We start from the raw sequence: 144179 nt of genomic DNA, 5'->3' as shown, positions 1-144179 counted from the left end.
TCCCTCTGGTAGAGCAGAATGTTCCTAATCACTACAGTCTGCTCTACAACCAGTCTTTTCATATCTCTAGCTTCTCTCTCTAGCTTCTCTCTCTCTCTCTCTCTCTCTCTCTCTCTCTCTCTCTCTCTCTCTCTCTCTCTCTCTCTCTCTCTCTGAGCTTTGTATTAGATATATAGTCTGGGCTTGCAGTGAGCTGAGTATAGAACTTCACTGATGATGATAATGCTTCATCAGAGAGGACAGGAAACAATGTCTAGCCACTTACTGTTCTGCTTTATATAATCCAGTGAAAAGCTCTTTTCAGTTAGACTGCTTTCTGGGGAAAAAATACATATTTACTTTGTGCTTATTGAGAACTTCAGGCTGATAAGGCTTATGCCTGAAAGGGAATGAGAAACATAATAACAAGCTGCTTTATTTCTGGCGGTAAGTACCTGAAAAGTAATTAAAAATGGCAAAGAACACAAATTTTAAAAGCAAATGTTCATCACTCTGCATAAGTTTTTGGCACCTGAGAAAATGAGATTTAAAAAGTTATTTATCTGAGCAGTAAAAATTATTTCACTCAAAACAAACAAACAAAACTGTAATATTACAGTAAAGGCAAATAACATTGTTACAGTAAACAGCAATATTCTGGATGTGAAGGTGTTGGTTTAATATTTTCCAAATCTCTCCCCATGACAGTTCAGTACTATTTGAGGTTAATAAATAGGTCCAAATACCTAGTTTTACTGGAGTTAATACATACTACATTAAATCAAGTGTGCTGTTAATTTAACAAATCCATATGATCAAGGAAAATATCTGGAAACCCACTTTGTTTTTCACACTTGCTCCACTACTCTATAGCATTTTTTTTTTGTATTTATTCTAATTATATATACTTTTATACAAGCACCCAGATTTTTGAGAAGACAAACACTAAATTTACAAAAAAATAATATATATATATATATTAGTTTATAGTTCTACATGACTTTAATCCATCTGTTGCTCTACATACTTTGTTAGCATTCTTTTACCCTGTTTTTCACACGGTCAGAAACCACCAAAGAGCAAGTATGATTGAGTAACAGATCATTCTCAGAGCTGCAGGGACACTGAAGTGGTGGTAATATGTTAGTGTTTGTTATGCTGATACGAGTGGATCAGACACAGCAGTGCTGAGTTTTTAAGCCTTGTGTCCATTCACTCTTCACTGTGTTAGACACACTTACCTCATTGGTCCACCTCGTAGATGTAAAGTCAGACTCACTAGCTCATCTGTTCTACACCGTTTATATTGGTCGTGCTTTAGTCTTTTATCGGTGGACACACAACACTGCTGGCTGGATGTTTCTGAATGGATCCACTCAAACAAGCAAAACACACACTAACACACCACCATCACACCAGTGTCACTGCAGCTCTGGGATTGTACTGAACAATGAAAACAAGGGTGAATGAGAGCAAGTGACGTATGCAGAGCCACAAATGGACCACAGTCTGTAACTGTAGAAGGACGGTGAGCTGAGAGAATGGACAGTGAATGTAGAAACAAGGAAGTGGTCACATTATTGTGGATCTATGTAAATATACACATTAAAAATGAAATAAAAATAAAGAGGTGGCACTGGGGCACAGCAGGTAGTGTCACAGTCACAAAGCTCCAGGGACCTGGAGGTTGTGGATATGATTCCCACTCTGGGTGACTGTCTGTGAGGAGTTTGGTGTGTTCTCTCCGTGGCTGCGTGGGTTTCTTCTGGGTGCTGCGGTTTCCTCCCACAGTCCAAAAACACACGGTGGTAGGTGGATTGGCGACTCAAAATTGTCCGTAGGTGTGAGTGTGTGAGTGAATGTGTGTGTGTGTTGCCCTGTGAAGGACTGGTGCCCCCTCCAGGGTGTAATCCCGCCTTGCACCCAATGATTCCAGGTAGGCTCTGGACCCACCGTGACTCTGAACTGGATAAGCAGTTACAGATAATGAATGAATGAATGATATACTAAAATAATATGCAATTAAAAGTCACACTTAATAGACTGGGGAAAAAAATTAAACACTTGGCAAGCCTTAAGTGTTGGTAATCATTTCATTTTGGGTAAAAAAGCAACTCACATGGGGTGTTTCTGTACTGGAGAGTACCAAAGCCCTTAGGAGCCTTCATTCCAGTAACTCGGGGCCATTCATTCTCTCACTCTGTCAGTGTTTGCCAGCAGACAGCGTCCTGTGACATTAGAGCTGTAAACTTAGTGTGCTGTGAATTCCACTGACAGCGATAGATCCTCTACATATCTATCATTCGGTCAGGGCTATTCAACTCGCTGAGAGATCACCTCTGCCACACACAGCAAGACACCGGCTGCCGAGAGCTGAGACGAAATGTGTGTAAAAATTATGGCATGGCTCATCAATCATTTTCCTCTCCCCCACCACACCTCTTTCTCTCTCTCTTCTACCTTTCATCTTTCTCTCATTATTTGTTTATATATCTTTTCTCCCTATTTCTCATCTTCATGTTCTGTCTCTCTTTCTCCTGCTCTTCTTTGCCCTTTGCCCTTTCTCATCACATTCTCTCTTTTTCTACCTCTCCTGAATCCATGTCCTCTTTCACCTGCCCCCTTTCCTCATTTTCCTATCATTTCTTTTCTGCCCCCTTCTCTAATTACCTCTCCTGAATTCTGTCCTATCCTTTCTCTCACTTTCTTCTTTCCCCTCTTTCTCATCTTCATGCTCTTGCTCTTTTCCTTCTTCCCTTTTTCATCTTCTTTTCCCTCTCTACACCCTCCCACTTTCTTCTTTTCCCTCTCTCTCATCTTCTCCCTCTCTCTCTGATTCCATCCAAAACTTTCACAAATGCAATAAAGAAACGTTGATAGAAACAATGAGAAATGAGTCAAGTTTCTATCCACGACACTTTCGCGAATAAACTTTAGATGGCATTGGATTTATTTTGATCAGAATTGTTTTAGAGCAGTTTACGTCAAAAAGAAACTTTATATAAAAAGGTCATATTTATTTGTTGGGGTCCCTGTGTGTTTTCTTGAGCATGTTCTTAATGTCATGAGAGAAGTAAGCTGCTTTGTGATCTCTGACTTCTGACTACGTGGTGCTGTATTGTATATGTGCACAATATTCTACACATGCTCTAAAATAAGCAGCTCAGATTGTGTTAGTAGGGAAAAGTCGTTAAATGTGGAGAGATTTTCCCTCACTTTTTTGCTCATTTAGCTTATCCACCTTGTCTGAGCATAAAATAATTTTTGTGATATTTGGATGCTTTTGTGAATTTTGGGGCTTTTCCATTCAGGTTTTTATGCGTATTTTCATAATTTGCAAAGACTTCATTTGGTGGAAAACCTGCTTCTCTTTCATTACACCCTCACTCTCTTTCTCTCTCCACTTTAAGTCTTACTTCTCTCTTACCTGGAGCTCACAGAAAACACCCATTTTCGTCTCAGCAGAATAATTCACAGAGTAGTTCTGGGCACTGATAATAATCAGAAGTCTGAATGAACCACACACTCCATTATTCTCAGCTGCACATGTTGTGGCTTGTGTGGTGAAAACTAGGAGCAGAAACCACAATAGGCTTGGAGGAGTCATTAATAAACATCAGAAGTGTTGTATCACTTGCGAGTAACACTTGCAGGATTGTGTGTGAAGGGTTCAGCCTGGTTGGGTTTTGGCTGCAATGTAAGACCTGTAGATGAATGGTGTTTGGTTACATTTAATAATACTGGTTAGCTGCAAGCTTATTTCCTTCCATCTCTTCTTCTTTGGCATAGCACCAGGTGTTGCCAGAGATTGCATCAGCCCTGCCTGCTATGCCTCATCAAAAAAGAAGACATGAAACTCTAGACTGTAGAGACCATGTTGCTTTGGATGCGCCTCTTTTTCTCAGCCTGGGACAACACTCTTGTAGCTAAACACAAAATAATTTATTATCCATTTAGATGTCAGTAAATTAAGCCAAACACTTGTTCCAGATGATACTATCTTGTCCGCAACACAATTACATGACAGCTTCTTATACTAGATTTTGTAACATTGCAGTGAGAATTTGAGGACATTCAGCCACAAACAAGCAAACAAACATTACTGAGTTGAGTTACTCATGTTGGGTGATTCATTCTTGATTACAAACCCTATGCTAACTCATCAGAAGGTTTAGGATGGTTCTATATCAGTCCAGAAAACAGCTCAGTGTTGGGGGGCTTTACACAGTAATGTATTTGCTGTAGTTTATACTTGGCATTGGGCATGGTGACCATACCACATGTGTACCTGCTTCAGAGTGTCAAACTTTTCTGCTTTTTTCCTGTTTTTATCAGTGCTATCAATGTACACATCTTAAAAGTAGCTGAATCCACTAGTTATGTCTACAGACTTGCCACTTGAAAACACTCTTGGAAAATTTGATTCATAAGAATAAAGCAACACAGTAACCCACTGCTCCAGGTGTACACCAGAACCTAAAATGAGGAATCAATAGTAAAAGACAGTACACGGTGGGACATTTACATGGGGCACCTGAAACTACAGATACTGGAAGTCTGTGCTCGTATTTCTCCTGTGGTGTTGCTATCAGTGTGTGAAGAGTGTGAGAAGAGGGTTGCATTGACAATCCAACACAATGGGCAGCACTTTGAACACATTTTATAAGTGGTCAGAAACTTGTAAATAACTCATGAAAGGATAAAGTTACATTAAAATCCAAGCACACCATTGTTTTTCTTGTGAAATTCCCAATACGTTTGATGTGTCACTTGACCCTCTTCCCATTGAAAAAACAAAAGTTGGATCCAAAATGGCCGACTTCAAAATGGCCACCATGGTCACCACCCATCTTGAAAAGTTTCCCCTCTCCCATATACTAATGTGCCACAAACAGGAAGTTAATTTCACCAACCATTCCCATTTTATTAAGGTGTATCCATATAAATGGCCCACCCTATACTTTAAAACATGAACGCCTAATGGTGTAGGGGTGTTTGTGCTTACCATGGAAAGGTAGGGTTTTGGCTAGTTTATTGTCTGACTACTGGTTTTAATCACTCCATGGATATTTTGTATACAAGTGATGCACCAGGTGGCATGGTGGCGCAGCAGGTTAGTGTCGCAGTCACACAGCTCCAGGGGCCTGGAGGTTGTGGGTTCGATTCCTGCTCCAGGTGACTGTCTGTGAGGAGTTGGTGTGTTCTCCCCATGTCCATGGTTTTCCTCTGGGTGCTCCGGTTTCCTCCCACAGTCCAAAAAACGCACGTTGGACACTCAAAATATGTGTGGGTGTGTGTGTCTGGAGCCCCCTCCAGGGTGTATTCCTGCCTTGCGCCCAATGATTCCATGTAGGCTCTGGACCCCCCGCGACCCTGAATTGGATAAGTGGTTACATATAACAAATTAATGAATTGTTGCAGTAGTAAGATTCAGAATATGTTCCACCTTAAATAGTGTTCTTACCTTAAACAGCAGTTCATCATTCTACTTTAAATGATGTAGTAGTAAAGGCACCCAGAGGGCCTCAGAAAAACACAGCACTGTGAAGGCCCGCAGGGGGTTGAAAAAAACCCCCACCAATCTCCACTGCAGCCTATTGTATTTAACATTTTCACTCACTGAATCTTCAGTGCAACTCTATTATATACATCCACCATTGGTCTCCTTAGAGGCTCTGTCTCATAGAGCTGTACTGAAGCTCCCTGAGGGGTATTCAAAGCAGGATTCCTCATATAACCCAAGCCCAAATTCAAGCCTGTCCAATAAGAAAAAGAGCTTAGGGATATTCTTACTGGATAATCCTCAGCCTTTGGCTAACTGAGAAATCCTGTTGTATGGAATAACCCCCAGATCTTTAGCTATGGGATGTATGACGCTGTGGCCTTGAATGACCTGGTGGTAGAGGCTGAGAAGAGCAGATTTTCTCTCTGGGTAAGGTGAAAGAAGAAGTGTAGGGGAGTTAACAGCTAACCTGGGGTCAAGTTTCAGGGGGTAGAGACATCGCGGCCTCTGGCCCATCATCAGGAGATGTTCCAGGATTAAAGGAATGAAATGTCGACGAGTAGTAATGCCCACCCATGGGCACAGTTATATACCTACCTGTACGGTCACTGCTAGGTTCCTTTCAGTGTTGCATGCTGTGATAAAATCAGCTTGGAGATGTAGCTGTTCTGGGATAGCCAAACATTCCCAACAGTCCATGTGTAATTATTCCTTCAAAGAGGGTTCCTTTCTTACATCAGTTTGGAGCAACAAAAACCTTATTTAATCCGTAATCTGACATTTTAAACAATTATGTCATTAAATGACACATTTCATTGTCAAAGTGTGTTGATGTTTAGGCGTCATAAACAGAGAAAAAGCAACACTCTGTTTTACTATTCTCAAGGTCTTGTTTTCACTCCTAGGACCACAGATAGCCCTGCACTCTGGAAACTTGAGCCCGCCCAATGTTTATTTTGCCATCCACAATGAGACCAGCACTGCCCACAAAGCTTTCTCTAAGTAAGATGGTGGATTCCAAGTTAACAAGTTCAGCTGACTTATCTACCTTACGGTAGCTTAAGAGGATATAATTCTAATTAACTGTATGGACACTGCTTTGTCTTAAATTAAACTGGCTAATGTTTAATTTTTACTGATATGTTTTTCACTTAACTAAAAAACACTCTATTATTTAATGTATTATATTTGCTCATCTTTGTTTATCAGAATGTCATCCTAATATCCAGTTTATAATGACTTATTTATAAAGTCCAATAATGACTTGTCTGTTTCCTTTTATTGCGGAAAGTTATAGCACTTATAATAGACACTTAAGTGTATAGAAATCTACGTGTATATGTTCAAAAGTGTGTGAATATTTAATTATAGTTTTCAATTGTGAGGAGATTTGTAAGGTGTGCTCTCACTGTGTCTCTGTGGGTTTACTCTGGGAGCTTGGATATCTATCCACAATCCAAAACCACAGTTGGAATGTGAACTGGCTGTAAACTCTCTTGACAGGTGTGTGTGAGTGACTGGGTGAATATGTGATGTCTAGTGATAAACTGTGTTTCTGCCAAGCACCCATTGATTCTGTGTAAGCTCTGGACCCACCCTGACCTTGGTCAAGATAAAAAAGTAGTAAAATAGTGGGTGTTATTGCAGCAAAGAATGACAGACTACCCATTAATTACTCTTGATTTCAGAGAGTCCAAATATTTTGGTTGTATAGTGTATTGTATTGTATTGGGTGCCTAGTGTTTTAACATAAGAGTTGATTTCCATTTGCCACCATTCAGTCTATGGGGAATTTTGGAATAGTAATAAAGCACACAGGGAGAAAAGTGCATTATGTAAAGTGAGTAAGACACTGTACTAATAAATTATGCATACTGAGACACGGCACTTTCACACTCACATGCATCTCCTCAGAGACAGCCTAATAAACTCAATAAATAAGATTTTATTGCATTGTATGGTAAATGCAACAGGATTAAAACATCAAACATTGGTTGCACAACCAAGCCTTTGATTTAAAAAAGGCAAGCATGTAGAATTTATGTATTATTGAGTTAGCGCTGTGGTGCTGACTTGTCAATAATATTTATGTCTAAACCTGTGGTGCATTTATATTTAATTTCTTCAGAGGCACTGGAAGACTGTGTGCCTGGAAGGAGTGATATCTTGGCAAACACAGCTGGTCCTGACCTCTGTGGGGCCCTGAGCAAAATTCTTTTGAAGGGTTCTCCAACCTGACCCAAGCCATGTAAACAATTTGTCACTGTCACATGCTCACAGCTAACACCTAAATGCTCACATTACAATCCCCCATTCTTAAAAAAATGTGAACTACATCTGTCAGTCTTAGAATATATAAACTCAAAAACAGCACTCCTGGTATTCCTAAAATGATAAAATCCATATATTGCTCAAAGCTCATACTGGACCCGGTTTTCACAACCATAAAATGTAACTTTGGTGGTTTCTACCCATTATAATCACAGCAACTGGCAAAAAAACACATTACCAGAATCAATGTCCAATGCTAAAAAGTGAGCTAATCCGGCTAATTTTGGGAAAGGTGCTACCATTGATTCTCGTTCATCAGTAGCTCTCAAAAACCTGGTAATAACACTGTCATCAACAAAGATTGGATTCCAGCAACACAAAGTGTAACTCTAGCCATTACAACCACCCAACAATTACAGAACAGCACTTATTATCAAAATCAATGTCTAATGCTATAAATTGAGCTTTATCACTAACTAACACAACAACACTTGAAAAAAGTGCAACAGGTTACTTGCTCAAATTTGTGTCTTCATGGTGGTTTCTGCTCACTCTACTGAGCAAAGCCAGTCTTAACTCTTGAACTGCAGCTCTCACACTCTCTCTCTCCTTATTACTTCAGCCTTTGCCATAATATCCATACTGGAAAAACTGAACTAGATTCTTCTTGTAGTGAAGTAAACACCCGTTAGCTTTTATCGTTATCTCAGTTTTTACAAAAGATATCCACCCCGTGATTCTGAAGTTGCATGGCCAAGTTTTTTAGGGGAGCAGCCCCCAGGGCAGGTCGGAGGAGCATCACAATCATTTTGAAGCTGTTATTTTTAGGTCAAAATACTACATAGTTTTCCTTAATGGTGGAACTGAAAATTTACTACATAACTACTACTAGACAGCATACTACTAGAAACGTTCTGTGTGGGTTGTAATAATATATTACAATGATTATCAAAGTTTTTAAAGTGAAACTGTTTAGTGTGTGCCTCTGAAAATCTGTATTTCAAGGGCCTACCACTATGGATTCTGTCAGGGACTCGCGGAGGGCGGACTGATGGAGACGGACACGCACGCTAAAACACAGTTACTTTATTTACAAAATATAACGAAACAGAGACGACCAAAAACCAAAACGAGGGAAAGCAGAAACAGACAGACTGAAGGGAGCGATACGACTATGACATTGGAAAAGAAACAACTGGACACGAAACACAACAAAGGTGAAATGTCCGACCAGAGGAAGTGAGAGAAGGGGACTTAAATACAAAACACAGACAAGACGCACCTGAGACAGATAACGAGGGGGCAGGGTAACAAATGAGACACAGATGAGGAGGCGGAACAAAGGGCAACACTAGGGCAACAACAAACAGAGCCATGTGCTGAGAGAGCACATGGCAGGGAAAACAGACATGAGAGGACGAGGGCGTGACAGATTCACTCAAACCCTCTGTTATGTACCTGAAACAGTGCTGTAACAAACATTGCTCTTTCTAACATTTTTGGAGCTTATATAGTTTGGTTTAAGTTCATGGTCTTGGTTAGGGTTAGGTTTTGGGTTACATTTAACCCTTTTGTTACAAAAAATAAATTGGTTCATAGCATCAAATGTTCCCATGACGCAATAAAATAACTCAACTACATGCACACCGATTTCCAGGCGCCCAGACACTCAACTGTTATCTGGCAAAAACAAAACTGGCCCTCCAAAGAAATGCCTCCCCACACCATTACTGACCCACTGCCAAACCGGTCATGCTGGAGGATGTTGCAGGCAGCAGAACATTCTCCACACCATCTCCAAACTCTGTCACATCTGTCACATGTGCTCAGTGTGAACCTGCTCTCACACGAGAAGAGCATAGGGTGCCAACGGCGAATCTGCCAATCTTGGTGTTCTCTGGAAAATGCCAATCACCCTGCACGGCCACTTGTGGATGTGTGGCCCTCATACCACCCTCATGGAGTCTGGTTCTGACAGTTTGCGCAGAAACATGGATATTAATGGCCTGCTGGAGGTCGTTTTGCAGAGCTCTGGCACTGCTCCTCCTGTTCCTCCTTGCACAAAGGAGGAGGTAGTGGTCCTGCTGCTGGGTTGTTGCCCTCCTACAGCCCCCTCCATGTCTCCTGGTGTACTGGCCTGTCTCCTGCTATCTCCTCCATGCTCTGGACTCTGTGCTGACAGACACAGCAAACCTTCTTGCCACAGCTCGCATTGATGTCCCAACCTGGAGGAGCTGCACTACCTGAGCAACTTCTGTGGGTTGTAGACACCGCCTCACGCTTCCTCTAGTGGTGAGAGCCCTGACAAAATGCAAAAGTGACCAGAACATCAGCCATAAAAGATGAGAACAGGGAAATGGTCTGTGGTCACCACCTGCAGAACCACTCCTTTATAGGGATTGTCTTGCTCATTGCCTCTCATTTCTACCTGTTGTCTGCTCCATTTGCACAACAGCAGGTGAAATTGATTTACAATCAGTGTTGCTTCCTAACTGGACAAGTTGATTTCACAGAAGTGTGACTTGGAGTTACATTGTGTTGTTTAAGTCTTGTCTTTATTTTATTCAGTGGTGTATATAAAGGCATTCCACCACTCTCCCCTTAACATTTCACATTGTAGATGCAGTATTAGAGATGAGACAGGACAAAAGCCTAAGCTACAGTGACTTTCAGTGACATTATTCCCATTTATTCGGAATTAATTAACACATGGTTCCAGTGGAAGAGATTCTGTATTGTCTTATATATATATATATATATATATATATATATATATGTCATTTTCAGGGCAAGAAACCTGCAGACAGATTTTGATTATTGGGTGGCCTATGCCTTTAATGCCAGGTACAGGCCTAAATTTTGTATGGTAGTTATGGTGTGATTTTGCACTATAACATATTGTTGACTACAAAGGTTGTTGTGTGTTATGTGACACACTGGCTGGTGTAAAAGATTTATCATTATTGTGCTGCAGGATCTGCCATTGTATAATTCACAGCCTGTCCTACAGCACCCTAATCAAACTTGCATAGACAGCATAACGCCCACCCTGCTCTGGTGGCAACCGAAAGCATGTAAAGGGCTGTCAATAATCAAACATTTCTCATCAGGAGCTTTTTAAAAACAGAAAAGTCCGTTAGACCTATTCAGCTAAAGATTTTTTGGACACACACCCATCCAAAAATCTCGTGTCACAGTCACACAGCTCCAGGGACCTGGAGGTTGTGGGTTCAAATCCCGCTCCGGGTGACTGTCTGTGAGGAGTTGGTGTGTTCTCTCCATGTCCGCGTGGGTTTCCTCCGGGTGCTCCGGTTTCCTCCCACAGTCCAAAAACACACGTTGGTAGGTGGATTGGCGACTCAAAAGTGTCCGTAGGTCTGAGTGAATGTGTGTCTGTGTTGCCCTCTGAAGGACTGGCGCCCCCTCCAGGGTGTATTCCTGCCTTGCGCCCAATGACTCCAGGTAGGCTCTGGCCCCACCGCGACCCTGAACTGGATAAGCGGTTACAGATAATGAATGAATGAATGAATAGGGATTTTACCCCAATTGCTGCCCCTTTTCTACCCATCCAGATTGGCTGCCCTGTGTTGTGCAAGCTTTTTAAATGAGATATAATACTATAACTTTGTAATGTCATGGTTAATGGACAGAGCTAATATGCTGTGAGCTGAATAAGTAGATATAGGTCATTTGTGACATCCCAAAAAAATCAACAGCGCATAAATAAAAATAGCATAATCTCCATAGAAAAGTAGAAAATGAAATGGGATGCTCCAGAGCAGCTGCAGATGAGCTAAAAGTCACCCTGCTCGATGTCAGATATTAACTGGAGAGCTGGAAAGCCCCACAGAATTAACTTGTAGATGAGTGAAACTGCATTTTCAGGAGTGATTGAAAGGGAGTGCTCTCTGTGATCCAGAAATAGTCGTCCAACACCAGTACCTGACCTCAGTAATATTGTTGTGGCTGAATGCTGTTAAATCCTTACAGTAGCTTTCCCAGAAGGGCAGAGCCTGTAATTAATGCCCTTGACTTGACTGTGTACTCCTATAGAGTATAATGGGTATTGATGGGAGCAGAGACACGTCTGCATAGGCAGTTTTCAGATCATTCCTTTTATGGAAGTGTTATAATATTATTCCTTCGTCATCAAAAAAATGTGTGGACAACACTAACAGCCTTTACCAAGGCTCAGAAAAGCCACCAGCCCAGCGCTAGACAGGGTTTAGCAGGGATGCCAGACATGCTGGGAGCCATACTGCATAAAGACCGCCCCCTTGTGCTCTTTACCAACATGTGGAGAGCATGGCAGATGTCACAACATTCATGGAATAGATTCATAAATATATCACCTACACTGACTATAATTTAACACGCTGTCCAAGTCAGTGCAGCGGTCATGTGATGAGGCAGCTTGATGATGAATGGTCTAAAATGCTGTCAAATGCTCAAACAATGCAGCGCACTGTCCGTAAAACAAGAAGATAATTAAACTCATGGAGTAGAGGACACGCTGACATTGTCGCAGACGAAGCTGCAATCAGTGCTCACAGCAGATGGCCATAAAAAACACAAATTACTGAGCAGTCATTCTTCAAGTTCATCTGATTTGAATGTTGATAACAGATGTGGCGGTGATGCCAAGGTTAGATTAATATTTGATGATGCACTGAACACTGAGTCTATAGCATTCGCTATCTTTCTGTCTATCTGTCTGTCTGTCTGTCTGTCTGTCTGCCCCTCTCTTTCTTCTTTATCCCCCTATTATCCTCTAAATCTGCTATCTCTCTCTCTCTCTCTCTCTCTCTCTCTCTCTCTCTCTCTCCCTCTGTCTTCCAAGTACTTTCTTTCTTCCCTCATTTTTCAAGTCCTCTCATACATTTCTTTGTCTATTCCTATTTCCTTCCCTTTATTTACCTATAAAATCTTTCTCTCTCTCTTTCTCTCTCTCTCTCTCTCTCTCTCTCTCTCTCTCTCTCTCTCTCTCTCTCTCTCTCTCTCTCAGTGTAGTATATACAATGGGTGTTTATGCCAGGGGTGAAGTTTATCATGTTGAGCAGGTTGTTGTTTCGTGTGTGTGTGTGTGTGTGTGTGTGTGTGTGTCTTCCATCATCTCACACTGTCTGTGGGAGCCCCCTAGAGCTATGGCCACCTTCATTTTTCACTCTCCAAATTACATTTTTCACAACCTAAGCCTTTCCAAAAGCTCAACTTGGACGCACACACACTCTCTCTCTCTCTGTTTCTCTCTCTCTCTCTCTCACACACATACACACACACACACACACACACACACACACACATACACACACACCAAAGCCCTCTTCAGCCTCTGTACACTCCCACACCTGTACACAATACCCAGCCTTATCTAAAACAAATAACTCTCTATGATCAATCACAGCTCCATGCACTGCATACAAACTACTCCTATCTCCACTCCTCATGTGCTGCATTACAGAGATACCAACTGACCTGTCCAAGCTCCACTAAAGCATCACAACTTTTCCAACAAGCTTTGAAGAGCAGTGTGTAATCTCCGCAGTAAAGCATTGCGTATAATGGAATGCAGGCGCACATCATCGTCTGGTTACAGTGCTCATTGAGTAATGAGTGTAAGCCGCACAGGTATAAAGCCTGGGGAACACTGGAGTTCTCCGGAGCAATCGAGTGCCAACCAATACCTCTGGGGTGAGTTGGAGTGGTGTTTGTGATCCGCCACCAATCATGAGACATACCTGAAAAGCTCTTTCTATAGATCATTGATATTATTGGATATAATTCCAGCATTTTTTTCAAGCTTGCCCAACCTGGTAACTGTGGCTATGAAGGGACACTTCCACGTGAAGCACATGTAAATCATTCCCCAAGGCATTAAACCCACTCTCCTCTGGTATTCGAGTATATATAGATGAATGTTATTTTTAAAGATATGTCACGCAGTTAATATTCACCCTTGTTTTATTCAGTGAAGTAATTGTAGTTGAACAACGAGGGCGGGTCAGTGACACTGACATCACCATGGCAACGTACAGAGCAGCGTCAGCAACAGAGTGGTAGCTCAGGTAAGACCCTCTGTGCATAAACCCTGAAGCTAGCCTGAGTTTGGCTGCCCCTGCAATGGACAAGAGCTGAGAGGCAAGAGGTCATTTTAATATCAGTTATGTGCTTTAATAGGCTACAGGTGAAAACAGCGCAGCTGGGGCTTGGGGCAGGTGCTGACAGCAGCTGCCATTTTTCCTTCGGCCACTTTTTCCTTCAGACGAGTGTTTTCTTCTATTTTGTCTTTTTTTAAGTTTTTCTCTACTTTTGCCTCTGGATTTAGTCCTTCTGGGCTTCGGAGTATTTCCAGGGCTTGGTCTCAGCTTGTTTTTCTCATTTTTGCTTTGTACTTTCTTTTAATGAAATCCAAATTGCTCATGTCTGTCTCTAGCCTTTGCTTAGGTCCAGTAAGCAACTGAAACTGAGCTGTCTTTACACGGATTTCTCAAAAGACTGTGGGATCACATTCCATCCCTGGAAAAAAAAGTGTTGGAACGCTGTCCCCCACCAACCGTTGCCTTACAGACGTAATCAACTATGGTGTATGTGTAGCACATTGTATTCTTCTACAGATTGTTCTTCCACATCTTGCTGCTTCACGTACCACAGTTTGAGAACCACTGATATAGAGAATACACTGTGTACTACACTGACTCAGTACACCAGACATCGACTGGACAAAAGATACCTATCAGTGGCAGGCAGCAGGAAGGCCCATGTGCCACTGCTAAAGGCTTGATTGCTGGCGATGTACTGCCGCTAATGTTGGGTGGGGGGAATGTGTGCGGGTGGAGGGGGTGACATCAATATATCATTAACTCTAATTGGTTCTTTGGCAGGCCTCGCATCACCACATCACCAAAGCCAAATTTAGTCCTGCCCAACTACAATCCAACAGAAGAACATATAAGAACATGGAAAAATTATTTAAATCCTTTAAGGACAAAAGTCTGTATTATTTTACAGAGCACATCACTAATATTACACACAGATAAAGATCAGAAGAACGTATGAACATGAGTGGACAGTAGCTTTAATCTGGGTTTTCTGAGTTGTACATTATTATGAGCTCGTAACTACAGTTCTGTAATTCACTGTCCTTTAAATCTGCTCATCCATCTCGTCCTTCAAAGCCCAGCACTAAACCCTCATCCTGCTGACTTTGATATTTTCTTGTCTTTGTTTGGAGTGATTATGCACTCAGTGCAGTTGTTGTTGTTGTGTTGTCATTATGTGAGGAAGGAAAAATATTTTACATAATAACTAATCATTAGGTTCTTATTTAATGTGAGACATTTCTATTGGTCCATTAAATAAATAAATAAAAAATAATAATTCAAATGGTCTGCGGCACGGTGGTGCAGCAGGTAGTGTCGCAGTCACACAGCTCCAGGGGCCTGGAGGTTGTGGGTTCGATTCCCGCTCCGGGTGACTGTCTGTGAGGAGTTGGTGTGTTCTTCCCCTGTGTCCGCGTGGGTTTCCTCCCACAGTCCAAAAACACACGTTGGTAGGTGGATTGGTGACTCCAAAGTGTCCATAGGTGTGAGTGAATGTGTATCTGTGTGTCTGTGTTGCCCTGTGAAGGATTGGCGCCCCCTCCAGGGTGTATTCCTGCCTTGCGCCCAATGATTCCAGGTAGGCTCTGGACCCACCGCGACCCTGAACTGGATAAACAGTTACAGATAATGAATGAATTCAAATGGTTAATATACAATGCTAAGGTATGAATATAATGTAAAGGACTGAGAGTTTTCAAATACTTTAAATACAGCTGTTACTACTGCTACTATTTGTGATATGATAGTGATTAGTTTTTATGTGTAGCATGTGACATTGATTGTAAAAAGCACCAAGAACAGATATTTGGTGTTTATTAAGCACCTATTGCTGGCTTAGTTAAGGTCCAATTACACATTAATAAACTGTTTATTCATTGCTTATTAAGCTATATTTGTTATATCATATTTTATTACATCATTCAAATTGCATAATTAACCCTTTGTTATCCCAACTATTAAGTATGAGCTATGGCCTCCTTTTCTAGATCTATTTGGCAGCACATCATATTGACACGCTTTAGGGAAGGTCTGGCGACTTCTGGAGGTATCACTTTATTTACCAGTGCTTCAAGGCATGTTTCATGTTCAAATGAACATTCTTAATCAACATTAATTAGAGGCTAATATGGGCTAAAGAAGTGTTATATTTAGAAATATGTCGGTTGCTGAAATGTGAATACTTTATTTGATCATATCTATAGGAATAGAATTCTAATGTGTTTGAGTTTCATATTTATATTGTAGATTCAGTTTACAAAATACTACACACTTAAAAAAGATGGTTCTACAAGGGTTCTTTATTAAAGGAAATGGTTCTATATAGATCCCTGAACACTTTTGCATGATTAAAGGGCTCTTCAGATTGATGAGGATTGTGCTATGTTTCTATGAGATGCAAAGAACCATTTAATCATGGAAAATGTTCTTCAAGTGTTCATGGTTTTATGTAGAACAATTTTCTTTGCCAAAGAACCCTAGGAGAACCATCGTTTTTAAGTGTGTACATCAGCACACATCTTGACCAAGTATTGCTTTTTGTCAGACTTACTGCTTTTCTCTCTCTTTTTCATTCTTTCTCCCTCCCTACTATCCTCCTTTCCTCTTTCCTTCTCTCGCTCTCTCTCTCCTTTCTCTTTCCTTCTCTCTCTCTCTCTCTCTCTCTTTTTTTCTCTATCTCTCTGCAGTGTAACCATACAGGTCTCTTCCCATCCGCACCAATAATGATCCAGGAATCAGACTCCGGACTTTATTAATCATTCACAAGGGGTCGCTTCCATCTTAAACATGACTCAATTAGTTTTCAAGTGCCTTCTGCCAGGCCAGCCGGAGGGGGTTTGTAATTGACTGCTGCAGACTACAGCAGCAGCAAATACAGCCCCTAAGTCCCTAAAGACGGTCAGAGTTTATTTGGATGATTTATTGGGAAGTTACAGCATGTGGTAAGCAATGATCACAGCTCTTTAAACGCATGCAAGGGTCCCTTGGATGCTGAAGCTGTGGTACAAATCATGATCCCTCAGATGTAGCAAAGCAAAGACAAGATGTGTCAGTACCTTCAGTGAGCACAGCATAGTGCCAAACTAATGAGAATAATAAACTGCATGTTTATTATAGTAACACCACAGCAGCAGGGCATTTTCATTAGGTGCCTACTTGTCGTCCACTGACTGGTCACTTTATTATAACATCAGCCTGTACATACAGCTGTATAATCTACTGTTTCCCAAATCAACATCAACTCTCATTGGTCAGTTTGTGATACCAGAAACATGTTTTTTCTAATGTTACTGGTGTGGTGGACCAATCATAGCAATGACACTAATGCAGTAGCAGAATGGTGGTGTTTGTGACTGTGCATCACAGTCATGTGTGATTGCTGGGTTGTGAGTGGTTCGCCTCCCCAAAATATCCAGCCACAACCAGTTCTGTCAGAATAGCAATGGATGGAAGTGACCAGTAAGTGTGACACTATAATGAGGGATGAGCCGGATGCAAGAGTGCAGTGGAACTGGTACAGTACAAAAACATAAACTATAAGGAATGCAAACAGACAGTAACAAAGCTTTGTAACAAGTCAGATATCAATCTATTAATTTTTATTGAATTTTCTTGAAATTTTATTGAAAGCTTCTATTTATTTCTGAGATTATTATGAAGAGATTATTCATTCATCTAGCTAGAATCATAGGGTTACTCCACCTACCAACATGTGCTTTTGCTCACTGGGAGGAAAGCGGAGCACTCAGAGGAAACCCTCACTGACACTGAGAGAACACAGCAGTGACCCAATGCGTGTTTGGACCCACAAGTCCAAAATATTGTAGGTGTGTAAGAGTAAAACTAATTTTTTGCAACTGTGCTGCCAATGAATAGCAATGTGCATGTTAAATTCTGATGCCTAATATCAGCCCAAACAAGACCATCAGCCTAACCCTACTCTAGGGTTCAAAATGTTAAAAATGACAGGTTTTTCTTTTGCCTTCTGTCAAGCAAAGGATAAAGGACATAGAAGATTTCCAAATAAATCAAAACATGTCTAAGCTTCTAAGAAATGGATTGTGAGGAGCAGAAAATGAAAACAAATTCTGAGACTAAACTTTGGGGGTTTTAAAAATACCTCTGTACATTCATTTGAAAACTGAAAGCTATTATTTTAGCTTTAATACACTAAAAAAATAATAAACAAATAACAAATCTGTAGATTTCTATTAACAATGCATAAAAGAAGCTATTAACAATGGATAATGTGTATTTACTGGTGGTTTTGATAGACATTAAACAAAAAGGGTGTCCGGTGAAACATTACTCTAGGCTACAAAGCTGTATGAAGGACATTGGTGGTACAAGTGTACACTGGCTGTGATACCACATGCATACAGATCAACTCATTGCTCCAATAGGCTGACATCAGTGGGTCCAATATACCATTACCCAGAATATTCTTCAAACACCTTACCCTGAAAGCCACACACATGTCGCCTTGGTGAACTTTTGCTGTGGTTCAGTGAACTAAAGGCCAATGGTGACAGTAGGTTAGTGAGAAAGCCCAGCGGGGACCACCAGAGAAATGGCACTCGATTTGACCTGAGAGGAGAGATTGGATTTGTGCTGTAAGGGAGCCTGGAAGGTTTAATTCCATCATTGTAGTGTGTGTGTGTGTGTGTGGGGGGGGTGGTTTGAGTTCAAGGCCTGCTCACACACACTTCAGTATTTATAACATGTTCTGTGCCACAATGTGGTCACTGCAGGGCCTGGATGTAACAAGCTGGTAAAAAAGGGCTTGGTATAACAAAGGCCCATCTAATGGCCTTTTAGATTGTGGTAGTTTAAATAATCAAATCCAGTCATGGCTTAATGGTGCTTCTACTGAACCATTCCTTATATTTTACTTCGCTGGCACAGACTTTAACGTTGCCTGCTACAATCCAAAAACACAAATTGGTAGGTGGATTGGCTACTCAAAACTGTCCGTAGTTGTGAGTGTGTGAGTGAATGTGTGTGTGTGTGTGTGTGTGTGTCTGTGTTGCCCTGTGAAGGACTGGCGCCTCCTTCAGGGTGTATTCCCACCTTGCGCCCAATGATTCCAGGTAGGCTCTGGACTCACCGTGACCCTGAATTGGATAAGCTGTTACAGATAATGAATGAATGAATGAATGAATGAATGGTACAGTCCAAAAACACAAGTTGGTAGGTGAATTGGCTACTCAAAAGTGTCCATAGGTGTGAGTGAATGTGTGAGTGTGTGTTGCCCTGCGAGGGACTGGTGCTCCATTCAAGGTGTGCTCCCCCCTTGCGTCCAGTGATTCCGGATAGGCTCTGGACCCACCATGACCCTGAACTGGATGGGCAGTTACAGGCGATGAACGAATATCTAGCATAAAGCCTTCAGCATTCTCCCCCTGTCTAAACAGCCCTGTTAAGAAAGATTGGTTCCAGTGCCTCTTCTTTTAAATGAGAATGAGCCACAGCTCAGTTCAGAGTGAGAGCCCAGGAGTGAAAAGCGAGCAGAGGCTCTTGTTGTAAGCTAGTTATGCTCTATTTCTCCATATTTGTTCAGTGCTCCTATTTCTATGTACTTTTTGTGTTGGTTTTGCTCAGTTTAACCTAGTCACTGTGCTCTCACATAAACCTGGGACCAGCACTGTGATTGAACAGACTCAGACAAGAAGGAGGGTGAACCTTAACTTTCCCTACTCTGCATAGGAACCAGTGCAAAATCAGAACGCCTCTTTTTGGCCCATGTTTTCAGAATGAGACACAAACATCTGAATGGTTTAATTTTAGTTTGATTGATAGATCCTTAAACGATTGTGAACATTCACTGAACATGTGATTACTTTCTATGTCCCCTTTAAATGGCATCTTATTTCTGTGTATATCTGCATTAAATATACTGCCTCCATTTTTCTGAAATGGAGGTTTATATTCCCTGCATTTACCAACAAAGAAGATCCCAGAAAATGATCCATGAAGGCCACAAGAGAAGGTCAGAGTGATAAGGTAATATTACATCTTGTACTTTATGAGCCCTTTTTCCTTTACTATAAAATGCCGCCATAATAAACAAAGCAATGCCAACATAGCTGAACATTTTTATGAAGTTATCTCTGACAGTTTTGTGACAATCGTTTTATGACTCAATTCAATATGACACTTTGTATCGTCAGTGTTGTTGCCATGCAGCATCGTTTACCCAGCACTGTTTGTGTTTCTGTCATTTATTTGGAGATGTTTCTGGGGCTGCAGTAAAGGAGTGAGTGATGGTAATGGGTAAAGCCTCAGTTAGAAGGGGGCTCTTGAATTTTGTAGAGTAGCTGCTCTAGCCATTTTACTTCTGACGTGATCAACACACACGACAGGTTGACAGTTGCCATTGAGTTAATGACCTTTTCAATTTAATTTTATTTATATATTTATTTTTTAGGATCACGTGTTATTACTCCCAAGGGTTTGGCCTAGAAACTGAAAATATATTCATATAAATTTCAATCATGTTTTAAACTGAGGTAATAAATTCAGGATACACAGGGTCTTTAATTGAATGAATATGTGTGGTATAATTAAATATAGCAATAAACCACAAGAGGCTGTGTGTACCTGGAAGTCTATTCTGATTCAAGCAACAATTAAACCCTCTAACAAAGAGAAAAATCACTGCAACACATGTCTTTTATTAAATGACAGAAACATTAAATTTCATAATTCAGAAACACTATTATTAAGCAGAAGCTGTGATTGTAATCAACTAAATAAAGCATTCTAAAAACATAGCTAGTACTTTACTAAAATACCATTAACAGGATTAATAAAAAGTGTACAAAATTGCGTTCCCATTTGTATAATGTGTACAACAAGCATGTGCCCGTAAGTCTAATACTAACCATAATCATAACCCTAAACATAATTCAGGCCATTTCCAGGACCCCAAAAAACCCACACAGTGAGAACGGAGCTTCAGCAGTCATCAGTGGGTGAGGTGCAATGTCACATATCACAGTTAAACCAATTAAACATCAGGTGATTCTTTTGATATTTGCGTGAGCCAATAAAAACATAATACATATACAAAGTAAAATGTTTCACTCCAAAAAGGAGGACTATTAAAACATCTGTCCAGACACTGCTGTAAATCCGGAGTGTCCATCCTTCAACCAAAAGTCTGCCCACTCTCACTCACTGCCCACTGTCCCTAAACATAAACGTAGCCTTAAGCCTGACCCAAAGCTCAAGAAAAATTTGAAATAGCAGGATTTTCTCCTACAATCGTTTACAGCACTGTTTCTGTAATTCTTCTTTAGATGCATAACACAGAGTTTGTGTAGATTTAAATAAACAGTGCCATCAGTGGACAGAAGCATGCTTAACGTTTGTGGTAGTTATTTAGCTTGGTAACTACATTACATGGCCAAACGTTTGTTATTTTTTTTCTGAAATCAATTGCAGTTTGCTGCAGTAATAGTTCTATTGTTCTGAAAAAGCTATAAACTCGATACTGAAACATTTCTGCTGGTGAATTCATTGCATTCAGCCACTAGAGCATTATGGAGTCCATCTTTATCTCATTCCAACTAGATGGTGCTTCCTTACTCCAAAGAAAACTGATCCAGAGATCAGATCACAACCCAATACCCCTCCAGCAAACACTTGGCATTGGGAGAGGTGACAACCCAAGGGTTTGGTGAGTTCTGTTCAGTTTGTCGTAGGTGTCATCCGTCGGCTTGTACTGAATGTTTTACATCAAATCATAATTCAGCCTTGAAGTTGTCCAAATGTAATTACATTTAGAGAACCACTGATTTATTGATAAGTTTGTTCAGGGTATTAGAGTGGATGCATGTGAGAGCTCCACAGTTATTTTGTCATTGTAAATACAGTGTCTGGGGAAGCAGTACCAAAATAGTGAGGAAAAGACAGCCGTCAGTGTATAAATAATTTGGTTTATACCGGGGCTCACTACACCGTCTAATGTTCCATCACTCAGGGTGAATGACATGCTCCTTGCAGTAGCTCTTCTCACAGTCTGTGAGTCTGAATTATGGACACAAGTTTTGTCTCATTATTGTTCAATTATTTACAGTGTTTATGAATTTTTATGGGAGCCTGGAGAGTGTGTGTCATAGTGGAGGTGACTGGTTGGACAGAGCCCAAAGTCCAGGAATCAATAAGTGGACTGTAAACTTTCTCCCATAATACTGCAGAAACTGACATATTCCTCTGTCTCTCACTCTCTCTCTCTCTCCCACTTTTTCGTCTACCCTCATTTTGTCTCCCTTTTCTCTTTCTGTTATTATTTGTATCCTTCTATCTTTTTCCATTTCCACTTCCTTAAATGGTTTATTCTTTCTCCCTTCTCTCTCCCTCCCTCCCTTCTTTTTTCCTATTTTTCTTCTTTCTCTCTCCCCCTCCATGGACGTGAACAGCATTAATTAGACCAGTGCTGAGAAGGATGACACTGATTTCAGAGCAGATGCTTGTTTTGTTGAAGCGCACCACTAAATGCTAATGTTGAAAGAGTCTTTATGACTGGGCTCATAATGACCGACAATACAAAGCACAGAGCACATCAGCCCTAAGTGAAGTTCAGAAACATTTCCCACATTAAATAAACATACATTAGAGGGAGGTTGAGTATCTTTTACTGAAAGGGCACAGAGAACTTGCTGATGGAAACTTTAGTCCATTATCTAATTCTGCCCATGGGTTACTACTGCAGATTACACACACAGACATATTTCATACAGTTCAATGTATTCACAGAGCACTATTTATAACAGGTGTTGTCACAAAACAGCTGTACAGAGTTCTGTGTCCTAGCCCCAAATGAGTGTTAGCAGTCTCAGCCATCAGTTAATAATGGTGAAGTTGAAACATTGTGGTACATGCAGCTGGCTCCATGAGGGATGAGCAGGAACCCCCAGTATCATGTCCCATATGTACTACACGTATATGCACCTGTAATCTATACATTGCATTTATACATGGGACATTAATTTATATTCAGTGCTCTTATCAAAAGCTACTTAAGATGTTCTATATCTGTTGAGAATTACAAATAAGGTAGAGTGAAATACTTTTGAAATGAAATATCACGTGACATAGGAGTTATTGCTGATACCTAAAAAGAGAAGCAGAATATAAACATGTCATAAGTTAAAAAAATAATAATCAAACAACAATCAGTGCTTATCCCTGGGAAAGAAAATTCAGTGCAATTCAAGACATTTCAAGACTAAGACATTTGACAGTGCAGGATGAGTGGTTATTGAAATTCTGCTCAAGAGAGGGGTCTTCATTCTGCATTCGAAGACCACATGGGCCTCTGCGGTTCAGACAGTAAGGGCAAATGGAAGTTCAATCAACCCTCTGGGAGCCAGGACAGAGAAGAGACTTGGTGCATGTCTTCTATGTGACATCAAACTGTGCTTTGCTTGAAGCTCAACGGGCTCAAAGCATGGATCGGGATTTGAAGACTGTCATCATCTAGGGAGGGGTTTTGTCCATTTCGTGCCCCCATGCACTTTGTAAAACCTCCAGAGGAAAACTGGAGCAGTTGTCGCACAAATTCACAATGCTCAATGCTAAGAGTCAGCTAGAGGGTAATAAGTCACCCCAGCCTTGGGCTGTGGAACAGTGGAACTCTGTGTTGTGCTGTCCGTTTCCTTTGGGATGAGTTGGAGTGGTGTTTGTGATTCAGAACTAATCATCCAACCACAGTATCTGACCTCAGTAAGGTTTATGAGGTTAAATGCATTGAAATACTCAGAGAAATGCTCCAATAAACATTTGACTGTAAAATGAATTGTGGCAGATGCTGGACAATACCTTAAGACTCCTCGTAGACTGTTTGGGGACTGTTGTGGGGTCATTTTGACATATTTTAGCAGTATTACTTTGTCTCAATTCCCCACCTCTGGGGCTGTATATATATATAAACTAAATATATATAGAGAGCACTTCACAATATCAGATAGTCCTTTTTTTCAGGATTTTTCCTCCATGCCACCCAGGATAGCTCGGGGTATTTGTTCCTTAAATGTACAAAAAAGAAATCACACTCACAAGTCTAAACAAAAGTTACGGTAATATTCAGCAGAAATAAAACGGTGTGCTTTTTTTTTAATCTCCGCTGCCTTGGGCTCCTGGCTCAGAGATGACAGTCTGAAATTTTGTGAGGCATTAGTTTCCTGCCTCTCTCAGAGGGAAGTGTCAAATTAGACATGGTTCATCTGGAGGACTGAACGGCGTTCTCCTTATGGCGCAGCGGAAGATAATTCCTCACAACTTTTCTGACATTCAGGCATCAGGAAGTTTCGCCGGGCTCACTCCGCCCTCCTCTGTAAAGTAATTAAAAGTTTTAGGACACATCCAAGTTTGGATTGGCCCTGAACGTTTGCTGATTCAGGCTCAGTCTCCTTCACCTACCGAGGAATAATGGAGTAACCAAGTGGAGGGTTCACACCCTGTGGCAGACAACTTTGTCAAAGTTCAGAATTGTAAGTTTCTGTTTCTGTACATTAGCGTAGTTTATTTCATACATTGTGCATTTACATAGTGCATTTCTGCAGTGCTGAGAGCCGAGTAACAATGACAGAGGCTCTTTTACATGTAAAACAAACATCACAACGATTCTGCAGCTATTCATTTTAAGGTAAATACTACCTACTGTTGCTTTAGGCATTACTCAGGTCATTACTCCAGAGAAATCAGTTGCTGCTGCTCAGCTCAGAGCTTGGACGTTTTCTTTTTAGTGCTCAGAGTTATAGTTAAGTTCCTTTGGTGTACAGTAGCTTCTCTTGTCTTGAGTCTATGTTCTTTGTCTTCAGTGTCTGATGTAGTGGGTGGCGGTGTTCTAGTACAAACGGCCAGTTCAGAAGTCATTTGTCCTTTGTTTGTGTGGAATTTCAGCATAGCTTCATTTAAAGTTGCTCTGCAATGTTTGAGAGTTTGTCTCCTTGTATTTCCTAATTTACCTAGTTGCCATAGCAACAGCAGACAATTAATGCCCTAATTAATTGCCCTCAGAGCCTCTGCATTGGAAATGAAGAGTGCTTGACTGAAGCATTGAAGGTTCTTAGAAATGACAAGCTTTCGAGCCTGTCTCTCTTGCAAAGAACACAGTAAAGAACTCATGAATAGTGAGGGGTTGTTCTGTTTGGATGATGTTTAATCACAAACCTGAAAATACACATTTGCGTGGCTGCTGAAATATTATCCTTAGTGCTGCAGTAACACTATTGTGCTGGTGTGTGATAGTTTGTGTGGTGCCAGTACACATGGATCAGACACAGCAGTGAATACTGAAGTTTTTTAACATCTCAGTATTGCTGCTGAACTAAATAGTCCACCCTCCAGCTGACGGTGTCCTGCGTCCACAGATGAAGGACTAGAGTATGACCAACACAAACAGTGCTGAGAAGTTACTGTCTCTGGTTTCTGTCTGAGGTAAATCAAATGGAAATAAAATGCTCTTCAGGAACTGAGACACTGTACATATGTAAAAAGTACATTGCTTTTACTCCCAAGACTAAAAACCAGTATACACATCTACTCATAACTTCGAAACTGTTGTTCACTTTTCACTGGTGTTGTTTTCACCAGGGCTTTGAATATCACGCCACATGGTAAATGAGGACGGTTCTCAGAATCTCAGCAACATATAATATTTGCATTCATTACAAAGCAAGGGAAGTGGCTAATTAATGAAATAATACAGCAGCGGTGAATAATGTGGCGTGTGTGTGACAGAAAATGCTAATGACAGATTTTTTTGTGTAAGGCAATTAGGCTAAGAAAGCCATAATACTGTCAAATCGTGGCCTAATGGGGTGAATTATAATGGCTGTGCACCCTCTGAAATATTAACATCTTGTTTTCTTCCGCGCTTCTCACCGAGAACACTTGGGTATATTAGTCCGAGTTATTTTTAGGGGATGACCTATTTTCCACCCTCTCCATTTCTTCTTTTCCAGACGTTAAAAAAGAGATGCAAAGCACAATTTGAGCAGCTCTTGAGAGTGAACATGTCACAGGGCGGATCTAGGGTAAAAATGCCCCGGAACACGCTCAGGAGAATCTTCTAACATGTTGACAAGAGCGACTGCAAACACTCCCAAAAAGCAAAATAAATAAATAAATAAATAAAAGAGCCCCAGTGAATCTAGCTAAGGGGGAGAATATATTTAAAGCTCAAGCCGTAACGATGCATCTCCAGAAAACCGACGGATGTATGTGATGACTGCAGTGACGACTCCTGTTCAGATCTCCTCTTTGCACTGCACCGGTGTTCATTTTGTGTTATTGCTGCTGTTCTGAACTGCAGTGCATTATTGGTGCTTGAATTATCGGTGCTTGAATCTGTTTACTTCCATGTATATGAATTCAAGTGTCTGGGGATATTCCTAATTAGTGAGTTCAGCTACTTTCATGTGCAAACATGACTGACAAGAAAAGTTTAGCTTATATAACCTTCAAAGAAATGCATAAAACATAATGGTATGCAGTAGAGCAGCCACATATGGGCCTCAGGTCAACATGCTCAATGCTACTGGTGGGCTACAGTGATATAAAATCCTTCAACCACTGAAGGGACAAAACACTAATAAATACCTGTTGTCCATTGGGTTTCCGTTCTCATCAAACCATTTAGTGACACCTTGTGACGGGGGGATATGGTCACTCCTATGAGGATAGATATTTTTTGGAAATAAGAGATCAGTCAGAATGTATGGAGAAAATGGTGAGAGAAGATTCATCTCACTTTTTCCGTCTCTCTGTAGATGACTGCCTATGGTTTTGACATCAAGAGAGAATGTTCCATCCTTCCAGCACACTTCCAGAGACGAGCAGAATCTATGATAAGACATGCAGAAGCTGTGTTTTTTGGTGATAGCTGAGTTAATGTATGAAAATATGACAGAGACTGAAACCCAAGCCTACGCTCTTTCTCTGCAATCTAAATGGTTACCGCATTTGCAAAACAGCTCTTCTTGACTTGTAATCCTAGTCCTGGTCTTCCCAGGAGAGAACCAGCAGAGAAATGAAGGACTGAATTCGCTTCAGGCAGTCAGTCCCTCTGCACTCCCTCTCTAGTCTAATGTGGAATAGAATGGGTGTTTGAATGGCTGTTTTGAATTTATTTGAGACTGAATCGCTGATCTCTCCTGGACTTGCTGAATGTATCATACACAGTCTATTGGTGTCAAATGCATTTTTATACAGCGCATGAATAAAAACTGACATTTTTTGGAAGCACAAATAGCCAAAAAAAAAAAGCTGATAAAAAATTTTAATATAAATTCCACATAGAGGGTAAATACAGAATATTATCAATGCACAGAGATGACACCCAAAGAAAATTATGTTCTTTATCTTTGTTAAAGATTGGCTAAATATATTAATATACAAACTCAATTATAAATATGTGCTGCAAGGTTGCGCAGCAGGTAGTGTCGCAGTCACACAGCTCCAGGGACCTGGAGGTTGTGGGTTCGATTCCCACTTCGGGTGACCGTCTGTGAGGAGTTGGTGTGTTCTCCCTGTGTCCATGTGGGTTTCCTCCGGGTGCTCCGGTTTCCTCCCACAGTCCAAAAACACATGTTGGTAGGTGTGAGTGAATGTGTCTGTGTTGCCCTGTGAAGGACTGGCACCCCCTCCAGGGTATATTCCTGCCTTTCGCCCAATGATTCCAGGTAGGCTCTGGACCCACCGTGACCCTGAACTGGATAAGCGCTTACAGATAATGAATTATAAATATTTGATATCTGCAATGTTCCAAAAATGTATTTTAGGTATTTTACACTCTACAGTGCCAGCTATGAGTTATCTCTGTCCATAAAATGTAAAACTAAATTGTTACCTGAAAATGTATGTCCTTTCTCACCTCAGTCACCACTGCATTAATAACCTGAATACTTCTGTAAGAAATACATGAGCTCTGGAATACCTCCCAAATCCCTTGTCAGTACGACTCTATGCAAAGCAGCCGCATATTACATCTATACTAGTGCACAGCAAGTAGATCCAGCAGTGACTGTACTGGTATGGCATTGTGTTATTGCCAATGAGATAAATAAACATTTTAGAGCTACAAATACTACATTAAAAAGAAGAAGAAGAAAACATAGTTAACAAGCTCACACATAAAATTATTATTTTTTTGTATTGTTTTAATTGTAAAACTCGAAAGTCATTTACAATTCTTTGCTCTGTTTTTACAGTTTTTTGAAATGCCTCTTCTGTGTTTCTGTTTTTACTACCATCAACCACATCACACTGAAGCTCCTTCTGCTCTTTCATTAACTGCTCCCAGTTCTTGTACCAGGCCCTTGTCCCACATCCAAACAACTGTATTCCCATGATCCTGTAACAAATCATCCTAGCCAGCGTCACTGAGTAAACTTTTAATGGGAACTGAGCAAAATCCCTGTACGCAAACCTCATCCTGTGGTGAAATTGGAGTGCAGCCCTGTATTAAACTTCGGATCCACACTGGAGCTTAAGTCATTAGTGGCAAGCTCCTGCTCGCTAACAGGCCAGCGCTAGCTGCTGTCACAAAAGCCCCAGATTAAAGACGTAGCTCTGCTGGGCCATATTCATCAACGTCCCAAGCTGCATTTTCACCACCTGTAGTTTCTCAGTCCAGCATCCACCCCCCACCAACCGCAGCAGTCAGACAAATTGAAAATGTGATTCACTAAATTGAGGGCCAGCCAGTGAGGGCACGAGTATAGAGCAAGAAAAATGAGAGCAAATACTTCTCATGCTAAATAAAATGAAGTCTGTCAGGGTCGGAAGGAAAACATCTCCACATTGCTTTGCTGAAATTTTAGTTGGAGCACACACACTGCATTTTGAGATATGGACTCGAGATTGAGCCGAGATTTAAATCTTACAAGAAATCCACAGCTGAAGAAGTTGGCTGGGGATTAGGCAACTATTCACAGGTCCTACATTCTTCTTCAGGTTAGGAATCAACCACTATGCAGACGCCAAGTGGCTTGGATGAATGTGTGTTTCTTAACAACTATACTAGAAATATGGCTGTCCACATGTGGGGGACCCACTCAATGGAGCATTACCTGGTTTGTTTGTGGACCTCCTACTCTTTATTCATTCTTATCAGATGCACTTAATCAATAAAAAAATCCAGTGTAGCTCTTTTTTTGTCCCAAAGCAAGGATACAAACATTCTAGAGAATGATAAAGCCCCCACCCTCTTCTCCTTCCATTCCTCTGCATAAACAGATGCCTCAGCTAACAATGGCATTTCTTCAAGAACTGATAACATCCATCAGTCTACCAGCAGCAATCAGTCCTCAAAGGAAAATCTATCAGCAAAGTGTCAACATGTAATGAAGCCATCTGTCCAGTGACATCCATCATTTTCCCATTTGCAATGAAGGAATCATATTTTACACACCATGTAACGATGGAGATTGGAAATAGGCACCACTCTTTCCAAAAGAAACCAAAATGGCTGAATTCCCAGTATAGGCTGACGATCTCATTTACCCACAGTGATTTAATCAGTCAATCTCTGTCTGAGGGATATTGAACTCTGGAATATTAAAAAAAAAAGTGGTAAAATGAACAAACAGTACCTTGAATTTTAAGTGCTAGGACTATACAAGTCTACAAAAAATAGGAGTACAAAAAATAAACACAGTGAAAGTCAATGGTTAGGGAAGTGAGCTTGTAACCAAAAGTTTGCCGATTCAATCCCTAGAGCCGGCAGGTCATGACTGAAGTGTCCCTGAGCAAGGCACCTAATCCCCAGCTGCTCCCCAGGTGTCATTGCTAGGGCATGTGTGCTCACTACCCCCTAGTGTTCATTAGTGTGTGTGTAAATGTGTGTTTCACTGCACGGATTGGGCTAAATGCGGAGAACAAATTCCTCCATGTACAAGCACAGTGGCTAATGAAGTGATTCTAATTTTAATTCTGTTGATAACACCTTATATGGTTCATATCATAGAAGTACTATAAATCACTTTTTAGTATTTACAAACTTATATAGATGTATTTGCAAACTGTAATTCCCAACAATCAGCTGAAGTGTATGGATAGCTTAACCCCTCCAGGGCCACACCACTGACATAAATTTGCACATATGATGAATACAGTGTTTGAGGGTTGGCTGTAGCGTGATCAGATTTTTGTAGTAAACTTACAGAGATAGATTTCCTTCCATCATTCGTGTCATAATTAAAACACTCAAACATCTACACATCAATCATCATCATCATCATCATCTTGTCCATTTCAGGGTCACGGTGGCAACAGGGCAAGCAATTTCAGGGCCTTTTTGTGGCGGAAGGGCTTGTGTGGTCTCATGACCTCCAGGGCTATGTCGTCCCATGGTGAACAGGTCTGGATTGAAGATCCAGACAAACATGATTCAAGAAGCATCCCTATGAGTACAACCTTTAGAACCCAGTGTACCCTGCCTGGGAGAGGGTTACTAGGACCCACCTCTGGAGCCAGGCCTGAGGGTAGTGTCTGATGGCGAGTGCCTGGTGGCCATCCAGCCCATGTAACCCAGCTGGGCTCAGCCCAAAATGACATCGTGGGAAGATCATGTGGGCAGTAGGGGCGCGGTGGAATGCCCTACACATCAATACTATTAGAAATATGAGGTATACTAACTGAGATTTTAAATGATTTCACTAAAATAAGGGAACCTTATATTTTATATAGTATTGCCAGTGCTGGTTGCTTGTTTGGAGCTGAGCAGAACAGAAGCCAGGGTGGAGCAGCATGTTAGCACCGATAGATTCATCCCTCTCATTTTTCCCAGAGCTATTAATTCACCTTGCTCTCCAAGCTCACCCGGACCCAGGCATTGAAGAGCCTCTGCTTCAAAAGTGCCCCAGTCTCCAGAGTGCACTTCCATTCCTCCCCCCTGCCTGCTCCTCTACTTTCCCTCTCCACTTTCTGTCCCTCTCTTCCCTGCGAGCTTCTCACTCTCCTCATCTGTTTTTTCTCCCCTAGCTTTAATTTCTCCTGTCCTGTTCTCCCCTTTTTCTCCTTAGAGCTTCTATCTCTCCTCCTGACCAGCGGAGGGCAAAGTCATTAAGCATTGGTCACCAGAGGCCAGAGAGGATGAGGTCTCTTCGTGACTCACTCGTCAGATAAGTGCGAACAGCACAAAATATGATTACACTCCACTTTATTTCTGTAACACGGCTCAAAGTCCTATAGATTTCCCCATCCCCACAGAGAGCGTTTTTCATCCTTTAACGATTCAGGAGTAAATTGCCGTTGTTCCCTTTGGTCGATCTGAAACCTGCACTTGTTTGGAAAGATAAAGTTCTTCATCTGTTTTATTTTTTATATTTGGGATGGAATCTTACATTTACTTTTATGACATTGGGGATATATTTTTATATAGTTCTATAGTTTAAATAATGTTACAGCTATAGGCATACAAAGCGTCTGGCCCAAGGACTGCAGCAATCAGTCCTTAAAGGGAACTGTAATCTGTAATTGTGGGGAAACACAGTTCTCTGTGGTTATTTATATTCTGAAGCTTTGTGTCTCTTAATTAATTAACTCAATAATTAATTAATTTAAGACACACTGGCAAGAAGCAGAAGACAAACATGCACAGCGTGCTCTCAACCAAGAACAACCGTCCACCTGGAAGACTACATTGGGCACTAGGGCTTCACCCACCCATTCACATACACACTCATTCACTCACACCAGGATAGTTATTCATTCATTCATTCATTGTCTGTATCCACTTATTCAACACACCCTGGGGGCTCCAGTCTTTCACAGGGTGACACACACACACACACACATTCACTCACACCTAGGGACACTTACCAACGTGTGTTTTTGGACTGTTAGAGGAAACAGGAGCACCCGGAGGAAACCCAAGCATGACACTGGGATAACACACCAAACTCCTCACACACATTCACCAGGAGAGGGACTTGAACCCACAACCTCCAGGTCCCTGGAGCTGTGAGACTGTGCCACCGTGCCGCCCAGGTCAGTTATTAAAAAAGCCAATTCAAATAACCTCCAGGGTGACACACACACACATTCACTCACACCTAGGGACACTTACCAACGTGTGTTTTTGGACTGTGGGAGGAAACCGGAGACCATGGAGGAAACCCACGTGGACATGGAAAGGACATGAAAACTCCACCCAGATGGGACTTGAAGGCATGTGTGCCTCCGTGCCACCTAAGTAGAATGTTGTGTTTGAGAGGAATAACAACTGTTGTTTGTACGTGTTTGAAGATAATTTTTTCTGTATGTTTTTATCAAATTTGAATTACCACAAAAAGTGATTTGGAGTTTGTAGACATTTCCACTGTGATCCAAAACAGCAAACATATGTCAATGTTACCCACCTTTGGAACAGAGCAATCCTCATTTTGTTTCAAGCTTTTCAAAATGTGGAGTTCTCTTTAATGTCTATAAAACTACAAATGCCTCTGCCATGAGCAGAGAGAGAGAGAGAGAGAGAGAGAGAGAGAGAGAGAGAGAGAGAGAGAGAGAGAGAGCCTAGCATTCCTAGCAGAAAGTTTGTCATTTTACTCACTAATATTCTAAATTTTATAAAAAGAGTTTTTTGATCAACATTATGGATGTGGCATTGAATGGCAGCAATCAGTCCTCAATGGGAACTATTATGAAACCATAAAGTCTGTCATCCATCATTTTCCCATTATTAATAAATGAATTATAATTGGCATGCCATGTACGGCTGGCAATGGTCACCATTCTCTTCAAAAGTAACGAAAATGCCTTCATTTAATTAGATTAAATCAGAAAATCGTTATCTCCTTTATGTCAAACATGGCACAGAGCCTGAGGACACTGTTGCAAGCTGTTGTCAGGGTGAATTTGTACATATTTTACTAAAAGGCCAATTCCAGGATTCATACAATGTGTGCTAATTATCTGTAAAACTTGTACAAATATTTAGGGCTGTAGGACTCTCGAGACCATAAGCTAACGCTCTCAGGCATTTGGACTGAGTCTTGTCTTGGTCTCAGGGTGAGACAGTGTTGGAAAACGTTGCTTAGATCAGCCACCTCCAGAGCATCTGTGTGAAGTAACGTTAATTAGAAAATGAACAATTTACATTGCTTTTAGAAAACAACAATCCATTCAAACATGGTTAAATAAAATCTGCTCTCAGACTCGCTAACCCAGAAATACAAGTTAATGCTCTTCTCTGTAACGGGCACCGCAGAATAAGATAGTTGTCAGTTAAGTATAAGTTAAGTATATTTCACAAAAAAAAAAACCTTAATGTTGAAATGTTAAATGTTAATGTTAAAAACTTAATGACGTTTTTATAAAAAGCTTTAAAAGAAGAATAAGAAACTAGAAGAAGAATTAGTGAGACACTGATATCCATTGTCTGTTGAGATTGGCTAGCTCTGGTCCATTCTGGAAGTTGTAGTCCTTTTTTTTGAGTCTGTTTGTGCTGTCACAGGCAGCACTAGGAAATGTGACCCTCTCATTGATTATCTATGACAGCTTAAGTTGATACTTTGTGTTTTGAAGGCAGATTGAAATGGTACTATTATGTTTTCACATTTAATAATAAAAATGGATTAAATGGATGTTGCAGGTTTATATTCAGCTACTTTAATGTGATGACTACAGATTAGGTTTTGGGAAGAAGGAACATCATCAATCATTTACTTCCAAAAGTAAGTTTTGTTACCTTAGTTTGACTGAGACTATAATGTAATAATAATTAGTTTGGTATATATATATATACATATACAAGGGTTGGACAATGAAACTGAAACACCTGTCATTTTAGTGTGGGAGGTTTCATGGCTAAAATGGACCAGCCTGGTGGCCAATCTTCATTAACTGCACATTGCACCAGTAAGAGCAGAGTGTGAAGGTTCAATTAGCAGAGGGTAAGAGCAGAGTTTTGCTCAAAATATTGCAATGCACACAACATTATGGGTGACATACCAGAGTTCAAAAGAGGACAAATTGTTGGTGCACGTCTTGCTGGCGCATCTGTGACCAAGACAGCAAGTCTTTGTGATGTATCAAGAGCCACGGTATCCAGGGTAATGTCAGCATACCACCAAGAAGGACGAAACACATCCAACAGGATTACTGTGGACGCAAGAGGAAGCTGTCTGAGAGGGATGTTCGGGTGCTGACCCGGATTGTATCCAAAAAACATAAAACCATGGCTGCCCAAATCACAGCAGAATTAAATGTTGCATGCCCAGAGTGAAGCATGGGGGTGTATCAGTGATGGTTTGGGCTGCTATATCATGGCATTCCCTTGGCCCAATACTTGTGCTAGATGGGCGCGTCACTGCTAAGGACTACCGAACCATTCCGGAGGACCATGTGCATCCAATGGTTCAAACATTGTGTCCTGAAGGCGGTGCTGTGTATCAGGACGACAATGCACCAATACACACAGCAAGACTGATGAAAGATTGGTTTGATGAACATGAAAGTGAAGTTGAACATCTCCCATGGCCTGCACAGTCATCAGATCTAAATATTATTGAGCCACTTTGGGGTGTTTTGGAGGAGCGAGTCAGGAAACGTTTTCCTCCACCAGCATCACGTAGTGACCTGGCCACTGCAAGACCACTGTGCAGGACTCGTATATGTCATTCCCAAGACGAATTGACGCTGTATTGGTCGCAAAAGGAGGCCCTACACCATACTAATAAATTATTGTGGTCTAAAACCAGGTTCAGTTTCATTGTCCAACCCCTGTATGTATGTCCAACCCCTGTATATATATATATATATATATATATATATATATATGTAGAAAGTGGTCCAGATGAGAGCAGAGTGGTCACTGATGAAAGACTAGAAGAGCCTAAACCACATTACATCAACACATGCTCTCTAAGGTAGGTGTTTCTAATAAAGTGGCCAGTGAATGGAAATGTCAAAGCTCTTTTGCTGCTCCAGAGATATAAATAGACCTTTTACTCTTCCAGCAGCCATCAGCTCTATAGATTTGTGGTTCTTTTCTATTATGTAACATTAAAGCACCTGTCGCCTCCATTGTTCCTCGCAGCAGTTTGAACAGAACATGACACGGAGCTCGTGGTGGTTCAGGTGCTGCAGCAGGTTGAGGAAAGCCCCCAAAGTGCTCATTAAAACCTCTGAGGAGTCATAACCACAGGCTGGGAGAGCTTTAGTATTGTAATTAGCCAGGATTTATTACACACATTCATCCCGAGAGAGGGTGGCTAGAGAGAGAGAGACACAGAGACTGAAAGTAAATCAAGAGAGAGAGAGAGAGACAAATAAAGAGAGAAACAAAAAAAATGACAGAGTGAGAGTGAGAGGAGAGAGGGGCAGAAAATAGGAAAGGAGAAAAGGGCAGAGAGAGAGAGAGAGAGAAATTCTCAAAGAGAGAGGAGAAGCATGGAGAGAATGAAAGAATAAAAACACAAAGAAATAATGAGGAAATGGAAATAAAAATGTGGTTTAGAGAACCAAGAAAATAGAGTGAAAGTAAGGTTAATAAGGTGAGAGAAAGAGAGAGAGAGAGAGAGAGAGAGAGTGAGAGACCTTAGTTTAAAATGACCCCTGATTCTAATTCCTGCTCCTGTGTGGGTGTAAATATATATATAAAAAAAAACACATTCACAGCTTCTGCGGCTGTGGCATGCCGAGATGTTCCGCACTGTTCCGCTTGGAATTACGGCATTAGCCCACATTCCAGACACAGACAAACCATCTCCTTCACTGAAAACTGGGAGGAAAATGGAGGAAGTGTGTTGCTATGGCTGTTTTGCTGTCTCCACTGACTCAGGGAGTGATCTCTGTGACTTCTTTATTTGCTGTGATGCAGTTGCTCCTGCCGCTGCAAATGAAATGTGGCAGAACATCTGGAGCAGCTGCTGAGCCTGCCAAGAGTGCACCTCTGTAAATGTGCCACTCTTCCAAAATAAGGTGACTTCTGCACCGAGAGCAGAGTGATGTACTGAATCTACCTGTTGTTTTTATTCTGCACTATATTTCCAAACATTTAAAAACATCGTCTTATTACTAAATGGAATGCTCTAGAGCAGCTGCACATGAGCTTTAGTTCACCATGCCCCAAGCCATAAAAAGAGGGCATCATAAAGCCAGGACTACATTCTCTGAAACTATGAACCAGAGAATGGGTGCTGGACAATCAGGTGTCCAAAACATTTGGTGCAATAGGGTTGACCTTTTCTTTTACTGTCCACAATAAAACAAGACTCTGCCAATCAGTGTGTGTTGTATAGGTTTCAAATACAACAACAAAGGAGGGTTTCTTTATAACTGAATATGTCACACACACACTGATAGCAGCACCATCTGTCGTAGTATTCAGATGAGTATCAGCTTTGCATTAATGAAATCTATTAGCACAATGCAATGCCATGTGTTGCCTTCTCTTTTCTCATATACACACACACACTACATATATATATCACATTGTGGGGACCAAAAAGTATTAACACAGTAATGATTACATTGAGGCGGCACGGTGGCGCAGTCACACAGCTCCAGTGGCCTGGAGGTTGTGGGTTCGATTCCCGCTCCGGGTGACTGTCTGTGAGGAGTTGGTGTGTTCTCTCCGTGTCCGCCTGGGTTTCCTCCAGGTGCTCTGGTTTCCTCCCACAGTCCAAAAACACACATTGGTAGGGGGATTGGCGACTCAAAAGTGTGAGTGTCTGTGTTGCCCTGTGAAGGACTGGCGCCCCCTCCAGGGTGTATTCCTGCCTTGTGCCCAATGATTCCAGGTAGGCTCTGGAAAAAACCAGGACCCTGATCAGTATGAAGTGGTTACAGAATATGGATGAATGAATGAATGAATAAATAAAGATGATCATGATTTTAATAAAAAAAAAAGCATTTTTATAAAATTCTGAGGATGTTTCCTCACCATTTGCTGCTGCCTAGTCTGTTTGTGCACTGGAAATGGGTCTAATGTGTTTACGAAGCCCTAGTGTGGGTCAGTGGGTAAAAAAACAAAAGGGTCTCACTCCTGTATGCTAGGCTCTCCTTTTTCCCTCTGCTCATGGCAGAAGAAGTGCCTCTCGAGGTTACTAGACAATGAATAGACTTCCAAACACTGAACGCATGAACTGAGATGAGAGTTTTGCTCTATTCCTGCTCCATGGGTGGGTAATTCATTCATTCATTCACTGTCTGTAACCGCTTGTCCAGTTCAGGTTCGCGGTGGGTCAGAAGAAAACACAGACTTAAAGTGCTACAAAACTTAACCACTCAAGTTACAAATGAGTTTCTGTAGTAATTCAAACCGTGAATAAAAATTTACAGAAAATTTAACTTTGGCCATGTGCAAACAACAGTCATTTTTCTCCTCAAATGTTGAACTTCTGAATGTAAACAAACAATAGAACAGCACTTCTCCACAATCGTAGAAATTGCCTTTAACTGACATGGAGCAATGTTTGGGTTTTGATTACTGACCATTCTATCATTCACATGACCCAACGACATCCAGTTTATTTCAGGCAATTTAAAAATAAATAAATATACACATTAAAAGCCAAACGTTTGTAACCAGAGATGGCATATGAAATACTGAGTGATATTGGTATCAAGCCAATATCAACAAGACAGATTTAATTTCCATATCCATGATCCACTGCTGTAACAAATCTGTCCTGAAACAGCACACAGCATGTTGTTGTTGGTTTCTTCTTACCAGTTCTATTAGCACCTGCATTTCTGTCTTTAAAACGTGTGCACACACACACTCTCTTACACACACACAGTCCAGTCGGATTTCTGATTTCTAAGCTGATAGCACTGACACAAACACTTTTATCGTAATGTAAAATCTGACAGGCCATGCTCAAAACATTGGTGTTTCCATCCAGCATTGGAAATAATCACAGTTCTGCCTTTTAAAAAGCAGAGTGTTAATTTATAATATTGGATTCCTAAAGGAGATGACAATATTCTGACATTTCTCTGACAAAACATCGTAATTTAAAGTAAATGAAAAAGGCACAAGTGGCATAAAGTCAACACTGCAATTTAAAACACTCTCATACAGCACTGAAAATCTCTCACTCATTAAAACAGGGGTTCTGGTATTCCCCACTGCAGTGTGTGTGTGTGTGTGTGTGTGTGTGTGTGTGCCGCATGGGATCTGGCTTGATGAGTCATCCCCAGAATGTTTAATGACTCTGGGTACTGCTTGCAATTGCTACAGACTTACTGCACCACCAAGTGGCCAGGAGGTGAGTTACACTGCTTAGAATCTGAATCACAGTACAGTGAACAATCAGACGCTCTACTTGAATATTTTGGACACAAATAAGTAGAGTTTTATCTCTTGTACTCTTTTAAGGACATAGCCATATAAGGGAATCGATTTTTTATTTTATTTTATTTTTTGTCATAATTGGATCCCCTGAAGTTTGAGTTCAGTAAATCACTGCAGCCATTGGTCGCTGCAGCACAGCTCTATGGTCTTGCAGTCCTGTGATAGATACTCACCCTGGTTTCACTGTGTTCTCAGGTCTGCACTGGTTTCTTCATTGGGCACAGGTTTTCTCACACAATCCAAAGACATGGTGGTAGGTGTATTGGCTGTGTTAAACTGTCCACAGTGAGTGTGCGAAACTGGCCACAGGTGTGAGAGTTTGAGGGACTTTGTAGTGCCCTGTCCAGGGTGTGTTTGTGCCTTGTGGCCACTGACTACTGTACACAGCGAGACCATGATCCAGACCAAGGTGTTATGGAAGATGAATGAATGAATGAATATTGCTGTATGCGAGCTAACACTGCTGCTCACTAAACTGACACTGAAATCTGTTTGTAGCATATAATAATATAAATGCACCCTCACGTTCCCCAAAAGTTTGGAAACAGCAATGGCATATAAATTATTATCTGTATTTATATTGAGCCAATATCATCAGAATGTCCAGCATCAGCTATTGGGGCCAAGTTATTTAACAAATCCACCCTGAAACAGCATAAAGTATGTTTTTTTTTCGGCAATAAAGGTCTAAATATTGATATCAGCATTGGAAAAAAATCAAGAAAGATTCATGATATTGGTATTTATTTTTTATGGTAATTAAACAATAAATAAATAAATAAAACAAGCAAAATAAACCCCACTTTTTTGTAAAATTCATATGTTTCCTCACCGTTTGCTGGTCTGCAGTCTGCCCATGCTCATGGAAGAGGCATCTGGAGTATCTTTTGTCAACAGAGAGAACTCCCAAGCTTGAAAAGCACCAGCTGGGATGAGGATATTTCTCTATTCCTGCTCCATAGGTGGGTAATATTGGTTTATTTTTGTCGTTTCAGATCACTTAAGGTGGAAATGTCTCCAAATTCGGGAGATGGCTAACTGCATTACCAAAAGTGCTACAAAACTCAACAATCTTCAGATTCAGACTCGAGTTTCTGTGGTAATTCAAACAGTGAATGAAAACTTGCAAACAAATTAAACGTCAGCCACTTACAAACAACAGTCGGTCGCAGTTCCGCCTTAAAAGCCACTTAGCTTCTGAATATAAACAACCAGGGAGAACTGTAGATGTTCCCTTTAACTGTCACTTAAATTTGTAATCTATTTTTTTTTAGAAAATCCAGAGAAAAAGTTGTATTCTACACTGTAAAATGGTGGATATCAGTATTTTTCAGATGTAGTAATTATGTAATGTAACATTTGCACATACAGGTGCTGGTCATAAAATTAGAATATCATGAAAAGTTGATTTATTTCAGTAATTCCATTCAAAAGGTGAAACTTCTATATTATACTCATTCATTGCACACAGACTGATATATTTCAAGTGATTATTTCTTTTAATTTGATGATTATAACTGACAACTAATGAAAACCCCAAATTCAGTATCTCAAAAAATTTGAATATTACTTAAGACCAACACAAAAAAGGATTTTTATAAATGCTGGCCAACTGAAACGTATGAACATGAAAAGTGTGAGTATGTACAGCACTCAATACTTAGTTGGGGCTCCTTTTGCCTGAATTACTGCTGCAATGTGACGTGGCATGGAGTCGATCTGGAGTCTGTGGCACTGCTCAGGTGCTATGAGAGCCCAGGTTGCTCTGATAGTGGCCTTTAGCTCTTCTGCTTTGTTGGGTCTGGCGTATTGCATCTTCCTCTTCACAATACCACATAGATTTTCTATGGGGTTAAGGTCAGGCGAGTTTGCTGGCCAATTAAGAACAGGGATACCATGGTCCTTAAACCAGGTACTGGTAGCTTTGGCACTGTGTGCAGGTGCCAAGTCCTGTTGGAAAATGAAATCTGCATCTCCATAAAGCTGGACAGCAGCAGGAAGCATGAAGTGCTCCAAAATTTCCTGGTAGATGGCTGCTTTGACCTTGGACCTCAGAAAACACAGTGGACCAACACCAGCAGATGACATGGCACCACAAACCATCACTGACTGTGGAAACTTTATATTGGACCTTAAGCAACATTGTCTCTGTGCCTCCCCTCTCTTCCTCCAGACTTTGGGACCTTGATTTTCAAAGAAAATGCAGGATTTACTTTCATCAGAGCACATAACTTTGGACCACTCAGCATCAGTCCTGTCCTTTTTGAAAGCGAGAAGCTTCTGACGCTGTCTCTTGTTCAAGAGTGGCTTGACACAAGGAATGCGACAGCTGAAACCCATGTGTTGCATATGTCTGTGCGTGGTGGTTCTTGAAGCACTGACTCCAGCTGCAATCCAGTCTTTGTGAATCCAACATATTTTGAAATAAACACTTGAAATATATCAGTCTGTGTGTAATGAATGAGTGTAATATACAAGTTTCACTTTCTGAATGGAATAACAGGAATAAATAAACTTTTTCATGATATTCTAATTTTATGACCAACACCTGTACACATTTCTTTTCATATATTGTCGGGTCATTACATAAACTTCTATTCTGTGGAGACTTGTGCATACCTTAACCATATGTTGTACTAGTTTAACCCTTACTAGAAGTGTAACCATAAAACAGACTTGTGGTCACCTTGTACTGCCCTAAAGGAAGAGAATCCACACAACATGAATCTGCAAATCAGTTTTTGAACCCACAATGGGATTCTTAGTACAAACTTATTCTCTCTCTCTCTCTCTCTCTCTCTCTCTCTCTCTCTCTCTCTCTCTCTCTCTCTCTCTCTCTCTCTCTCTCTCTCTCTCATCACTGAGGTTGGATGTCTCTGACGGGCAGGATGGGCAACACACTCCTGGCTCCAAACATGGAGAGTGTGTCTGCAGTATGGAGGCCAAACTGCCGCAGGTGAAACTGAAGGGCCAGCTTCCGAGTCATGACCCTTAGAGCCATCAGGGCTGAGCACACTTCCCCCAGCAGAAAAACAAGGTACACACAGTGAACTGCACGCTCTGGAGCCACGATCAGCAGGCCTTCATCACTGAGGAAGAAGAGCAGCATGGGCAGCTGGAAAAGGAAGGTGATCAGCCAGAAACCCGCCAGCTCCGGGACCTCACATAAAAAAGGGCAGAGTACAAATACATTATGTGTGTGTGTGTGTTAAATGTATTTACTTGGTTTCTGCCAAAACCCAATGTTTTCCTTTGAAATAATTTGTAGTAATAATTCAATTATCCACTTCCTGTTTTTTTTTTACTATTTAGTCTAGAACATAATTACACTAGATGCTGAGACATGGCAGCCATGAGAGGTTCTGACACTGGATGATTTGTTCTGAATCACAAACCCCACTTTAACTCATACAAAAGGTACTAGCTATTGCCCCATCATTCCAGAGAACACAGTTCCACTGCGCCACAGCCCAATGCCCTGGGGATATATAACCCGCTAACCAACATTTGGCACTGGGAATGGTGAGCTTTGCTCATGTGCAGCTGCTACAGAATGTCCTAATTTCCTCATGCTTGTTGAAGGAGATGTAACTATACGTGTGTCAGTAATGAGAGCTTTTTAAATAAGTTATATTCACTCTTTTAAGAGGCATTGGCAAACTTTGGACATGCAGTGTATTTTATACATCCTTATTATTGACTCTTCCATGAATTACCTTTTCTTTCAGATTCCCAACATAACCCAAGTAGACACGGAGCACCTCAAAAAAGCTCATTAGTACCATCCCTGTCACCATCAGACACTGGTAGTATCCTGGCAGCAATGAAAACTGGGTGAAAAAACAACAACATCCACAAGTTATTTATTTATTTATTTATTAAATACATTTGTTACTGAGCATTACTTTAAAGAGAGCTAAAACTTTAATATAATCCAAATAAGTATTAAAGCAAAGCTGTCAAACATGTAACATGTCTATAATATCAAACACATTAATAGCACTAAACACTAACACACTTTATTGTTTTTTACCCTTAAAACTATCTATATTACTGCAGGCTGAAGTTCAGCTGCTCACATGCTGCATGTTGCATTCATTATTCAAATGCAGTTTGATCAAATGCATCTTGCCCCAAATGAGTAAAACTTATTAAAGCGCTGCATTAATTTGACTTTCATTGTTATATTAATACCTTTAAAGTGAATTAGGTGTAACTCTACACCTTGGACTTCACTATGTGCAGATCTATAAATATGAAATTAGTTCCCAATTTAACCTCAACCCACCCCTCTGCTGCTCACATTCAGCTTGAAGTTTAGTTCCTTAGGTTTATGACATACGCCTATTTGTGACTATCTTTGGAAGACTACAAACATCTTTATTATTATTATTATTGTTACATTTTAGCATACACAGTTTTCACTCGAGGGAGTCTTTAATATACCAAATCTGTTGCACACTGTAAGTCTTTTGAGGCTACAACCATGGAATATCATCCCATCTGACCATATCTGACCATACCCACCTTTAGGTCCAGCATGACGATCTCAGAGATCCACCAGAAGGGGAAGAAGAACATGTTAAAGTAGAGAAGCATCTGCAGAGGCAGATGAGATGACATTTCACCACACACTGGAAAGTAAAACATGAGCAGCTGTAGCTGAAGGTCAGCAAAAGGATTTATTTTCTTCAGTACATTTACATTTATATAATTACAGTAAGATGCGCAATGGGGACTATTGAGAGGGCAGTTGCAGTCTTTGATAAATAAATACGTATATACCTCTATCCACCTCCACCGAAATTGGTTACATAAGTTTATGATGTAAGAAAACCTGACGGTCTGTGTTTCTCCTTTTAAAACCCTGTAGTTTTAATGTTTTTAGAAATTAACGAGGTTAAACTCTTGGTTTTCACTGAGAAAGGTCTGAAAAACAAATTAAATTGAAAACAATTGCACAAGAAACAAATAAAAATATTTGTTGTCCCTCTATTTAAATATTGCTTTGATAAAAGAAAAAAGTAAACAAACCTTGCTTGTGCTTATTTTGAAACACGGTGAATTATCTTCAAAACAATTTTTGTTGGATTTTTTTAAATGCTCTTTACATCCCGAGAGCAAATGATAAATCAAACCCTCTGACAACATAAATAAAAAGATTTGTTTTTGTAATAAGCCACACTGTAAAACACCCATCCCATCATTTCACTCGGACCAAACAAAACCATTGAAGGCTTAACTGCCTGTCTACTACATCACTCTGTCCCCAGACTCCAGCCTGTGTAAGAGTAATGGCAGAGAGGAGTACAACTGTTTGCACTGCTAAACAAAGAATGGCACACAGTGGGAGAAGGCTTTCTAAAACAAAAAGAGGCTGGGTGAGGCCAGAGGGGAAACCAGAATGAAGATCAGTGTATCTGCTGGGGGTTTCTTATAAAACTATTATTATAAAATTATTAGCCAGGGTGACCAGATCTGAGATGGTGAAAAGGAGGACAAGTCTACGGGGGGGGGGACGACTACTGGCGTGCAGACTGACCAATTAAATGTTTACAGAGAAGTTTATCGACCAATAACCGTAGCTCTATGGTCAGACCGTCCAATCAGAAGATTTTAGGCTACTTCACCACGCCCCCTTCTCACTCAAGCGAACAAATCGGAGTAGGGGAGTGCGGGACTAGTTTGTGAACGAAACGCTTCTCTAAATTCTATGTAAGTTCTAGAAAAACTAAATCACGGACGTTTGTGAAATTCCGGCCGGACATTTTTTTAAGTCTAAAAAAAGGGGACATATCCAGGTAAAAGGGGACGTCTGGTCACACTATTATTAGCTAAAGTGTGAAATGTTGCCATTTATCTTCAACAATTCTGCATTGCAGAAATATTTATAAAGCTAGGTCCAGTTTCCTAAAAGCAGCCTAGTGCTAAAATCTACTTAAATTATATATATATATATATATATATATATATATATATATATATATAGAGAGAGAGAGAGAGAGAGAGAGAGAGAGAGAGAGAGAGTAATGCCCCCTGTACTATTTAAGAATCAACATTGTGCTAAGATACTTTAAGGACCCCCAGTCCAGGACATTATACCAAGGACTATAACTAAATGTGGTATGTTAGCTTAGCACAAGTTTGACCTCACCTTCATCCTCCAGAGTGTGCTCCCTCAGGTCCGCACTGTCCCTCGTCCTGTTATTAATGAAGACAGAGCTGCTAGCATGGGCGAGCCCCACTCTCAGGTTCTGGGGTATGGGGGTGTAAAACACAGGCATTTTTTTTTTTAGCCTAGCCGCAAGTGCTCCACCATCTCCTTGCTTAGTACCTCAGAGGCAGCCGTGCCTAGCTTTGTGTCGGCCAAGATTAGCAGCAAGCGGCTGAGCGCTAACCAGATTAAATCTGAGGAGGCAGGCCGTCTGACAGCGGATTAGCGCTAGCCACGCATCTGCCTCCACTCCTCCACCCCAGCGTCTGGGCTCTAATTAAATGTGTCAAATATGACGGCTACTTAACAATTAGCCAAGCGCTTCCTGGACACTGCTTATCACACACTTTGTTTTGGGACAAAATTCTCTCCATTAGACCTGTCATTACATCTGACAGAATCAGTAGGTTGTTAAGGATTTCTCATTATCTTCAGGGTGCTAAGACGAAGCTGCTTTCCGGAGACGGCAGTCACTTCATTTGGTCCTCGAAAGAAGCCTGCTCGACTCATTTACATTCCAAGCACCAACTTTTAGTGAACGATACACTGCATGGTTAAAACCTGGCAGACACCTGTTATAATTATTGAATACAGCTTGTGCGATCACCATTGTTATGCATAGTGAGTGATATGTGGTGCTCTGATGCAACTAAACATAAGGCCACTATAGGCTCGGTGGCAAGTGTCAGACAGAAATGTCTGAATTCCTAACAATGTGGTGTAGAGCAGCGTCTCTGAAGAGATGGAGCCATTCTCACTAAAGTGGCTATGGCTTTATGCCTTCAAATCCTCACAGCAGTGTTTCAGCATCTAGTGTAAAGTCTTGTAGAAGATGAGTAGAAGCTGATACTGCTGCTATTATTATTCATTTTTTAAATTAATTTCCTATAACTGCTTTATCCTGTTCATGGTCTTTGAGGGTCCAGAGCAAACCTGAAATTATTGGGCTGAAGGTGGGAACACACCCTGGATGTAGCGCCAGTCAATCACTGGACGTTACACACTCACACAGTCACACACACACTCACAGCTATGGACATTTTCGAAAAGCCAATCCAACTACTGGCATGCATTTTCATTTTTTTAGACACATCTAGAACACACCACACACACACACACACACACACACATTTTCCCGTTGATTTGTGTGACAACACCTGTTGTGCCACCCAATATTGTCCATAAACTTTTGGCCAACTAATATATATATATATACACACATATCACAAAGCATCCTAGTCGAAAACCCTCCTCGGAACTTTAGCATAGATGGGTGGGTATATGTAATGTCCGAACGTTTGTAGACACCCGTTATATTCAGTGTATTTGGTGTATTCAGTGACGTTATCATTTTCCAGGGAAGCTTTACAAAGAAATGTCTTTGAGAAAAAGTGGAACGCAGCTATTCATTTCCAAAATGTTTATTGAAAAATGAATACTGTGCTGAAGTGATTATCTGCACCAAGTCGTGAGTGTCTCGGCCCAGAGCCTGGCCTGGCTTAAAGGCCTTGAGGCCCTGGACGTCATTATTTACTGAGTGCAGTTACAGCATGTATCCAGCAGAGGTCACAGTTCGTCTCGTGGTGCCCTCAGAGGGAAGTTCTGAAATTCTTCAGGGACTTCCTCGCCTTTCTTTGACCTCTTATAAAATCCCAGAGAGTCCAGGAGATCACTGATCTCAGCTGCCTTCATCTTCTTCACTGGGACTGTCTGAGCACATACAAAAAAAATAGTACAATAAAAAAAAATAAAGCACAAGACAGATGAGTGTTTAATGTTGTGTTTTCCCTTACAACACTATTGTGTACACCACTGGTGCTGAGTAGGTATTGTAGATGTTAATTATATTGCTCTTCATAATGAGTCTAGCCATTGTATTAAAGTCCTAACATCTGTGGAAGCCCTTTGAATAGTGTGGGCATGAGGGGTATTAAGACCTCTACTGCTAAGCTATAGAGCAGTGGAGGTTGAGTCATTTCTCTGTGTGATGGAGCACCATCCAGTACCTGACCTCACTAATGTTCTCATGGGGGAATCTCATCTAATCCTCACTGAAATGTATGAGTATCTATTGGGGCAGTCATGGGTTAATGGTTGGAAAAGTGGACTTGGAATCAAACATGGCACCTAATCACCCAACTGCTCCCGGCGCACTGGGAGTGTGTGTGTGTGTGTGTTCAGTGTGTGCAGGTTTCCACAACTACAGCATACAATGTTTATATGTTAACTAGGCAGTGTTGCACTCTGCTGCATCAGACAAACTCGATTCAGTTTCAGCTTCATGGAAGTGGGTCACGCTGAGCTAAAGAAATTGATTCTGTTTGTAGATTTTCTGTCAGCAGTGTGCAAGGACCACAACACAGTGCAGAATGAGTAAAGGATGTCTTACCTTCACCTCCTCATCCTTGTCATTGTAGAAGATGAGACGGGGATTCTTGTCTTCTCCTGAATCATACTCCAGATTGTGACTTTTACAAACAGGTTAAAGAAAGCATCCACTAAAAGAGCATGAACTATAGCAAACAGATAACACAGCTGCTCTCCATAGAGCAAACTCAGGTTTGATTCCGTGCCTAAGCACGACTGCTAAAAGCATATTTAGGTAAGAAACAAAAAAATCCTTAAATTATATATATGTCAGTCAAAAGACATAAATTCATTGTCTGTAAGCGCTTATCCAGTTCATGGTCACGGTGGGTCCAGAGCCTACCTGGAATCATTGGGCGCAAGGCAGGCACACACCCTGGAGGGGGCACCAGTCCTTCACAGGGTGACACACACACACACACATACATACATACACACACACACTCACACCTATGGACACTTTTGAGTTGTCAGTCCACCTACCAACGTGTGCTTTTGGACCGTGGGAGGAAACTGGAGCACCCGGAGCGGGACTTAAACCCACAACATCCCGGTCCCTGGAGCTGTGTGACTGTGACAGTCCCTCGTGCTGCCCAAAACATTCATAATAATAATAATAATAATAATAATAATAATAATAATAATAATAATAATAATCTGCACAATTAACTTTAGGTAATAGAGCATTATGTCATTGTTGACTTATAATACACTACTGTTTTAAAAACCAGCAAGAAACTATAGCTGGATAAACACATGCACAGAGCTGGTATACATTCAATCTAATAACTATATGAGATTTTATATTACAGAAATGTTATATTATATTACTGAAATGAATTAAACGGCAAAGAAGATGATGATGATTATATTTTTTTTAAATCTGAAGCTGGTCAACTACATTATATATATATTCCCTGGACCTCGTAAGCTGCAGTTTTACAGTGTTTCTTTCGGTATAGTCTTTTCAGTAAAGATGTTGAACGATCAAGTCATGTTCAGGTGCTTTGTTGCAGGAGCAAATCTGTACACAATGTAAACATTGCATCTTCAGTGGCATCTAATGTAAAATTCTGTTTTCAGCCCCATCATGTTAAAAGACTGAAGGTCAAATCAACTCAGGTATCAAAATGATCTCAGAGTTTCCCGCCAGAAATTATGACTTGAGGGGATGTTCATGTGCAACTTTTCAGTTGGGATCTCGTATACAATAATTCAAATTGCATATGAATGCAATAATACTAATACTAATACTAATACTACTAATAACCAATTCTTTACAATAGTGTGTTTAATAATTAATACATTTTTAATAATAATAATAATAATAAGGCAGCACAGTGGTGCAGCAGTTAGTGTCACAGTCACACAGCTCCAGGGATCTTCAGGCAGTTCCATGCTAATCTGAAGTTAATGGGAGGATACTATAGGGCCCAGCGCTCCATTAGGAAGTTATAGAGCTCAGGCATCTTCTTTATGGATCATCCCACCAAACTGGGGGCCTTCAAAAAAAGAAATATCCCATCAGTTGGATAGTAAGTATAATTACTGAATTACAGACAGCATGAGCTTTCGAATGACATGGTGTGTTATACAGTAGAAGGGTCAAGCAGAACAATACAAAAGAAACAGACAGAGGACAACTGTGGGACAGCCAGGAAAATAAAGACAGGTCTAGGAAGTTGTTATTATTGTTTAACCTATGTAGCCTTTAACAGCATGGGACCATGTGGGACGCCACACTGTAAACATGCTCCGACCTGGAACATGATGAAGCTGTTACAATACAAAACAATACATGCTATCAACATTTTCAACAGGCTTAAACAGTGCCTTTCTTTAGATGCATTGTTAGTATACAGTGAAATATGTCACATATAATTATAACATTAAAAATTCACATGGTTGCATTTTTAATGATGTTAAAAAATGATGATGATAATGATGAAGATGATGATTGCTAGTAGTAGTGTATTTATATTTCTTTAGCTGACCAGACATAAGTGGACATAAGAAATAAGTATTTTTACATTAAAATATATATATATATATATATATTGGCTAAATTTAATAAATGGAGTAAAAAGCACAACACATTATGACATAGTGTATATTAATAATGTGTTAAATATTGTAAATACTCAGACCAGGTGTGCTCAAACCTTTGCATGCAAAACGTCCTTTAATTCAAAGTCAAAGTCAAAGTGAACTTTATTGTCATTTAGACAACACACAGCAGTGCACAGCTAAACGAGATTCTGTTTCTCTAAACTCCAATGTGCTATGCAAAATAAGACAATACGTAATTTAAATAGACATACTCACAATCAACTATAGACAATACAACTACCCAGAATAAGGCACCATATCTATGAAATTAAATAATAGCAGCAAGGTATGGCAGTGTGTATAAATAAATAGGTATACACATAAAATGTAATATACATATGAAGCAGCATTAAGTTAGTAACTGTGATTTCAGTGATTTACCCTGTAACATCATGCTACTTTGTTACAGCAATTAGCTTCAGTGCATTGTTCTATTACTCACATTACTTTTAATACAGTTTATAAATTACGCTCTGAACCATAGCAGACTGTGAAAGTTTACGGAGAGCTTTTTCACCTGGCTTCAGCTGTGAAAGCGACAACAAATCCTCTAACACTCACCAGCAGTTTGCCTCTGGCTATAATGAGTTTTTCCTGCCCAGCTGGAGTCTGGGAAATGTTCTCGGATGCTCTGCCCATGGCACAGAGGATCAGCGTGGTCAGCAGAGAGAGCCACATGCTGAGATCCCACAGTAATGCAGCTGTGTGTGGGGCTTCAGGTGAAGTACAGGTGGACTGATAAACCACTGTGGGTGGGCATGTGGCGAAAAGCCATTGGTCCCCTTTCAGCGGCCTCAGTGTGAAGACATCAGACAGAATTGTAGCGGTTTTGAAGAGATGGTGTAGGAGTGGCTTTTGTGAGTTGAACATGAGTTGATCATTCAAAGTCAGAATCTAATGATGTTTGTCCTTTCCTCTGTAGAATGCTGTCAACTTCTCAAAACAACTAGTGTAAAGCCTTGAGAGAATAGGAGAGGTTCAAGGTTCAAGATCTCCCTAATGATACCCTTCATTACAAAGGAACTATTCAATGCCTATATTACTAAATACTTATTCACACACTTAAAGGAACACTAGGTAGTATTTTTATATTACAATTACAGCTTCAAAATCATTGTAAGGCTTCACTGATCTGTAATAGTTAGAATAGAGCCTACATTGTTGCTGCTGTTGGCCCAGCACTACAGAAACTGCACTATGTAACTTTTGGACGAGGGTAGGACCTCAGCCATGACATTATTTCCATGTCCTTGTTTCTACACTCACTGTGCCTTTTATCAGCTCCGTTGTAGTTTTACAGTTATAGACTGACCTTTTTCAAAGGTCATTTTTAACTTTCGATGCTCAGCACCCCAACAGACCACCCCACAGCAGGTACTGTTTGGCTGGTGGATCATTCTCAGTGCTGCAGTAACACCAACATGATGGTGGTGGTGTGTTACTGCATGAGTGGATCAGACACAGCAGTGTGACTGCAGGATCAGGAATAGTCCATCAACCAAAACTATCCATCTATTAGAATCCTATGGGCAGTGTCTTGTGACCACTAATGAAATATTAGAAGATGACAGCACAAAGTGTACATCAGTCCAGACCTCCTGTGGCGCAACAAGAAGAGGAAAGCAGACAGTGGTGACTACAGACTGTTGAGCAGCTCGAGAATTTTATTAAACATGTGTAAACAATTTGTATCCCAAACGTCTAAGGAGTATAATAGAAACAAAGGTGATGTTACACTGGTTAAAATGTCAGGGTGCCATATGTTTGAGTGTGTTTCAGAAATCATATTCAAATTTACAAAATAAAATCTGAAGGATCAATTAAAATCATGGGATTTGTTTTCTTTCTCCATTTGGCAGTTAAACAAAGGTTCAAGAGGATTCATAAATCAGATTATGTTTGTATTGCTTTATATAATTTGCAGCAACTTTTCCAGAAATACATTGGTATATTAACCCAGTACAAAAGTAAAGAATAAATAGTTACTACACACACCAAATATTTCTGGCTGAATTAAAAAAAAAAATAATAATTAAAAAAAGTCAAGAAACGTATTATTTTCTGCAGAAAAAAAAAAACATTAAAAAGTTGGGTGTCTGTTGATCTGGAGGGTTGTGTTGTTTTATGTGAATCAACACTATGAAAGTTCAAAGTAAAGTAGTGCTCAGCTGCAAATTAATCTTAATTTCCCACAGAGCAGCACACCACTCTGAAGTTAATGTTTAAAGCATGCGAGCCAGAAAGCTCTCCCAAATCACACTAAGAAAAAGAGGCCGCCAATTGTAATATAACATTTCCTATCAGATGACTAAAGTTCTCAAAGATGGTGAAGAAAAGGTGTAAGCTCTAAGTCCCACATAAATTTAATGTGGAACAAGGTAGATCCACCTTAATGGTTCCCAATGAAACCCATTGTTTTACTGATGTGGTACCAGGACCCAAAGGAAATGTTTTCCCCTAAATTGGTTAAGGTGGTATTGAGTAGTTCCACTTTAACGGACCTCATTGTATTACCGATATGGTACAAGTACCCAAAGGTAATTGTTTCTCCTAACACCTTGTTTTTTTTAGTCACTATGAATAAGGTGAATAGAGATCTGTGGTCCTATTAAAGACACAGAATTCAGACGGCCATCAGAGGTCACTCTCTGACTTTGAGTGGCTAGTTTTTTTTATTTTTATTTATTTATGTATTTATTTATTTAAGTGAGTCACCATGAATAAAGAGAATAGAGATCTGTGGTGTCCTATTTCAGATACAGAGTTCAGATGGTTATCAGAGGTCACTCTCTGTTCTGGAGTGGCTAGTCAAATTATAGGTGTGTCTAAGTGACAGTCATGTGACACTGCTAAGGTTTATTTTTTTTAACTCACCATGAATGATGTCTGAGCTCAGCTTCAATATAAGAGATTCATTCATTCATTCATTCATTCATTAATCTGTAAGCGCTTATCCAGTTCAGGGTCACGGTGGATCCAGAGCCTACCTGGAATCATTGGGCGCAAGGCGGGAATACACCCTGGAGGGGGCGCCAGTCCTTCACAGGGCAACACAGACACACACACCTATGGACACTATTGAGTCGCCAATCCACCTACCAACGAGTGTTTTTGGACTGTGGGAGGAAACCGGAGCACCCGGAGGAAACCCACACGGACACTGGGAGAACACACCAACTCCTCACAGACAGTCACCCGGAGCGGGAATCAAACCCACAACCTCCAGGTCCCTGGAGCTGTGTGACTGCGACACCGTGCTGCCCCAATTTAAGAGATTGATTCTGGATATTTTGTTCATTCCAAATTTTTCAAAGAAAAATAATGTTCACAAGGTCAGGGAGCCCTAGGGCTTCGTGCTGCCTTCGGTGGTGAGGCACATCTGCAGTTCTCTTATAGCCACATTTGGCCTTTAATGACAATGTTGACTCAGGGTGAGTCTGTCTCCAACTCAGCCACAGGTCCACCTTATTTGGGCCAGATGTCGGGGTCTTTCGACCAAATCTGGACCACGTTAATATTTGGCCCACATCACATTTGCTATAAACCAGGTCAAGCCCGGCTCATGACAGTTGGGACAAGTCCAGGCCACACAACACTTGCCAGTTCCACAATTTAGCTCTAAAAGCCAAAAGTTGGGCCTAAATCTATCTAGATTCTCACTCAAAAGTGTAGCTAGTGCCCATGGATTCTTCAACCTTTAGAGCTGTGGTGCAAGTGGCATTGATTTCATCCTATTATTTGTTAACAGCATAACATGTGGCTGAAGTTGTTTGTGTGGTTGATGTGTAATGACTGTGACTGAGCAAAGCCAGACATTCCTAGATGTTTATTTTGTTGTGGTCAGTAACATTCATTTTGAATAGCAGAGAACATGAACAGGAACATGATCAGCATATTGACTGCGTTAATCATTCCTCTGATCAAACACCGCTCCACACTCTGTGCTGAATAAGCTCTCTCTCACACAACACACAGAGAGGTCTGACTCTACTGCGATTTATTTTACCCTGCACCGCATGAACAGTTATGCACTAGCACTTAACTATCCACAGATTTTCACCAGCAGAAAGCATATTTGTGCCTGTTGATTTAAAATCTAACAGCAGGCTGACCACTAGGGGGCCTGCAGTAAGGCCATGGCTCAGAAAATATAGAAGCTAATTTTGTGTATTTATTAAATGTAATGTATTTATCAGTTCATTTGTTATATAATGACTTATTACACAAACTCCATGTTGTAAAATGTATAAGAGAGGAATTGACTAATTATTTTTATGACAATACAATCAGAAAATCTGTGTAATCAAGTTGATATGCTAACAGCCTAAACGACACTGATCAGTGTTAGCCTTCAGTTTGACTTAACTACAATATACAAGTCTATGTTTTTTAAAACTGCCTTAAAAACTTTTAGACACGGGTTTATCCAGGATTTCCTCTGGAATGAAGGTTATTAACAGGTTAGTTTGCACTGCTTTGCTGCAATAGCAGCTTACCCAGTAAACAAGGAACGTCTATGGACGTTCAAATAGGTCTAAAAGTAGTCTGTCCGTCAAGGACATATTTTAAACGTCAATGGACGTCCAAATTCCATCTTAATAAGTTAGTTAAGTGGTGACCAATCGATAACGTCAGTGGACGTCCAAAATGCGTTTTATACAAGTAATTTATTTCGGGACTAATTAATAACGTCAGTGGACGTCCAAAATACGTCTAATAGTCGTCTTTTCAATGTCTGTGTTTGGACGTCTTTTCAACTTTCATTTTCAACCTTAAGAGAACGTTGATTAGACGTCAGTCATTACGTTGTTTCAACGTTGGATCAACGGCTATATGTTTACTGGGTATACTCTTTGTAAGGATTTTAGATTTGATGTGATCCTATGAGGGTTTAATTGCATTCAGCCATGAAAACATTAATAATGTCAGGTACTAACGCTACTTTCGCTACACTCTAAACACACTGTGACCCTGAACAGAAGCCCTTACATACAATGTATAAATGAAAGGTATCCTGCTCTGAACAAACTACAGCTCGCCATTTGCAGAGGACTTATTAACATTCCTCTCAGCCAATGACGATTGCCCAAGTGATGGAAAAACTCAGAGACACCTGCAGCGAGAACGGTGTTAGCAGTAAACGAGTATGATTTAATTAAACACTAATTCGGGCGATGTAACTAACACGCCGCCTCTCTGGTCCTGCTGCTCTGAATTCTCTTACATAGCACTTACATAATCTAATGTGAGAGCCAGTATTGTACAGAAGTGCATGTACACCAGGTCACCAACAGAGGGAGCCAGTGCTCCAGTGTGTAAATTGTGATCAACATAAAAAGTTGTCAGAAGAACTTCCAAAGTTTTGCCACAGACAATTTTGTTTCCAGTGAAAATAAACCACTCTCCATAGGAATGCTGCAGTCGAAACAGCCCACCGCTACCATCACCATCATCATCATCATCATCATCATCATCATCATCATCATCATCACCCCCCCCACCTCTCTGTCTCGATGAGTCACATGAAAAAGTTGCCTATTTCTCTACATTGATATTTTTGTTTTTAACTTTCTATACTATGGACTTTAGGGAGAGAGAGAGAGAGAGAGAGAGAGAGAGAGAGAGAGAGAGAGAGAGAAAACATCTGCAAGAGTACGAGACTGAAAAATAGAATAACTAAGAAAGAACAGAAACCACGTCAGAAGGGCAGGATACATAAAGGGAAAGAAAAAAATCGAGAGACAATCTATACTGTGGACTTTAGAGAGAGAGGGGGGGGGGGGGACAAGAGAGAATGACATGAACAAAAATCAAGAAAGGAAAAGAGACTATAGATTCTGAGAAAGACAGGAATAGATATGAATGGCAGAAAGAAAAAAGGGTATAAAATACAAGAGGAAACCAGAGAGAAAGTCCAAAAAACAGAAAAAAGGAATGTAAGCGAGGGAGAGGGGTAGAGATTGAGTTTTTCTCCAGTCTATGTTACGCAGCTGTTCCTGTGTGTAGTCCACATCTGTGAAAGTGATTGAGTGTTCCGAGCTGAACAGACTCAGTGTTTACAGCTGACCTCACAGCTCCTCATACACTGACCAGCAGAAGTTTGGGTACTCTGTTACATTGACATAAAGGCCCCTGTTGTAGCTTTGAGTTAGATGTCACCATCGCATAATCATTCAGCAAAGTGTTAGCTAACGTAACAGGTTTGGGTATTAAGTGTCCTCCTTCAACCATACTGAGCTGTTCGACAGTGTTGTGTTAGCACCAGTTCGAAACGAGGGAGTTGGCTTATGGTGTTTTTCCACTGCCTGGCATCAGCTCGACTCGGCTCGGCACGGCTCAACCCGCTTTTCCCAGCTCACAGTGAAGTTGCAAAAACCTAACAGAATCATTCATTCATTTATTCATTCATTATCTGTAATCGCTTATCCAGTTCAGGGTCAAGGTGGGTCCAGAGCCTACCTGGAATCATTGGGCGCAAGGCAGGAATACACCCTGGAGGGGGCGCCAGTCCTTCACAGGGCAACACACACACACATTCACTCACACACTCACACCTACGGACACTTTTGAGTCGCCAATCCACCTACCAACGTGTGTTTTTGGACCATGGGAGGAAATCGGAGCACCCGGAGGAAACCCACGCAGGCACAGATAGAACACACCAAACTCCTCACAGACAGTCACCTGGAGCGGGAATTGAACCCACAACCTCCAGGTCCCTGGAGCTGTGTGACTGCGACACTAACCTGCTGCGCCACCGTGCCACCCCCTAACAGAATCAGTGGGCTTTAAAAAAAAACCCATAACAACAGCAGTGGTAACGTTAGGTGCTGTTTACTCATTGTGTATTCACAAGTTCTCAGAAGCAGAAAATCATGGAGAGAGACACAGTCAATAGTTGCGTCCCAATTTCACATTTAATGCTAATCCTAACTACTGTTTCAATATGTAGTATGTATTGTATTTACAAATGTCAAAGTTGAGTATACTGACAAAATCCAATGTGTACGTACAACTAGTTGATTTCTGTGTATGGTAATGATGGAGACTATTGCCCCATAGTTCATTGAGGAACAAAAAGGGAGGAGCTTCTCATGTCTGGAGGGAGATATCTGAGTTTCTGCCTTTGAAAAAAATGGCAGACAGACAGTGTTGTAGCTACAACTTGGTATGACACACATTGTCATAGCAATAGTTCATCACATTCTGTTAGTATGAAAATGTGTAGTAGGTTATATTTTGTGTAGTAGCCTGCCAAACTCAAACTCAAACCGCTTATCCAGTTCAGGGTCACGGTGGGTCTGGAGCCTACCCGGAATCACTGGGCGCAGGGCAGGAACACACACTGGAGGGGGCACCAGTCTGTCACAGGGTGACATACACACACATTCAGTCACACCTATGGACACTTTTGAGTCACCAATCCACCTACCAACGTGTGTTTTTGGACCGTGGGAGGAAATCGGAGCACCCGGAGGAAACCCACGCAGGCACAGGGAGAACACAATACACTCCTCACAGACAGTCACCCGGAGCAGGACTTGAACCCACAACCTCCAGGTCCCTGGAGCTGTGTGACTGCCTGCTGCACCGCCGTGCCGCCTACATAGCATTATTGTGTAGTACAAAATTGTAACGCAGCCTATGTTTGTCCTCAACCCGTTCCAAGACCACTTTGATTGTGGGTATAGTTTCTCCACCTATCTCTTTGTATATTATTAAACAGGTAGGTTTTGTTGCTTCGTCTTTAAGGCTGATATATATATAAATGATCTTGTCACCCATTGGCTGCTTTTGAAAGCATTCCATATACTACAACCTCAATCTGTCTAAGAACTAATTTGTTAAAGGGCCCATAGCCCCCTTCATTTTTGTTCCGGACAAGCCCCCAAAATGTTTTGGCCATTGTCTAAGTGCCACCAGGAAGGAAGACCAAGTTCCAAAATGATTCTCAGGCCTGAGGAGAAATCACAGGAATAAAGTCAAGTATTCACTCCATTCTCTAGTTTATTCAAACATTTGTTGCTTTCATTATTACATCATGTCTCAATGCTCAAACCACAAACACTCTCAAAATGGCATCTTATGCTATACATATTTCTGTTGTCTTGTTTTCTCGTCAGTATAATGCTTGCAGACGGCTAGGTCAAGTTTTCCCCTCAGGATGTCCTTCAACATATTTATTAGACTCTAATCTATCTAGAAATCTTTCTTCTCTAATTTAACTACAGAAGGCCAGTGTTAATCACTTTCCCTTCCCACTCCAGGGTCGTGTCCTGAGTACATCATGTAATAAGCACTTTAAGGTCATGAACTTAAGCACAATATGTTCTATACTTCAATCATGTATCTGTGTATAACAATCATTATAGAGCATATTGGTGGATATTCATCATTATTATCTCATTACAATGTCATATTGCATTTTCCCACCACAGGAGTGTTTCAGCACAGAGAGCCAATCAGAATAGACAGCCAATAGCCAATCAGAAAGGAACTGGTTTAATTCTAAGAACTAAAGAGAAGTTAATAAATGGTTATGTAAAACAGAAGAGTGTCTACTTATTGGTAAACAAACTCCAAACAAATGTTAAAGTGGACCACGGGGACCACCAAGAGTAAGCTCCAAGAGAAATGCCCAGTATCAGCTTTTATCTTGGAATAGGTCTTGGAAATGGGTTTGCTTATTTTTAAGCATAAAAAACATTATGAAAAACTCTCTCTGTGTGTGTGTGTGTGTGTGTGTGTGTGTGTGTGGTACTGTAAACATTGCAAATCCTCCTAAAGCCAGCAGTATCTGGTCTAAGATCAAGCAGAACCTTTATCAGGCTCATCCGGTCTCTCCCTCAAATACACACACACACACACACAACCTCCCTGTCATCCTCTGTTCTCCTGCATGCATAACAAGCGGAAGCCATCTCTGGCTCCAGGCTCTTGTCTTCTCTCCTTCGCTCTCTTTGCTTCTTCTCCTCCTCCTCCTCCTCCTCTTCTCCAACAAAACCCTTCGGTTTTCCCCACACTCAGCAATTTAGGTATGACTTCCTCCAGCTTCCAACAAATGCTGACTGTTTGATCCTGGTCACACACACACACACACACACACACACACACACACACACACTATCATTAATGTAAGTGCACACTCACACACACACACACAAGGTTTGTTTTCATGCTTTGTCAAGGGGTTATTTATATATAGTTTAAATAAAATGTATATATACTAACTACATATTGATCAGCCATAACATTATGACCACCTCACCATTTCCATCTCTTATAGACTCATCCATCTGTTGCACAAGAGTAGAGTGGATCAAACACAGCAGTGCTTCTGGACTTTTTAAACACTGTGTCCACTCACTGTCCATTCCATTCGACACACACACCTTGTTGGTCGCCCACTAGTCCTTCAACAGTGAACACTGGACGCTGCCCACAGGATGCTACTAACTGGGTATTTTGGTTGGTGGACAATTCTCAGTCCAGAAATGACCCTTAGAGTATATTAAAACTCCAGCTCTGTGATGATTGTGTCTGTTTCACTCACTAGCAGCAAACCCCATGTATCCAAGTTCCCTTAAATGTGAACCTTACATTACAGTGTTTCAATATACACAAGCCATATATACAATATATGACTGAGGCCATAGGACTAATGTGATAGAAGAAAGAGAGCTCACACACAAACACACACACACACACACACACACACACACACACACACTGTTTGTTTAGATCACAAACATTACCTCTGTAATAAAATAGATTATGAAATATGTATCATAATAATATTACGTGATGTAATAGAGAGCTGTTGATCACACTGAAGTTACACACTGAAGTACTGTATAACAGCCCAAAGGATATATCCATTTGGGTCTTACAGGCCCTCCATTATCTTTACACAAGCAGTTATCCTTAGTATAAAACTCCTGCTCTGCCCTTGCTTTCTTCCCTTTTTGTCCAAAAAAATGTCCAACACACACACACACACAGGCCAACTAGTGCTGACCACAGCAGAGGTGATTTGCAGAGAGCTGAGAAGAGTGGACTACTGCAGCATTGCCACAGCTCTAATCTAACACTCCTAATTAAAAACACATGCTCTCTCACTCAGCAGGGAGAAAGAGTGTGCGTGTCTGTGTGTGTGAGACCGAGAGACAGAGAGAGAGAGAAAGAGAGAGGGGGGGGGGGGGGGGTAATAGGAGAATGAATGAGAGACAGGGGGTGGGGGATAAGTAAGGAAAGGGATGAGAGGTCTAACCCTTTTCACACTGAAACACACAGTGTTAGCGCTGACAGGTTTTTTGAGACAGTCCTGCAGGGTTTCAGAAGGAAAATAAAAGTCCCAATAAATCTTGGTGATAATTTACGCTTGAGTTGACCTGGACAGGGTTCTGTCCTGCGCTGCTTGACCTCACTGAGGTCCAGTGTTGTGGCAAGGGCAACGGGTCTCTGCATCTCTCACTTAGGTCTCTCTGACAGATCTCACTCACTCTCTATCTCTCTCTCGTCTGTCTCCGTTTTTCCATGTCTCTCTTTTAACTGTCTCCTCTCTCTCTCTTTCTTCCCCCACTTTTTTCCTTTAACACTCTGTCTCCTCTCTCACTATTTACACACCACTCTCTCTCTCTCTCTCTCTCTCTCTCTCTCTTTCTCTCTCACTGTCTCTCTCTCACACTCTTTCTTTCTCAGACCTAGATTTCCTCTGAATATTTGAAACTTGAAACCTGAATCAGCCACACAACTTCCTTTTCAGAGAGAGGGAGAGAGAGGGAGAGAGAGAGGGGGAGAGAGGGAGAGAGAGGGAGAGAGAGAGGGGGAGAGAGGGAGAGAGAGGGAGAGAGAGAGAGAGAGAGAGAGAGAGAGAGAGAGAGAGAGAGAGAGAGGTGGGGGCTGGAGAGAGAGAGGGAGGGATAAAGGGGGAAAAGTCTGTTTTCCGTTAGAGCCAGATCCTCTTTAATAAACGCGGCACAGAATTATGCTGACAAAAGGGAAAAACAGGAGAGCGATCAGGAGGTGCAGACGACTGTTTGCAGAATGTGTTTATCCTCTTCACTTAAAAGGATAATGTAGATCTGGATAGAAAAATATTCAAGTGTCCGCAGTTTATTCCCTCTGCCCTAAATGTAGTCGATCAGCTGAGACATAAACACCACTCCGGGTCGCACCAAAGGAATCGAATGATGCTCCATCCCACTTCCACTGTTCCACAGACCAACACCCCCCTCCCCCCCTCGCCCCTCCTCACCCCACCCCCAAATGACAGAGCACTATCCACTGCATCTGGAATGAGCTGGAGTTGCATTGACACTCCAAAACCAATCAGATTCCATCCTCAATACCTGACCATATTAAGCTTTATGTGGCTAAATGCCATCAAATCCTCACAGCAATGTTCCAAAATGAATTGTACTATTTTAAATGATGTATAGTTTAGGGATTGTATACTGTGTCGTCTGAGACTGCTTTTCCAAATAGTATTTGATTAAGAATGGAATAAAACTTTGTAGTAGTTTTCCTCTGCATCTGTAACCTACTGTGTAACTTTCAGGAGAATATCACAGCGTCTGTAGAATCCAGAAGACTGTGCGATGGCAGCATGAGCCTTTGCATTTTAACTGCTCTATTTTCTCATGTTATATTTTGACATTTCTTTGAAAAACAGCTCCCGGACCGTTTTCGTGACTCACGCTCCCAATCCTGCGGCTCAGAAGCTTCTGAAATGGAAGGCTTTTATTGGTCGAATTGGCTTCTGCTTTTAATTAGGGCACGCTTAAAGCTAAATCAGTACATTTTAAATCATAGTGTGAGTTCAGTAGTTTTGGCTGGTAATGATATGCTACGCACACAGACACACACTCACACACACACACACACACAACGCGTGAGCTCACTGCTGTTACTCTGTATGGTAAAGTGCTGATCTCAGCGTTTAGTGGTGAGAGGCCCGATCCAGGGCCAAACGCCTTCCAGTAAAAGTCTCTGATGCTGAGGGCACGGACACGTCGACTGTTCTACACACACACACACACACACACACACACCGGAGATCCACAGCCCGTACCTCACACAATGGTCAAACGATAATAAAAGGATGGAAATCTCTAGAACGTCGCTGTATTTGACCAGAGGAAATAAGACCAGGGTTTATTATTTATAGCCACATAGTTTCGCCTGTGATTTAACCTCCATGGTTTTGCCCAAGAATTCAAAATAAGCCTTTAAATAAAGTTTAAGTTCATGTTTAGACCGCATGGTCAATCTACAGTATGTAACCGGTATGATCTGGTCTACATACTGTAGCTCATACGTCTTAGTCTCCAGTTCAGTCTGCATGGTTCAGCCTATGTAGCTCATGTGGTTTAATCTTGTTTAGCATGTGTAGCCCTTATGAACCAACACTGTATAAACCTATGCGGCTCATTTGATGTACTATCAGGATTAGCCTTAGTTAAATTTAGGGCATCCTAAGCCTTTAGAAGCATTTGATGAGCATATATTTTCACCCACTCTCCTGAATTCAGCTTCATGTGGGAGGGCATGGCAAATGAATGAGATACCTAATGCATGTCATGTCAAAATCCCACTCTAAATGTGATGTGTCACTTTATTTTATTGTCAATGAGTTACAATATTTGAAATAAATTCTGGTGGAGTCTGGAAGCTAAAGATGTATGTGTGTGTGTGTGTGTCAGAGTGTGGGGACTCATCATATAGTCTTCTACAACAGAGTGTCACTGCAGTGCAAAGCATTTGGGAAGCACTGCACTAAACCATACAGAAAATACCATCAGTCCAGAGACTAAATCACATGGTTTGTATAAACCTTTATCTAAGATCCAGGAATGAAGCACTGTAGCACTCCTCTTGAAGGGTTGTCCCATTTCAACTGGGAAAATTCTAATTACTACAAATTGCAACTCAGTTCCAAGGAGCAAATTGCCACTCAAAAACAAGTTGTTGGTGTAAAAATAAGAAATGGAATTTTGCCTTTGTCTCTGGTCTGGTTTCTTTGGAAAAGTCTGTAGGGTTCTTTTTTTCTTTGGTTTGGGTGGTTTTGTCTGCATGTTTTTTCTCTGGTCTGGTTCGGATGTGAATCACTGTATGGTTTAGTCTCTGGTCTGGTTCGGATTGTTGTGTTTAGTCTCTGGTCTGGTTCTGATGGGACTCTGTATGGTTTAGTCTCTGGTCTTGTTCTGATGGGACTGTGTATGGTTTACTCTCTGGTCTGGTTTGGATAATTGTGTTTAGTCTCTGGTCTTGTTTGGATGGGACTCTCTGTATGGTTTCTTCTCTAGTCTAGGTTAAATGGTTGAGTTTAGTCTCTGATTTGGTTCCAATGGGACTCTCTGTATGGTTTAGTGTCTGGTCTGGTGTAGATGTTTGAGTTTAGTCTCAGGCCTGGTTTGGAAGGGACTCTCTGTATGGTTTAGTCTCTGGTCTGGTTTAGATGGGACTCTCTGTATGGTTTAGTCTCTGGTCTGGTTTGAATGGGACTCTATGGTTTAGTCTCTGGTCTGGTTTGGATGGGACTCTATGGTTTAGTCTCTGGTCTGGTTTGGATGGGACTCTCTGTATGGTTTAGTCTCTGGTCTGGTTCTGATGGGACTCTCTGTATGGTTAAGTCTCTGGTTTGGTTCTGATGGGACTGTGTATGGTTTAGTCTCTGGTCTGGTTTAGATGGTTGAGTTTAGTCTCTGGTTTGGTTCAAATGGGACTCTCTGTGTGGTTTAGTCTCTGGTCTGGTTTGGATGGGACTCTCTGTATGGTTTAGTCTCTGGTCTGGTTTGGATGGGACTCTCTGTATGGTTTAGTCTCTGGTCTAGTTTGGGTGGGACTGTGTATGGTTTAGTCTCTGGTCTTGTTTGGATTGGACTATGTATTGTTTAGTCTCTGGTCTGGTTTAGATGGTTGAGTTTAGTCTCTGGTTTGGTTCAAATGGGACTCTCTGTTTGGTTTAGTCTCTGGTCTGGTTTGGATGGGACTGTGTATGGTTTAGTCTCTGGTCTGGTTCTGATGGGACTCTATGGTTTAGTCTCTGGTCTGGTTTGGAAGGGACTCTCTGTATGGTTTAGTCTCTGGTCTGGTTTAGATGGGACTCTCTGTATGGTTTAGTCTCTGGTCTGGTTTGGATGGGACTCTATGGTTTAGTCTCTGGTCTGGTTTGGATGGGACTCTATGGTTTAGTCTCTGGTCTGGTTTGGAAGGGACTCTCTGTATGGTTTAGTCTCTGGTCTGGTTTAGATGGGACTCTCTGTATGGTTTAGTCTCTGGTCTGGTTTGGATGGGACTCTATGGTTTAGTCTCTGGTCTGGTTTGGATGGGACTCTCTGTATGGTTAAGTGTCTGGTTTGGTTCTGATGGGACTGTGTATGGTTTAGTCTCTGGTCTGGTTTAGATGGTTGAGTTTAGTCTCTGGTCTGGTTTGGATGGGACTCTCTGTGTGGTTTAGTCTCTGGTCTGGTTTGGATGGGACTCTCTGTATGGTTTAGTCTCTGGTCTGGTTTGGATGGGACTCTCTGTATGGTTTAGTCTCTGGTCTGGTTTGGATGGGACTGTGTATGGTTTAGTCTCTGGTCTAGTTTGGATGGGACTGTGTATGGTTTAGTCTCTGGTCTTGTTTGGATGGGACTATGTATGGTTTAGTCTCTGGTCTGGTTTAGATGGTTGAGTTTAGTCTCTGGTTTGGTTCAAATGGGACTCTCTGTGTGGTTTAGTCTCTGGTCTGGTTTGGATGGGACTGTGTATGGTTTAGTCTCTGGTCTGGTTTGGATGGGACTCTCTGTATGGTTTAGTCTCTGGTCTGGTTTGGATGGGACTCTCTGTATGGTTTAGTCTCTGGTCTGGTTTAGATGGTTGGGTTTAGTCTCTGGTTTGGTTCAAATGGGACTCTCTGTATGGTTTAGTCTCTGGTCTGGTTTGGATGGGACTGTGTATGGTTTACTCTCTGGTCTGGTTTGGATGAGACTGTGCATGGTTTAGTCTCTGGTCTGGTTTGGATGGGACTGTGTATGGTTTAGTCTCTGGTCTTGTTTGGATCGGACTGTGTATGGTTTAGTCTTTGGTCTGGTTTAGATGGTTGAGTTTAGTCTCTGGTTTGGTTCAAATGGGACTCTCTGTATGGTTTAGTCTCTGGTCTGGTTTGGATGGGACTGTGTATGGATTAGTCTTTGGTCTTGTTTGGATGGGACTCCCTGTATGGTTTAGTCTCTGGTCTGGTTTGGATGGGACTGTGTATGGTTTAGTCTCTGGTCTGGTTTGGTTCAAATGGGACTCTCTGTATGGTTTAGTCTCTGGTCTGGTTTGGATGGGACTCTCTGAATGGTTTAGTCTCTGGTTTGGTTTGGATGGGACTCTCTGTGTGGTTTAGTCTCTGGCCTGGTTTGGAAGGGACTCTCTGTATGGTTTAGTCTCTGGTCTGGTTTGGATGGGACTCTCTTTAAGGTTTAGTATCTGGTTTGGTTTGGATGGGACTGTGTATGGTTTAGTCTCTGGTCTGGTTTGGATGGTACTCTCTGTAAGGTTTAGTCTCTGGTTTGGTTCTGACGGGACTGTGTATGGTTTAGTCTCTGGTCTGGTTTGGATGGGACTCTCTGTAAGGTTTAGTCTCTGGTTTGGTTCTGATGGGACTGTGTATGGTTTAGTCTCTGGTCTGGTTTGGATGGGACTCTCTGTAAGGTTTAGTCTCTGGTTTGGTTCTGATGGGACTGTGTATGGTTTAGTCTCTGGTCTGGTTTGGATGGGACTGTATATGGTTTAGTCTCTGGTCTGGTTTGGATGGGACTCTCTGTATGGTTTAGTCTCTGGTCTGGTTTGGATGGGACTGTGTATGGTTTAGTCTCTGGGCTGGTTTGGATGGGACTGTATATGGTTTAGTCTCTGGTCTGGTTTGGATGGGACTCTCTGTATGGTTTAGTCTCTGGCCTGGTTTGGATGGGACTGTGTATGGTTTAGTCTCTGGTTTGGTTCTGATGGGACTGTGTATGGTTTAGTCTCTGGTCTGGTTTGGATGGGACTGTATATGGTTTAGTCTCTGGTCTGGTTTGGATGGGACTGTGTATGGTTTAGTCTCTGGTCTGGTTTGGATGGGACTGTGTATGGTTTAGTCTGTGGTCTAGTTTGGATGGGACTGTGTATGGTTTAGTCTCTGGTCTTGTTTGGATGGGACTATGTATGGTTTAGTCTCTGGTCTGGTTTGGATGGGACTGTGTATGGTTTAGTCTCTGGTTTGGTTCTGATGGGACTGTGTATGGTTTAGTCTCTGGTCTGGTTTGGATGGGACTATGTATGGTTTAGTCTCTGGTCTGGTTTGGATGGGACTATGTATGGTTTAGTCTCTGGTCTTGTTTGGATGGGACTATGTATGGTTTAGTCTCTGGTCTTGTTTGGATGGGACTATGTATGGTTTAGTCTCTGGTCTGGTTTGGATGGGACTGTGTATGGTTTAGTCTCTGGTTTGGTTCTGATGGGACTGTGTATGGTTTAGTCTCTGGTCTGGTTTGGATGGGACTCTCTGTATGGTTTAGTCTCTGGCCTGGTTTGGATGGGACTGTGTATGGTTTAGTCTCTGGTTTGGTTCTGATGGGACTGTGTATGGTTTAGTCTCTGGTCTGGTTTGGATGGGACTGTATATGGTTTAGTCTCTGGTCTGGTTTGGATGGGACTCTCTGTATGGTTTAGTCTCTGGCCTGGTTTGGATGGGACTGTGTATGGTTTAGTCTCTGGTTTGGTTCTGATGGGACTGTGTATGGTTTAGTCTCTGGTCTGGTTTGTATTGTTTTATTTGTTTGATTTAAACTTGTGTCTGGTTTGCGAAGTTTAGCCTTTAAGGATTTGACTGTGTTCCAGCCCCTGGTGTGGTTTGAAACGTTTGTCCTGGGAATTTATTTGTTTGAATTAATCTCTGTTCTTTTATTTTCTGTTGGTTTGGCTTGTTTGGTTTAATTTGCATAATTTGGACTACGTAACCCATAGTCTTATCCATAGTCCGTATCCTTATGCTCCACAGTTCCTGCCAAATTCTGCTCCTTCACACACTCTGTGAGTGGTGTGTATGTCTAGTAGGGTCAACATCTCTCTCTCTCACACACACACAGAGTTTGATCTCATGCTCGTAACTTGGAGAAACATAAAATCCTACAGAAAAGCGGGGGTCAGAGTCAGACGTAACTCTACCCCGGATTTCTTTCTGCTTTGCATTGCAGAAAATATTTGTCTTTTTCCCCTTCACTCATAAATTTCTTTTTCTCTCTCTCTCTTTTTTTCCTTCCACAGGGGCTGAAATAGCTACCAGATGTGGAAGCAATCTGTTCTTGTTGCCATAGTGATGGCCGGGTCCTGAATAGTGCTCCTAGATATGGGGGGAGGCTGTTTGTGACGACCTGGAGCTGGAGTCTACTCCAAAATCTAGAGATGTCTAGAGTAGCTTTCAATATGTCATACATCTCTCTCTCTCTCTCTCTCTGTGCATGCAGATAACTTACTCCCATGGCTTGTGTGGTCCTGGTGTTTTGTTTTATTGGTGTGTGTGTGCATGTGTACAGTTGTCTAATTTGACTAGTTTGCAAACAAGCTCAGTCCCTAAGAGTCTGTTGCTGAGGTGAGGTCAAATGGATAGAACACATATAGGACACTCATATATACAATTAATCACTGTGTTTACCCCACACTGCTTCTAATTATAAGCTCTAATTATAGACTGACATCGGCAGTGCCTATTTGCATATTATAAAACTTCTGCTTTCATTTACAGTATTATGCAGCTTTTGCCGCCTTTAATTTATCTCATAGACATCCATGCAGTTGGAAAGCAATTAAACATCAAACTGTAGTCATATGCAAATAACCTATGCAAATAATTATCTATATAGTTAAAGGTGAATTCCACTGAGGTTCATAAATGCAAAATGAGGTCATTAATATGTAAACAAATTCATTCAGAGGTGTTTAATGTGAAGTGCTCTGTTTCAGAGAAACATACAGAGCTGGAGAGTTAGGAACCAGACGTCTGAGGAGTTGAAATCCTCCAAAAACACTACAAAATGTCAATATTTATTCAAAGGTTTATGGATGCCTGCTTGGTGAATGATACCAATAGGTGCTTCACCCCTTTCCATGCAATAACAGCTTTTATTCAGGATAGGATTACACTGTACGCTGGAGGTTTCATGTGCACAACTGAGGGCATCCGAGCACATGAGCATTAGCTAAGGTCAGGTACTGATGCTGGCTGATTAGTTCTAGATAACAAACCCCACGTCAGTCTTCGCACCATGTTACTTGGAATGAGTGTTTTCATATTAACTACTGAATTTTAAGAGGTTATATGCTAACAGTGCCATTCTGTAATGTGGTATGTAACAGGATCAGTTGTTATACTGTGGGGTAGGGCTTATCTAATTATTACATTCTATTGTATTATATTATTCATTGTTATTGCATACAGAAGGTCAACTGAGCTAATGTCATTATTGTTATTAATGTGGAAATCAAGTCAATTGCATTTGTACCTTTTTTCAGTACATGACCCCCCCCCCCCCAAGACCTCTTCCCATGATGCTTTGGCTCCCCCACCATCCCCCCATCATAAAAAGGGAAGGTAAGAAAAACGAGTAGCTGTACAGAGCACATGATGCTTTAACTTCTGGGCTTCAAACAGACGCCCAACTGTTCCTGCATGAAAGAGGCTGTTGTGTGGCTGCTGCAGTTTGCCAGGCAGCTCCTCAGGGCCCTCTGCTCTTTGATGAGTGCATGACCACTGCAGCAGCCACTAAAGCCACGGTCGGCCTCCACTCGCAGCTCAGAGCCAGCCAGGAGTCAACGGACACTGTGAAATATAAAATATCAATTAAGAGAATGGGGGTGGGGCAGGGAGAGGCAGAGACAGATAAACAGACAGACACATTAATATATGACCTATAGAGAAATTCTGATGTAATCCACGCCTCCAGGTTCAGGAGCTACAGGTTTCATTTTTATTTCAAAAGAAGATAATGAACAAACAGACACAAACCAAAAGAAAAGAAATGAAACAAAACAACTCCAAGGCCACAGTGAGTCTCTTCAGGTAGGGGCCCGGTCAGGCCTCGGTCAGAGCAGAATACAGTCCTTCAGTCCTTAAAATCCTATCAATACCTTATTCTGTTTCAGCGTCTGTGCAAAAACATGAAAATCTGTTCTTTGTCATAGATCCAACAAGAGAGAACGGAGTAAAAACACAGGACGTTACGGGTTATACGAGTAGATAGAGCTGACCTCCCACTGACCTCTGCATCATACGACTTACTGTTCGTAGAAAAAAACAATACCTTCCACAGAGAAACGTGAAAAAGGACATGGAGTAGGCGGTTAAAACGTACATACACATACATTTGTACCTGATGTTTGAATGAGAAAAACAAGGAGGGGTTGGGGTGGGGTGGGGGTGGGAGCTCAGATCTGAAAGCCAGTTCCTCTGACACCAATAAGACAAGCAAAAGACAAGTTGTATAAGCACAGCTTACAAACACAGATAAAATTATTATTATCAATATTATTATTACAAAATATCTTGGTATGTAGAAAAATAACCATTATAAAAAGGGACATTTGTTGTACCATAAAAGGAAGATTGTACATCAAATTCAATAACACTGAGCCACAATTATCTTCAAATGCCTTTACTGTCCAGTTTTCCTGTCACCATCTTTGTTTTCCGGATGGTGTATTCCCAGTTCGATCCGAGAATAACCTGCAAGTGCTTTAAAGCTTAAAGATGTGATCCTCTCTACAAATAGCTCCTCAAACGTATTCATTAGATTTGATGAGAAAAGCTTGGTTGGTTTATTTTAGCTAGCGTTTATGTGGTCAGCTTGTTATGGGTGAGCTTGTGGGAACTAGCTGGATGGAACTTGTCCATGAATGGTGTCCTTAAAAAAGCAGGTCATCAGGATTATGTGCTTGTCTTGCGGTGGTAACTAGGAGAAGTGTACAGATGAGAAAGCTATGAAAGTGTAAAAAAAGCTGCGTATAAAACAGTAATGCTAATGTATGCAGGCACTGTAGAGCTGTACAGCTGTGGAAGTGCACTTCTGAATTATTACTATTAGTCACGTGGTTATACACATTGGTAACGCATCATACAAATCCACTGAAGCTTAGCAGATTTGGGCCTGGCCAGTATTTGGATGGGGGACCTCCTAGGAAAGCTTGGGGTCAACATGGGGTGTTGTCCCTGTGGTCAGTGTGGATCCCAATGCCCATGTGAAGTGACAGGGACACTGTACTGGACTAAATGGCACTGACCTTTGGATTAGTTTTAAAAACGAGGTCCTGACTCTCTGGGGTCATTAAAGTTCCCCGGACAGGGCTGTTACCCCGATGTCCTGCTAAATCTAGCACTGTGGTCACTTCTGGCCTCGTCATCATCCCCATCTTCATTTGACATATAAAGCACAATGAACTGCACTCATGGATAATGGCTAACAATCTGGAGAATTCAGCCGAGGCACACTGAGAATTCACAATGAAAAAAAAAATAAAAATAAACACACAAACACTTGAGATATTTGTTCAAACCCAAAACAATCCTGTTCTTTCCTCCTCCATTCAGCTGATGTTGGCCTACATTAACTCCTGCTTTATTTCCCCCCAAATTTAGTAGTTGCCAATTCCACCCACTCGCTATGTCTACCCTTAGATAGTGATGCCACCAAGCTGGGAAGAGGAAGACTAGCACAAGCTTCCTCAGAGAAAAGAGGAGCAACTGAATATTTTCAACCTGCTGCAAAATGTCACTGAAAGCTCAGCACGCTTGGAGGAGAACACCACAACAATTCTGTTACAAATATGACATCTCTTGGGGTCAGTGCTTTACAATTCTGGGAAGATTTATTATTTTTTTTTTTTACTAACTGTTATAACACTGCTGTGAGTATTTGACTGAATTCGGCCACAAACTTTAGTAAAGTCAGGCGTTCTAACTCACCCCAAAGCTAGTGAATGAAGTTCCCTCAGAGGTGGAGAGCTCAACGTCTATCTAGCTGACAGTTGACACTGGGCTTGGTGGAGCATTTGCTCTGAAGCATCCAGGTGCTGTAATCAGTAATGTAGGGCATTATTCAGTGGTGGTGGTCAAGTCTGGAGTGAATCTGGAGTGAATTCTTTCAGGATACGGTTGGGTTTGAACTTTCTTCAGCTCTGCTGAGATTTAGACTGAAATTTCAGGCCTCATTTAAAGTCAAGTACAGAAACCTACACACCAAAAGGCCTCAGACTTACTACCCCTGGCAACAATGATGGAATCAACAAGCATCAAGTATGTTCACCCAGATTTACTCGCAGAATATACACACATCATAGATATGACACAAAGCTATTTTCATTTATACACTGAATATTTGGGCTTTGTGAAAAAAAAACAAAAAAAAACGTAACTCATTTCGTTCAGGTGACGGTTCACAGCCACTGATCCATTTCCACAGTTTTCTATTTTTTATATATATTTTATACATTACATTTTTTCACATTTAGAGTTTTCTAAACTGAACCATTGCTGTTTTCTTTTGTCTACCCCTATGTTTCCCATGTTGTTTATACATACACCAAATCTTGGACAAAGCTGAGTGTGAACCTCCAACAAATTTTTGCCACACTCCTGGCTGGATTTCCTTCTTGAAGGAATTTTATATCCATTTCCATTTGTTCAGATGACAGCTCCCACATTGGGGCCATGTTTTTTCATTTAGTCTAGCAGCTTGGTAAGTTTGGTAAGCACTCCCTTTTAACTGCAGACTAATTTGCATTTTAGACTCATGCTTGTTATTACAAATTACAAGGTGTTCCATCATTTTCCCCAATTGCCATTAATTATAATAATTTGTTTGAATTATTTTCAGATGTTTCACAAAGCCAGCATTATCAGCCCTTGGAAAAAAAAGTGTCATATCTCTGATTTGTTTACTTGCTTTGAAGTAATAATCCGGGTGAACATCTTCTAAATTTGATGTTTTCGTCATTTATGCCAGGGGTGGTAAAAATGAGCACTAGCTCCATTTGTTAGTTGTTAATTCTCTCTGTCTGTCCCTTCCATAAAAGCAGCACCAGACATTGTTTATGTAACTGTAAAACCACAGCATCTATCAGTATCTCATCAGTCTGAGGTCTGTTGTCCACATGCTCTGATTGGAGCCAAGGTGACAAACAGCTCCGTCACTGCCCCTAGCGCCTTCAAAAACTAGAAGGAAAACAAACTACAGAAGACTAGACCAGGGGTGTAAACATTACAGTAATTCATTTCAAATAGGATTCTTTAGGAAATTATTCAATGCATCATGTAATGCCAAACTTCACTATAATTCAATTGTAATATATTATACCAATTCCAAATGACTTTTTAAAATATACTGAGCGCACAGCATGGGCTAGGGTTAGGATTATGATTATCAACACTTCAGTGTTCCACATTAATATAATTACTTTTATACCACCTGTGTTTAAAACTGATCACCCGCTTATCCAGTTCAGGGTTGCGGTGGGTCCGGAGCCTACCCAGAATCACTGGGTGGAATGCAGGAACACACCCTGGAGGGGGCGCCAGTCCTTCACAGGGCAACACACTCACACATTCACTCACACACTCACATCTATGGACACTTTTGAGTCGCCAATTCACCTGCCAACGTGTGTTTTCGGACCGTGGGAGGAAACTGAAGCAACCGGAGGAAACCCACAAGGAGAGCACACCAAACTCCTCATTGACAGTCCCTGGACCCATGTGACTTCGGTATGAATCTATCATACAATCTAAATGTCTTTCTGCTAATATTGGACTTATAACTCACTCACTCACATTTAGCAGTAAATGAGAATATTTTCTAGATTTTCCAAAAGGGGGCACTACTATATCTTAAATAGCTTTTGGTGCTTTATAAGAGAAGTGCTCTCAATCAATGATACTCTATCTTTGTTTACATCTATTTAAATGAAATGAAAGACAGTGTGCACAAATATTGAAACGTTTCTCATCTCAAGGAAAGAACTTGGGGATTTCATCATCTAAGATACAAAATATCATTAAAGATTCAGAAAATCCAGAGAAATGTTTATATGCAAGGGATGAGGCTCAAAATCAATATTGTCTGGCTGTGGTCTTTGGGCTCTAAGGTGGCATTGAATTAAAAAACACTCATGTTTCTCTAGCAGAACTCACTGCATGGACTCAGAAACACTTCCCTATCCCCACACTGTCTCCACAAATGCAAGTTAAAACTCAAAGAAGAAAAAAATGCAAAGAAGAAACAATATATAAACAGGATCCAAAACACACCCTCTGGGCTAATTTACGATGGACTGAGACCAAGTGAAAAAGTGTCCTATGGTCCAACATATCAAAATTTTGAATTACTTTTGGAAATAATAAATGCTGCATCCTCTGGGCTACAAAAGAAAGAGACCATCTGACTTTTTATAAATGCACAGTTCAAAAGCCACCATCCCTGATGGTATGCGGTGCTTTAATGCACATGGCTGTGAAGGCACCGTTAATGCTGAATGATATATACAGTATTTGGAGCAACATGCTGCAATCCAGACAATCTTTTTTCTGGGAAGATTTGCTTATTTCAGTAAGAAAAAGCCAATCCACATTCTGCTCACATTACTGCAGTATGGCTCCTCAGTAAAAAAGTCTGTGTGCTAAACCCGTCCAGATTTGTCACTCATTGAAAACAATTGGTTCGTTAAAAAATGAAAAAAAAAAAAATACTATAATGGAGACCCCAAGATGTTGAGCAGCTGAAATGAAGAATGGGAAATTGCTGGCATAATATAAAAATCTGCAAATATTTTTCAAAAAAACAGTACATTTTCTCAGTTTCAACATTTTAAAATATTATCTTTGTGCTATTATTAATTATATATAAAGGGTTCAGATTTGTACATCATTCTTCTTCTTTACTTTTTATTAAGCAGTATTTTTATTTGCACAACATCCCAACTTTTTTGGAAATGGGGTTTGCATGTATAGTATTGAGAACTGTATTGAAGACATTGACTTCCTGGAGTCAAAGAGCCTGAGATTTTAAACATTTTCACAAGCATTGATTTTAAGAACCACTCCAAAAGTGATGTAGAAGAACCAGAACTTTTAGCTGCATTTGTACACCCCGGGTCTAGGCACAAGGACAAGTGTTAAACAATTCTCCACTATGCAATATTTGCTAATAAGCAGATAAAATCACTGTGTATTAAAGCAGCATTCTAGTATCTTTGGACCCCTTTCACTTATAAACAGCTGGAAAGGAACCCTCTCCACAATTCAGAACATGTATAACTCTAACAACGTAGACTCAAACTGGAACATGTGAATTGGTCTCCAGACCAGGGATTACGCCTAACCCTAGACTACACAACAATTTGTGCTGTGATTTGCCATTTAAAGGAGGATATAGTACAAGACTAGGCTTAATCCTCGTCTGGCAAACCACCCCGAGAAAAGTGATTCATGAACTAACCTGAAAAAATGTAAATAGCAACAACTGCCAACTTTTGTATATTAAAAAGCCTCTTGCTAGGCTTTTCTGATGTAATTACGCACCGCCACACAGGGGCTCAATGGTTGTGAATATAAACACAGAGCAGTGTGTCCATGTCAGCATCTGGTATGTGTATCTGTACTGGTGGGAAATGTTTGCATTAACCATTGTACCATTTTGTTTACACTGAGAGGGATACTAAGTTGTTGATAGGCAGAAGAAAGCTTTTTGTGGTCATAATGTTAGAACACAGGATGACCTGAAATATTGCTCAATGCACTTTTGGTTAATGTAAAAATGCTGGAATATAAAATAAGCTTATTACAATACGTCCATTTAACCTTATAATACTGCAGAATTCCTTTCAAAACTGTACAAACTGGAAATCTTTCAAGGCACGCATGTTCACCAGTGATTGTTCCTTCTCCATGTTCATCCTGGACCTCAAAAACAAAACAAAACAAAACCAAAAAAAGTATAAATCCTATAAATCCTTCAGAAGAATAAATCCGGTATGCAGCTCTTCCATTTGTTTATCATAAGCATGAAACATGAGAGCATTAGGTGAAAGGTTAAATTCACTATGGGCAGACACTGCCCAGTTATTTCCAAACGCAGCGTCTATTTGACCATTTGAGGTGGCATAATGGCCGTTTTTGGAGTGGCCTTAGGTTCTGTCTCTGTTGTTCCCTCCTTGCCTTTCTTTCTTGGTGGTTTTTTAATGGGTGTTTTCTTTGGTGTTGCATCTCCTGCATCCCCTATTTTGGTCCCATTTAAGGCCTGCTTTTCTGGGCTTTTGGGCTCAGGGGTCGTGGAGTCCGTTACAGGAGCCACCATCTTCTGAAGGTTACTGGACGTGGGAAGGAGCGGTTTATTGGCTGCGGTCACTGAGCGCTTGGCCTTCTGGGGTGGTGTGGGCTTCTCCCTATTGGCCTGGGGGGTGGACACTCCATTGGGTTTGATGCCAATGGAAAGCCCTTCGTTACGGTTCAGGCTCTGGGTCTTCTCCTTCAGTTGAGCAGCTAAAAGAGTGGCTGCCTCCGAGTTCATATGAGGGTGCATGATCTTTGGGCTTTTGGGTGGTTCTTTGGGTGTATCCCCACCTTTCCTTTCAGAGTGGAAGTTTCCGATCTTCTTTAAGGCATTCTGGACCGCTCCGTTGATGTGTTCAATGGGGTCTGAAGCTTTGTGGGTTTTGATCTTGCTTGGAGATTCATTTCCGTCACCCTTTTTAGCATCAGCATTCTTTTGCTCACCTTTCTTACTTGATTTTGCCTTGGATCGCTGCTTCTCCTCACTTTTCCCAGAGCCTTCAATAGAGCTCTTTTTCTTTTCTTTAGGTGGAGATGGTGCCTGGCCCTTCTCAGGTTGGTTGGATGATCCATGAATCCAGGACACTTTGGGCTTGGTAGAGGGGTCCGGTGGACGTGGTTTGGTCCTCTCTGGAGATGGAGCCTTGTCATTGACTTTGGTGTCAGCTGCACTGTCCTCCTCCTCTTTGAAATGTTTGGAGAGGCGAGCGATTCGGGCATACAGAGCCCCCATGGCTAATTCAGAGCCACTGGTGGAGCCCTCGCTGTCGGAAGATTTCAGTAGTGGCTGCTCACTGCCATCATTGGCAGGATGCTTAGTGGCGGGTCTCGTGTCTTTGAGAGATGTGTATTCTCCAGCATCGTCCTCAGTCATAGACACAGCATTCTCTAGAGTGGGGTTAGGGCTAGGCTTTGCATTACTCTCGTTTATGGTATCTGAAACAAACAGAAAATGGTGGTTAGGAAAAGGAAAATGGTTTATGAAAGCAAAAAAGTAATAAAAAGTCATATTTCCTATTACCCAATGCTCTATAACAGAATAAAATACAAAGTCATCACAGTATCAAATTATTCATATCAAGAAGGCTTACACCAAACTATTCCTCTAAGCATAAGAAAAATGTGTTCTTTGGACCAACTAATGCAAAAACACCGTAGATAAACATGTACAAGCTGTTGAAATAGTATTTTAAGGCAATGAGAAAGAAACACCTTGAAGCAAGTAAGGTTTATCTCTATTACTGTAATTGGTGCAACTTAAAAATACTTTTAAAACAGCCCTTGGCTCTTTCTCACAGCACACATTGCTGGTTGTCAGGGCCCGATTTAAGAAAACATCATACATTACAGTTCTAAACACTGCCCAAGGCGATTCTTTGAGTGTTTCTGTGTTTTTAAATTTTTTTTTCTGCAAACCAAAATTGCTCAGAAAACACCAATCGTTATTCCCCTCCTGCTCAAGCATTTCTGAAAAAAGTGATTCATGACTTGGTAACATTCCCACTGCTGACGCTGCCATTTGTGCCTTTTCCTGTTTGTATTTTTGCATTGCACACACACATACAGTGTGCACGCCTAAAGGCCTGGCATTACCATTCCAGTAAGCCTGTATCCACAATCACTCTCCATCAAATTGGGTCAGCGCAAAGAAAAAATTGTTCTGAGACTGCTCAAGTCCCCAATCGCCTCTCCCTATTGGCTAAACAGATGGCTTATCTGCGGTGGTTTCCACAGTGACTCACCTTCGTGGGGTACGCAGTAAACAGGGCCGTCTTCGCTCGTCTCAAAGGAGGAGAAGGACTCTTGAGATGACCAGGACGGGGTCGGATGCTCGGCCACTGAGGGGGGCTCGATGAAGCTGCAGTTGAAGGTGTTCTCTGGGTCGTGGTGGGCTACTGGACATTTGGAAAGAGGAAAAACAAACACAGGGGTCAGGGCCAGCAAGCACAGGAGAGTTCCAAGGTATCTGCCAGAAACAAAGGCTCTTTGACCATTCTTAGTGAAACAGTAGGACTTCCAGCCCACACAGGAGACAGGGGCAGACACCCTGCAAGGAATAAGTGCAGATAAGTAGTAAGAATGAAAGTAAATGAGTTTCTAAGTGCTTAAATAAATTAATACTTGTTTTATTCTGTTTCACAAGGAGATAGGACATTTTTGTCCTGAAGGCCTTACAGATATCAGAGGGAAGAGATATTTCTTTTGCTTCTTTTTAAATGTTATATTACTCATGTCATACTCATGGCAACACTGTATTTGAAAATGATCTTAACATAAAGAAAGATTAACCCTGTTATAAAGTAATATTTGGAAAACAAAGAACAAGATCAACTTTATGTCAATAATCCCAAGTTGATATCGATGTTTTATAAAGTAAATGGCACCCCACCCAGGAAATACTTGTTGAAAAGACATTGACAATGATTTGGCCAGGCGTCTCAGCCGTCTGAACAGTGTTTATATTTGGTTGATAAAAAAAAAAAAAAAGTCTACAAAACAATATCACTCTTTGTCTAAAAACTGGTTAAAATGTGGACGAAATCAGACGTACCCAACAGAGCCCAAATTTCAATGTCTATTTTTAGGCCATGACTTATTGACCAGGTTTAGCCCAAAAGACAACAGTCATATGACGTCTGGTGTTTGGTGGGGCTGTACTGACAAAAAAATGAAGGATTTTGCTCCATCTATGACTGTAATGAAAAGCCATTCCAAAATAATTAAACATATGATACAATTACTAAATGCTTATGCTTGTGTCACATAACTTTGTAGACATAAGATACAGTACATTATAAACTGTACTCCCTGTAAATCTCCAGCTTACGCTCAAACAAAATGCAGTGTAATTACATGAGATGAGATATGTGAAGATAACTTGCGTTTTCATTGGAAAATATTTGGTTTAGGATGGGCCTCCAGACCTAATGTAGGTCACCTTGTTTTTTCAAGACCAGGACTGGCCAATATTGTTTCTGCTGACCTACAGGAGACGGACAGCTGTGGGATGCCTGTGGTTTATCCTTCACATCTGCTTTCGGCCAGTTAAGGCTGGAGTAGGCGCTAACCACACAAGCCTGGCCTGTTTACAGCTCACCGACACGTGGTACAGGCTATTTGGCTTTTTAACTAAACTTTCCTAGGAAGCTCTTTTCCCTTCTGAGGAGGCACATGACTTTCTGAAAGGATTGTTAGAGACTATCATCTCATTTTACTCAATACACAAACTCATACAGAAAGGCTGAAAGACAGTCTAAAGACCATTAAGAGCTTTCATTTTCACATTAACATTTACATCTCATGGACAAAGCCAAAAACTAATCCGTTTTTATGATTTATTGCATTATGAAAACAAGGACTTCCATTTACGTTAAATCACAATCACTGCCTTTTGATTCAGAGTCTCAGAGGGTCCCCATATAACAATAACACACACGGTTGTCCATCGCAGGGCTTCACATACTCACCCAGTCACTCACACCAGTGGACAGTTTCACACAGCCATTCCACCTACCAACATGTGTCTTTGAATTGTTGGAGGAAACTGAAACATCTGGTTGAAACCCACGCAGAGCCAAGGAGAACACATCAAAATCCACACAGACAGTGACCTTCTGTGGAGTTGGGAACCCAGAACTCCAGGACCCTGGAGCTGTGTGATAGTGACACTACCTGTTTCACCACCATGTCGCCACAGAGGAAAAATAATTAAAAATAAAAAAATATATTTAACAATTAACAACTTATTTGTCTCTTTTGTTTAACTGCACAAGCAGCGCTACCATGCTGCCAAAATGGCAACTTAATGTGATATTTGATTATTTTTTGACTCGGTTACTACACTATAGCCTCTTTCACATATGAACTTCTGAGAAAATCTAGAGAAACTACACAGTACTGAGTCTGGACTGTTCCCGGAGAGGGTCCTTCCTACACTCAGACTCAAATTCTCCAGGACATCAGTGGCTGTGTTCACCCATGAACTGACTCTGACCTTACCCAGAGATTTACTAGGGTGCTAGGAGGATAAAGTCTGGGTAAAGTCCGGCACAAATGTTGCGGGTGTTTGCTTTCACACACATTGAGCTTCTCCAGTTAAACTCCAGAACAATTCTGGGTTGCTGTGCATGTGTGAAAGGGATTTATGAAAAATGTAAACTCTATTACCACATACAGCAAAACAAATAAAAGTAAAATATTTAGAGAAAACAAGGGCTGAACGTGGAAACTTTTATACCTTTGTTCATGCACAACTGGAAACGAATAAACCCGGAATAAACACCGAATAATTCAAAGAATAAAGGCTCTGCTCTTCAGACTAACAAGCCCTTGTCACCTAGCAAGCATGCTAATCACACAAACACATGCCAGTACCACATGGTAAACTGGTTCAACATGCAGCTGAGAAATGAGTTCCAGAAGACTGAGGGCTTTGTTGCTGTGGGTTTAGTGAGAAGCTGACAACTGTTCAGTTTTGGTCACTGACAGACAGCACTGAGTCTGACTGGACTTGCCTTGACGCCACTACAAACCCATACTCAGCCATGAGTGTCAGACAGACGTGCATTCCTGCCACATCCAGCTATACTGTCCCCCACAGCTGCGAGAAGCAGAGTCTGCACAGAGACAGCAGACCTGCTTGTATGCCAGGTCTGGTTTAAAATTTATAATAAACATCAATGTAATTTAGGGCTAAGCTAAAGGTCATGCTCATGACCATTGCATTGTGTGTCCATCCTATACTTAGCATGGGTATATGGAGCTGGTAAAAATATCACATGATTTGTTGAAATTTGTTTACATATACTATGCCCTGTATGTACCAGTTTAACAGTGACTTCTGTAGTTAAAAACCAGACATATATAAAAAGATATGATAATAAGTCAGCATGTGGTTCTATAAGGGAATAATAGACATGGGGCACAGTCAGTCTACACTGTACACAGAAAAACTGTCACTGTGGTGGTACCCTCAACGGTACACAGTTGTATCTCCAGTAAGAGAACATAATTGTACCTTATCTTATATAAACTTTATTTTAAAATCGTGTTATTTCCATCCCCAGGTCTTATATAATGTTCATGTATTTTACACAGTTCTACAATGAAATATTCTGTAGAAGGGAATGTAATGTACTTTTAGGGAACACAACTGGACTTAAACATCACTGTTATGCCTTTAAAGGTACATTTACATTTTAGGTGCCAATTTGCATAACATTCTTCAAGGTTCAAGCCATGAAAAGACATCAAAAATGTGTAAACAGGTCAAATATGAAGAATACTATTACAGAAGACCCCCACCCCCTTTCTCGCTCTCTCTTTTGAGGCCTGGCTATAGCTCTCTTTCCTCTGTTCTGCTCTGTGCCAAATCGCCTGAGTTCTGTGTGGATAAATCACTGCTCCCAAACAGGCTGAGGTAAATTTGGTCACTTCCTGTTTCAGGCTGCCCCAACCCCCCACTCTCCTGGAATGCTCAAGTTGCTGGAGCCCCTCTGAGGATAGAGTTACAAAAAGAAGAGAGGGAAAAAGGAAAGAGCAAGAGAGAGAGAGCGAGAACGAGAGAGAGAGAGAGAGAGAGAGAGAGAGAGAGAGAGAGAGAGAGAGAGAAAACGAGGGGAAAATAGTGGCAGACCTCAGTGCGGCCAGCGGCCAATGAGGATAGCAGAGCAAGTGGCCAGCAAAAAGAAATGGGGGGATGGAAGAAAGACAGAAAATAAGAAGGAAAGGGGGAGAGCAAAGTGAGTGAGAGAGAGAGAGAGAGTGTGACAGAGAGAGCGAGGGGGGAAATAAAGGAAAGAAAGCTGTCTAGGGCTTTGTCTAGGCTTCGCTAGTCCATATCCTTATTCCAGCTTCCACATGGTTTTATTCTGCACTGGCTGATAAAATAAACATGGTTTTGTGTTTTGAATTTGGCCGAACATTATTTAGTTTCACTCTACTTTGATTTGCCAGCTGAACCGCTGACGTTAAGAATCCTCGCTCCAAAACGGCGGTCACACTCCCAAAAAATGCCATCTTTTATTGCTTTCGGCTCCTTATTTGTTTAAGTTGTATTTTTTCCTCCGTTTTTGCAGCTCCAGGGCTTTTATTGAAATGCTCTGGAGTTCATCCTCACCCAAGTGGACAAAGATGTTATTGTTTCAGTGTGGGTTTTTTATGCTGGCCTCATGAACACAACACTTTGACTTATATGATGTGGCAAATTAGCGAGAAAGCACATGTCTCTCATAGGGACCGAATGGCTTGGGGCAAGACACCTCTGTGAGTGTAGCCTCTGTGATTGTCTATAGGTCACGTACTGATATAAACATTTAATAAAGACAGCTCATTTAATCATTTAAATATGTTTAAATGTTTATTAACCATTAAGAAACTTAATGAAAGTATAATGTGATTTTTTTATGGAATAGCTTTCTCAGAAAATAACAAATGTTAAAAATTGATAAATGTACCAAAAGATGGTGTGTCACAGGATAGGGGCATTCCTTAACAGTTTTAAGGAAATAGTTTAAGTAACTCAGCAATGACCAACAAGAATGGGATCTGTCCTAGTATTTTGTTTTAAATAAACATTGTGTGAACTATCGAGACACAGATAATTCCAGTTCTAATGGCTGTCATATCTCAATGACTCACTTCCTTGCAGAAGGTTTTATCAGGCAGGCGGGAAACAAACACTTGTACGTAGTTATCTGTTGTTCATAGCATAGACTGAGCTTTTCACAGATATAGTGGCAATGTTTATAAAGTTCACAACATGACCTGCTATGTTAAAATTATTCAGGAATGTCCTTTTAAGTTATGAAGTAGCATTGCAACTAAATATCCTCGTGTCTGCAGATGCTCATGCTTGTATTATGGAGGGTTGTCCTGTGATTTGCCTCTGAATGTTAAGAAATTACTTCTCCAACATCTCCAAAACTCAGGACAAGTTTTTGTCAGATATGAAACACCTCATGAAACTGGCTTGTAACTTAAACCCAGTGTGAACCCTACGCCGTACCCTGATGCACACCTCTCCAGAAATGTTGGTCAGTAGTTGGACGGACATTGTTTAAGGTGAACCAAAGTACAAGAACGTGAACTCCCCTTCTTCACAAACAGAGACTGTAGACAGCAGCAGATTCATGGCGAGGGATTTCCTCAGACATGGTGTGAATGTCAGGGATGAATAAAAACAAAGGAAAACAAAGGAAAAATACAGACATCCCTGGGAAAAAATAATTCAACGAGAGTTATTTGGGACCACGTGGGAAAAACATGCCGACTTTTAATTTGTTTCTTTTCGGGCACCTCATGTTTATGCTCTGTCCCAAACAACAATATAATCCCTAAATAGTGCACCTTATAGATTTATAAAAAAAACAATTCTACTACACCACTAAACTGTGTACTACATAGTGGCGAGGATTCCGATTCAGAATCGGAACTCCACACTCTACTGGTGTGGAGGTGTAACTGCAGAGCACTGCAGACATCAAGTGTAAACGCTAACAATGGCATAGGGCTCTTGCATAACGTACAGTGTGTAGGCTCTGTGCTGAGTCAATGCAGAAGTATAAATTGGCCTTTACCCAGATACATACTCATTCACAATCGGTTAGGACCAGATGTTATTTCACACATAATCACTCATATTTAGGGACTGCTACACAAGGGGTTGCTATGGTTTATAATCAGTGATTATTTAAATCCTTGTAATTTGGCGAATTGACCATTTCAATTATTCTTTCATTCACATTCTGTTAGCACTTCAACCTAATCACGGTTGTGATGCAGACGGTGGCTACCTGAATCATTGAGGGCAGCGCAAAAACACACAGTAGACAGGGTAGTAGTCAATCACAGAACACTACACTCTCACCCAGTCGCTCACACTCTCACACCTGTGGACAGTTCAACTTAAAATTAAAAATTCACTGGACAGAGTGAGATTAAAAACAAAAAAATACACATCAACCAAGGAACCAGAAAAGGTTCACTGAGGTGATGTTTCCTTGGAAAAGCCTACAACCGACAACGGCATATGCTCCGTATTAAATGGGAACACTGTACCAATCAACTGCACTACAAGATTAATATGTTTATGCTTCCCTTTTATATTCTCCCAAAAACATGCCTCCTAACAGTGCACCGGCCAATATCGCACTGCTGACCACAAGAGCATTGCACAGGGGTCGCATCCTGGCAAAAACAGAGGAGCCTTTGATTGAGGATCACTCACCACACTGAGCCCTCCTCCACGGGAGTTTTAATAAGAAATAGGGAAATGAGAGCAGAAACTGGAGGGGAAAAACGTCTGTTTTGGGTTCAGAATAATACAGACACACAGCCCTACAGGGAGCCAAGAGCAATACAGCCACTACCCAGAGCATTCCATTCAAATGAAAGCAACAAGAGCCCAATTGGGTAGCAGCAGCTCACTTTCAGCTCAACTACAGCACTTTACCGCTGAGCTCAGACCAAACCGAGGAAGAAGAGACTACAGTAGGCAGCTATTACCCAAGATGACATGATGTGCTCAGTGTCATGGCGACGCTCGGCAGAACATCAACAACAAACCCTACTATGGGTCTGCAATTTATTGAAACTATAACACCATGATGCACAAAGACCTTTGAAGCTGTATTATTTCACTTTTTGAGGTTGGAAGAGGCATGTTTCCAAAATAATATTAAAAGCTTCGAGAACCAAGCTTTCCACTACATCCAGTTATGTTGGGCTAGTTATACTCGCTTTTCAGGATTCAAAGTCATGTTCCTCTAGCAATATGCAAAATATTAAATCAAATTTAGGTGGGATTATAGATTGGATAATGTAAATATCACCATAGTATCTTGGTTATTTTAGTCCTACGAATGTACCGTGTCAGTCAGTGTCCTCCCATATATGGAAAGATTCCAGGGCCTATAGCCAGCTATAAAATGAGCTGTGGATATAACCATAGGTTATATTATGCGTACTGACATACTGACATGTGTTAACATTCATCTCAGTAACTTAAACTAAGATTCTTCTCCTGTGTGATTTGCCCATAAATATTACATTACATGTAATAACATTACAATAGCCCATCTCCCCATGTAAAACTAAGCTTGTCCAAATAGGGCTTTAGACAGCGAAGCTATTTGTAAACGCCTGGTACAACCTTTCTTTAATCAGTGATCTTTAAAAGGAGAATCTGATCCTTTAAACATATCTGTTGTAAAAATACCTTCTCATATCTTACGGTAATGCTGCTTCTTCCTTTAGGGTGAGCTTTTCTGGTTAAACACTAGGAAAATCCCCTCCAGATATCATATCTTGAGGTTCAAGGGGACTCTGGAAAACTACAAATATGCAGCATTAGTGTGTTATCCAGTAGACTAGCTTTAGCATTTGCTTCTTCATATTTTCTACATTCAGTTGGCAAGTTATTGGTAATTAGATCAGTGGCTAAGCCAACTGTCAGGACTACCTGACCCTGCAGGGATTCCTAATGCTTGTGTGATGCACGCTGGGAACTGCAGTGTGAATGGAAACTTGATGGAAACTTTATATTGCTTGAATGAAAATAATATGAAATTGTGAATTCTGCCTGCCCAGAGCAATGAAGAAGGAAACTACTGGGAATAAACATTATTAAACGTAGCCCACTGTACTTAAACCCAAGGAGATGTAATGCAACATAGCCCTCAAGAACACAGCCATGAAAAGTCACTATAAAAAAGTAAACAAGAAAACGAGAGGAAAATAACTGCGCTATATATGATGCATAAGGGCGAACAAGTAAGAAAAAGAAAATGAAGACTACTAACATTCATAAAAATACACTTCAAAAATGAAAACTATGAACATGGTTTCAATAAACAGATGTGCCAATACCCTAAAGAATAACATCCATCACTTCACTGATGCTTGTCCAGCCTAGTAATGCTGTTTTGTAAGCTCACAAATGTCGACATACCAACAACTTTGGGGAGCTTCTGTCTCCGGAGGGGGATTCTGGGTAGCTTGGTGCTGATTCGGCTAAATCGTCCACACAGGATTCTCTTGGCCTTCTTACTGTTAGTAGAGCTGTCCTGGTCTTGACTGAAAGCAGGAGGAGGGGATTAGATCAAAGAGCACATCCACACTTTGGCCAACATGTGTTCTGGATCTGTCTGAGTGGGTTAAGAGCTACAAAACCCTCCACTTTACACACTAATGTTAAAAGTCAGAATGCAAATTTAGAGCCTTTACAAACTGTAAAGTTGGACATAACACCATTCTGAGGTGGCTGAGATTGACTTAGTCCATTCCATTCCTTTTTGATGGAATGAAGAATAGCACTATCTGTTGTTCTGAAATATATAAAAGAGAGTTTGTAATGGCATAACAATTTCAGAATCACCGGGTGCAAGGCAGGGACACACCACAGCTATAGACAGTTGTGCATGGCCAGTCCACTTACCAAAGTGAGGTTTGGACTGTGGGAGTAGTGCAGCTGGTTCTTTCCAACAATAAATAATATCTAATATTATGTTATAGCTCTACAATTTCTAACAGACAACTGACAGAGAACTGATCTAACAAGTTTGTTAGAACATTTTGTGATGGTATTTTAAACAACAGTCTGTACAGTCTGTCCAACACAGAAACGGTTGTGATATAATAGCCTATTTTTTTGGGTGGAGCTTGGAGCGTTCGGTTCCAGAGAGAAACTGAAAACAGACTGAAGAGTATAACTAGACCGAAGTGAAGAGTTGATATATTGGGTCTGTGTGAGCAATTAAGGCAGTTTGGAACTTTGCTGACTCACCTATTGCGGTTCTTGTTGCTGCAGAGGAAGCAGCAGCAGAGCAGAGAGAGAAGGACAAGCAGCAGAAAGGACACCAGCATCCCTGCAGCTATCACACCCATCCGCTGGTTAGGATCTGAGGAAACCACAAAGTAAAACAAAGTTTTGAAAGAGCTGATCAGAATCAATTCAGGCTAAAGCTGTCAGCAGCCAATTTCAGCATAACACACAATAACTGGAGAGTGGATAGCAAGAAAACCATTTAGAGCCCAAAAGTATTGAGTATAAAGCTGTCATTACCAATGGCCTTAGTAACTGAGGACCCTACTGAATTTTGACAGGTACATAATAAACAAATGCTATGTTGAAACTTTAAAAGGCATGCAGTACGTCTGCCTTCCAATTCTGAATTAATTTAACATCTAGTTTAAAGATAGGAAAGATAGTATGAAGATAGTGTGTCTTTTGCTCTGTTAAATTGCTGTTAGAAATTCAATTAACCCAAGATTTTGAGGCAGTCTAGTAATCAACTGTTTAAACTGTTTTTTCCTTTTTTTTAATGGGCTAAAATTGACATGTACATCCTTTACATGGATTCTGCAATACTTCATTTTATTTATTTTATTACATTTATTACAGTCAGGAAAAGTCAAATAGGAATTTACATACACTATAATGTACACTTCCAACTGATCCACTGCCAATTTGGGAATGTCAATTTCAATCATGTATGTAGATTTATTTCTGAAATCAGATTGTTTGTGTCCACATTGCAAGTTACAGATGAACAAATCCGATTTGTTTAGTCACACTTCCTTGTGTTAGTCACATTAGTTGTCATAGCAATGATACAAAGCAGGGATAGTGATAAACGGAGTTTTGATTCCTTTGTATGTCTGGTACATGTGAAGAATTGACAATAAAGCCGTCTTTGACTTGGATGCAGGCCTAAGAAAGCTCACGGCAGGAAGGCAAGCGGAATTCTTGAATCTCAGACTGACCAGTCAAACTGAGCCACGTGTTCTGAGATGAGATCTGAATCTGATTTGAAACCACATGTGATTTTGTGCCTTGGTTGGGGAAAGGTAGATTTCACGTGCCTGTTTGCCATTCAGATTGCAGAATGTCTCCATGCTCAAATCAGATACGCAGAAATATCGGATAAAAACGGCCCAAGTGCCCACGAGTGCACATGCACGATTAAGTGATTTATCTACTTGGCCAAATTGTCTAATCTGTCTAAACGGTCTGCAGTCTAGGGGGAGGTTTCCCATCTGTTGTGATTTAGCGGCTTTAGCTGTGTGTAGTGTGGTGTGAGAGATGAGTGGAGAGTCAGAGACTGGGGTCATGCATCTTCTCTGAACACAGCTGTGTAGAGGGTTGAGATGGTGACATCATTACGGGCAAAAATTTCTGCTGACCTTTACCACCCATGTTGACTTTCTCTTCCTGTCTTTTTCCCATTTGCTTTTTCGGTCTCACCCCCTGCACTTTTTCTACCCTTCTGCCATTCTGTCGATTCCCTCCCTGTCCTTTTTGCTCTGTGTTCTATATTCTAACTCTCTTTCTCTCTTTTTGTGATGGATTTATTTTTCTTTCATTTTTTTCTTGCTTTTCTACATTCTCTACTCGTCTTTACACACGTACTTTCACTCTACTTTTATCTTGCTTTTCTGTGCTTCCTTACTTTCTTTTTGTCTTCCTTTCTGTTGTGTTTCTCTTTCCCTCCCTTTCTTTTCCTCTTGCTTTTCTATGCTCTCTCTCTCTCTCACTCTCTTCCTGTAGTATTTCTCTTCTCTGTGAGAAGCTCGCACTAACACTCTGAGCACAGCAGGAAAAGGGCCAAAAAACACAGCCGTAAAAATCAGACACCACTCTGGAAACACCATCAGGGTAAAAACTGCAGCTGTCTACTACAGTGACCTACATAGAACCACTCACACACACACACAAACACACACACACACACACACACACACACACACACACACACAAAACCACGGACACTCCTAACAACGCAGGTTCACAATAACAACTGTCTCTTTGGTCTGTTTTCAGTGTTACGGAATATATATATATATATATATATATATATATATATATAAACTATCATCTTATAGGTGATGCAGTAGCAGTTACGACTCAGGGTGTGGGTTATATAAAGAAAGTATACTGAAAGGTAAATGATCAGATGAAATCCAGTGTTCCACATCAGCAAAAATCAATACATTGTTAGCTAAGAGACATCTTAGTACTTAGGACTGTTGGAGTTATTGTTGTGCCAGATTAGCCTACATAGCAAAACATACCCTGTTCATTAAAGGTGCGGTGTTTAAGATTTATCAGCATCTAGCAAGTGTGAGTATTGTTCAGACAACAGGTTACGCACTCTGTTGGGGAAATGTAAAATCATATTTATATCTGTGTTCATTTTGTTTTTGTTTTTACCTCAGGCTAATCCGCTAGTTAGCTCTTTGGCTGCTAAAACTGAATACACAATCGCGCCACAGGGCTCAACTTTGCCAGCTACAAACACTTTAATGATTTTATTTAGCCTGTAGCACTGTATGGCAGCTCACAGACCCAATCTCCAGACAGATCTTTCCACTGCACGATGACAAATACATCAGCTATACACCCTTTATTCACAAAAATCAGTGTGCAACACTCTATTCCCACTCTCAATTGGGACAGTGCATGCTCTAATAAAAAACTGCCCAACTGGTGATCTGATCAGTGCTTTTTATCCAGAGTTCTCTCACTGTCTGCATTCTCACTCCACACTTTTAAATAGGATGCTACATATGATTGACTGTTTGCGTGTCATTTATAGTATAGTCCCTTATGAAGGGATCTGATAAAGAGCCAGGGAGGAAGCACACTTCGGGTGTGTTTGTAAAATGTTCGCATTTAACACATTTACGTGACACTATCGAACGTTCTATCAAACTTTTTTCTTAATGTTCTCTATGACATGTATATTACGATAAATATTGCTATCGTTTTATTGCCCAGGCCTACTCCTTCGATTCCAAGTCTCTACTTAAATAAATGAATGATATCTTTAGAACCTGTGTTCGGTTTTTCTGTTCTGGACTACTTCACAAACACGGAGGCCCAACATGGTAGTGTCTAATGATAAAGGACTCATAATTGCATTGAAAATGAGATTGTTTGAAGTTTTATTGTTTGAAGTGATTATGCACAAATTAATACATGGTTTTATATACTCTACTCCATTTCTGCACTTTAGAATGAAATTTAATATACACAAAACATATATGTCCCTATCTTTGGAGTTACGATTTGTTACTTCAGCTACTGGTAGGTGCACTCATTATGGGCAAGTGGAGCTAGTATAGTCTCTATTTAAAGGAGGTGCCATTAGACTAGAATACTGTGGAGCACCTGCATTTGACCGTAATGCTTTCAAACGTAGTCAAGTGTGAGCCAGAATGTATAAATCCTCCAAAAACTGGGCTGTTTGGCAGTGAAACTGTGTTCTCTGGAATGATGGGGTTCAAACTAATCATCCAAAATCAGTACCTGGTCTCACTAATGTGGTAGTGGCTGAATACTGTCAAACCCACAGAGCAAACCCTCAAAACAAGGTTTTGTTCCAACAGCAACACTGTGGAAAAATGTTTCTATTTGTTCCTCTCTCATTCCTTCCTTCAGCAGTTTACAAGTATAAAGCCAGGTGAAGCATCATAACATCTGGGGGCTCATCTGGAATTACGACGTTTAAGTATTCCTTATGTTCCTAAGTTGGCATCACTCCAAAGGACACTTTAGCATCTCTGTCTTCAAGTGTTTACTTTTAAAACAGCTGAGTGTTTCTGCAGATGACACACCCCGCTCTTTATATTGTATCATAATCACTTGACTTTGACGCAATGGAAAATATGATGGATAAAGGCTCTACAAGTATGCCTTAGCAGTCTGAGAATCTTTATGTCTCTCCAAAACAAATTACATAACAAGGTCCAAAGCCTACCAGAGACAGAGACAGATAGAGAGAGAGAGAGAGAGAGAGAGAGAGAGAGAGAGAGAGAGAGAGAGAGAGAGAGAGAGAGAGAGAGAGAGAGAGAGAGAGAGAGAGAGAGAGAGAGAGAGAGAGAGAGAGAGAGACAGAGAGAGAGAGAGAGAGAGAGAGAGAGAGACAGAGAGAGAGAGAGAGACAGACAGAGAGAGAGAAACAGAGAGAAAGAAGAGAGAAATAGAGAAGGTTTTTCACTTACATAGATTGCATTCTCCAGACACTGGGTTGCAGTTTTTGTCGTGACATGAACAGGTTTGTGCACAATTCACACCATACTGGCCAAACTCACAGGTCAGATTACAACTGTGAAGACAGAATGATAAAAAAATTATAGTGCATATAATTTCCATAACACGTATAATAATGAGTGGAATAATTAATGATATTTAATTCTACAAACCAAACTATGGCAACCAATACACATATATCATTCATTATCTGTAACTGCTTATCCAGTTCAGGGTCACGGTGGGTCCAGAGCCTACCTGGAATCATACCTGGCGCAAGGCAGGAATACACCCTGGAGGGGGCGCCAGTCCTTCACAGGGCAACACACACTCTCACACCTACGGACACTAATAATGTGTGTTTTTGGACTGTGGGAGGAAAGCCACGCAGACACAGGGAGAACACACCAAACTCCTCACAGACAGTCACCCAGAGCGGGAATCAAATCCACAACCTCCAGGCCCCTGGAGCTGTGTGACTGCGGCACTACCTGCTGCACCACCGTGCCACCCACACATATATCAGATAAAATATAATAACAAGGCCTCATTAATATTCTCATGGTTGAATGCTATCAATTACTCATAGTACTGTTCCACTACGTCTAGCACCTTCTCAGATACGTAGTGACTTTCAGCTGCAGAAGGGGAGCAGATCTCTGTGGAACGGATCACTCTTCGTTTAAGAAGAAATGTTCAATGAACAGGTGTCCACAACTTTTTAGGTCTATTGTATTAACACTGTGGTATTTAAGGATTTCTCAAATGAACCTTAAGTTAAATGTGAACTTAGGAAATACAAAGTCAGTGAAATAAATGGAACTACACAGTGAGTAAAGAAAACATTCCTTCTGTCTTTTTACATGACCCAAGTGTGAATTCAGCTTCAAAAGTGTTTTATGACTTGAGCGATGGAATTTAAGAGCCGTTCTACTCAAAATCCTTTGCTTGGGCTGTGGCCTCTCGGGAAAAATGTTCCTTGGCAAGAGAGAGCCTCTGTTACCGTTCCCTAACGTTTAGAATACGCTTTCCATTATGAAAACCTGTGTGGCTCTAGTGCGTGATTTGTGCCAAATGAGCATTTCTGCAGATACACATAGATGTAAAAACTGGCATGTTTTAAAATGAATTCTAAAATCATTCCAACAAAGAGCATAAAAAACCAAACTGTTGATAGAAGTCTTTGTCAGGACTTTGTTTGAACCTCTTTTGCATTTTCACATTTCATTTATCTCACAGCTGACTGGTACTGGATCGACTCCATTTCATCTGGTATTTATCTTTGACCTGTTTTCCATCTGCAAAGCTTTGGTGCTGGTTTCAGTTATGAATTTATAGACAAAAAAATGTTTAACTATGTTCAGGTTTAATTTATCCAAAACCATCCAGATCAAGGCCTTAATCGGTTTATTATGTGCTGAGTTGCATTAAAACCACAAGCATCTGCAGCTCTTCCTGGAATGCAGGGCTCCACGCCTCTGGAAGTCAACACACATTCCAAAATACTAAAAGCTTTCTGAACTTTGGGAATTCTAGAAAGGCAAATAACTTCAAAGATCCTAGAAAGGCAAAAGACTTCAGGGACAATATAGTGTCAAAATAAAGCCAACGATTCTGGGTAAGTGTAAATTTCAATTTTGGGATTGGACTAGTGCAGTTTTTCTCAACCCTGGTCCTGGACATACCCTGCCCTGCACACTTTAGAGGTTTAACTGCTTTGACACACCCATGGCAACTCTGAAAGGTTCATTAACAGATTCCCAAATAATTTCAGGGATTCTGGAAATGTCAAGTTTTATTGATTACAGAACCGCAAAGACCTTCTTGGATTCTAAAAAGGTCAAAGCATTTACCCGTGTCACGTTTGTAAACAGTTAATAAAGACCGTAAAAGCAGCAAGGAGTGGTCCTAAACAGCACCACACTCCCTACATAGTGCACATCAGAGTAAACCTAAAAAATACTGCACCAAAACAGTAATTAGACACTTATTTAACAGGAAAACATTTACAGCTGACTGAAAATGATTTTCAACACTATGTGAGTGCATTATATTATGACCTACACTGTGCCCTACAGAGGGTTTAAGGAGACATTTGGGATTTAGGCTTGGCTTTCGAAAATAAATTACATATTCAGAAAAGGAGAGCTACTTTATTAAACTTTAAGCCAAATCAGAGATGTTATGAACGCAGACAGTCGTAATAAAACATTCTTCTGATTATTTACCCTATAAACAGCGGGAAAAAAATAAGACAAAACAATATGTTGCATGTGCCTGTATTCTCTTACACCCAAAAAAACCAAATCACCAGTAAAATAACACAATTACTGGAGCTTTCATTCTATGCAATCATCGCACGAATAACTCACTGATTTGGAGAAATTAGGCCTTAAGTGTCATACCTTAGGTGTTTTGTGCAACCGGCCCCTGATATTTCAAAGACCTTCAGAAATTCCAAAATGGTGAAACCCTTATAGAGATTCCAGAACTACAACGACAGTAAGGGATTTCAGAAGGGTCAAACCATTAAGGGATTCTAGAAGTGCAGATAATAAAAGGCATGTCTTTTTAAAGATTTAATTTCCACCATTTCTGATCATATCTGTGTCACAACTGCAAGCTCCAGTCAAGCATGTGCAAGCCTTGAACTCAGAAAGACAGTAGCAGACTTACAAGGTCCCATGAAAGCCTGGGACACATAAGCACTCTCCTGTAGCAAAGTGGCAGTCTCCATTAAAGCAGTGACTACAGTCATTTGCACAGTTATCTCCATACGTGCCATTGGTACAGCGATCTTTACAGCTACAGAGAGAGAGAGAGAAAGAGAGAGAGAGAGAGAGAGACAGAGATGGATTAGGTCATGGATTAGGTTGCATTTTTATTTGTATCACAACAGAAGTCATTAAACAGTAAAACAATAAACAATAAACAAACAATAAAAGCCTTGTTAGACTCCTACCTATCTCCGGTCCAGCCAGGATTGCAGTGAGAACATTTCCCATCAACGCGGTCACAGTAATGACCATCTTTGCATGGTGGACACTCATCTTTGCAGTTCTCCCCGAAAAAGCCTGGAGCACACATCTGGTCACATTTGGTGCCATTCCAGCCTTTCTCACATGTAACGCAGCGTCCTTCTGTGACCTTACAAGGCTGCTGACCCTTACAGTGACCACACCTAGTGTCAGAAGAAAACAGGGGTGAATGTACCTGGAAGATCTTGAAGATCTTTCATCAGCTGTGTTAGGGAATGAAAAACAGTCCCAATGTCTTCAAACACTGAGTCTAGTTTTATCATTAAAAGGTGACATTCACAATTTTAAAATCACTTTTTATAAAATTCTGAGGATGTTTCCTCATCATTCGCTATGTTTGCTTGATCGAAACCGGTCTAATGTGTTTACGAAGCCCCAGTGTCTGTAAATTGGTAAAAAAAAAACTAATTCTCAGTCCAGCTAGGCTTCCTCTCTCTGCTCATGGCACAGAAAAGGCATCTGAGGTTTTTTTGACAATGGAGTGAACTCCAAATGTTCAAAAGCACTAACCGAGATGAGGATATTGTATATTCCTGCTCCATATGGTGGGTAAAATTGACTCACATTTGCTTTCTCTGATAACTTAAGGTGGAACTCGTGTCAAATTCGAGAAAGCTAACTGTAATGTAAATGTAAACTGCCTTGTAACTCACTCACATTTAGCAAACTACACATATCCACAAGCGGGCACCTTTAGCTATTAAAAGGTCACTGTTTCATATTAAAGACTTATTGTTATTTCCACCCCCAAAAACATTATTTGTATGCTTTAATTTGCCATTCATATTTGGTATTTACCATTAAAATTAATTTCATTAGACAATTACTTGTATATGCAAGTGCACTTGAAGTTATGACATTGCTCTGCCTTACTTGTTCCTGCAGTTCTGCCCATAGAAGCCAGCTGGACAGGGTTCCCTACAGAACTTTCCTCTGTAGCCGGGCTTGCAGGTGCATGATCCATCAACTTGGTTGCATTTTCCATGGACACACTGGCAATAGCGCTCGCAGTTGGTTCCCCAAAGCCTTTCCCGGCACTGGCAGCGGCCTGTAAACTGCTCACAGGGTGAATTGTTGCAGCTGCATTGAGCACCGCAGTTGCGTCCATACCAGCCAGGGCTGCATGTGCAGCGGCCAGTGCTCTGGTCGCACACAGAGTTGATGCTGCAGTAGCAGTTGTTGCTGCAGTGCGGCCCCCAGAAGCCTGTGTGGCATGTGCACTTGCCCGTCTCCTGGTCACACTTGCCCTTCTGGCATGGGCAGGCCTTCTCGCAGTTCTCGCCCCAGCGGTTCGGGTGGCATGTGCACTTTCCCGTTACATCGTCGCACTTTCCATTGGGGTGGCACGTGCACTTGCCCTTGCAGTCGGGACCCCAGAACTGAGGAGGGCACTCTGGAGGGGAAGACAGGGAAATGTAGGATATACATGTTTTACTGCTTCTATCTCTTGTGATGAAAAATAATATTACAAGTTTAGAATAATTCAGTATTAGTATATATCACTATCTAAAATGTTCCAATAACAATGATATGATTTTAACAAATTTCAATATATTAATACACATAATTCACAGCATCTCTCACTGACTGACATTCATTAGAGGGCACTGCTGTCAGTTCATTTCATTCATTCATTATCTGTAAGCGTGGTGGGTCCAGAGCCTACCTGGAATCATTGGGCGCAAGGCGGGAATACACCCTGGAGGGGGCACCAGTCCTTCACAGGGCAACACAGACACACACACATTCACTCACACCTACGGACACTTTTGAGTCGCCAATCCACCTACCAACGTGTGTTTTTGGACTGTGGGAGGAAACCGGAGCACCTGGAGCAGGAATTGAACCCACAACCTCCAGGTCCCTGGAGCTGTGTGACTGCGACACTAACCTGCTGCGCCACCGTGCCACCCCCAGTTCATTTCACTAAAACCCTAAATTTAGTTTAAAAATATTAATATTGATATTATTAATATATTCATAGGTGCATGAGTTTTATTTTTGATAATGTCATGTTTTTTGTTTTAATGAAGAAATATACTGTACTAAAAATTATTGGAAATAAGCGTTTTGCAAGAAACAAAATTAAAAGAAGTGAATTTAACATCAGTTAAGTGCTTTAATAAGCTATTGTTAGACTGGAGAATAATTGGCTAAGTGAAAACAGCATGGCGCTTGGAGCAGATGCTCACAGCGGCTCTCGTGCTCTCTCAGTAGGTCAAGGAGGCATAGCGCTTGTAGTGTTAAACAGTGTTTAAGGACTGTGATGCGAAGATTGTCCACTTTGTTTTTCCTTTAGTTGAGCGTTTTCTTCTATTGTGTCTTCAGGTCTACAGAGTTCTTGCTTTATTTGTCTGTATGTTTGCCTTTGGATTTTGCCCTTCTGAAGTATTTCTTGGACTTAGCCTCAGCAGGTTTTTTCTCATTTTCTGCTTGCTCTTTTTGTGATAAAATCCAAATTGCCTTTACTTACCCCCAGAAAGTAAGCAGCTGAAAGTGCACTTTCTTTATTTGATTCTTAAATTTAGATTTAGGGAAGTATTATTTTTAGTTAGATTTATGCAAACATAACCGCAATGTCACTGTGCATCCTGTTCTGAAGAGGGTGACCTGATCTGACCTGATCTTCAAGACGAGATGGGGAACTAGGGAGAAGTGAGACTGTAGATGGTAACAGAACAGAGGTATGGTCTAATTTATGGAATGCGCTGACAGAACAATACTGTAATCTAAGAGATGATGTAAGAGTAACTAGAGTAAACTAGAGATTGGAGAGAATGCTTGACTCTGTGTCTTTATTCCTCTGATTTCTCCTTGGGCCTGGAGTCATTTTGAATCACGGTCTTAATTCCTGGTGGCACTTAAACAACTGCCATAACACTTTACATAACTCGGAATACTAGGGCATAGCATTCCGTTCCTGGAAAAAAGCTGTCCCTCTCCACATTCCCTTCCAGACATAACGAACTACGGTGTATGCGTAGCCCATGTTGTATTTTTTTGAACACAAATCAATTTCATTAAAGCGTAATTATGAAAACTGTGAAATATTATGTAATTTACACATGAAAACTTCAGATTTTCAGTTATTAATAAATTCCTTGTTCTGACATTGCACCTCTTGCTGTACGTGTACCACAGTTTGAGAACCACCGATGTAATGCACTGATCCACTTATGTCCAACAGAAAAAAAATTATGTATTCAGAAGTATATTGGTGTAGATTTTAAGTTTACAATTACTGATATATGATATATAATGTGCCTTTACTGTTTCCATGGGTAATCACCAGTGGCCTCATTGACAGAAGGGGAAGAAAGAGGTCTGTAATTCTGTGGCTAGTGTGGATCTAATAAACTGAAACCTCAGATTTTTATTTTGATTAAATAATTATAACTAAAAATGTAGCATCAAATATTTCTTCAGTGACCTTACGGACTGTAACCCATCCAAAATAGCTATCCTTAAAAGTTTCTGTAGCCTTTTTGTATGTAAATATACAAAGAAATGTATTCAGGCGGATTTAGATGCAATCATGAATTACGCAGCTGACATATCCATACTAATTTATAAGGAATGCCAAAAATGTCAGTAAGGAAGGAAGTGCCCACACAAAAGTGCCGCTTACTGGTGTCACAGCTGGCTCCAAAATATCCATGACGGCAGCGGCATTCATTAGGTCGGACACACACCTCGTTCTCCTTGCAGGTGAAATTGCCTTCACAAAGCGCTGGCAAATAAATAAATACAAAGGTTATGGGAGAAAGACTCAACAAATCCTTAACAAACTCTGTTCTGAAAAATAAACATAGCGGTAAGTTTTTACTGAAGGGCACCATTCATTTAACAATGAGACACATATATAAGCTTTGCACGGTGACTGATATAAAGTGTCAGTTGTTGTAACACCTGTCCTTAAAATAGACTAAAGTGGCATTTCTGACAGTTCACACTTACTAAAACAGACCTTTATCCAACTGACAAAAGACATTGTATCTCCAAAATAGCAACTTAACAGGAGGAAAAAATCATTGGAACAGGATGTTTCCAAGTTATCCTGGAACATTGACCATGACATTTTCAGCAGCTGTTTTGAAAACACAGTTCTGTTAGTCTGATCAGAACATTGTTACCTATAAAAAGTATTTAAAAAGCAGCCATCTTGAAACTTTAATTTTGTCCACATTTGTAGACACAAACGTTTATCAGAAAAGACAGATTTCTTTGTTGATGTAATGAAAGAACACCATTTGTCTCCCATCAACATTAAAGGCTGTCTTAAACCTTTATATCCATTTTAAGAAGCATTTCTAAACCTTCTTGTTCATAAGTGTAAAGGAAAGTAAGTAGGAAAAGTGTTTCTTACGTGTTAAACACTCATCTCCTAGTTGTCCCCAACCACTGCAGCACACAAACCCTGGTGTCCTACAAAAAGAGCATGTGTTAATATTTCTACTAATGTAAGGGGAAAGAAATACATAAAAAATCATACTCATACATTTAATCATACACAATCATACATTTAATCCCATATTCTCTATTTTGAGAGAATACAATTTCAGAAAAAACATTGAGAACACCCCTTGTAATTAGTAAAGTCAGCACCAATTGTGCAAAAAAGAATTTAAGCTGCACACCTTGTAAATCTAATACTATAATAATCTATAGAAAAGCACTGCCAATAGAACGTGCTCTGGAGCACCCACATATGAGCCCAAGTTTATCATGCTTGATGCCTAGAAATAGCTAGAGGGATATAAAACTCCACCATCACTGGGCTGTGGAAAAATGTAAGCTCATCCTCTGGACTGATTTAATATCGTTTTATGTCTTCCAGAAAGAGCTGGAGTAGCTTTTGTGTTTCAGAACTAATTGTCCAATATCAGTACCTGACCGTGCTAATGTCCTTGAGATTAAATGCAGTACATCCTCAGAGTAATAATATCTATCTAAGTCTAATATCTATCCCGGAGCCTTCCCAGAAAAAAAAAAAATTGCTGCAGCTAAAGGAGATAAATCCCAATTTTACCACTTAGCCCTAGTCCTCTGTTTTGCCTAGGCGTAGGGTGTCTCAATTCTTGTTGTGAAAGAGTTGTAGGGTCAAGGGGTAGGGCTACATAACCCTTAAACTAGAGATTTTTCAGGAGCACAATTCAAACCAAGAGCTACAAATGCCTTGTAAATCACTGGCAAATGTCAGTATTTTTCCTTTAAAAACTGTGATAAACATCACTAGTAGAATCACAATGGCTTGGTAGTTAGCTAGTAAATTTCCAGTTCCACCTTAAATGTAGTAAAAGCAGTAACATTCTGACATATGAAGTTCTGAACAGAAAGCCACTAAATAATCAGCTGAATTCAGCTTCATCACAGAGAATTAGGTGTGGGTGGTAACATAGGACTGACAAAAGCTTAATCACTACATATTGTAACTCATGATAACACTCGAAAACAAGGGGTAGGTATAAAAGTAAGAAATGGGATTCACCCTAAACGCTTATAAATATCCTTCTTTTCGTAAGAAAGTTGATTTCAGAATTAATGTTGTTTCATCATATGACATTTTATCATTAACAATGCTTGGTATTGATCCCCAATTCACATAGTGAACTGTAAACTCAATCAGCCATTTTGTAAACATTGAAATCTTATTTTTAAGAAATACTTTGAGTTCCTACAATCTTAACACAATTAAAAATTGAGCTTTAATGCTGTTTAAAGACGAGAAGAAAACTCTGAATTCCACAATATTTCCCTCAACATAAAATGCACCAATCCATGAAATTCAATATGGCAGACTTTATTAATTGGTACTGAGACATTTGCCTTTAGCGCCATTGACTAGCAAACACAATTAAATGCTAGCTAGCATCAGCAGATGTTGCGGTGCCTCTGACCTAAATTCCTTTTGTCCCTGAGTGATCTTGCTGTAGGTCTGATCATTCATGTTGTTCGCACGGAATATTTGAGATGTCTGGGCACCATCTGCAGCTTTCCTCAAACACGGCGGCAGATGCTTTGAATATCACCCACATACAATCACACACAAACACAGATGCTAATAGAGAAGTGTATATACACACATACACATACACACACACACACACACACACACTAAACGGCTGTTCCACTAAGCGCTCACTGTCTGTTAAGCAGCTGACATGCAAACTAAACACTGCGTTTGAAGCCAAGGCCTCCGGAGATCATGTGACATGGAGTCACAGTGACAGAGTGGTTCAGAAGAAGGCCACATACTGATGAGATTAGTCCCACCACACTCTGTCCCAAAACCTTGATTCCGAAAAGACTGGCTCAAAGGGAAATAAGTAAAGAGTTCGGTAGGAGACAGAACACAGAGGGTGAGGACAGTGAAAGCAAAGTTTCTTGAAGAAAACTCTGGAACTCTACATGGAATCCTTCCTTCTCTCTCTGTCAAATCTCTCTTTATGTCATTATTCTTGTACTGTATCGTACTTGTTGGAGTTCCAAATCTAAGAGTAGTTGATACAGCAAAATTATGACATTAAAACATGGACATACACACAGTAAGTAGTGTGTTATGACAATGTTAACACCTTATAGCCAGACAATTGCAAATACTATTTACTAAAGTGAATGTTTATCAAATAGATTTATGCATGTTTGCTATTTTATTCCAAAAAATTTACAGAGGTTCTGGTGTTTATGAGCAGTCCTAGCTTGGTAAATAGGGACAAATTTAAGGGTCTCTCTCTGAAATAGCTCAGGCTGGATGTGTCTGTATTTTAGAGAGACGTTAGAACACTGAAAAGCAGGAAAGTGCTGAGGATATTATTCCTACCCCATAGGTAAATACTTAAAGAGAGGACTCTGAATGATAGAGACCACCAACTGCATGAAAGTAAACACATACAGAATGTGCTACAAAACTAAACAGCTTTCTGTGGTAACTGAAGCAGTGACTAAAATGTGCAGATAAGTTACACTTTAGTCACGTACACTGTCAGAACATTTGTCTCTGAGGTGGTACCCTCATAATTGTACCTTACGGTGCTACAGTTGTAGATTATAAAGTTATGTTGATAGACCCCATTTCATCTCCAAGACTTATATTATGGTTTTTTATTTGACAAAGTTCTATAATGAAAAACAAAAATTCACCTCTCCTTCGAGAAGAGAATGTAATGTACCTTTAGGGAACACATCTGAACTTTTAAACACTGTTGTACCTTTAAAGGTACATTTACAATGTTTGTACCTTTAGTGACCAATAATGTACCTCTACTGTACCTTTTCTTCCACATTAAAAGATACAGAGCTTCTGAATGAACACAAACAGTGGGGGAGTTTGTTTTGTTGTGAGACAGTAGTTCTCCAGAATCATCTACGATGCCTTAATGTTTAGGCAAAGGTCCACTCTCAAAGCCCCTTGTCCTACACATTATATGGATTATATTAGTTAATTACATTTCTGTTTAATATCACATTCTCAAAAGCCTCAAACAGATCAAGTTGCAGCCTTCATGTTTCCTGTTTTGCTTATCCTGCCCTGGACTTGATATCATCGCTATGGACAATGACTTACTCACAGGTGGAAGCCCTGCTCCCCCTTGGCCCAGATCTATTTTCACTTTTCCTGCTTAGTCTACAGCGCCATCAGAACTGGGTCTCATCTCTCCAGCACCATACACCCAGACTCTGTGCCTGTGACTACAGTTGCTCCCATGGTCACCACTGCTCCTACATGTTTGCATGAGTGTGGTTGAAACTCTTAGCTCCCAAGCTTATCATACTGGACCATGGTCCAGCCCCAGGAACCGAAGAACCATCACATTGCCATTTTCTGTTTTGATCTCAAAGTATCAACCCCTGTTCTCCGTTGGTATCATCGCTCTGCTTTCACAGCGGAATTTAACACAGGGCCCAGACCTGGAACTTATGCATTGTGTATGTCCTTTAGTACGTCCTTTAAGTTACTGGCCTCTTCCTGCTCAATATTCACTCTTCCTTCCTCGACCCATGGCCCATCCGCACCTGCCCCCTGCAGTGCCCACCTACTGCTTGACGTGGTTCTTCCTGTCAGGTTTGGTGGCTTCTGCCATAGTTTGCTTCCCCATGGCTTGGCAACTTCACCTTGAACTTCATCATTCGCCTGGGTTTGGCCACTTTTTTGCTGCTCTATAACGTCATTGCCACTGTACTTCTTTTGGGGCATGAAAGGAAAATCTTATCTCAAACTTCAGAAATTCAGAGCCTTGGCTCCTCAAGAAGAACTGCATTAAACACCATTTTCTCAAACCATCTACTAAACCCATGGCTGTCAGCTCCTACTACAATGAACAAGTGATTTTAAATGCAATCCCTTCTCAATCCCTATCTTCTATTGGTCAGTCCTAAACTGCTATCAACACTCTCCTTGGGCGATAAGGCAAAAATAATTGTTTTTTGTTTTTTTGCAGGGTCACAATCTTGATTTTATCTCTATTACTTTTTCCATGCTGGTTTTTAACTTCTTAACACTCTTAACAGGTGTTTTTTTTTCCATTTTCTGAAATAAATCTTTAGTTGTCAAAATGTGATCAAAACAACAAAACATTTTAGGCACTCCATTTAATTCGGGACCTTCTTTGAAATCATCCTTTGGAATCTTCAAAGACCCCGACCTCTCCATAAGGAAAGTTATAAATTATATATGACATGACAGAAGTCCATGACAAAGTCATGCACATCTCCAAATGGCTTTTTACCTTCAGCAAACAGGAAACTTTCTGACTCACTTAGATTTATTCTGATATTTAGTCATGTTTCTAACCCAGTACCCTTTAAGGCCAGACATGCTGGAAGGAGGGAGCTTTCCCTGATTGGCTGTAGAGTGAGGCCGCCTTACTCACTCCCCTCCTGTGTTTAAATGGTCTCAGTAGGGAAAGGACAGACAGGGAAAGGGATGAAAACGTATTTATTGTTTTGATTGTTGTTTACTGTGGTTGCCATATAAAACTGTCTGCATCGTCTTTTGCGGTACGCGTCGGTTAGGCGCCGAAAACAGTTGCTTCCCTGCCTCATTGGTTGAGCATCAGCCCTGATTGGTCTACAAACTGACGTGAGCAGAGCTCCACGGGGAACGTATTTTAATTATTTTTTAATTTGTTGTACTTAATTTGAACTGTTGCTTTTTTTTTCTTTTACAAGTACTCTTTACACATACATGAGGATTACTAACGAGTGGACTGATGGAAAGACTCTAATTAGGCCTTGTTTGAAGGGGACAAGCTATGTAAGTGCTGGTGTGCTTTGTGTGTATGTGTGAATCGCTAGTGGGCTCTTCAGGCTTCATGGCGCCACAGTTTTGTTTAAATTTTTGTGAGATCTCATGTATGGAATAAGGAATTCTTTTTGTTTTAATTCATTAGTCATACATTTTAGAGTATTGACTTACATTATCGGTATTTGATAGTCTGCCCATTCGACTGATGTGTAATATGTACACAGTACGTAAACATCTTATAAGAACTGCAGTGGACTGAATGTGCATTGGCACGATCCAACCATCTCCTTGTGATGGTGTATCATGGACAAATTCTTATACTTCACGATGTGATATCATCATATCGCACACTCCAGTGATCTCCTGAATTTGGAATCAGTTCCTCCTTAACTAATGCTAGTGTAACAGCAAAAATAAGTTAGTTTTACCCACCCATGGAGCAGGAATAGTGCAACATCCTCATCTCTTTTCACGCTTCAGATACCCAGTGGGCAACAAAGAGGGAACTGCCAATTTGGACCAAGGTATTTAGTTTGGGCCCTATATACCAAGGAGGCCTCTCACAATAATAATATTATCAACATACTGTACAATATATGAGAATTTTCTTAATAATTTTAGGTGATTTCAATATTGTCCATTGTGTTTATATGCATGTTTGTTTACATAAGAAGAAAATCACCAATGTTTTAGCCGGTCACATTGTTTTCTTCCCTGGTTTTCTCTGGTCTCTCTATTCTGGGGCTGTTATATCGATTTGTTTGAAAAGAGTGGTTTTACTTATTTAGGATATTGAAACTAATATTGTTCTTTTATATAGCAAATCCAATTTCTGAATATTCTTAATGTGTTTTTAGAAGTTGGCAAATATATTTTCTTAAAATGACAGTGATATAATTTATTGTCATTATTTATGGGACAATATATCAACCACAAAAAAGGACTATTACAGAGCCAGGGCTCCATACAAACACCAGACATTTTTTCCAGTGCACTAACAAAACCAAAGAGCTAGTGGTGAACCAAAGGGTGAGAAAACCGTCTCTGAATTAAAATAAACATATTGAATTAATATTGGGAACATCCCCTTTAAATGATTACAAAAGTGAACCCTGTCTTCCATTACAACATTTACCTATAAATTCAGATGTTTCTTTACAATGGATACTGCTCACCTGCAAATCCCATCACCCTGCAAGCCATGGTTCTCCTCACATCCTTCAGCTTCCTCAGATGTTCAGACTACACACCACATTCATTCCATTTCTCCATTTAATTTCTGACCTTACCATTCTTCATTATCTAATGAACCAAGACAACAATTTGGAAAGTCTATTCTACTCATTCAAATTACAATCACCTTTCAGTCATTATGAACCTCACGTTGACCTCCTATGACTCAAAGTCTCAGCACACTCACCACATAGACTCTTCACCACAGAAACCAGATGGAACATCTCACACCACTGTTTCATACTCATCTGTGACAGATCCCCTCAGTAATTGGCCGTTTTTCTGGTCTTCCTTTTAGAGCATCTTCAGCCCCGTGACAAGGACACCTCTACTATGTCTCAGGACGAACACAGCAAAGTGCACCCACATCGATATTTCCCACATACCCACTACAATCAGTTGACATTGTAACCACACAGAACTACACCCAAACTTCTCAGACCTCACCTCCCCTGTCTGAAGTTTTTGACATGCTTTACTGACCTCTAGCCAAAGGTTGACAATAATGGCATTGAACTATGATGATAAACGTATTAATTTAGCTGCTTCAAATGCTGCTTTTCAGAGGACAGGCCAAACATTTGCCAGGCCATGTATTTTTTTATTATTTTTATTAAGTTGCAATTAGTAAAGTGAACAATTCTATTAGTAGTTAAAAAAGGATAATAATAATAATAATAATAATGATGATGAAAATAAAAGGTACCACAAAGGTAGAGGTCTGAAGTGTTTACATCTCATGGATGTTGAGCTGTGCACTATGCTACAATATATGTATGTGTTTTTGAAATGTATGAGATTTTACCAGTAGTTTCAGATTAGTTTAAAGGTCTCAGCCTGTTCAAAGAGACAGAAGCCTGGTCTTGTATGAGCACAATAACACTGTTGATGTTATTTAGATGGACACTTATTAATCTTCAATAACACCTGAGGAAAATAAAGCCCTTTCTAAAGAAAAGTAAAGTGAGACATGCCATTTTCAGCTTATTGTAATGTCCCTGTTTGGCATGGTGGCTAAGAATCTTAAATTGGGAACTCATCATTACACAGTGACTCTAAAATTTAACCTCAAATCTTGGGCTGAATTGCGTTTAAAAGCTTGTCCAACCTAGCGACAGTCACTATTTGTGGGCCAACCATGGAATGGTCAATGTTATTATTATTTTCAGTGACTGCAGCTTTTTTCAGTCTTAGCCAAAAATAACTAAAAAGAAAAGCAAAAGTTTTGGGACACTGTTCATCCCACAGATTTTGGGTGTCCGTCAGTGTCAATCGGTTCCACCCAAAGGCTCTTAATAAGTCCTTCTCTTTCATTTTGTGTGCGCTGCTGGTTTACACCACAGGAGGTTAAGTACTAGCTCTCTGTTACTACTGCAGAACGCAGGGAATCCAGGCTTGGATCTCGCTGGCCTATGTCTCCCCCTTAATCTGGTTGGATGGGACACAGATGCTGCACCTCATCCTCCACCACATGTGACCCCTGTGAGGCCCTGTCCACACATTTGCTTCCTGCAGAGCATCGGGTTCTGCTCTGCCTTTAGTCAAAGTTTGTTTAGGATCTGTGTGTGGATGAGGGGGGTTGTGTATGTGTGTGTATGTCCCACCACAACCTTGACATCCCTGCTGTATGTCAAACTACACATGCCCCATCGAGAAAGAAAGAGAGAGAGAGAGAGAGAGAGAGAGAGAGAGAGAGAGAGAGAGAGAGAGAGAGAGAGAGAGACAGACAGACAGACAGAGAAGGAGAGTATATTCAAAACCGCATTTGTTTGATGCTTTTAGAGGGATAAAAGCTGAAGTGAATGGAAATTGAACATCAATCATCTAACAGGGTTCAACTTGATTCAGCAACAATCGAGAACTAAGTGGAAAGTCTGAGTAATCCACAAAACCAGAGCCAACTTCCTGCCAGCGCACTTTATTTATTTATTTATTGATTTTTTGTTCCCACACCAGAATATTTTTGGGGAACTGTGTTCCCATTCAAGTACACTGATATCTATCTACAATGACGAATATATTATCTACCCAAAGTAAATAAGCTTCAAAACAACAGGCTTGGCTTTTTCAGAAACAAATGCTTAGGTCAAAATTCCCCTAAAAATCTGGCCTGAGTTGTGGGATGTATAATATGAAGTTCAGAGGAAATTCAGTAAAATACAGACATTTGTGAAACTGTAGTTAAGAAATGCAAGACCTGGCAGAGGTCTTATCCTAGAGAGACTGCAGCTCAGCACTTATTTACAGCTTTAAAAAGCCATGTGTTTCTGTTCAATCTGAAGGACAAGCTGAAAGACATCTGAAAGGATGGGGAGTTGTCAAGAAACCCTTACTGAGAAACGGACACAGACCGAAATCTGATTGAAGCAGTCATTTTCTGAGGAAATTTTGGTATGCTACATGATATGCTACATGACCACTTTTCCACTTTTCCATCTCTTGATCCACTATGGCGAATTTCAAGATGGCAGCCGTGTTCCGGATATAGTCTAAGAGATCAGTCCCCTCACCCATTACTTGCTGGGGTATTCAGATATGTCATTTTCCCTTTTGTTTCTGAAATAAAAGGGTGCCCTGAGACTTTTGACTCACTCTGTATTTTACTTGAATATGATTTTAAATTATTTGGGAAAGAACAATGTAATGCTATGGAGTTACACACATAAAAATACATATATATTTGAAGGGGATTACACTCCCTTAATAAATATAGCATGGGCATATACCCCCAAATAATAATTACTAGAAGTTAAACTTGAACTGTATTATATCTGATTTATTCTGTATTTTATTATTTTCCTCTATTTCTTTCGTGTTGCTAAGTCCCGCTTTGCATTAATCCATTAAATTACACTTTTGATTACATCCAAAAATTTCCACCTCACATGTTACTGTGGTCTTTTGTTACACAGAATTCCAACTATTTTGGATTCTATGAGTGATTATTTTACGGCTGTCCCAAATACCATTTTCTGGGCTTCGGAGCTTCAGTCGCATAATTCGGCAAATATTCGAATATTCTGTATGCAAGCATAGGGGGGGGGGTTGTCGTTCAGAAAATCCTGCACCTCCCTCTACGTTACACATACACTGTGCAGCTAAGGTCACAGAGTACACAAATTAACCAGAGCTTTGTGAAGGTGGTCAGGTCTAAATCGAGGTATAAAGCTGATATAATGAACTGTAGCTTCATCACACTTCATTGTAAATAGATTGTTATGGTCTTTTACACTCCATTTGGGACTTTCATGTTGACGAGGCTGAATACGGGTGGAATGCTGTGTGAGGAGAGCATTTTTTTTTTGTTTATTTATTTATTTTTTTTCCCAAAAAACCCACATCCAAATCTGAAAATTAAAAATCGAATACCTACCCAATAAATGAACAGCCAAATATTTGGGTCCAGACTTTGATTATCTGACTACAAATAACTATACACTGGATTTGTTTTTGTGCGCTAATCTTCTTGGGACTGACAAACACCGGGGCCTTAGCTAATATTACTGCTAATAACCTGAATAACACATATTATATATAAGCTTCTATTATAGTAAATATGCATGCAGTTTAGATATTTTACCATCGTGAACGAGGGTGTATACCATGTCTGTATCTGTATGTTGCTCCTGTTTCTTCATTTCTAATTCACTGTTCCAGTTTGTCACTGGAAGTATTAAAAATAAACATGTCCGGAGAAAATGCTCAGCACTGCCTTAAAATAAATTAACCCAAATGTGTCAAACGAGAACAGGAAACTTGTGTTACTTCAACCCAGTTTGCTTTAGGTTACTTATATAAACCCATTTCCAGAAACGTTGGGACATTTTGAAAAATGCAACAAAAGTTGCAATCTGTAGTTTTTAAAATTCAGTCAACCATTTATTTCACAACAAATAAAAATGCTGGGACAGAGGCAGACTTTCCACACATCACTTTTTTTATTGTAGCTCTCATCTACATTTTTTCATTTGTACTTTTGAAGACACTAATTGTTGCGGTTTTGCAAATTGAAATTTTACCCGTTCTTGCTGTATACAAGACTTGAGCTGCTAGGTGTCTGTGGCCGTTGGGTAATTCTCCACTTCATGATGCGCCATACATTTTCAATAGGAGACAGATTTGGACTGAAGGCAGGACAGTCAAGCACACAGATTCTGCTACAAAGCCATGCTGTTGTACCTTACACAGAATGAGGCTTGACATTGTCCTCCTGATGTCTCCCATGTCATCAGAACCTGGTTTTCACACTTTTCCTTGGGAACAGTCTGGATGGTCTTTAACATCGCTCAAAGAACCTTTCATAGCACCTATATATTTATAAGTGTGTGGCATTGTCCATTACTGTAGCATGACAGTTTGCCAAAAAACACTGTCTGAGGGCTCGATGGTCATGAACATTCAGCAGCAGTTTCCAACATTCACCTTTATACACAGATATTCCCCTCGAGCCCTTGAATCTTTTAGTAATATTATTAACTGTAGATGGTGAAAGACATAAATCGTCTGGAATCTTGAATTAACATATGTTCTGTTTTCAATGGTTGCAAACTCTCCCTCAAACCTTAAAAAAGTGAGGAATAATTAACAATTTTTATCACTTTTACAGTGAATTGTACTTACTCTTCTTGACTCTACTCAAGCATGTTTGCTTGTCCATTAGGCAAATTCAGTAACTAGAACTGGGTACCTTTTTTAGTGCCTGCTCACTCCTGGTTCCATGTGAGCCATACTCTCCAGAGAGAATCATCACGCTACACTAGAAAATATAGACTGTAAAATATCTATTTGTAATATCCCCATGGCACAAAAGTGATAACGTGTTTTTATCCGGCAAACAGCAGCTCACATAGTTAGGCTGAGGTGTATTACACAGGTTCAAATGTTGTTTGGATTGGTGGCTGGATTGTGTAACAAAAACAAACAAACTAACTAACAAAAAACAATGGTCTGTCTGAACTACTCCCAACAAATAAAAACAACATGCAAAAATACACAATGGAAACACAGAGGTAACTAGCATTGTTGTGGTTTCCAAAGCATGTTGTTCCTGTAATTGACAGTGTTTTAGCTACAGTTCAGGGGGGAGCTGTGGTAGTGTAAAACTGAATTAGGTACCAGGTATCTAAATGCTGGCATGCTAAATCTAAATGCTTGCAAAACTGAGTCTTTATTGAGAGCTTCTTTCACCCACTTCAGAACAGTGTTACATGAATTTCCTATTATATTTTCACTCTTATTTTGCCCTTTCCCAGCATCTTTGGAATGTGTAGAAGGCACCAGATTCTAAATGTGTTTATGTTTACGAAGCACAATCAAGTTGGTCAGTGAAAACACTGGAAATATATTCTTTGTATATTTGTCCACTCTTGACATTGAACAAATCACAGATTCATGTTTACACTGCATTTTACAAAATGTCCCAGCTTTTCTGGAAATGGGGTGTGTATTTAAAAAAAAAAAAACTCAAATTACCAAATGACTTCTTTAAATCATGTAAGTTGGAGGCAGATTTGAAAGTGGGTTAAGACCACAAACAAAATGCAAAACAACTTTCTCAAGGAAAAACAAAGAAAGCTCATTCCTGTCCTGAAGGGTAAAGCACTGAAAACTAGAGATTAAAAACAAAACATCCTTCCACCCACTGAAAACATTTTTTTTATTATTTTAAAAATATGTTTGTCGGTTTTATTCCACAAATAAGCAGTTAGCCTGACAACTTAAACCCAAGTCATTAGATTTCGCTAGGAGGAGAGCGAAGGGGCTTTTCCTATTGGACAAACCCAAACATTTCAGTGTCCTGCGGCAGAATGGGTAGTAGAACAAATGCTTGCTTTTAACCATTATCCCACGTGGTTGTGATCATACAATCACTGGCCATCAATTATTCAAACTGCACTACAATAGCTAGGTCACCAAAATGACTTTTTTTTAGCTGACCCCTAGCCTGTTTCAGAGATTTTTAGCAGAACAGTTGCAAATCCTCCACAAACACAAGACACACACCCACACAACCACTTCCTGCTCAACAAAACATAATTATAAGGGCTAAGTTAGAGCTTCAAAGTCCAGTGGTCTTTAAAATATATCTAGAACAACAGGGTCAGTTTTTAATACACTGCGCAGTCAATGGTAAAAACTATTTATCCCTGCAGTAAGTGGGTGTTAAATATACTATATATTGGTAAGTAAGTCTACTCTAAACACTGGACATCTTTAAATACAGCTCAGGAAATGGAAAAGCTGAACAAGCAAACATTTATGTGAATTTACTCTGTGATTAATGTTTTTTTTTCTAAAATTAATTAAAAACTACTGCCCAGTCAAGTAGGTTCACGGATCGTTTTCTCAGTTACAATTTTTGCACAGTAAACTAAAGCCTAGTGAACTACACAGAGAACATTTGTTATTAAATCAATGATATTAAAGCTTTAAGGGAAATTTCATTGATCTACATTTCTATATAATTCAATGAGATGTAAACAAACTTGTTCCGAGTGGTATGTTTATATTTCTGTGTAGAGAAACTTACCCACAGATGTGGTGATCGGAATGTGTGTATTACAAATATAACCTTTAATCCACTCATGAACATGCATGTGTCTTGGGTATTTGGTGTAATGTCAACAATATTAAAATACAATAAAATTTGAAAATATAGTCCAAAGGCTCATGTCAAACCTATCATAAACCTTATTTTAGATATCATACAATGTGTTCATTACAATTCTGTGTGGGTTTGACCAAACACTTTTCCTAATGCAGCAGAAGCACTGTCCCGTCCATTGTCTCCTGAGTGATGGAGCTCCACTTAACAACCTTGGGATGTGCTGGAGTGACCCACAGGCCTAGGGGAGATGAACGCTGTTCTCTGGAGTGATGGAGCATCGTCTATTACCAGTGTGATGAACTGGAGTGACTTTTGTAGTCCAAACCTCATCTAATTTTTTTTAATTCACAAGATGTCTGGTTCCTATCACCACCACAGTGAAAATTCAGAGTTTAGAACTTTCAAGTAAAAAAACGGCTTATCTTACACCTTAAAAACTAAAAACGGAATAAAACACTTCAACTAAATGAAAATAAAAGTTGCATTTAGCTCAAGTTCGAATGTGCAGGTTTAGTGCCACGACTTCAGTCCTGCTCCCAGGTCTTAGCGGCACCTTCTAGCGTTCACTCGCGACAGTGCCGCTCCAGATGTGAACATCTGGCTGTTTTATCAGATACTGAACTGCTCTGGTTAAAATAGTAAGACGTTACTGTTGGGTTTATTTACTATTAAAAAATACTGGGGAACGAAATTAAAATACAAAAGGACAGTTTGGGAACTTTTAGACATAAAGCACCACACACGCCTGGTGAACAAATGAACACTTACCCCGGCACTCTGCACACATTCCTGCCCTTTGGGTTGAGTTCCTGGCAAAATGCAGGACAAAAGAGGAGAAGCAAAACCAAAGCCCCAGCTGCTAAAGTGCCCTTCAGAGACAGCATCCTTCCAGGCCCTTACACTGAGCATTCCTTTCAGTCAGAGGCCACAAGTGGAAGTCCGTCTACAGGGCGAGGGTCGTGTCCAGTTACTTTTGGCTTTTAACTTTTAACGACGTACTTCAGAAGATGTTTTATCCAGAAAAGGTCGACTTTTCTTTTTGTTTGTGTATGAAAAATGGGCTACGACACCATCTGAGATAAAGAGAGAGAGAGAGAGAGAGAGAGAGAGAGAGAGAGAGAGAGAGAGAGAGAGAGAGACGTATCTTGGAAGAACCAAGCGATAACCAGAGTTTGTCCTTAAAAAATCTAAATCGTGTCAAAAGGAGGAACGTTCTCACAGTCTTGTAAATTCAACATCTCGGAGGAAAATCACAAAAGTAAAAAAAAATCGTTTTTCCGTCTAGTTTGGTCAGTAAACTCCAGAAAACCTGAACCCACTGGACGAAGTCTTGAAGAGTAAAATATTCCCGCCAGTCCAAGTCGCGCGAGTTCAAAATGGCTCCATTCGCGTGGGTATTTTCATTTTCAGGCCCGCAGAAAATAAAGTTCGCTGCTTCTGGCTTGTGCTGTCCACAGACTTCAGCTAAGCTTTTCCTTCGAGTCTGAGACTTTTCTCACTTTTGGCTGAAGCCACACGTAAAAGTGTGTGGGTGTGTCCAAAGTTCTAACGCAGCTGAAGAACTGCCCTCTTCAGTCCCTTGAAAGACGGGGCGCCAGTTGATACTTCTGGGCTGCGTTAGTGACCCCCCATGCTCAGTGTGTGTGGACTAGAAGGGTACAGACCCCAGCACGATGCTGTGGGGCAGTGGAATTGTGTTCTCTGACAAGTTCCTGTTCCAGTTTCTTGTCTACGTCCAGATACTTGTCTCAGTTTTAGTACTGCAGCCAGAGATGTACCTTTAAATATTAAATTGTTATGCATGCATGCATGATTTATATACAAAAAAGTAATATGTAAACGTATGAAAAACACTTGGCAAAAAATTTACACAACCTCAAAAAAGAACTTAAATATAGCAAATCCTAGCTTACTTTACTAGAATTTCTATTTATTTGCTAGTATTACAGATAACACCCACACACACACACACCAGTAAACCTTTAGCCGTTGATCCAACGTTGAAATAACGCAATGACTGCCGTCTAATCAACGTTCTCTTAAGGTTGAGAATGAAGGTTGAAAAGACGTCCAAACACAGACATTGAAAAGACGACTATTAGACGTATTTTGGACGTCCATTGACGTTATTAATTGGTCCCGAAATAACTTACTTGTATAAAACGCATTTTGGACGTCCACTGACGTTATCGATTGGTCACCACTTAACTAACTTATTAAGATGGATTTTGGACGTCCATTGACGTTTAAAATATGTCCTTGACGGACAGACTACTTTTAGACCTATTTTGAACGTCCAGGGACGTTCCTTGTTTACTGGGACACACACACACACACACACACACACACACACATTGTTATTTTATTTATAAGTAAGCAACAATTTCAGTTTTAATTAAACGTATGCTTCTCTTCGTTGTTACTTTCTTTATTTTTACATTATTTATTTATTATATTTATTTATTTTTATTTATAGTTATGACATGACTTGCCTTCCTCCTGGGTACCCGGGTCACCACCAAAATAATACCGAATGGAAAAAGTTATTTGTATGATGCAGGGATGATATGAAAATTTCATACATCAAATGAACCATTAGTGATCCCCCCCAACCCCAAAGAAGGAAAAACAACTGCAACTCAACAGCGCCCTCCTCCGTTTGACTTTCAGGACTTACACAACACACAGATAAGCAAATGAAGTGCAGGCTGCTCACAGGAACCTTAAGAATGTGTGATGACTGTGCATTATGATATTAATCTGTATTAAATAAACAAACATAAACATTTTAAATCTCTGTACATTGCTAACAAGGCCTAAATCTCATTGGACCTCAAAAGAACAAGGTGTTCCAAATACTTGGTAAACTGGTAAACTGGTGGTAAACTGATGTGATAATCTCTTGACCTAGCACACATATCAAATTAATTAAATAGCCTATCTTTCTGTTCTCAGAAGCTTTATATTAAATGTATTAGCTGGTGTGTCCTCCAGTTTACTGATCACACTAAGGGGTAGCATGTTTTTCATGTTTATTTGTATAACAAACATTTCATTAGATTTAATATAGTATAACACAAATATCTGGACAATGTGCTAAGAGAAATGGGTCGAAATTAAATCCTGGAAAAGTCGACGCGAAACTAAAATTAACCACAATTCTTTGCGAAGAAGCACTGACAACGTCTAAATACGTTGTTGTTTATAAATACGCCTCGTGGCTCTTTCTGGTCTCTTTCTACTTGTACGGCGTCAACATATCTGCACGTTTGAAGTGGATACATGCACTAGAATATGGTTTCGTAACAAAAAAAATGATATATATAAGTTTTAGTGCCTCAAAATAACAGCACGTGCACGGCTATGTTACTAAACATCGACGTCACGCACTTTTAGACCAATGAGCGTGCTGCTTATTGGACACTGCCCAGCAAACAGAGGAGAAACAAGAGTTGCTGTTTGTAGTAGTTCTGGACACCGCTAGGTCGACTTGGTTCGTTCTTGGCAGTCTGTGTGTGGATCTAGTTGACTAGTGAAACAAATGTCGCTCGGTAGAAGCGTTTATGTCTGTTTTCGCCCGTGTTTTAGAGGAGCCTCGCCCCTCAGCCGTCGTTTTGTAGACTATGGGCGACATGCTTCTGACCCTGCATTTTCTGTTGACTTTGACCAGACCAAAGATGCCTACAAGAGCAAAGCCACCCTGGAGCTGCTCAGAAACCTCTTGGTTTTAAAGCTCTGCTCATATGACGCTTTGGTTGATAATAGTAAAGAGGTAAGGTATTTAAAAAGGTTAAATTTTTTGGTATGTTGGCATCATAATATAATTCTATAGAAATGGTGTGAACTTAATTATACATAAGTATAATAAATATAAAAAAATCACCTTATGACAGTGATAAGACAGACATTGATATACACCTTCAGTTTCATTCAGTATGAAATGAAATGAAATTTAAAAAATGCACATATAAATGTTATATGTCATTGTGCAACCTATATGTGTTGTTTCCATTTAAACCATCAGCGACAGTGAACACACACACACACACACACACTAGTGCACTAGCGGCCATGAACACACACTAGAGCAGCAGGGAGCAGTTGTGGGTAGGTGCCTTGCTCAAGAGCAGCTCAGCCATGGATTGAGGGAGGACAGTGCTGTTCCTTCACTCCCACCAGCCCCAACTTTTCTGCCAGTTGTGGGAATCGAACCAACAATCTATCAATCCTAAGCCTTCTTCTCTAGCCATTAGGCCATGGCTGCCCTATGGATATTCCCTACGTGGAAAGTCTCCACGTCTAACTTTAACTTAAGCTGGAGTCCAAATGGGTATATTGACAAAATTAAAAGGATGTAAACACATTTCCCATTTGAACATCAAGCAAACCTGTCATTCAGGACTGCCTGTGGATTTCCAGAAATTTCCTTTGACCTGTGGTTCCATATGTTTGCAGGTCTTCCTTGCATAATAAGGAACATACACACTTTCAAGGTAGATCTGTTTGTTTTGGACATTGCTGCCCCTTTTTAGCTCTGTCCTCTCCCACATCACAAATAACTCTCTGCTGAAGTGAATAAAGCACATCACACCAGTCCCATGTCCAGCGTAGCATTACCAAACTGATGTAGATGGCTTGAAGTGAACAAACTACTTATGTTCAAATATGCAAACCTAGATACACACGCTCATGTTGATATCTATCTATCTATCTATCTATCTATCTATCTATCTATCTATCTATCTATCTAGTACAGTTATTCATTAAAATATTTTTTTAATATGTACATTTAAATGACAACAGAATGTATATGTGCTATTTAATTAAAACCCAGGCTCAAAACACCAAAGGTCTGCTGATCTAATGAAATATACAACTTGCCTCCTGTATGATGTGTACTCGTTGTTACCTTTTGTTGCTTTTCTGCTACAGAATTAGAACAAAAAAAAAAACATATTATAGTCATTTAGCTGAAGTTGCAATGTCAAACTTATTTACCTTATATACCTTTCATTGAACTACCTTTAAGTGAAACAAATTGGAACATTAAACAGAATTTAATCTGCCTGTAGAATAGACTAAACAAAAGGAACCGACGACCATGTGCCTCGTAGGTGATAACACAGTCATTACTAGCAGTCTAGCTCAGGCCAGAAAAGTAGCATAGATATTCTGGTCAGGTCAGCATTGTCGTTTAATTTATTGTAAAAGATAATTGTTTAAAAATCACAATATCAGTATGACCTATCATGTTCTTTGTTCCACTGTAATATTTGCCATAGTGGTTTAGTGAGGCGTGATGACCTTTTGGTGTGGCCTTGTTTTGGCAGAAATTATAATGCTATGTTAAAAATCGTCTGAACAAATGAATGAACTAGAATACATTGTCAAATAATGACTTGCAAAAACAAACATGTAATAAGTAAATGGGCTGTCGTGTCATCATCTGTTTGTAACTGTGTACTTTGCGTAGCTATACACTGCTACTACACATAGTTTTGTTGTTTACACTCTGTGATGGTCTAACTCTGTCCTTTGTATTTTGTACTTGTTCAGTGTTACACATCTGGTGTTTATTACCAAATTGCACTCAGAAAAGTGTATTATGATGTCATTTATCTTGACAGCCATAACACTGTCTTATAACTGTGTGCTATTTTTATCTCTGAGGAGCAGGTGTGAGCAACAAGCCGTCCTATACCTGTACTGTGTAAGTGCCTCTTGTTCCCCTCCACAGATAATGGACCTGAGCAAAATGCTTCTGGGTCAGAAGGCCTTCGAGCAGCTGATGAAAATGACATTCTATGGTCAGTTTGTGGCTGGAGAGGACCACCAGTCTATCAAGCCTTTGATTCAGAAGAACAGGACATTTGGAATCGGAAGTGTGCTTGACTACAGTGTAGAGGAAGACATCTCTCAGGAAGGAACTAGGAGGAAAGAAATGAGGTACTTATGTTAAAATTACCTCGTTTATTGTCTGTAACCGTTTATCCAGTTAAGGCTCGCTGTGGGTCCGCAGCCTATCTGGAATCACTGGTCGCAAGGCAGGAACCCACCTACCAACGTGTGTTTTTGGACCATGGGAGGAAACCGGAGCACCCGGAGGAAACCCACGCAGACACAGGGAGAACACACCAAACTCCTCACAGACAGTCACACAGAGCTGGACTCGGACCCACAGGACCCTGGAGCTATGTGAAAGCGACACAATCAGATTCTAAATTCTGATTGGCTGAGCCATATCTGTTGTGTATATTTTGCCAAATAGACAAGAGACAAGGAGTGGAGTTTTATGATGCAGAAATAATCATGCAACATCAGTACCTGACCTCACTCATGCTCTCTTCACTGAATGCAATCAAAACCTGACAGAAAGTTTCTAGGGTGCAGTGTAAAGAAGCAGATGCTTCAGCAAAATGGGGATATGTATGTGTGTGTGTGTGTGTGTGTGTGTGTGTGTGTGTGTGTGTAGAAACCCCTGTTTTGATTGGCTGCCTTTTCTGTGCCTCATTTTTAAAGCGGTACAAATCATTGTGTGTTCGTTCTAGTAATGGCCTGAATATCATCATTGGCCAAAGAAAAACATGTATCTCCAATATAGTAACATTAAAAGAGAAGGAAAAACCTTCAATTTCAATGGCAATCAATGTAAAAAAAAAATATTCCATGCAATTGTGGAGCATTTCTATTGGTCATCATGAAACTTTCACACATGCAAATGAGTTGTGGTGGCTTTAGTGACATCACAATCATGAGGATTTCAGAATGGGTATTTATAGATTAGTTTCTGTTCATGAACTGAGAACGGCACAGCTTGGCATTTTTAACAATGCTAAATAATACTTCAGCTTCTTTTGTTTCTAAAATTCAGTTTTTACACACGGGGCTTTGCAAAAGCACTGTAAATGTAACAGTTGTGCATGGGCTTCATGCTGTGCATCAGATTCATTGTATACCTAAAAAAGAAAGCCAGTGTCTTGGATAACATGAACTCCGCTTGCAGTGTGTGGCACCCCGAAGCAAAGTGAACGGTTTATGAGCATTGTTGCACACGCAGATTTGTGAAGATCTTGCTGGTGCAGAACTGAACAATTTTCATACTAGTCTAGCTTGTTGCATCCCAGCTGCAGTGAAACAAGGAGGCAGGGAAATGGCGTTTTATATCTAGGAAATAGGTGTGCAAATCGGGTGCAGTTTGTTTAGAGCCCTGGGGCTGGGCATTAAGAACTACTCCATCTCCCTCCGCGAATGTTTGAACACTTCACTGAATGGTAATTCGCAGCAAATGTGGACATTTTGCAAGCCCTAGTGGCCACAACCCCAGCAGTTATGCACTATTATGATGGCTCCCCTCTGTTTTTGAATGCACACAAACAGAGTCACTTGCCAGTAGCAATGGAACTGCAGATGGGCAATCATTCTTTCAGCTGAGTGACTGCCTGAGACGTGGTTTGCATCAGGAGTCTCTGTGTTTAACCCCTGGTGGTTGAGCAGTAATATCTCATTCAGAAACAGGATTACAGAAAATAGAAAGCTCTTTTCCCATTGGTCACATGCATCAAGGCCTAATGCACCTCATTGGCTGAAATGGGGGCAATCAACTCGCTCACTCTTGGGGGAATTTTGTCACAGCATTTTCACAGAGGCCACTGTTGTTACTTGGAGTGAGACGTTTATGTTTCCGTGCCTCATTTCAGAGTTTGTATACGTCTGGGAAGTCCGAAGTTGGTCTTTTGATCTTAATATTAATTAATAACCACTGATGGCTAGTAGCCATAACACCCAAACACCTGAACACACAAATCCACTCAAGCTAGGCAGGTTTGGGCCTGGCCAGTACTTGGATGGGAGACCTCCAGGGAAAAGTGGATCCTTCAAGTTGTGTTGGTGGGGCCAACAGGGGGGTGCTGTCCCTGTGGCCTGTGTGGAGCCCAATGGACACCTTACTGAACAAATAGCACAGGTCCTGTTATTCTAAGGTCATTAAAGACCCTGTGGCATTTACTTTGAATGTGTACGGCTGTTAACAAAATGTCCTGCTGTATCTCCCACTGTCTCCTAATCATCCCCTCTCATTCCTCTACTCTTCTCATTATGTGGTGAGTGTACCGGTGTGGATCGGCTGTCGTTACATAATCAAGGTGGATGCTGTATACTGGCGGGGATTGAGGTGACTCTCTAATATTCCAAATAATATAAAACACTGAAGGATTAGAACAGTGCTATATATGTGTCATTCATTTATCATTAATAATATGTCACTAATCTTCTGGGAAGACTTTAGGTTTTGAAACATTTCTATGAAAATGTATTAACTTTAAGCCACGAGGTCCTTAGTGAGGTCTGGTTTTGAAACTGATTAGAAACACCACTCCCACTTCTCCCAAGGGTATAAAGTGGTGCTCTGTTACTCCAGAGAAAACAGTGACAGCCAACACAGCCAAGAGCTTGGGAGCTTTCTAGACGACAATAGGCCTTTGGCTCGTTTTTATGCTTTTGTATGGAGTTTATAAAAGCTGTGTGTCCCTTACTGAATATACACAATTCAACTTTAAAGCTGAGCTCACTAAAACTTTAGGACATGCAGTGTAAATGCAACAATAATGCTGAAACATCATGTAGTTTAAGGGGAAGAGTAAGGTGAAGAGCAGAAAAAGCAGTGTAATAGAAAATGGTTTAGGAGTTGTGTACTGCCCTATTGAATTCAGGAGAGTGTTACACATGATATACAGTAGCTAGAGCTTGCACAGGCATTTGTTTAACACACTTACAACCTCTTCCTTTAATACCTCAGGGATGCTTCGGCTTCTAATACGATAACACCATTATATCATGGCTTACGACACCTTTATGTCACTGCGGTGTCAATATTATGACATTTGGTTCTGGTAAATTGTACCATTTATTGTAGCTATTGACCTTTTCCAAATAGGAGAGCATGCAGTCCGGTCCTTAAAGGTCTGCTGGCTGAAATATAATGGAAAACACCCCCCCCCCCACACACACACACACAGACAGAGAGAGAGAGAGAGAGAGAGAGAGAAGGAATGAAATGGACAAAGAGAGATGACTTGCACTTAGTGACATGAAGAAAAAGAGGCCCAACATAAAGGGAGTTCCAATAAATCTACTCTTTCCTTGTCACCGCTTCTCACATTAGACACAGCTGTCAGACATCTAAGTCACTTTAGAGAGTGTCCGCTAAGGTTACACGCGGGCAGATCAATCCCGTGGCGTCTTAAAAAAAATGCCCCTGCAGTACCCACCACGCACCTGAAGGGGGCACCGTAGCAACACATGCCTCTGTCCAGGGGCTAAAGCTTGAAATGGAGCATTTATTGGAAATGCTTTTTACGACCGCAGAAGACCCAGGCTGGCCACTGGCTAATAAAAGCTAATTTATGTTCATCATGTGTATGTGTTTTAGAGGCTCTGCCTCTATCAGTATTGCATTACTGTCCACCCCGGTGGACGCACTAACAACGTTACGCAGAAGTGAGTGCTCAGCTTTTCAGCATTACCCAGAGTGCAATAAAAAGAAACGGAGGATGTGGCCATCCGAGTATTAGTCGGCATCCGATACGCAGACATTTCTACTGGTCAACCGGACATTCCAGCCCTGTCTGTCACCCTTTCTGAGTTTAATATATTAATAACAATAAATAGATTGTTCCTAGGTGTTTGGTAGGAGAGTAACTTAAATATGTTAGTAACAGCACTATCTTAGAGAGTATAGGTTTTGAGGATTTATGATGTAACTGAGCCAAGATAGTTTACAGAATCACAACAGCAAAGACAATATTCACAACATTTTGAGAATTAAATTGTAATATTTTAAAAATAAATTTGAGGTGCAAAATGTGGCATTATTTTTTAGAACTATTTGCAGTATTAATTAATAACACTCTGGTGCTGATTTATATATTTATATAACATTATTATTACGCCATTAAATAAATATATATTTTTAAATGGTGTAAATATAATGTCATATTTTGTACTCACTTAGCCCTGTATTTGTTAGTGATTTTCATCCATTTTACCCGGGCTCTGCTCAAGCTTGTTCAGGATGTTCCCCGAATTGATCAAGAGGTTTAGGTTTTATTTAGCAGACAGAATCAGTTTGTTGAGCTGGACAATCCTTTCATTTTGCAGCATCTATCTGCCCTTCATTTTAACAAAGTGCCTGTAGTAAATCATCCTGACAACACGACCATCATGCTGGGAGGATGCTTTGTGATGGTATTTGCTGAGGAACGGGCAGAGTTCATTTTGCCACATTATGCGCATACACGTTTTTTCACATCTGACCACAGAAATCCTTACCCCAATATTTTGCAGAGTTAGTCTAGTGCTTTTTGGCAAGCACAGGATGTGCTTTGAGGTGGATTTTATTAAGTAAAGCCTTTTTTTAGCCAGCTGTTTACAAAGCTCGGCTTTCAGTGCTCTGTAGCTGCTTCAGAATGACTGTTGGCCTCTCTATGGCTTCTTTAGCCATCACAAGTCTCCTCCTTGCCCTTGTAGTGAGTTTTGAGGGATGGCTTTGTATAGGCTGTGACTGGGTGCTATAATAGAGTTCTCATTTTTATATATTAATTGATTGAGCAGTGCTCACTGGCGTACACAAACAATTGTGGCATTTTCTTATGTGGGTTAATAACTCTGACCAAGGATATTTAAGGGAGACTTTTATTTAGAAAATAATTAATTGTCCACAGATAAAGGCCAAATGTAAGCCATCTGTGATTTAAAAGAGGAATATATTTCATCCACAGCATAGGAGCTTAATAAATGACTTGGTGATTTGTGCTATGTAATATTACAGTTTAATATAACACAGTATACACACACAAACAGAGTGCAAAATATAAAAACATAATTTGTAATCTAGAAGATTCTCTGTATGCTGCAGCCCACTTAGAACCCACTTTCTGCTTCCTGGTCATATTTACCAGTTTTAGTGCACATCTGCAAATTCAGAAAGCCTTTGGATATATGTTTGTGAATTTAGAGCCAAAAACAAACTGAACTGTTAATTATTCTGTAGCAGAATCTGCACTTGTGTTTGTTTGTCTGTTGGTTTGTTTTTTTTTGTTTTTTTGCTCTGCACATGCTTAGCACAAGAGAGCCCAGGTGTTAGCCAAGCACTCAAAGCCTTTTCCAGTGGAGCATAGCCACTAATGAACAGTTTTCCCATATTTCCTTCATGTTCACAGATGTCAAAACAGGAACCACAGAGGTCTGAGTGCTTGTGGTTTCCTTACTAGAGTCAAGGGAACCACTTCCACCCTAAATATTTTATATCTTCCAGTTAAACTTTTGAGTGTGTCAGAATGCAGGCAGTGAGTGTAAGTGAAAGTGCAGAATGGGGATTGGATTATCCATTTGGGTTTGGCATGAAGCCCATTAGCTACGATATGTGTAACACTAGTGTCGCCTGTCTATCTCTGTGGAATACAAATGGACTGGAAAGAGTTGGGTTTGGTGCAGTGGGGCTTAAATTACGACAACACCTGTAATGTGTTTAAAACCTTTTTTCTGAAAATTACTTTTCACAACGTAGTGTTTAATGGCTTTTATGGACAGTAAAGCAACAAAGCTCCAGGGTCCTGGGGTAGCAGGTCAGTCCTCGCTTCAGGTCAATGTTTGTGAGGAGTTTCATGTGTTCTCCATGTGTCGGAGCAGGTTTCCTCCTATAATCCAAAAACACATGATACCAGAATGTACATATGTATGAATGTGTGAGTGAGTGGGAGGGTGAGTGTGTGATGCCATGTGATGGGCTGGTACATTGTCCAGGGTGGGTTCCTGCCTTGTGTTCAATGAATCTGACTGGGCTGTGGACCCATCTTGTGTTCAGTGATTCTGGATGGGTTCTGGACTCACTGCAGCCGTGAACAGGATTGAAGGGTTGCCGAAGATGAATGAATGGAGGCATTTGGATAGCATCCTGTTGAGTATCTATAGATATAATTTAAAAATTGGTTGATTAACATCATTTTTATTGTAACAGTGTTAAGGCTATATTTTTCTCCGGCAGCTAGAACACTGTTTACTTTCTGTGTATAACACTGTAATGTTTTGTCTGTGTTGAGCAGTTAGTGAGTAATGAGGGGTGACAAAGGAATTGTGACAATGCACTCCATACTTTCAGAAAAAAGGTACAGTAGAGGTACATCATTGTCACTGTAGGTACAAACAATGTAAATGTACCTTTAAAAGTACAAAAGTGATGTTCACGTCCAGTTGTGCTCCCTAAAGGTACATTACATTCTCTTCTCCAGAAGGAGAGGGGTGAAATAAAAGAACATACGTCCTGGAGATGGGGTGTATGAAATCAACAGAATTTTAAAACATACAGTAATAAAATAATAATATTCACTAATTAAAGGTACAGAATATGTACAGAATACAGTTTTCTTGATATCATAACATTGTGTACAACCGCCTATAAGTGCGTAACCACAATGTTCCAAATGTTCCAGCATCTAGAGTAATGCATATCTAGAAGAATAATGGTCCTCTGCAACAAAGGAGACAAACATTTAGGCTTATACATGTAGATTAAGTTGAGTACACACAACAGTATAAATCTGAAAGACTGACAGCACAGACAAGTACTGCGCTTAGGAATTTAGTTTCGTATTCTTCTGTGGTGTTATGACATAGTGGTAAAGTTGACTTAAATTGAATACATTTACTTCTGTGTTGATTCAGAGAATGATATCATCAGTTTCATATTATATTTCTTTCTTTGTTAGGTCAGACGTGTCATTGGCAGAAGAAGAAACTCTTGGTGAGTATCTCCATTTTGTTGAATAATTCAGTGACTATAATGTAAGACTGCAATTGAAAGGCTGGTGTAGCTTATGCTGGTAAAGAATAGTGGATAATTCAGCTGGGGTTGAATTTTTAGTTTAAGCAGGAAGACAGCACTATACCAGTCACTGGGCAAGACTTCTAAAGCTGCTCTGACCTACATCTGTATATAGGTCTGGATAAGAGTGTCTGACAAATGACACATGTAAATTAAAATGAATTAATCATAAATGAAGGACACTGAGAGAATAAATCTTTCCTTTTTCAGGAACAGTGCACAGTGGCAGGAACTTTATGCCCCGGGGTCATTTTAAAGATCACCAGGATGGCGTGGGGAGCCCTCAAACATTCTTTTACAGCGATGAAGCCAAATGTGACCAGCACATGGAGACGTTCATGAAGTGCATAAGAGCATCAGGTGGGAACTATGTGAACAAAACAGTCATTTTACCACACAACACAAGCCTTGTTTTTTTCGCCTGGCTTTAAATTTTGATGAGACCCATTGCAAATGGACAGCGCATCAGTGACTTTGAGGTCAGGGCCAATATGAAGTACATGAAAAAGAGTTCAACTTCTTTGAAAATTAAAGGGTAACTGGAAGTTTCAGATTCTGGGGAAAAAACACCAGTTATAAGTAGTATCTACACATGTTTGGTCATATAGTGTGTGTATATATGTTTATAATGTACTGAGATTTGTTATTTAACTTCATATAATCACAGCTTTCTAATATATATCATGAAATCCATTTATTGCTTAACATTCTGGGCAATACTAAAATTCCTCAACAGCTTTACACGTGATCTGAAATTATTATAAGGTTTGCAGTGTGGGAAAAACTGATAAAGATTAATAGAAACCATAGACTCTTTTGGCTGACTGCTGGTTAAGTTTTCATGTTGATTCCAGGGTGAATGCTAGGTCTCGCATGTTGTTTGTGGAGGAGGTTAAATTTTAACAAACTTCTAAAAACAGTCCCTGTGACTCTGAAGAGAGAAGCCAATTTAGCTTGTAGCACTCTTAACGGATTACCACAGCTGTTCTGAAACACGCTTGTTCACTCAGGTGGAAGCTCTGAAGATGGTTTCGCTGCCATTAAGATGACTGCACTGGGACGTCCAAAGTTCCTGGTAAGAGAGAGATTTGAGCCTTTGGACGAGGTTCAGAAAGGGTTCGGATGTTCCAGGCATTTGTCTGGAAACAGCTTGGCAGCACCAAATTTAACACGGCGCCTGGTCACAGCTTGTCATTTCTTGTTCCCTGCTTGCTCTCAAGGTGCGGTTTTCAGAGGTGCTGGTGAAATGGAGACGTTTCTTCAGTTTCCTCGCTGCTAAACTGGGGAAAGATGACCGAGAGGTGCTGGAGCAGAAACTGGATCTGGAGCAGCTGCAGGTAGAGGAAGGGGGTCAATCCCAGGGCAGAGCATATTCTGTAGAAGAGGATAACACGAGCTCTGAAGAACCAGATGCTCTAGAGTACTTTCTGTAGATTCACACACAAATGTATTTAAAGAAGAAATCCTTACGATTTTTTTTTAATTAAAAGTATTCCTGAGTGTGTAGGGACATTTTTGAATGTGCCTGTGACCATCCCTGCAAAGCCTAATATATGAATCCTAAAATTAGAGTGGTCTAGGAGGTTTTTGCTGGAGTTTTTTGGCCATGTCACATGTCTTTATGTTCTCAGGTCACATTCACGTGTGCTTTCTACATTGCGTAAGTATTTCATCATAAATGAACAAAACAATAAGCTTAAAAACACAGGATACAATTACACATGGTCATTTATTTACATTAACTCACGTTCAAGACACAATTGCTGTAGTTTTGAAAGTTAAATGTTTTCCCATTCTTGCTTGTTATTAGATTTCAGCTGCTCAACAGCCCCAGGTCTCCATTATAGTGTTTCTCCTTTCATAATGAAACAAATATTTTTCAGTGGGTGACAGGTCTAGACTAGTTTAGCACCTGGACTCTTTTACTAAGGTGCCATGCTGTTGTAATCCATGTAGAACATGTGGATTGGTCTTGTCTTACTGAAATAAGCAGCATGTTGCCCCCAAAATTGTATATATCATTCAGTATTAAAGGGAATGTCTATAATTGTGGAGAAATGCAGTTCTCTCTGGTTGTTTACATTCAGAACGTGGAGCGATGTGTTTGAGGGGGGTTTGTACATTGTATTACCACAGAAACTCATTTGTAACTCGAGTTGTTTAGTTTTGTAGCACGCTTGGTAATTTAGTTAGCCATCTATAGAGTTTGGAGACATTTTTAGCTTAAGTGATTTAAGCAATATTTCCCACCGATGGAGCAGGAATAGGGCAATGGCCTCATCACGGTTTGTGTTTTTCAACGTTTGGAGTTCTCTCTGTGGTCAATACAATTGTAAAGACACATATTTGTGTCTAATATACAGTATTCTTGACTAAGCTCTGAAAATCCAGTTTAAAGAAATACTGTTATGCTCATGTGTAATTGACACATTCTGTTTGAAGATTAGTATTACTGCTCATGCATGCATACAATCCATTGCATTCTGTAGGTTTGCTAAAACAGAATTCATATCCCCAGTGACTACTGTAGATCCGGAAACATTACAGCTCATAGACTTTTCTTAAGGCTCACAGTCTAGAGCAGCTTCATCTCTGCCGATGCAGGCACATTATTTCTGAAATTAGAGAAACATATATTCATTAAGATGCAGGATATGGTTTATTCACCAAGTGTTTCTTTTGACACTAGATGAATTAATGGGAAGTTTATCTGCCTTTGCTTCAGTAACAGCCTCTAATCTTCTGGGAAGGCTTAAGGCTAGATGTTGGAACATTTCTGTTAGTTTGAATGTTCAGTTTTTGTTCACTCCTCTCAAATGGTTTTGGAGTTTCATCACTCCAGAGAATGTAGTTCCACTGCTCTACAGCCCACATAAACTTTACTGAGGTCAGACACTGCTGTTGGATGATTAATTCTGGATCACAAATGTCACTCCTACTCGAACCCAGAGGTATTATGTGGAGTATCATTACTTCAAAGAGCAGTTTCATAGCCCAATGCTGGGGAGGGCTTTTATGCCCCTTTATCCAGTGCTTTGCTTTGGGCTTGATGATCTTATTCTCGTTCTATTGGTCAGTTCTTTTCTGTGATTGTTCAAGCTGTGTTTATACAATTAAATGCCGGGGGACAACTAAACATAGCTGAATTCCCAAATTAGAAGAGGTGTACTTAATTTTGGACATATAATGTATACAAGTCTTTGAGAGTAATAGAGCTCTAACCCTAATAGTCCACAAGATAAGCCCTGGAATCATCCATTTTGATTCAGGAGTGTGAATATTGGCACACCCAAAAATGATTTCATGCTGATTAAATCCTAATGTGATACCATTTTAGCTGAGCCTCAGGGGTGCCACTGGAATCAGGTCAAAAGATCCAATTGACTGATTGGCTCTGTGGGAATCTGTATTAAAAAGGCAATGTGGTGATTGCAAAATAAGGTCCTTTTTAATGATATGCTATAGTATAATCTTCCAGCTCATCAGGGTCTTGGGGAACATCTTAAAAAAAAAAAAAAAAAAACACTCAGCTGTGTCAGAGTTATGAGTTGTTTGCAAGGAGGTAGATCTCCAGGCAGAAGGTTGGAGATGACTGCACTGTGTATGTGTGCTCTATAAAGAAGTAATCCCATCAGTGTAGAACTGCTTTAGGGCTTAACTTCAGCATAGCAATGTCTCCACATCAGTTATAGGGAGGGAATAAGGGCGACTGACTTGGTTTTAGGGCGTTCAGGTTCACAACGCGAGTTATATTTCAGTTCCGTTACCTGAAACCTCAGCCTCTTCAGTATCCAAGACATTTATCCAAAGAGATAAAAGTATAAGCCATAGAAGTTAGGAATTAAAACTTATTTTTGCTATGCTGTTTAAATACATTTATGTAATCACTGCCATAGCTGTGTTAATACATTTTTTATATAATGTCCCTTTGCAAGCTCATTCAAAATTGCTTTACAACAACAAAGGTAGAGCAAACAAGACCCACAAACAAACAATTCCCCAGCTCACAGAGGGGAAAAAATAAAACTCTTGATCAAAATACAAGTCCGCACCTCAGTTAGACTCCCCTGTCACAGTGAAAAAGTCTAGATCCCAGAGAATCAACACCATCAACACAGTTAAAAAGAAAAAAAAAAGTCCTTTTTGGGAAATTCCCCAGTCTTTGCCTATTAATTCCCAAGTTTGCAAGAAGGTCCCTGGGCCATGGCTATCAGCTCCTTGCTGTAGTCCAAAAGTCCTCACCTTGTGGCTGTCACCTTTGTCATCATGGAAAAAATGTCCCCGGCTGGCAATCAATGTTTCAACCAAGAGAGAGAAATTCCCTGGCTTATGGCTGTCAACTCTGCTGCCACTGTGAACTTTGCTGCTGTGTGGACATCAACTTTAGTACTTTAGTTACTTTAGTAGGAAAGTCCCTGGCTCAGGCTATCAACTCTGCAGCCCAGTCAAAGTCCACTACCTTGATGGAAAGTCTCTCAGCGGTGTCTCAGTCCCAAGCCAAGTTATAAACAAATCATAAACACACCACACCCAATACAAAAAAAAAGAAGCCAAGAAGCAGCTACAAATATACCAGAGTTTTTATGTCAAAAGAACACATTCGCTCACTCATGAGATCCTCTGTTGCTGATAACTGAGTATGAAATAATGAACTTCATTAGCTTGTAATGGGAGTGTTTTTTTCCCAAATAATTCTGTACAGTTTTTATTGATCTTCACTCTATTTATGCTCTTGTTTTTGCAGCTTGTACTTACGAGTCTGAAATCAATTTAAACAGAGCCTTGCCACAAACAGACACTGATGTCAGTGAGAGGAACCTGCTTTGACCAGGAGCTTTTTCCTTTTAAGAATGCATTAATTAAAATTCAGTGCGACACGCCGTAGCTTCTGTAAAGCTCTCCCAGTGTGTTGCTATCTCAGCCGAGGCATGTGTTATCTCTTCCAGGCATTTTTGACTGAGTTTGGTGCCAAAGGCAACATCCACAGCTGGTTCACTTGTGAGAAACTGCACTCGTCACGGTAAGACCAGCTCTTCAAGTCTGAAATATCTGTTAAAACTTTATAAAAATGAGGGTCAGCTGTATCCGTGTCGTCAGATTATCATACCTGAAACTTTTAAATGGGCTCAGAGACTGTACCACTTTACAAGTGGAAATCTTCTTTATAATTGAGTTAATTTAATAGTTGTAGATGTGATGAAAGAAAAAAAGTTTTTAGGTAATTCACCGTATTCAGCCATACATCTAAAGTCTCTTCTTTTAATTAAAAATTAGGTTACACGCTATTTTAGGATCAGATTAGAATGTATGTTTCTTGTAACGAGTATTTTATATATATTTTTTTCATGTCTGCATAGTTCTGAATGTTATGTTGCAAAAATACCGATAAAATAAGTACGCCTTTCAAACACGTAAATATTACAGTGCACCTGTAATGCTGTTATTAAGTCATTCTAGTATCTGGTAAATATCTATCATTCTAGCTGATGGTAGGTAAATTAGTCATCAAAACTACAGTATTAACAAATGACTAATGTAAATTAAGCATTTTCCGAAGCACTTGTCTTGTACATCACAGTGATTCACACTATATTTCAGGTGTGCATTATGATGGCCTATGTAAAATGTACAGATAATAAACAATAGGTTTTTACAAATGTTATTCATTCATTCATTCATTTTCTGTAACCACTTATCCGGTTCAGGGTCGCGGTGGGTCCGGAACCTACGGAATCACTGGGCGCAACGCAGGAACACACCCTGGAGGGGGCGCCAGTCCTTCACAGGGCGACACACACTCACACATTCACTCACACCTACCGACACTTTTGAGTCACCAAGCCAATTAAGAATGTGTGTTTTTGGACTGTGGGAGGAAACCGGAGGACTCCTCACAGACAGTCACCCAGAGCGGGACTCAAACCCACAGCCTCCAGGTCCCTGGAGCTGTGTGACTGCAACACTCTGCTCCACCGTGCCACCCAAGATGTTATTCATTTAATGAATTATTTATTGTCCAGATTACCCAAGTATTGACATGTACTATTTAATGAACTCTTACGAAATGCCTGTGCCGTATACACAATTTTCTGTTTAAACAATGTACAAAATAATGATAATAACTGATCCTTTTTTTGCTCATGTAAGCACTATCGATATATTGGACTGGAACAATCTAATTGATGAGCGAATGAAGTCATCTGATCTTCTGGTGGTGCCCAATCTTGAGGTATGGAACAAGCACCGACACCTTATATGGCCTTCAAATGGACTTCAAGCACTAACTTCGAACCACACACATTGCGTATATTAAGAGCGCCCTTATAAGTGCAGTATTGTTTCATATCTTCATCAATCATATCACTAAAAAGTTATATAAAACAATGCTATCACTAATGTAGCATGTTTATGGTAAGAAATGTACTGTTAAATGTATTTTTGTTTGTTTTTGTTTTTTTATACGCTTTTCTTGGAGTGAAAGCACTTAGTTAATTGCCTGGTCTTGCCCATCTCTACCATTTATACTGAGATATCCTATCTCATACAAATTAGTCATAAACGTCCAGGAGATATAATAACATTACCCCACTTACCCAAGTAAAACTGTCCAAACAGGGCTGTACATTTTATACAGGTAATCCAAAAGAGCAAATGGAAAATAACATGATATAATTTTTGTTTACTTTGTGATGATAGACTGGTTAAGTCTGAGTCAACTTGATTTTGTTGCCCCGCAAACACAGCAAAACGCGTTATTAGTTACATTAAGTCATTTATATTGATAAAGCAGTCTTCCAGGTTTGATTACTGGATAACTCCAGACTGCAAGCTCAGACTGTGTTATTAAATGCAAATTATCATTTTATTGAAGTATTTGAAGTCTCAGCTAAAGATATAGGGTGTAAATAACAAAATATATACTAGCTGTGTTAAATATACAATAAAATAAAGTAATTCAGTTAGATATTGTGTGACGACAAAGGCATAGATAAAACTTTAAGTCTCTGTAAGCCTCTCATTCTAACAGATCTCTTCAATTAGTAATTTAATGATGGCAGTGGAGAGTGCTGTCTGATACATCAATTCAAATTGCTCATGTTTCAATCTTCACTCTCATATTCTCACTCATTGAAACATTTTTTTAGGTTTGTGGCACCTTAGACATAATGGATTAAAGCATTATCACTGTATTACAGTCCAGCACAGAGTTGTCAGTCAGAATAACATTGTACTGACTTACAGTGAACCCTCTCTCTAAGGAACCAAACAATGCCCACAAAATGGCCTCCACAACATAACAGTTTTCCCCCCAGTTATTTGTTTTTGCCAGATCCACTCATCAGTGAGTCTCCCCTGATTTCATTGCCACCTGCCTGAGGTTGGTCGGGGTGAGCATGTGCTTCCTCTGAGATATGTGAAGTGTTGGAACTACACTGAAAAGCTTATTGCAATGCAGACTGCCCGGATCTGTCACATCAGCTCACAGATACCCCTGTCCTCTAGCATTAAGAGCAAAGAAGTATCAGGCTTATTTTGCTCCCCAGGACTCATGGCTGAAGCATCACCAGAGATTGAACTCCTGATGAAGGATCTCCTGATGATAAGTGGTCAAGTGCTGGACAAATATGGTCACATTTTGTTAATAACATTCTGTGTGTAATTGGCAGACAAATGGCCCCTAATAAGAGAAAACATCATGGGGATTCATTCTGATTATCAGATATGTTGACAGACATTTATTCAGCTTCTGCACTGAAAGTAAAACTGCTCTTCAGTTTTAGGGGAGATACAGCAATAAATATTCAGTGTCCTGGTTTTGTTTATCCTGTATTTCTGTCATTTCTTTGTAAAGTGTTCAGTTTTGAATTTCCTGACCTACTTAAATTTTTCATTACGTAAACCTGCGTGTGTAAGAAGACCTCCCTTAGAAACACATTTTTACATAACAAAACCAATTCCTTTACTTTAACAGATGCATTCTCTGTTTTCCTTTCCTGTTTTCTTCTTTCTGATTGAACAGACGGGGTGTCTGGAGCCCCTTCTGAGGAAATTTACTGAGGAAGAGGAGAAGCAAATGAAGAGAATTTTGCAGAGGATGGAAGTGCTGGCTAAGGTGAGTATGGAGGAAACCTGGTGAATAGTGGCGCTAGTTGTGCAGTACACTAAAGAAATTCAAGTTTCTGGCTTATGACTTTTTTCATTTTTAATCTGTTGATAGTTTGTATATAATATATTAATTAGTGAGTAGTTATATTTGATTTTCATGTTTACCATGTTAATCCAAACAGTCCAGACAGTTATTAGTCTGTCGCTAGGCAGAACAGCATATACAAACTAAATATTATGACATTTAAATAGCTATTATAGTTAAATAAATATTTTAAATAATGTACAATAAATATTCATTCATTCATTCATTATCTGTAACCGCTTATCCAATTCAGGGTCATGGTGGGTCCAGAGCCTACCTGGAATCATTGGGTGCAAGGCAGGAATACACCCTGGAGGGGGCGCCAGTCCTTCACAGGGCAACACACACACTCACACATTCAGTCACACACTCACGCCTACGGACACTTTTGAGTCGCCAAACCACCTACCAACGTGTGTTTTTGGACTGTGGGAGGAAACCGGAGCACCCAGAGGAAACCCACGCGGAGACGGGGAGAACACACCAAACTCCTCACAGAAAGTCACCCGGAGCGGGAATTGAACCCACAACCTGCAGGTTCCTGGAGCTGTGTGACGGCGACACTACCTGCTGCGCCACCGTGCCGCCTGTACAATAAATATAATATGTTTCAATGTATTACACTATCATTAGTTATACTGTTTTATAGTATCATAGCTATGTAGACTTTATGATATCATAGATGCAGTACATGGCCAAGAGTATGTTGACACCAGACCATCACACCTCTGAGTTGTTGGATATCAAGTTCTAAATCCACATGGACATAAAAAGAATTAGGAGGGGCTTCTCAAATACTACATAGTTCTGTTTGTTTAGAATGAATGGGAATGGGGAAAAGGGAAAAAAATGATTCAGAACGCTAAAAAAATCTTTAAAGGTCCATTCAAAAGATTTTGTCATTCATGTTCAACACATCACTGTCCTACATTATACCCCTGCTCTGGGTCAGCAGGTCATGGTCTGGTGGCTGTACTCTGAGGACAAGAAAGGAACAGAAGGGCAGTCTTGCAACCTTTAGCTATTACATAGACTTTCTCTGTTATTTTTACACAGGAAAAGTGCATTAAGGTCAAACAAGACATGAAGGCTTTTCGAGAAAGTCACAGGGTCAGGGTGCACTGCCTTAATAGACCAAGACAAGGTCAGCAGGAGTCAGCCCTCTGCCTCTGTCCAAACAGAATTACACTGGGCTTTCTTTAGACAGGGCTCCAGTTCAATCAGTAAATTCAATTTACAAGACTTATATAATAATAAAAAAAATGGCTTAATAATCTGTGAGTGAAGATGTGCTATGAGACAAATATCTTTCTCTTTGCTGAACTCGCTGACCTCAGATTGAACTCGAATGAGTTGGAACTGACCCTAAACCTGGTCTTTAGTTCACCGTCTGTCTGAAACACCATTAGTTTTATCCCTTTTGAGTCCTTTATGATGATAAAAGCATGACTTGATACATAGTGGAAATGCACATGCATGCACACACACACACACACACACACACACACACGAAGGCACACATTTCTAAACATTTTTGGAAGTATAATGTGTATATGGAAATTTAGTGGCAAGCTGCTTGGGACACTTTCGGTTGCTTTCGGTTGTTATTTACACACACACACACACATCTGAACAGTTATAATGACACGTATTTGTGTTGCTGCATAACATATCACATTTTGAGTGTATGGGGTTCATTCATTCTATTGATGTTTCATTCAGTATGTCACATGTAGTGCTATATACCCTGCAGGGAGTGATATATAGAGTGTATATGTGTGTGCAGTGTGCTGAAGAGAACCGTGTGAGGCTAATGGTGGATGCAGAACAGACGTATTTCCAGCCAGCAATCAGTCGCCTTACGCTGGAGACACAGAGAATCTTTAACACACAAAAACCTGTCATCTTCAACACCTACCAGTGTTACCTCAAGGTGAGACGATCACACACAGCACACAGTTTTTACAACTGAAGGAGACAATGTGTTGTAGCAGATGCTGTCGCAATAGCATGCAATGCTATTGTTAAACTGAAATAACCTGAATTCAACATTGTTAAAATTCTACTATGAATTAGCCAAACTGTGCTTTCTGGGCATTGGTATTGTAGTGTTTATTATATGTTAATTATATTAGAGTCCCCAGATTATGAATTTACAGTAGGTACAGCTTACTTTTTTAAGGCTATTGTATTTGTCTTGTAATGACTCTCAGAAAATCACTTAATGTCTACAGTTATTGCCATATTATTTCTCATTTGTATCCTTTTTGACATGAAATTCCAACAGTGCTTCATCATTTTGTGACAACGTCATAATGAATAGACTAATAGAAAAATACTTTTCCATTCACTTTCAATCAAAGTTAAGAAGGATTTTACCTTTGAAACATTATCAATTTGGTGTTTTGCTTCCACAGGAAAGGTATTATTCTATTCCGTTATCTGTCAATCAAACACTCAGTTTTTATTTCTTCAGACTTTTGAAGATTAACTTCTAGAAATCTCTTAGACCTGATTATTGGGTAACGACCACCTGGTCATTTATTTGATTAAGGAATTTCATAGTAAATCAATAGAAAAACAAAATAAGTATATTATTAGCTATTTATATTTGTTTCACTGATATGTTTGACAGATTATATGTTGTGTTATTTGGTATTCAAGGAAGCCTATGAGAACGTATGTATGGATGTGGAGTTGTCGAAGAGAGAGGGCTGGTGTTTCGGGGCTAAGCTGGTTCGGGGGGCGTATTTAAACCAGGAGAGAAGCAGAGCAGAAGATCTTAGTTATGAAGACCCAATCAACCCTGACTACGAGTCCACTAACCACATGTACCACAGGTGAGAGCGTCTCTGGCCACTTCAACAGCTGACGCAGTGAAGCAGTAAAGCGTATCAGTGCAGGGCAGTGCAGTATTTTTAGAAAAAAAAAAGATTAAAAGGAAAGTGCAGACTCCTACAGAATGTAAACCTAATGTATTTGTATTTTACTGTGTTGATAATTATATCATTGTATCATTGTGGAACCATTTGTCATTGAAATCACTTGGTAATCACTAACCCTAACATTACAGGCATCAGAAAAAAGATGGACTGTGTATCTGCAAACACATTATATTATAGGATTATATATAAAATTCCATTCAGTTCAGTTTTATTTATAGAGAGCTCTTTACGATTGGTTTCACAAAGCAGCTTTAATAAATTCCAGGTCCTAGCCTCAAGTGAGCAAGGCGACTCCCTCAGAGCATATACAAGGCTTGTATTGAAAACATTAAGCCTATTCCAGATGTTTGAATGGTAGATGGGGATTTTTGGATATATACTTAAAGGCCAAATGTTTGTGGACTGCTGCTTACGAAGAGTTTTTTAAATCAAGGACTGTCCATCCATGCTGCAATAGCACCTCACACCCTTTTGAGAAGGCTTTGGAGTAAATTTTTGAATATTTCTGTGAGTTTTTTGTTAATAATCAGTCATAGGTATTTTAGGGGTTTTGTGTATTCTATATGTGTACATCAAAGTAAGTAGATGTGGTTTCAACAAACATTTGGACATGTGTTGTGCGTCATCACATGAAGAAAACATAGGTTTGTGTCTGAATGTGTGATTGCTTACCTGTGCCTCCTCTCACTGAGCTATTGCTGTTTTGTGGAGGTGTCTGGACCATGTGTTGGAGGAGATTGAAAGGAACAGGAAGGCTAATGTCATGGTGGCGTCACACAACATGGACACCATCAAGCATACACTCCGAAGGTGGGAGTCCTTTCTGACTCACGCACACAACACCGTCACACTGAAACATAAACACACACCCCAGAGATCGAAAATCTCTGACTCACACACATATACACAGACACAGTACACACTCGTTTGTGAGAAAAGGAAGAGAGGTGTAGCATTATGGGCTGATGACCTGACCCCATATCAGAATTACACGCTACACTACACACTCTTTCTCTCACTGCCCGCCACTAATAGAACATGACTCACGCCCAAAGCTAAGTAGTTAAGCCTCAGTCTTAGCCATCACATCCAACAATGCATCACAGGCGGCAGCTATTAGATCAAACAGTTTCCAAAAAGCAGATCCATGATTGATGCCCCAGATGAGTGAGTTATAGTCCGTACAAATGAGCGCCAAAATCTAATCTTATTTAACATGGTGCAATCACTGCTTTGGGCTAACACCTCATTTACCACAGTGCGCGTCTATTACAATGTCACTACTCTTTAATTAAGCCATTATGAGTGTGTATTAAATGGGCACTCAGGCCAAAAATGAAAGATCTAAACCTGTTACCCCTTTGGTAAACATGTTTACTCAACCTCTTACAGCTGTTTCAATCATGTCCAAACTGGCTTTCCCTATTTAAAGGAACACTAGTTAGGATTTTGTATTTTTGCTCCTGGCCTCCCCCTAGAATTGTAGAGTGTAATTCACTTTTACACTCCATGGGTGCTCCGGTTTCCTCCTACGGTCCAAAAAAGACATGTTGGTAGGTGGATTGGCAACTGAAAATGTTCCTAGGTGTGAGAGTGTGAATGAATGTGTGAGTGTGTCTTTCCCTGTGAAGGACTGGCGTCCCCTCCAGGTTGTGTCCCAGATTTGTGCCTAGTGATTTCAGGTGGGCTCCAGACCCACTGCTCCACTAAACTGGATAAGGGTTACAAACAATGAATGAATTAATTCACTTTTACAGCATTGCCCTGAAATCAATGGGGAGTGAGAGGAGGTGGTTTCCTACCCACCCACAAAAGTTACATAGTAAAAGTTAATAGCAACAACAAACATCTTATTCTCCCAATTGCAGTTCAGTGAATCTTCACAATCATGTTAAAGCTGCAATTTTAAGGTAAAAATACTACCTAGTGTTCCTTTAAAGACTAAAACACCTCCTTCTGATGATGTGTCTTGAGGTTGATACTTGGGAGTGGTTAGATTTCTTTAGTGTTTATTTATTTATTTATTATTTATTTTAATATATATTCTGTGTATATATATATATATATATAACAATGAATTTGCTATATTGTCTGTCTGATTAAAAACATGTATATCAATTGTTGTGGATTTTTAGTTTACTAAATTTGAACACAGCAGCTACCCTTCTATGGAGATACCCTTCAGGTTGTGTTAATATTTCATGATGAATGGACCAATAGAAATGCAACAAAATGACTTGGAATTAAACCTGTATACATTGACTTCCATGAAAGCTAAGAAGGTTTTTCCTGTAAAGATACTATTTTGGGAGATTCATGTTTTAGACGCTCCGGTTTCCTCCCACAGTCCAAAAACACACGTTGGTAGGTGGATTGGCAACTCAAAAGTGTCCATAGATGTGAGTGTGTGAGTGAATGTGTGTGTGTGTGTGTGTTGCCCTGTGAAGGACTGGCGCCCCCTCCAGGGTGTATTCCTGCCTTGCGCCCAATGATTCCAGGTAGGCTCTGGACCCACCGCGACCCCGAATTGGATAAGCAGTTACAGATGATGAAAAAACATGTTTTTGACAGTGACAATATATTAATTTCATTAAGATATTAATTTTATTGTTACAGTATTTTAATTGTGTGATATTATCTAATTTTGTTATTTGATGGTGCCTTTTATAGGATGAATGAAATGGGCCTTTCGCCATCTGATAAGAACATCTACTTTGGTCAGCTTCTGGGAATGTGTGACCAAATCAGCTTTCCACTGGGTATGAAATGTACAGGCAAAAGCAGGCAAAAGAATTTTGTCATCTATTTCATCATTTATTCCAATTTCAGTTTATAAGCCAAGACATATTTTGGGGCCTGAAGGTAACATTTTCAGTTTTCCACTGAGCTGTGATGCAAATGTAACTAAAGTGATGAAATCTCTTTTGAGAAAAGCTCATTTAAAGGTTCTTCTGTGAGATAAAAGAGGTCCATCTGTGTCATTGCTTCCAAAAGAACCCTTTTGAATATATTGGCACCCTTTTGCTTTCAAGAGTATGGTTACAGCTAGAGTAAAATAGTAGCCATCATGAACCATCAATTTTCAAACTGTGTAAATTAGACATTTCAAGATATCAAATGCTGCCTTAAACTACAGAAACATACAGATACGGGAATATGCCGTATCTGGTAGTGGGTGTTGTATTTCCTTCTCAAATCTCTAGACTTGCCCCTTTATTAGTTCACAGCATATGCAGATTATGGCAGCACGGTGGTGCAGCAGGTAGTGTCGCAGTCACACAGCTCCAGGGACCTGGAGATTGTGGGTTTAAGTCCCACTCCGGGTGACTGTGTGTGAGGAGTTTGGTGTGTTCTCCCTGTGTCTGTGTGGGTTTCCTCCGGGTGCTCAGGTTTCCTCCCACGGTCCAAAAACAAAGGTTGGTAGGTGGATTGGCGACTCAAAAGTGCCCCTAGGTGTGAGTGAGGGTTTGAGTGTGTGTCGCCCTGTGAAGAACTGGTACCCCCTCCAGGGTGTGTTCCCGCCTTGCACCCAGTGATTCCGGGTAGGCTCCCGACCCACCGCGACCTTGAACTGGATAAGCAGTTACAGACAATCAATGAATGAATGAATATGCAGATTAGTATTTTACATAATGTTTTACATAATATATGCCAATTAAGTTTGTTTTGCTTTATCATCACTTAGTAATAAAGTAGAGCATCCAGCCGATTCAGTCAAAGCCATACACTTCACTACTAAGCACCAGGACAAAGAGTGTCGTTAATGTGAAATACTGAATAGTGCCCCTTGTGGAGCATTTTATAAATGTGAGTGAGCAGGTGAATCACAAACCAAATCATTAAGGTACTTTGCATCCAAAAATGACCACAGATCACATATCCCACAAGATTGTTTCCACAGACTAAATCATACTTGTTTTATGGTGAAAACATATTGTAAGGTAAGGGTTAGGGTTTGGCTAATAGTATTTATCAATAATGTAAAGGTAATTCTACACAAAATTAGTGGAAATCTACGTACTGGCCCCAAAATATATAAAAACAAATGTGTGTTTTGTGTGTGTGTGTAGGTCAGGCGGGTTTCCCGGTGTATAAGTACGTCCCGTATGGACCAGTCAATGAGGTGATCCCGTACCTGTCCAGGAGAGCTCAAGAGAACCGAGGTGTGATGAAGGGAGCTCAGGCCGAGAGAGAGCTGCTCTGGAAAGAACTTATTCGCAGGCTGACAAGTGGAGAGTTATTATACACCCATGTGCTCTAACACACACACACACACACATACACGCACAATCATATACAATCTCTAACATACTTCCATGGACCTGCTGTATGCACCACTCTGTACCTCCATACTCGTGCCTCATTAATAATAAACAGTCAACGTTGAAACACTCCTTATAACTTCAGTGTGAATGGATGGGGCTTAATTGCTGTAAACTGTTGAGCAACATTTCATTTTAATACAGTCTCATTATCTGAGTACAAGCATAATATTAAAATAATTATAAATGATATACACACACACACACACACCACTAAACTAATCTAACCCTATCATTATCCAAAGAGTTGGTAGGTTGGTTGGAAATGAGTAAAGACGAAGCTGATTCCTCACGGATTCCAGACAGTAGTGTAGGACATGCTTATACGGGAGATTTCCCACCCTCTGTGTTTATCTGTCTTTTTCTTAGAGCAGTAGACAGACGTCTAAAGCCTCTGGCAAGGGATTCGTACCACTTTTTTTTTTATACTTCTCTTGTTCCCTTCACCATTCTGTTCCCTCTTCTCCATCTTATTTCCCTAGACTACGTACTGGAGAGTTTTAAAGAGCAGTTCCTCTTCAAGGCACACACATCTCTCTCTCTCTCTCTCTCTCTCTCTCTCTCTCACACACACACACACAATAGACTCTACCATTTATTTTATTTCTTTCCTGTATCCCTTTCTTTCTTCTCTCTCTCTCTCTCTCTCTCTCTCTCACCTTTATTTAATTTCATTTTCTTGTTCTTTTTTGTGCAGTCTGTCCTTTCTTTCATCTCTTCTTTTCCTTCACATTTATCATTCCTTCTTTGGTTTCTCACTTTTCTTCCTCAGTTTTTCTGCTTCTCCCACTGCTCTGCTCATATGCACTCTCACTGTCTCTGTCACTCTCTTTCCTACCCTCTTTTTTCCCCATTCATCCCCTTTAATATCTTCCTTTAATATCTATCCCTACTTCCAATCCCTATTTTCTTCCACACCGTACTATTATTTTATCTGTCTCTCTCTTCACTCTTTTTGTTTTAATTTTTCTCTCCTTCCTTTCCCCTCATTGCTCCCATGTTTTTGTACAACTCCCATAACTGTCTGCAGGTCTTCTCCCTCCCTCCCGTCCTCCCTCCCTCTTTCTCTCTCTGACATCTATCTCTCTGGCGTCTTTATGACTGGGAAAGGGCTTCTTCCTAAAATGTCAGCCGGTCTGAATGGCTCAGTCGCTCTCTCTTTTTTTACACGCGGTCGTCATTCTTCAAGTGGGACAACAGTCATAAAAAAATAAGCATGGCCTCAGAGCCAATAAAGAAGCCCATCAATATCACTCCATTAATGATGGTCTGAATTCAAGGATAACTACACGTTGAAATCCTGTATTTATTTACGCTGTTTAGACGTTTATTTTTTTTTAACCTACTCCCCGCTCCAGGCTTCGTTTATATGAAGAGTGATAGAAATGTTTTCTGGCTCAACTTCTGCTGCAATAATATGCTGGGAAAAGACTGTTGCTAACAGAACAGTGGGTTTAATGCCGGGTTTAAGTAATAGTTGTACGAATGCACTGACAACATCAACAGTAAACAGTCTGAGATATATTGTTTTGTGTTGACAAAAATAAATAATCACAATATAAAACACTTAAGAGCTTACAGAAGTTTGTTTGGACTGAAGCCCAGTCACTTATCAGCCAAAGCAACAGAGGCTTCAGCGTCCATTCCAGTGATTAAATAGCTATTGTTATCTGTAATGGACGTACTTTACAGTCCCATTTTTTTATGCCAACTTGTGTTCAGTGGGAGTGTGCTGGAGATGAGCTTTGTGTGTTAGTGAATTGTTTTAATGAACCAAGGCCAAAAAGTGGGCAAGCAACAGTGTCCAAAGTTTTCCAAACCCTTCCTTTGTTACTATTTATTACCTTCTACTTTCTATAGGGTCATGGAATCAAATTAATTTGTACAATAATAAGGAAAAGCACTGAGCTGCGTGAGTGAGGAATAGCAAACACATGAGCACCGCTGCTTGGTGCATGATTTGATGGCTGTAATATTCCAAGCCAGTGCTCAGCATTGGGTGTGTTGACCTTAAGCGCATGTGTAGCTGTTCATAATTTTCTGTGGGGCTTATGGAGAAGTCATTACTGGAACAGCTCAAAACTCATTTTGAAATTGGGATTACATGAAAAATAAGCAACCAACTTCTTAAACTGAACTTGGGAAGCGTGGAACAGATTCTATTAAAGTCATATTATTGTTTCGGTTGTTAATAATATATTTAAAATGGAAAATAGTAAAAATGAAGGATCTATGAGTAGATGGGTCCAGATTAGGCCCAGATTCCTACTGTGTGCGTCACAACTTCTTTGCTGTAAAATGTGTGAAGACCAGAGAGCGGAACTGTCATTATTTTCTGACAAGTCACCAGTCCAGACTGTAGCATCCTCCACCCCCGTGCTGTCCACTTTTTCTGGACAGAGGAGCAGCGGAGGCTAAACTGGGCTCCCTCCTCCACACTGAGCTGTCCAGCAGACACTGAACTTTATATATTTGTGTCCTCACTGTTTACTGCAACTCTGTGAACAACAACAAAAACAACAACACAAATATTTTATTAAACAAACAATATTCATAAAAGTGATTGCACAGGAAGACACTTTACCCCCTCAATGAACCAGTTTACGCTCCATGGATTGGGTCCGCAAGGGGGTGGACATCATTAGCATAAAATTAGCATGGAATCCAGTCCACTAGGTGTCACATTAATGGCAGTTTCATGATGTGATGGAGAATCTTGTGGGAAAATGACTGATTTCTCCTGTCAGTCCAGCATCATCTCATACATATAACGTCATCTGTGTTTAATGCATACTTCTTACATTCAGGTGGCCTAGCAGTCTAGTGTGGAGCTCCAAAACCTCACAGCAATGTTCTGACACCTAGTCATGAAATGTGAGCACTGTAGAAGGCAGCCGGGTGCGTGGAACTATGTTCTCTGGAGTGACGGAGCACCATCCAACACCTTTGAGATGAGTAAAAGTAGTGTTTGTGCTTCACAGTTGTGTTCCATTATACAGTCTTTGTTCCAATGCTTAAGAGAACTTACCAACTCTCTGTGTGTGTGTGTGTGTGTGTGTTTTGAGTCTCCAGATCTTCACACTGTTGCTGACATCACAAGTTAAGAACACACACATCATGCATGAGGAACAGAACAGATGTCAGCAGCTGTAAATAAACTTGAGAGAGAGAGAGAGAGAGAGAGAGAGAGAGAGAGATCCATTAATAGCTAGATGACCAGATTTGGTAGATGCATAGAGAGAGAAAGTGAGAGAAATAAGAGATGAATTAGAGATAAATTAGGATAAGCAAGAATAAGGATTGAGAGAAATAAAGAGAAGAAGAATAGAGGCTTAGAGAGAGAGAGGGGCATAAGAGAGGACTGAGAAAAGATGGAGAGATGTGTGTGTGTGTGTGTGTGTGTGTGTGAGAGAGAGAGAGAGAGAGAGAGATATGAGAAAGAGAACAGTTGGCAGTGGATTCAATGCCCCAAACACCCACTCACCTACACCTACTCTCTGTAAAACTAATGTGTAAGCCCTGCAAATAACAGTGGGTCTGTATGGTGTGTAAAAATGATATTTGAACACAGCAGCTGTCCTTTACATTATATATCATTTTCATGATGAATGGACCAATAGAAATGATCCAAATTTACATGGAAATAAATATGTTTGCATTGACAGTGATATGTGTATATATACATACATCCGGTGTGTGTGTGTGTGTGTGAGAGAGAGAGAGAGAGAGAGAGAGAGAGAGAGTGTGGGCAACCTCTCTCTGCTGAGGAGGTGACAATAATCACTGGCCCTGAGCGCCACATTGACAGAAGGGTTTTAAAAGTGCATCGGATGTGTCAGACTCCTCAAGAATTAATTACTTTTTTCCTTTTATGTTTCGACAGGGGCTTGAAGTTCCCCTCTTTTAATTTGATTTCATTTCGCCGGGCGAATTGAGGCACTCCTGATAGGAATACTAAAACAATGAGGGGGGGGGGGGGGGTGTATATATGTTTTTAATCTGCCACTGAGAAAAAGTCTCTTTATTCCTTTCCAATGTATAATACATGATGGAGGGCTTTCATCTACATGCTTTGATAGGTGCCTTATTTCACTTTTAGAGAGATGGATTGATACAGAGGAGGTGGGTTGATGAGAGAGAGAGAGAGAGATGACTGAATGTGTCTGTGAGTGTGTCTGTGTGGGTGATTCTAATGGAGAAGGCTCGGTGCTTTTGAGGCATCTTTACTGAAAAGCTTCACGCCGCCTATTTTCCTGTTGAGTCGAAAATGGCCTGTTTTCCAGCGAGGCCCTGAGGTCCAGCTATTTTGCGGCACCCTTTCAAGCGGCGGCGAGGAGTTAAAAGGATGAAGGAGGACCGCCCAACGCAGAGCAGCAGTGAAAATGGGTCAGTCCTTTATGACCACCTTCTGTATTATTGAACAGCTCAGTGTTGTTGCTCCACAGCATGCCGTGTGGCCAAAGAACCAACAGCAGGAGCCTAATGCTGCTGGACACTAAACAGAGAATTACCTTAATCTAATTTCCATTTAAATTACCATTCTGTTACAGCACTTGGTAGACGCTCTTATCCAGAGCCTAATGGCAGCTGAGATTATGTTACATATGTAGGTGCAGTCTTAGACAAGGATGCTTGTGGATACAGCATGGTGGATCACACTTCAGCGTAGAAGGCAGCGTGTCACCCCCACACTACACCAACCTCCAGGGAATCCTTTTATAATCCAAAGGTACACAACTGTGGCCCTGGAGAGCCAGCATCCAGCACAGTCTGCTGACTTCCCTGCTCAAGGTGGTAGTTTTCTATCATAGATATCCAACAAATCCATAAAAAAACACCTCCCTGATTCAACACAGATTCCAATAAAAGCTGAATCATTCTAAAGACACATTGAGTAGCTAATAACATTAAAGGAATATCTCAGATTCCAGCAGTAGCTGAATTTCCATAGAACTCCCAGAAGCAAAAATCATTCAGTACTATCAGCCCATGCATTCCCAGTGAAGTTAATTCATTCCACAGATCTTTCTAGAAACATTGAATACATTCCAAGAGCAGTTAATGATCTCATCAAAAAAAAAAAATAAATAATCACAAATTATTTTGTCACAAAAAGAACTGAATCGTCAGATATAATAATTTCATACATTCACAGAAACATAAAACTGCTACAGAATCTAACTGAAGCTAATTATCTAATCAAAATGTCATGCATATAATCTTACACCAAAATGATCTTTTAGCATCATCTCATAGAATCCCTTATTAGTTAATTTCATTAGCGAAACATCCCATATTTTCTGTTTGTTCATTCATTTATTTATTCATGGATGCATTCATTGTCCCTAGCAGCTTATTGAGTGTAGGGTCGCAGTGGGTCTGGAGCAAGGTGGGTGCAAGGCAGGAACACACCCTGAATGCCATCACAGGGCATCACTCACTCGTAGCTAATCGCGCTAATGATATATGTTTTTGCTGGACTGTGGAGGGAAACCATAGCCCGCAGAGGAAACCCATGTTGACACTGGGAGAACACACATCAAACACTGAATGTAGAAACTAGGACGTTTGGATACTATATAGAGAAGTTGTGTAAAGACCATGTATTTCATTGTCAGTATTGTGTTCACTAGGGTAAGTACACTACTGTTTAAATGCACTGCTTAAATATTCTGCATTATGTGCACCACTACAAAAGATGGAAAAATAAGGTACAGTTTCAGGCACATCTTTAAATTTCCACAGACGCACAGCTTTTAGATTTCCAATATAAGACATCCCATAGATGCACACCGCCCAGTGTGTGTTCCTGCCTTGCACTCAGTGATTCCGGGTATGCTACAGACCCACTGCGACCCTGAACTGGATAATCGGTTACAGACAATTTATGAGACTATAAACTATTCCACAGATTCTCCAGCCAGCTCTGTAACATGCCACCGAATCATCCCATACAAGCTAAGAAATCCACAAAAACGATTCCACAGTTTCCCACAGCAGTCAAACCACCCCATAGATCACCTTTAAATACCTATGGAACCTAAACCGTCCCATAGATTCTCACAAGAGCCTAAATCTTCCCATAGAAGCATCCCATAGATTCCCACAGATGCTAAACCACCCCATAGAATCACTCTATAAATTCTCTCACAAGCAAAACCCTTCCAAAGATTCTCAAAGATGCTAAATCATCGCGTGCAATCATAGTGTACAAGCAGTGCTTAAAAAAAATAATTAAAAAATCCAATGTTGTGAACGCATACATTTTTGTAGTGCTAGATCATCCCATACAATAGCATCCAGTGATTTTATAGAGAATCTAAATCTCCCTTATGACATTATGAATATGTTTACAGTCAGATTACATTCATATTAAAATGTCAGCCATAGACTGAAAGCTTAGGCAAATCTGAGCCTTTTCAACCAGAGTTTTCTAGATTTCAGTGAAACTGGGAAAGCTGTATGTATTGGAGAAGATTGGGGTAAGTCTGTTTGAGTGTCCCC

At 40.4% G+C, this 144179-nt stretch overlaps 3 protein-coding genes and 1 pseudogene across 3 annotated transcripts; 1 reads left to right on the top strand and 3 right to left on the bottom strand.

Moving 5' to 3' along the window:
• Positions 1-41021: 41021 nt before the first annotated feature.
• LOC136676202 (transmembrane protein 17A-like) lies at positions 41022-44448 on the bottom strand. Its single transcript, XM_066653044.1, has 3 exons — positions 44319-44448; positions 42692-42798; positions 41022-41324 (listed from the first exon to the last, which is right to left on the bottom strand). The coding sequence occupies exons 1-3, from the start codon at positions 44446-44448 to the stop codon at positions 41022-41024; spliced, it is 540 nt and encodes a 179-aa protein (XP_066509141.1).
• A 1496-nt stretch (positions 44449-45944) lies between these two features.
• LOC136676215 (selenoprotein M-like) lies at positions 45945-49532 on the bottom strand (annotated as a pseudogene).
• A 23149-nt stretch (positions 49533-72681) lies between these two features.
• Positions 72682-110254, bottom strand: LOC136677185 (scavenger receptor class F member 2-like). The gene is made up of 11 exons (XM_066654633.1): positions 110109-110254; positions 96623-96681; positions 95885-95986; positions 93130-93649; positions 92181-92399; positions 91895-92023; positions 89191-89294; positions 84971-85085; positions 84137-84261; positions 75930-76082; positions 72682-75123 (listed from the first exon to the last, which is right to left on the bottom strand). Exons 1-11 carry the CDS (start codon positions 110222-110224, stop codon positions 73997-73999), a joined length of 2769 nt encoding a protein of 922 aa, XP_066510730.1. The 5' UTR covers positions 110225-110254; the 3' UTR covers positions 72682-73996.
• Positions 110255-112781: 2527 nt separating this feature from the next.
• On the top strand, positions 112782-138132 carry LOC136677026 (proline dehydrogenase 1, mitochondrial-like). The gene is made up of 14 exons (XM_066654376.1): positions 112782-113112; positions 115078-115286; positions 122102-122136; positions 122428-122577; positions 123228-123292; positions 123438-123554; positions 127164-127237; positions 128365-128446; positions 130238-130330; positions 132195-132341; positions 133073-133248; positions 134065-134163; positions 136024-136112; positions 137424-138132. The coding sequence occupies exons 1-14, from the start codon at positions 112882-112884 to the stop codon at positions 137612-137614; spliced, it is 1758 nt and encodes a 585-aa protein (XP_066510473.1). The 5' UTR covers positions 112782-112881; the 3' UTR covers positions 137615-138132.
• The last annotated feature ends 6047 nt before the right edge of the window (positions 138133-144179 follow it).

Source organism: Hoplias malabaricus, chromosome X2 (genome assembly GCF_029633855.1).
Source record: "Hoplias malabaricus isolate fHopMal1 chromosome X2, fHopMal1.hap1, whole genome shotgun sequence".
NCBI lineage: Eukaryota > Metazoa > Chordata > Actinopteri > Characiformes > Erythrinidae > Hoplias > Hoplias malabaricus.
Note: the sequence above shows the minus strand (reverse complement) of the source record. Positions and strands in the feature narration are given on the sequence as shown.

What these genes read in the sequence shown, in the direction of transcription:
- LOC136676202 (XM_066653044.1), bottom strand. Translation starts at nt 44,448, where the DNA reads ATGCCTGTGTTTTACACCCCCATACCCCAGAACCTGAGAGTGGGGCTC. An exon ending in GCACACTCTGGAGGATGAAG is followed by an intron (nt 42,799 to 44,318) that starts GTGAGGTCAAAC and finishes TTTACTTTCCAG; the next exon opens with TGTGTGGTGAAATGTCATCT. An exon ending in TCGTCATGCTGGACCTAAAG is followed by an intron (nt 41,325 to 42,691) that starts GTGGGTATGGTC and finishes TTTTTATGTGAG; the next exon opens with GTCCCGGAGCTGGCGGGTTT.
- LOC136677185 (XM_066654633.1), bottom strand. Translation starts at nt 110,224, where the DNA reads ATGCTGTCTCTGAAGGGCACTTTAGCAGCTGGGGCTTTGGTTTTGCTT. An exon ending in AGCAACAAGAACCGCAATAG is followed by an intron (nt 84,262 to 84,970) that starts GTGAGTCAGCAA and finishes TCCTGCTTTCAG; the next exon opens with TCAAGACCAGGACAGCTCTA. An exon ending in GAAGCTCCCCAAAGTTGTTG is followed by an intron (nt 76,083 to 84,136) that starts GTATGTCGACAT and finishes CCAAATGTCCAG; the next exon opens with TAGCCCACCACGACCCAGAG.
- LOC136677026 (XM_066654376.1), top strand. Translation starts at nt 112,882, where the DNA reads ATGTCGCTCGGTAGAAGCGTTTATGTCTGTTTTCGCCCGTGTTTTAGA. An exon ending in TGGATCTGGAGCAGCTGCAG is followed by an intron (nt 123,555 to 127,163) that starts GTAGAGGAAGGG and finishes TATCTCTTCCAG; the next exon opens with GCATTTTTGACTGAGTTTGG. An exon ending in CCAAATCAGCTTTCCACTGG is followed by an intron (nt 136,113 to 137,423) that starts GTATGAAATGTA and finishes GTGTGTGTGTAG; the next exon opens with GTCAGGCGGGTTTCCCGGTG.